A 144,179-nucleotide genomic window follows, 5' to 3' on the forward strand; every position below is an offset into this window, starting at 1 on the left:
TCCAGCAGCCTTTAGAGTTTCTCACTCTCCTTATCTCTCTAGGAAGGAACAGCCGTACCCTGAGACTTGACAAGGGATTTGACGAGTCAGTCAGCTCTGGACATATATTTTTGTTTTTTGTGGATGCCGTCCCACCGAGTCAATCTTGCCAACCCTCATCCCAAACAGGACTAAACCCTATTACTCTGCCTTATATCCTGAAAACTTTCAAACACGCATACGCACACACACAATTTTAATTTTGAAAAAAAGAAATGGGCAATTATGATGACTACACTGCTTTCCTTGGACAGTCTGGCCCCTTCTTCTGGATCACATTCTTCCTTCTAAATACTGTTTTTACCTCCACCGGATTAAATGGGCTTTACATCGTCTTTGTTGGAGCAATTCCCAAACACTGTTGTGCTGTTCCAGACGTCAACTTGACAGAGGAGTGGAGAGAGGCCATCATTCCCGTACAGGTGGTGAATGGTGAACAGGTGTTGAGCAAGTGCAGCAGATACAGGCTGGATGTGGTCAGAAATCTGTCCGCTCAGGGAAACCTACCTGGCAGAGATGTCAACCTTACTTCACTGGAACAGGAGGGCTGTGTGGATGGATGGCGCTACAGCAAAGACATCTACCAGTCCACCATAGTCACGGAGGTCAGCACATGCATGCATTTTTACACTTTGTAGAAGCTGATGTTAGTTATGACAAAAGGTAAAATGTGTTTCTCTCTCTCTCTCTCTCTCTCTCTCTCTCTCTCTCTCTCTCTCTCTCTCTCTCTCTCTCTCTCTCTCTCTCTCTCTCTCTCTCTCTCTCTCTCTCTCTCTCTCTCTCTCTCTCTCTCTCTCTCTCTGTCCATCTAGAGTCCCTGTAGTTTTTCCCTGTTTATATATTCATATAATTTTGTTTTCCAATAGTGGGACCTTGTTTGTGACAATGAGTGGAAGGTTCCTTTTGCATCCTCGTGTCTCTTTTTGGGCTTCCTGGTTGGGTCCTTCTGCTCAGGCCAGATTTCTGACAGGTATGTCAAGTTTGCTTTGTAAACCAAAGAAAATAATCAAAAGTGCTATTTGCACTGTTTTCTATCATAGTATCGACCACAGATGCTGTGCTAAACAGCTCTGGAGGGGTGTCAATAATGTCTTAGTATTTGATGAGGTCATCTTGATATGCAGCATAAAGTTTGGATAAAAGTTTGCTGGGACATCTGGGTTTGTTTTTTTTTGGTTTGTTTTTTTTTTCAGGATAGAAAAGAAAAAAAAATGCATCTTGCAAGTGATTATGTTGGGGAGATTTGAGGATTATTCATTTATATATATATATATATATATGTGTGTGTGTGTGTGTGTGTGTGTGTGTGTGTATAGATAGATAGATAGATAGATAGATAGATAGATAGATAGATAGATAGATAGATAGATAGATAGATAGATAGATAGATAGATAGATAGATAGATAGATATCATTATAACAGCAATAGCCCTATCTACTGTAAATAGTAGACAGATTCTCCTTGAGTCGGGATACTTGACCATGTATGCATGCAGGTTTTCTTTCCTGCTGACCACAACACCAGCTGATTTCACTAATCAGCGCACCTTCAATCTGGAAGTGGAGGACAAAACCAGTGAACCCAGTTGGTGTCATGCTTGGATTGGAATGAAAGCCCACATACACATGGCCCTCCACTCCCACACTGCTGTTGGCTTTCTAAACTGCCAGGCAGTTAATCATGTTCTCTTGTTGTGTCAAGTATTCAAGCCACGCAATTACAACAGGAGATTAACTACCTGGTAGAATAGAGAAAAACTTTGGTTTTCAATTGTGTGCCATAAAGCAGACCTGGGTAACTGGTATGCCATGGAGGGCCAAGTTTATGCAGGTTTTCCCTCCTACTAAGTATGCACAATATTGAATTAATTCCAAGGTCGTACCAATAATTTTTGTTTTGCTGCAACACCACCATGTGTCTTAGGTTCCACCAGTTCAGTTTACCTATTAATATACTATAACTGTGATACTTGGTGTAGATAAATACATCTAAAAACCCTGCTTTATTAGTACCTGACCTGATGTAAACACTAGTTTCCAAGTGTCTGCATCCATTGAAGGATTATTATTTCACCTTAAATGAAAACATGTAACATTAAATTTGGCATAGCATTTTCATTTGCATTTTTTTTTTACAATATGTCGTTCATTGAAAGCTTCCCAGTAAAAATACTACCACCGTTGCTTCAAGTGAAAACAATTTTTTGTACATATCAGAAAGGCCTACATTTCTTTGTTGGCTGCAGCGTGGCCTGTTTTTCCATCAATGCCTGTTGTCACTGTCAGCACATCAGTGATGTGACATTATATTGGTTTGAATCATTGGGCATAATTTTGATATCTATCTCTGTACTGATCACATTTGTAAGCGATAACTGGATGATATCAATAAGTTGACAGATATATTGTGCACCCCTTCTCCCAACCAATTGCTACACCAGGTGCTTTCACTGGTTAGCGCGCCATCCAAAGTGTGCAGACTGACCAGTCAAATCACACACTGTAGTAACTGGTTGAAAGGAAAACCCAAGCATAGTCTTGGTTCTCCATGGCACACAGTTGCTCAGTCATGTGTTTGCAGTTTTTTTCTTCCAAAAAGAAAACACCAGACCAATGGATTGTTATTAATCACAATGCCCTCCACCAATGCACAAGTAGCTAATGGAGGACAGTGGTCTCAATAGACTCTGATGGCAGCCATGACAACCCCTCAGAAAAGGAGTGGCTGACCCAGATAAGCGATGCCTAATTACAACAAATCACACCCCCTTAGGAAATGTCTGGTTTTAGGAGTAAATCCTTGGATGAGAGAAAGGGCTGCCTTAAAGATAAGGATACTTGCTATAGGTGCTGTGCATCAATCAGTCACCTAGCCAAAAACTGTGACAAAAATGTACAGTGTGGAGAGTGCAACTGTAAGATCCAGGGCCGACTCCATGGATAACTCAGGCCTATGCAACTACAAGAGATCAAGTCAGGGCACAAAAGGATGGTGCCCCTCTTGTCGTCACATTGAAACACACTGACATCTGTGGGACTGCAGTCAGGTCAAGGTCATGCTCCAAAATCTTTCATCAGAGTTTATCTAGCCGGCCAGAAGCGAAAGCTGTTAAAACCTATGCTGTCCTTGATGAGCAGAGCAACAAGTCCCTGACAAGAACAGAGTTTTTTTTAGCTATTTGGTATTAAGGCGGGTACAGCACCATACCTGAAGACATGTTCAGGAGTCAATGAAACTACAGGGCGGTGAGCTTACAATTTAATTATTTGATCATTGGATGGCAAAACTCATATTCCACTCCCCACTCTGATCGAATTTTATATGCTCCCAGATGATAAATCTGAAATCACCACACCTGAGATCGCCAGACACTATACATAGCTCAAGCAGGTAGTGGACAAGATCCCAACTCTTGATCCTGCTACAGCCATCCTTGTCCTGCTTGGCCGAGACTTACCATGAGTGCATAACATTTGAAAACAATGCAATGGGCCCCACAACGCACCCAATGCCTGGCGTCTCAACCCAGGCTGGCTGATTATAGGGGAAGTCTGTCTCTGAAGAGCCCACAAGCCAGACTGTGTCAATGTCTACCAGACTAACACGCTAAGTAATGGGCATACATCTCTTTTTTGATCCTTGCACTAATAGCCTCCACATCAAAGAGAAGTTTGATACTCCAGTGTTTCACTATTGTTTTCCAAGGACTGCTGAAACGAACAACGTGTTTGATGAAACACAGTCTTGGTAAGGGAATTTTTCAGTGATTGCCTCATGACAACAGGCCTGCCATGTCTGTGGAAGATAAAGCCTTCCTGGAAATAATGGATAGGGAGGTCTTCATGGATGACTCGAACAGTTGGGTAGTGCCACTACCCTTCAGAGAACCAAGGCACAAACTCCCCAACAATAGAGCACAAGCAGTCAAGTGTCTTATGACGTTATGCCACATGCATGAAAAATGGCCAGACATTAAAGAACACACTGTTGTGTTCATACAGAAGATCTTTGGGTCAGGTCTTGCTGAACCAGCCCTGCCACTCAATGGAGAACAAAAGTGCTGGTACCAAGCGCTGGAGGTTATCATCCGTGTAAGCCTGGCCAGATACAAGCAGTGTTCGACTCCAGTGCCAAGCATGATGGCGTCTCCCTCAATTACGTGGCAGCGGACATTGAGCAAATGTTCAACTGCTTCAACATTTGTGAGAAACACTGCAAGTTCTTACATTTCCTCTGGTTTGAGGACAATGACCCGGCCAAAATGATCACAGAGTACCGCATGACCTTCCATGTGTTTGGTAATAACCCCTCTCCAGCTGTTGCACCATCATGGCTTGAAAAGAGCTGCTTTGCAAGGACAGGGGCAGCATGGCACGAAGGCAAAGTAGTTCTAAGGAAGTTCCTAGAGAACTTTTATGTTGACAACAGACTTACCTCATTCTCCACCGACGATGACGCCATTCACATCCTGAAAAAGACAAAAGAAATGTTAATTGACTCAAACATTCGACTGCACAAGATAGCCTGCAAACATAACGCAGCGATGGAAGTGTTTCCGCTTGAGGAACACACTAGAGAGCTGAAAGACCAAGAGCTAGTTGTAGATACCTTACCCCTGCAGAAATTGGGGCTCAACTGGAACCTTCAAATTGACAGCTTTACCTTCCTTGTCTCAAGAGAGGGGAAGCCGTTCACTCACAGGGGTTTTCTCAACAGTCAACAGCCTATTTGACCTGTTGGATTTTGTGGTTCCAATAACAGTACAAGGCAAGGCTCTTGTCAGAGAGCTTTCCACTGGGCACTGTGAATGGGATGCCCTATCGCCTTCTGAAAAAGAGACATACTGGAAGTCTTAGAAAGACTCACTCATAACACTTCAGCAACTTCAGATTCCAAGACCATACTTACCTGTTTCGTTGATCTCCACATAGCACATGGAAAACATGTATATGTTTTCCCTGTGGTAGATGAGTCGGAAAACATGTATATGTTTTCCGACTCGTCTACCATGGCCATCTCAGCGGTGGCCTACCTCATTGCAGTCGATGATAAGGGACATATTCATGTCGGATTCTGCACGGTGAAATCCAAATTAGCTCCACATCACTCCCATACTGTGCCCCATCTGTAGCTCCTTGCAGCCGTGCTGGCAGTCGAACTCACTGACATGTTAGTAGATGAGGTAGATATCAAAATCCACACAGTGAAGTGACTACACTGACAGTGGAGATGTGATGGGCTATATTTACAACACCAACCAGAAGTTCTATGTCTACGTCCCTAACAGAGTCACATGCATCCGGAAGTTCACACATCCTAAACAGTGGAACTTCATCAGGATGGAACACAATCCTGCAGACCATGGTACACAGCCTGTACCAGCTCTTTTGGGAGATACAGGTTGGTTTTCAGGACCCTCCTTTCATGGGTGTTGGGTCCATGGGGTGGACCTTACCACCTACGGGGATGAGCATTGGGGTAGGGTGCAATGCAGGCCGGGCAGCAGGCAAAGGCGGGGATCGGGGCATGCCAACAATGGGCATGCCAACAATGCCGACATTGTGAGTCATGGATTGGCCATAACAAACACCATGTTCAAACATAAGGTAGTTCATAAGTGTACTTGGTACCAGAACACCTTAGGCTGAAGATCAATGATAGACTTTGTGGTTGTGTCTCAGATCTACGGTCATATGTTTTGGACATTCGGGTGAAGACAGGAACAGAGTTGTCAACTGATCACCACCTGGTGGTGAGTTGGATCAGATGGCGGAGAAGACTGCCAGACAGACCTGGCAAACCCAAACATGTAGTGAGGATGAACTGGGAATGTCTGGCAGAGGCCCCTGTCCATGAGGTCTTCAACTCCCACCTCTGGAAGAAGTTCTCGTGTATCCCGAGGGAAGCTGGGGACATGGCGTCTCAGTGGGCAATGTTCATAGCCTCTATTCTATATGCGGCAGGTAGGGGCTGTGGTCATAAGGTCATTGGTGCTGTTGAGGTGGCAACCTAAGAACCCGCTGGTGGACACCGGTGGTGAGGGAAGCTGTCAGGCTGAAGAAGGAGGCCTTTTGGGCTTAGTTGACCCAGAGGTCTCCTGAAGCAGCAGACAGGTACCAGGAAGCCAGAAGGGCTGCAGCTTCAGTGATGACGGAAGCAAAAATGTGGGTGTGGGAGGAGTTTGGCAGGCTATGGAGGAGGACTTTTGGTTGGCCTCAGGGAAGTTCTGGCAAACCATCTGGCAACTCAGGAAGGGGAAGCAGGGCTTGACTCAGGCTGTGCTCAGTTGAGGAGGGGAACTGCTGACCCGGACTGGGGATGTTGTCAGGCGGTGGAAAGAACACTTTGAGGAGCTCCTAAATGCAGCTAACATGTCCTCAGTGGAGAAGATAGAGTCTGAAGACTCGGGGGAAGCCCCACCCATATCCCTGGCAGAGGTCTCTGAGGTAGTTAAGAAGCTCCTCAGTGGCAAGGCGCCAGGTGTGGATGAGATTCACCCTGAGATGCTGAAGGCTCTGGACATTGTTGGGCTTTCTTGGCTGACACGTCTCTTCAGTGTCGCATGGAGGTCGGGGACAGTACCTGTGGAGTGGCAGACTGGGGTGGTGGTTCCCATATTTAAAAAAGGTGACCAGAGGATGTGCTCCAATTATCGGGGCATCACACTGCTCAGCCTCCCTAGGAAAGTCAATGCTAGGGTGCTGGAAGGGAGGCTCTGACCGATTGTCGAACCTCAGATCCAGGAGGAAAAATGCGGATTCCATCCTGGCCGAGGAACAATGGACCAACTCTTTACCCTTGCAGAAGTGCTGAGGGAGGCATGGGGGTTTGACCAACCAGTCTACATGTGTTTTGTGGACTTGGAGAAGGCTTACGACCATATACCCCGGGACACTCTGTGGGGGGTACTGTGGGAGTACAGGGTACCAGGGCAGTTGCTACAAGCCATCCAGTCCTTGTATAACCAAAGTGAGAGCTGTGTTCCTATTCTCGGCATAAAGTTATGCACATTTTCAGTGGGTATTGGACACCGCCAGTGTTGTCCCTTGTCTCGGATTCTGTTTGTGATATTCATGGACAGGACACCAGTCTGTCTGTCGAAATCACGAATTATATGGTAGGAATTCAGTCAATTAATAGGTAATTATTCAAAAGTCGTACTCGCATGACACATTCCCCGCAAAGAATTTTCCACATAATCAACATTACAATCTAAGTTACAGGTTTACAAAACATTTGTTCCCGTAGGTGTGTGTGTGTGTGTGTGTGTGTGTGTGTGTGTGTGTGTGTGTGTGTGTGTGTGTGTGTGTGTGTGTGTGTGTGCGTGCGTGCGTGCGTGTGTGTGTGTGTGTGTGAGAGAGCCCTGTGATGGCCTGGCGGCCTGTCCAGGGTGCCTCCCTACCTGCCACCCAATGATTGCTGGGATAGGATCCAGCATCCCCACAACCCCGACAGCAGGATAAGCGGTTTGGATAATGGATAGATGGGATGGATCTCAAGGTGCAGTCAATGTGAGGAGTGTGTCTGTTTTGGGAACCTCAGAATTGCATCTCTGCTCCTCACAGGTGATGGGGTTTGTTGGCTTCATCAGAACGCAACCTCCAGCGCGCACTGGGTTGGTTTGCAGCTGAGTGTGAAATGGCCGGGATGAGAGTCAGCACCTCCAAGTCTGAGGCCATGGTTCTCTACCGGAAAATGGCGGATTGCTCCCTCTAGGTTGGGGATGAGTTGTTGTCTTAAGTGAAGGAGTTCAAGTAACTCTGGGTCTTGTTCATGAGTGAGGGTAAGATGGGGTGGGAGATTGACAGGTGGATTGTTCAGCATCAGCAGTAATGTGGACATTGTACCAGACCATTGTGGTGAAGAGGGAGCTGAGCTGGAAGGCAAAGCTCTCAATTTACCAGTCAATCTTTGTTCCAACCCTCACCTATGGTCATAAGCTTTGGGTAGTGACCAAAAGGGTGAGATCACGGATACAAATGGCTGAAATGAGTTTCCTCCGTAGGGTGTCTGGGCTCAGCCTTAGAGATAGGGTGAGGAGCTCAGACATCTGGAGGGACCTCAGAGTAGAGCCACTGCTCCTTCACATTGAAAGGAGCCAGTTGAGGTGGTTCAGGCATCTGATTAGGATTCCTCCTGGGTGCCTTCCTTTGGAGGTTTTCTGGACATGTCCAACTGGGACGAGACCACGGAGTAGACCCAGAACTCGATGGAGGGACTATATGTCCAATCTGGCCTGGGAATGCCTTGGGATTCCCCAGGAGCAGCTGGAGGGCATTGCTGGGGAGAGGGATGTCTGGTGTGCCCTACTTAGCTTGCTGCCACTGCGACCCAACCCTGGGGAAGCAGCTGATGATGAGATGAGGTGAGACCCTCCTTTCTGAAAAAGGATGATGGAGCGACACCTCCTCAGCAAAAGTCATTTGAGCTAATTGAACCAGACTTGGATGCAGATGTGTGTCCGCTAATTACAACTTTTGCTCCAAAATCTTTTGACACATTGCTTAGTTCACACAGATTTGAGCATTTTTCCAGCTGGAAGGTACTTACCCATGGATTAGCCAAACCCATTCAGAAAGTCAGATGCTGTTCTAGAGCTCTGGAGGAAGATATGCCAAAAGCAGATGAGCTTATGCAGGCAAGAACAGTAATCGTCTGGAGTGTTCAGCATGAGGCCTTCAAAGAAGAAATCAAGAGCCTGTCCAAAGGAGAGATTGTCTCAAAACAAAGCCCCCTCAGAAAGCTGGATCCCATCCTGGATACAGATGGTGTGGTGAGGATTGCTGGCCACATGTCATCAGCTGCAATTTCCTGGAAAGAGAAACAGCCAATAATCATCCCTAAAAACCACCACTTTGCTACAATGTTGGTGCAGTATTACCATGAATGAGTTGTACACCAGGGTAGGCACCAGGGGCCGACAGATCTGCTGGGCTGTAGCTTCTGGGAGGAAAGAGACTGGTATCGAGCATCATACACAAGTGTGTCACTGTCAGAGGTTAAGAGGAAACATGGAAAAGCAAAAAATGTCCAACTTACCTGCTGATCATCTCACCCAGGCCCATCCATTTACACACGTTGGATTAGACGTATTTGGGGCATGGACCATCTGTGCTCGCTGTACCAGGGGAGGCCTCTTAGAAAGCAAGTGCTGGGCCATCATGTTTACCTGTTTGGTCACAAGACCAGTACATATAGAGGTAGTTGAGTCTCTATCTACATCAAGCTTCATAAATACGCTTAGAAGATTCACTGCATCCAGGGGTCCAGTAAAGCTCTTTCGTTCAGATTGTGGATGAACTTTGGTGGTGCCTGCAAAGAACTTGGAATAACACTAGAAAATGCAGAGCTTCAGTCTTACCTCAAAGAACAGGGCTGTACTTGGGATTTTAATCTGCCACACTGTTCCCACATGGGAGGAGTGTGGGAAAGAAAGATAAGTGTTGCTCACTGCATTTTAGATGCGATGTTGCTGAAGATGCACTCATCTAGTCTTTCACATGAAGTCATCATCATGCTGATTGCAGAAGTTGCTCCCATAATGAATACACGGGCAATAGTTCCTGTGTCATTGAATCTGGACATGTCCACTGTACTCACTCCTGCCATGCTTTTAACACGGAAGATCGACTCTGTGTCCGCTCCTTCAGGAGACCTTGACCTTAAGGATCACTACCGCAGTCAGTCAAAGCAACTCCAGAGTCTTTCTGATTATTTCGGAAGACGTTGGCATTAAGAGTACCTTGCAACACTACAGCCAAGGAGGAAATGGCAAGCAGACCAATCTAATCTGCAATTTGGAGATGTTTTCCCCCTGAAAGTCACCAGGCCAAAAAGGCTGAATGGCCTACGGGCTTACAATAAATACCTTTTCTGGTCAAGACAACAGGATCCGGAAAGTGAAGGTAAGTGTGATTAAAGGGGACTCACCCAGAGTGTATTCAACATCTGCCTCAGAAGTTGTGCTACTTCTTAAAGGGACATAGTGGTACATTATACCAGGCAAGGAGTGTGCTGCCTGTTTGAGAAATTTAGCAGAGTGTTGACTCTGTGACGCTGTTTGTCTTATGTGGACTCCGCCATAGTTTCTTTTGTACTGAAAAGCCTTTGAAGCACAGCTGTTGTTTTTCTCGATCTCATTATTTTTTTCTCTGCTGAACCTTGAAGAACTCATGTCTCACATCTTAAACTGACAAGCAGTCCCCTGGATGTCTATTGAACCTGTTTCACAAGCTGCCAAGCTAGCAATCATGTCTCATGTCTACATTCTAGTAAGGGCAGAATAGTGTCTGTGTGTGTGTGTGTGTGTGTGTGTGTGTGTGTGTGTGTGTGTGTGTGTGTGTGTGTGTGTGTGTGTGTGTGTGTGTGTGTGTGTGTGTGTGTGTGTGTGTGTGTGTGTGTGTGTATGTGTGTTGTGTGTGTGTGTGTATTTCATGAGTCTTGGTGTAAGTTAAATATTTTGCAAGTTTTAGGCCACGTCCTTTATGCACTTTGCTCTTAAACTCAATTATGAAGTTTTCATCATCATCAGGTCGAGTATCCTCGAATGAAAGTTTTGAAGTTATGAAGTTTAGGCATTCACTACAGTACACAGTGAGCCCACAAATCATATGCAACACCTGCTTTCCCCATTAATAGAATGACAATCTGAAAACAAGCAAAAGCGATGATCAGCAATTTATTTATATATGTTTTAGATTTACTGAGCTGAATATGGAGATAACCATGGAGAGATGAAGATAAAATGGAAAAAAAATAGCATGGCTACATGAAGGTTTTTGATAAGAGCTTTGACTGTGCTGAATTGTATACCATTAAGTGTTTGTAAAATTTTCTGTAGTACTCTGTTTATAGTCATACAGCAGTCATCATTTGACTAGGAGGCATCATTATGTGGTATTTATTTCTCATTTAGGTTTGGGAGAAAGAAGATTCTTTTCATTTCACTTGGAGTCCAAAGCATCTTTGTTCTCCTTCAGTCCTTCTCTTATTCATGGATGATGTTCTGCACCATCTTTCTCTTCATTGGAGCCTCCCAGATATCCATCTATATATGTGCATTTGTGCTGGGTAACATAATTTTATCTCCTAATCAGTCCTACTAATTGCTTCTGACCTGTATTTATAATTTCCTGTAATCAATAACTGACTTTAATACCAAAATTACATCTTCTGCAGTATGGTTATTTGTTCCCTTGGTCACATTAAACATCACATCATTCAACATCAATAACATTATCCCAAATAGGAACAGAGGTGCTGAGCAAGTCCATGCGTGTGCTCTTCACGACGCTCGGTGCGTTTTTGTTCTACTGTTTGGGCTACATGCTACTCCCCTGGATCGCATATGGCATAAGGACGTGGAGGACCCTCCTGATGGTTCTTGCCTCATTGTCTGTGGTATACATCCCATTGTGGTGGTAGGTTCCTTATCCATAATAATAATGATAATAATAATAATAAATCAATCTTATATAGCACTTTTCTAACACTCAAAGTCACTTTACAATAAACAGGGTGAAACAAGACAACAGATAAACATAACACAAACATAAAGGGGTGAATGGGAAGGGGGGGCTACGAGAGGGAGAAGCGGCAGCCGCACACAACGCCAGCAGTACTCTCTGACTTAAACAGATGCAAAAGGGCAAGAAAAACAAAAAACAACAACACTGTGGATGTAGATTTTCTGTAGGGGTTTACACCCGAAGCTTATTCCTCTCCCGAGGTAACCACTAGGCAGTGGCACTATTTAACCCATAGCTGGGGGCTGGTTTGTGGGCATCGGAATATCTACACACCGGTGGGCCTGCGTACCACACATCTAGGGGCCAGACCTCCTCCGAGGCCCTTGTAGTTCAGCCAGGGTCCAAGGTGTACTCAGTTACCATGTGTCGCCACGAGGAGGCACTACATAGGGCTTGCTGTTAGAGAGGCTGTGTACTGGCAGGGAGAGACTTACATGCTCGGCTCTCCTGTTTGCATTTCTGCTAGCCAGCGGTGAAGGTTGAGAGTGAGACGTGACAGGCACAGAACACTACACCAACACACTAGATGCTTCACAACAACCCCACTTCTTACAGAAGAATGTCAGACACACAAGAATATGCAGTAACTTGTGACAGCTGGTTCCCCAGCTACTTTGTAGTGTGAACACAATAAGAGGATTAGAAAAGGAGAGGACAGTACCTTACCAATCTCTGAGCCAGGCATAGGTGCAGTCTTGAGTCACCCAACTAGAAACCTCAAGAAAAGAATGAGTTGGTGGCAAAATGCTCAAAGCTGTATATCAAATAAAATCTGGAAAAGACTAGGAGAAGAGAAGAAATGGCAGTCTTCTTTGAAAATCAGAATCAAATAAAGTTTCGGACACATCAGCCAGTGATGTCTGTAACGTGTGTTTGCTGTGACTGTTTAAATTAGTCCTAATTCACTCATCATTCAAGAGTGCAAGAGCGCTACCTTTTTCTCAAAATCCCACTGGTAGCTTTGTTGTATTGAAGCTCATTTGGCTCTGGAGTAAAGAAGTAAATCCCTGGACCAAAAAAGGAAAATTATAGGCATACCTCATCATACAGTTTATATACACGTTTACCTGAACCGTGCACGATGTCCCCTGTGTCACTATTCATTTAAATAGGTAGGACACCATTTTTAATCCACATCTGTATTAAATCTGATTTGTTTGTGCAGGTTCATCCCAGAGTCTCCTCGCTGGCTGTTCTCTCAGGGGAGATTGGAGGAGGCGGAGGCCATATTGAGAGAGGCTGCTAGGAAAAACAAAGTAGAAGCTCCACCTACTGTCTTTAAACAGACGGAGGTGAGGCTCACATGCATGTTACCATATGAAGCTATAATAAAATTGTGAGCTAAAAAATAAAAGATAAGATTTCGTATGACATGGAAGACATAAAATCTGGTAATCACCAATTGCAGTTTTGAAAATGCATCTTTACATGTGGCAAGTAGGATCATGTGCAGTATTTAAAGCTATGGTCCAGGAAGTCATCATTCTTGTTCGATTACCTTATGTGTTTACTGACACATAAGGTGATCAACACATCTCCTGATCGCCACCTTGTCATGGTGGAGAAACTTGCATATACCAATGATCCCAAGAGCTATACCATCCAGAGCTTGGCTCCTGGTAAGTTCACCCAAGGTGTCAAGGGGGAGGTTCCAGACAAAGTACAATCCAACAAAGACCTCAACGGTGAAAGTGGCAGAAGATGTCTCCAGGTCACAATGCCAGTGAAGGCAGATGAAGGCTGCAACAGAGGGTGGTCCCCAGTCGTCTTGGTTCTCCATGCCATTAGACTCTGGACAACTCCTGCCAAGGATCATGTGGCGGCTGCAGGCACATCAGCCACTCTCATGTGAAAAGCCACGTAAAAAAGACAGTCATACTAGACCCGGAGTGTCAACTGATGATGATAACTGACACATATAGTGGTGATGTGTGGTACCGTGTTTAACCACCCCAGAGATCCATTCCAAATGAAATAGAATCACCAGTGCAGTCGAGTCAGAGCCTTCCCCACACCACCAAACAGAAACACATGGTCGTAGCTAATAATGGGTTTTAGCTATTATTGTTGTAGTATCTGTTGGTAAAGGTCTGACACAAGCACAGTCTGCCATACCTGCCACTGCAACTTTAAGTCTTCTTTTAACCCACAGCTAACCTACCTTATTCTTCCACTTTTGGCTACTGCTCTTAAGCGATATAGCTCTCCGGTTTGAATCCCGTGTTACCTCTGGCTTGGTCGGACATTCCTACAGACACAATTGGCCATGTCTGTGGGTGGGAAGCCGGTTGTGGGTATGTGTCCTGGTCGCTGCACTAGTGCCTCCTCTGGTTGGTCGGGACGCATGTTCGGGGGGGGGGTGGGGGGACTGGGGGGAATAGCGTGATCCTCCCACACACCCTGGCGAAATTCCTCACTGTCAGGTGAAAAGAAGTTGCTGGCGACTCCACATGTATCAGAGGAAGCATGTGATAGTCCGCAGCCCCCCCCCCCCCCCCGGCTCAGGTAGAGCAGCAACCGGGACGGCTCGGAAGAGTGGGGTAGTTGGCCAAGTACAACTGGGAAGAAAAAAAAAAGGGGGGGGGAGCGATATAGCTCTTTCCCCAGGAAAGTCTTACCTGACATTCAACTTTAAAATGAGCAACTACAAAAGCATTCTAATAACTGTTGGTGGTGGAGGATGTAGAACTGCACCAGGTCCTCAGGCCTCTAGGGGCGCCCACTGCATATCTACTCAAATACGTATAGCACTAAATGAATACCTTATTACTATAAGGAGATGTGAGATCGGTCAAACTCACCAACAGTTACATTATTTGAACTGTCTCAGGCCTGAATGCAATATTATCGATCATTCAAACTTTATTTCTAAACTACATTTTGTGCATTAAAATCCAATGCAATGCTGTGGTGGAGCGGGGGCTGTGCTGCCACAGCATCACAAATGTGCTTTACATTAAGTGAAAGTTCACAGATAAAATTTACATTAAAGCATTAAAATATAAAATACTATATTAGTGAAACGCTAAACAATTGTCATGAACAATGAGGGAATGTAAGCCTGTAATGTGTTAGTTGTCAGGCAATAGAGAATCATGCCCCTTCCGAATAAATGTTGTTCCGCCCTGCGGGGTTTGGTAGACATTTCTAGTGGGACACTTTTCAGGGACGGGCCAGCAGATTCTAAACAGCATGGTTACAGTTTAGAGTTGACTCCACTATGAGCCTCGGTTAAATCTTTGTCTTCTTACAAACAAACAAAAAATTACAAAGGAAATGAGAAGTTCTTGTTCTGTTGAAGAAAAGAAATAAAACTGAGGAGAAAAGAGACAAAAAGATAAGACCTCAATCCTCAACAACAAGCAATGCTTCAGCATCATTTCCTTTAGTGTTCCGTGCCTCTCAGGGGGGCTTCCTTTAGACTATCTGTCTAGCAGTACAAAGCTGTAAACATGGTGCGAGGGCAGAGTAAATGTGCTGATTTGCAATTCCCAACACATTATTCCAAGTAGTCATATTCAGTAATCAGATTATTCTTAGTAGTCATTAACAGAAATCTGTTGTCTAAGAACTTTGAACTTTGCACAGTACAATATGATGTGTTTGCTCCTGTCTTCAATACAGCCTTGACAGAACTCTGCCACCCTGTTAAAGTGTAACCTACTATATGCCTTTAAAGTATACAGAACGCAATCTGTGATGCATGAGGACAACGTTACATATGAGACCGATAAACAGTTCTCCTTTCATTTTCCTCACTGAGTTCTTTCTTAGTGTTGGACAGGTTGAAACTGGTACATAACCAAAGTTTCTTGAGAATAGGACCGATGATGTGGTGAGATTTTGGATAGATTAATCTATTTTTCCTCTCTTCTGCAGTGCAGCACTGATACACTTAAAATGCCATTTCATGTGGTCTTTAACAAAGGGTTGCGATGTAATTAACTTTTGTTACTAGTGCAGTAAATCTATGGCTACTCTTTTGTTCTTGATGCTGAACACTTCGAGGTGTGACTCAGGTGCAAACACAAACAAGTCTGAGACATAAAGTAGTTCAATAAACTGAAAAGACCTTTTCTTGGCAATATCAATGAGAATACAGAAATGAGGCAGAACAGAAAAAAACAGCATGGCAACTGTTGAATGGATCAAAACTCAAGAGTAGGCCAGGTAAATAGCTGTGAGCAGGGCTAGACATGACAAGAGACATGACCAAAAAAAAAAAAGTGGCCTAAACATGCCTCGACATGACAGGCGAAACTTGACCCAGACATGACAGAAGAAACTTGGCCTAGACATGACAGAAGAAACTTGGCCTAGACATGACAGAAGAAACTTGGCCTAGACATGACAGGCAAAATTTGACAAACAGGCAAGGAGGCAGTGAAAGAGCAGGCTTAAATATGGTGCAGTGATGAATCCTGATGGGAAACAGGTGAGTAATAATGAGAGGTTTAGCATTAGGGTAAGCCACACAGGGATGAGCAACATGATCCAGAAAGGGGCGGTGTGGGTGCAGGTCTTTGTTCCAACCAAGCAGTTACACACCTGAGTCTACAAATCAAGGTCTTTAGCAAAGACTATTGGTTGACTAATAGAATCAGGTGTGTAACTGCTTGGTTGGAACAAGACTATTTGATGACTAATAAAATCATGTTGCCCACCCCTGAGAGGCACGGAAGCCTCTCAGGGGTTCTGTGCCTCTCAGGGGTTCTGTGCCTCTCAGGGGCACGGTTCCGTGGGCACGGTCTCAGGGACACGGTCTCAGGGGCATGGTTCTGCGCCTCTCAGGGGCACTTTAATGTGACATAAATCCTCAGGTATGAAGCTTTAATTAGGCAAAAATTCAAAGTGAAACATCACATTATTTTGTTCTATTGCATGTCATAATATGAGATTCAGTACTTAATACCAATTTCAATCTCAGATGTCTTTAAAGCTCCAAGGCAAAAAAATCCAACTGACTGGGAAACCTTTCATTGCAGATAGTACATTAGTCTAATTGACATTACTATTTTATCATTTGATATTAGCATATTGTAAATTACTCTATTTAACTCTTTGCAATGTTAATTGCTTGTTGTATGCTACTCTAATTAACATTACTCTTTGTATTTGTTTTAGTCTGTGGCTTCGCCACCAACAAAGAAGTACACCATACTTGACATTCTGAAGTCCAGCAACATAAGATGCATCACATTCATGAGTCTGCTTCTATGGTGAGTCACTTGTGTGCCCATTTCCAAAGCAAAACTTCAGAAGAACAAATAACTTACTCAGTCAAGTGAATAATAAAAGGAAAAAAACAGCAACAATAAAACAGTTGCCAGGGTTACAGGGCAAAAAAACAAGTAAAGTATCTCACAGTATTACATATCTCAGAATCAGAATACTTTATTCATCCCCAAGGGGAAATTGGGTATCTAAAGTAACTCATTATTGCTAGCTATCAACCTTTGAATTTTCTTCCTTTTTTGTTTCAGGATGGCAATAAACATTGGGTATTATGGATTATCCCTTAATACCTCCAACCTAAGTGGTGATCCCTTCATGAATTCCTTCTTATCAGCCTTAACCGAGGTCCCTGCCTATATCATGTGCACATATCTACTCAACAAATGCCCAAGAAGAGCACTTCTGTCATCATTCCTTGTAATTGGAGGAGGATTTCTCCTGCTTGTCCAGCTTATTCCTGAGAGTAAAACCCCTCTTGTCTTTTTTAAAAACTTCTAAGATGCAATGCTAGGTTTTTACAAATGCTCATGTTCACTGCACATTGTGCATGCTGATAATATTTGCCCTTCACTAAGTCATTCTTATGATGTATTCTTTTATTTATTTATTTCCCCCCTTTTTTTCTCCCCAATTGTACCTGGCCAGTCACTCTGCTCTTAGAGCCGTCCCGGTCGCTGCTCCAACCCCTCTGCCGATACAGGGAAGGTTGAAGATTATCACATGCTTCCTCCAATACATGTGGAGTCACCAGCCGCTTCTTTTCACCTGACAGTGAGGAGTTTTGCCAGGGGAACATACCGCATGGGAGGCTCACGCTATTCCCCCCAGTTCCCCCTCCCCCCCGAACAGGCGCCCCGACCAACCAGAGGAGGCATTAGCGCAGCAACCAGGACACATACCCACATCCGACTTCCCACCCGCAGACACGGCCAATTGTGTTTGTCAGGACACCCGACCAAGCCGGCAGTAACACGGGGATACGAACCGGCGATCCCCATGTTGTTATGCAGCTATTATGCCCTATTATGATGTATTCTGCATCCAACACAACACATCGCTTAGACCAGATATGGCAGCTATGTGTCACGTAGTGCCAAGAGTATGGAGTATGCTTGTTTTTCATCCAACCAGTAACTATACCAGGTGATTTCACTGGTTAACACAACTTCACTGCACGTGGCACACGGTTGCCTATTTATTGAACATCGGAACATTTGATGTTTGAGTTATAAAATCACCTTATAACCCCTCACAAAGATAAAGTTAAGACAGCTTTATTGCAGCTGTAAACTAAACATCAAACCTTTTTGGCCACAAGATCCAATGGCATTACATGGTGACTGACAGAATAGGCCTACAAAAACCCAGGTAGGTCTAATGGATGAAACAAAACAATATGTGTGAAACAGAGAACTTCGGTTAAAAACTGACATATATACCAAGTCCAGTTGCACTCGATTCAATTCCTTTGGATGACAAACAGAAATGTTTTCTTATGTAGCTCATTTCTCAGTTGACAATGATTAGACCCCCCAAAATATAAGTAACTACTTTAGCAAAGCTGAGGCTGATAGACTGATACTGTACATCACACCTCAGCTGACCTGCCTTTCTCTCCGTCATCAGCTCTGCATGAGCTCACCCTGGCTTTGGTCATGATCGGGAAGTTTGGCTTCACCATGGCCTTCAGCACGGTCTACATCTACACGGCAGAGATCTACCCCACCGTGCTCAGGAACATGGGTATTGGAATATGCTCCTCAGCCGCTCGGATCGGCAGTATCACGGCTCCCTACATCATCTTTTTAGGTAAGCAGAGAAATTCTGAGCGAAAAACCCATGAGGCCTCTATCTAATGCACACATCTGTCGAACTTTAACCAGAAAGAGTGCATGGCACACTCCGCTCAGAAAAATATTCAAAAATTAAAATGTCGGTGTAGTCAATAAGCATGCTTATTACCAACACCAACATTTTCAGCATGTATCGATACATGCATTTTGTACCCTGGCTTGTGATAAAAAAAACCTCTGGCTTTTGTTTCACTCAGAGGATTTTTCCAGAGGACATACACTACCGTTCAAAAGTTTGGGATCACCCAAACAATTTTGTGTTTTCCATGAAAAGTCACACTTATTCACCACCATATGTTGTGAAATGAATAGAAAATAGAGTCAAGACATTGACAAGGTTAGAAATAATGATTTGTATTTGAAATAAGATTTTTTTTACATCAAACTTTGCTTTCGTCAAAGAATCCTCCATTTGCAGCAATTACAGCATTGCAGACCTTTGGCATTCTAGCTGTTAATTTGTTGAGGTAATCTGGAGAAATTGCACCCCACGCTTCCAGAAGCAGCTCCCACAAGTTGGATTGGTTGGATGGGCACTTCTTTGAGCAGATTGAGTTTCTGGAGCATCACATTTGTGGGGTCAATTAAACGCTCAAAATGGCCAGAAAAAGAGAACTTTCATCTGAAACTCGACAGTCTATTCTTGTTCTTAGAAATGAAGGCTATTCCATGTGAGAAATTGCTAAGAAATTGAAGATTTCCTACACCGGTGTGTACTACTCCCTTCAGAGGACAGCACAAACAGGCTCTAACAGGTACTATTTAATGAAGATGCCAGTTGGGGACCTGTGAGGCGTCTGTTTCTCAAACTAGAGACTCTAATGTACTTATCTTCTTGCTCAGTTGTGCAACGCGGCCTCCCACTTCTTTTTCTACTCTGGTTAGAGCCTGTTTGTGCTGTCCTCTGAAGGGAGTAGTACACACCGGTGTAGGAAATCTTCAATTTCTTAGCAATTTCTCGCATGGAATAGCCTTCATTTCTAAGAACAAGAATAGACTGTCGAGTTTCAGATGAAAGTTCTCTTTTTCTGGCCATTTTGAGCGTTTAATTGACCCTACAAATGTGATGCTCCAGAAACTCAATCTGCTCAAAGAAGTGCCCATCCAACCAATCAAACTTGTGGGAGCTGCTTCTGGAAGCGTGGGGTGCAATTTCTCCAGATTACCTCAACAAATTAACAGCTAGAATGCCAAAGGTCTGCAATGCTGTAATTGCTGCAAATGGAGGATTCTTTGACGAAAGCAAAGTTTGATGTAAAAAAAATCTTATTTCAAATACAAATCATTATTTCTAACCTTGTCAATGTCTTGACTCTATTTTCTATTCATTTCACAACATATGGTGGTGAATAAGTGTGACTTTTCATGGAAAACACAAAATTGTTTGGGTGATCCCAAACTTTTGAAAGGTAGTGTATATATGTTTAATTGTTGATTTGTTTTCTAGAAAGGGGTTTATTTATATATTTACAAATACTGTAAATGTTTTAATGTGATATATCTAAATCTTCTTAGTGTAAGGCTTTGCATACTTTTGGCCATGTTAATACTTTCAAAAATCTCCAAGTAACTGGTGGGCGCTTTTTCCATTTGTCATTGCAGGCACCTACAATAAGTTTCTGCCCTATGTTATTATGGGAGGTCTCACTGTCGTCACATCTCTGGTGAACTTCTTTCTCCCCGAGACTTTCAACAAAGACCTGCCAGAAACAGTGGAGCAAATGCAGGAATATCAACGGTAAGTGCATTTACAAAAAAAGAAAAAAAGAGCCATTTCATCTCACGGAGATAAGATTATATGACAGTGCTTTACATTTCATTGAGAAATTTACCAGGCCAAATTTTGTTTTTCAGTGGTTTGGATATTTGTATTGGAAATAGTTCAAGGGTAAAACTGAGCCACACTGAAGCTCCCAGATATATTGTACAGCATGTGTTGCTGAATTGCCAGTTACGTCAACCTAATTGTTGTTTAACAGGTTGTGCAGGGGACCGAAAAAGAACAAATATAACTTGGAAAACGGAGGAAAAGAAAACCCATCTGTACAACATGACGTCAAATTATAAACACAAACTCTTGTTGGGTTGTCTCCTGACCAATATTCATTGGTCAGGAATGCAGGAATGCTAGCTAATTGAAAGTGCTGATTGTAAGGGAATGTTTCCATGACCTGCCAATGAGGGGCTGTAAATTGAAGCTTATTTAGTGCTTGCCTGAACGGCACGTGCAAGTGTCCCATGTGTGATGTGTTTTGTGTGCGAGAATATGCTGATATGTTATCAGTTAATTTGATGTCAGCTACAAAATCCTAGAGGAACTGCTAAAGGAGTAAAAAAATATCAGCCGAGAGGAAGAAACCGGTAGAGAAAGTCCGGAACAAAGTTATGGAGCATTAGATAAAGTAGGAAAGCCAATTTCCTCTTAAGTAGCATTGGGTTTATAAAAATGTGTAATAAAAAAGTTTTACATAATGGTAATCAAACAGTTGTTTTCATTTAGTTTTTTGCCCTGCTCTTTTTGTTACCATATTTGTCTTGATTGTAATTCTTATTTTCTTTTTTTTCATTTCTATTTATTTCTGTCATGAAATTATATCATGTAATGATTTTGTATTAATTCTATCAAAATGGATTGGCTACCTTATGTATTTGTCCACATTTCTTTTATTATTGTAAATGTTTCGCTTTATTGAAGTTTGTTTTATTGTATTTTACTTCATGTTATCTTTTTGTTGGATGTACAGCAAATGTGTTCAGGGAAATAGTGTAATTCTCATGGATATGAGATTGTGAAGAATTTCCTTTCTAGATTAAGGGCATATGACAACATGACATGAATTTTACCGCTGTAAAAATCCACCAGTCTATTTTAGTTATTGTGCATTTTTATTGCTTTCACATGACGAAGTCATGTAAATGATTTTATTCACCATGCATTGTCGTTGCTGACATTCTATCTGTTTAACAGATCGGGTGTTAGATTGATATCTCCTTGATGACTGAAAAACCATGAACAGAGCAGCTACTGTAAACTAGTGAGGACTGATGTTCCCATGTCTAATGTTAGCGTCACGTCACATGGAGGTTGCAGCATACATTCTCCAAGTCCTAAAACTAGGTTATTTGGTTATTCTGTCACATGCCATCTGTGGCACAAACAAGACATGCATCAGGTACGAAAAACGCTATTGCTAGCACAGCTAAAACACCTTCCGCCGATACATGTGGAGTCGCCAGCCGCTTCTTTTCACCTGACAGTAAGGAGTTTCGCCAGGGGGAGTAGCGCGGGGGAGGATCATGCTATTCCCCCCAGTTCCCCCTCTTCCTCGAACAGGTGTCCCGACCGACCAGAGGAGGCGCTAGTGCTGCGGCCAGGACACATACTCACATCCGGCTTCCCACCCGCAGACACGGCCAACTGTGTCTGTAGAGACGCCCGACCAAGCCCGAGGTAACACGGGGATTCGAACTGCCGATTCCCGTGTTGGTAGGCTACGCCCCCCGGACGCCCCCTACAATACATTTTAGCCAAAGACAATAGTCTGTAGGAGCGCTGATGCCAGAGAATATTTGCAGTCCAGTAAATGTACATCGACTCAAATCCAGACGTCCACAGTTGGGGGGGGGGGGGCATGTTGAAAGGCAACAGCAGACCGTTGATGTGCATTAGGAGATACATGTCTAGCTGTGACGCCACACTTCTTTTTTTTTTTTTTACTTTTGTGGCACCACGAATGCTCAGAGTGCTGTTCTGCTCTCCGGCTTTGACGGGACTTGACTCGCATCTACGTTGAGACAAGGGTGTTTAAGCAGTTTTCACAGCATGTGCTGAAGACAGAGTGAGACACGATTCATTTGATTGTCTGTGAATGTTCTCATTTGATTCATTTGATTGTTTTTCCAGAAGGAAACAGGCAGGGCTGTCTCTAAAGTTCTGAGGGTCCTGGCAAAATGTCTTCCTCGTCATCTTTAGCAGCCGCAAGTTAATGTTGCACTTCCCAGGTCTATGACATGGTAATAGGTGCAATCCCTATACAACTCAAGATGATGGCCTCCGTGTCTTATTTACTCCTCTGTCAGCCCCACACTTCGCCCCTTAATGACTGACAACTTAAAATTTGTCGACAGAGCCTGCAATAATCTCTTTATCAGAAACCCTTTGTTGAAGATATGTTATCCTAACCCTTTAAGAAGGAATTATATTTTAGACATGTACTCAAATTTGAATGCCCATAAAATTAGAAAAAGATACATTTCATTCCATATCCCCCCCAAAGCCAGAGGTCCACTTCAAGATAATTAATGATATTTACCCCTCCAATGAATTTATAAGTTTAAAATTTAATGTAGACTGTAATTTCTGCCAATTCTGCAAGACAGGCATAGAAACCACGGATCGTTTATTTTTCCACTGTAACATTACTTATAAGTTTTGGTATAATTTGTATGTATGGATGAAGTCGAGCATTAGTGCTCTACCGCCATTTCTGCTAGTACGTGTCAAATTTGGAGTGTTTATGGAGGATAGAAATATAGAATTCTTGTTGAATAATGTGATTATTTTGGCAAAATATTTCATACACAAATGTTAATATTGCAAAACGCACCCCTGTTTAGCAGCCTTTAAAACCGAATTAGTAACTTTGTCCAGATCTCTAAAAAAACAGAAATGCCCAAAAATTATTCTTTGCATTTGAACAATTTAATGTAATTTAACCCCTAGAATACTGCATTGTCCTATTTTTATTTAAATTTTATCTCATTTTAATTTTCTTTTTCTGTTTTCTTGTTTTGTTCTCATTGTCTTTGACATGTTTGGTGTACTGTTCTTAGCCTACTCTGTTGTTTCAGAATATACTGGCTTTGTTTGATGTGTTTGTATATCTGTAGTCTTGATTTTTAAAAAATCTTCTTCCTCTTCTCTTCTTCTACAAATAAAAAAAATGCTGCACTTCCGTGGCTTCGACGGTCTTCCCAGGTGAAATACGCAACATGTCTCCCTTAACAGAGCTTTGTTTTATCCATCTGAATCAAGCAGGCATGTTACAAGATACATCCTGACGACGGTTGGAGACGTGATGACGCGATTGATTTTTTTGGGGGGGGGGGTACCAGCTGCCGATGTGACGATATGCTTCTGGTGGACAAACAATCAACAGCTATTACTGTAGGGCAGAATGACACGGTTTGATTAGGTTTATAATACATGATAAAAATTGAGTTGGCTGCAATTTTTACAAGGGTCATCAAAATTCAGACCATTTCTCGCTGAAGAAGGAACACGGCCATCAGGGGGCGACTCTATCGCTTTCCCTCCCTTTTCACAGCTTGGCAGCCTAACGTAGCACATTTCCCAGAGCTTTTTTTTTCTTTTTCTTTCAAGTGGACAGTCCAATGTTCAAATGACTTCGCCAGGTCCGGTCGGAGAAGTCAACCAGATCTCTTAAGTGTTCACTATTTCCTTCTTTTTTTCCTTCCCTATTTATTTATTTATCCGTAACCAACCTGCTCAGGAGAAGCAAAGCAGTGTTTGTTTTCACATAAGCAACGAGAGAATGATTATTGATTATGTAAACTACTAATAAGACACGTTAGCCCCTAGCTAATGGGTCTGACCCTTTAGCCAAGCGGTTAGGGATGTCGCCTTGTGGCGCAGTACACCCCGTGTCGAATCCCGCACCGGGCAAGAACATAACCGGTTACAATTATGGTTGTTAATTGACACGCAGGTTACTGGCTGTGATTTCTCTGATCACGTGGTAATTGGGGGAAAAAACACATTGCGTCGTGAATAACCCGTAGGTGTGCATTCAAGGCACATGGAGTTAAAGTGTATTATGGCAGAAATTAGATCTGTTGTTTCCTCTGTAATCATTTACTGTATTTTCTTTAAGTAGTGGTTGTTGGTAATATTTTGGCTTGGTTTTGAGAAGTATTGTAAGCATTGAAATTATACGGTTGTTCTACATCACCAATATGTCAGAAACACAGCAAATATGCAATTTTGGATTAAACACATTACATAAAGTAACTGTAGACCTACGGAAACAAGCTTTGTTGTATTCTATTTATTTTATACAAGGATTTCTGTCATTTCCATTCACGTTTATTCTACGGTTCTACTTTTGGATGCCATGGCACATCCCACACGATCCCAGGCCTACTGTCACAGAGAGTCAAGTTACATGCATGTGTAAATTTGGCTAATAGTGCAAAAAAAAAAAACAACCTGAATATATATTAAAAAAAGAAAAAATCTCTCTGGAATATGCCACTCATTCATGACAATGGAGGGGTCCAGGTACTATCACAGGTGTCACAGTTATATCACAGATGCACTTGGGCCTCAGGGAGTCTTGAGACAGCAGCAGTCAGTCTCATAGAGGCTTATTAATAGATGATTAATCGTACCCTCCCCTCTTCCTTCCAGGCTTAGTGAGCCTAAACACTAGAAAGGACACTAATACGTTGAAGTAACTGTGAACAACCCTTACAACTGGTAGATAAATCCCACCCCAACTAATCCCCCCCTTTTTTTACCACGTTGTAAAACAATACTTTCATCGCCGGAGTACTGTGTCAGCCCGAGAGAAGCTGTTATTAGCCTGCCGAAAGCATCACTTTGTTTGGCTCACTTTGTTTTGGACTATAACGGCTTTGTTTTTTTAAACAAAATGGGAAACTTTGACAGCATCACGTCTTTCCTGGGAACATGGGGACCCTTTCAGAGAAGGATTTTTCTTGCACTTGCAATTAGCATTCTCCCAAATGGCTTTGTATGCATCTATATAGTCTTTGTAGGTGATACCCCACCCAACGAGTGTTATATTCCTGAAAACTACAGCATTAGTGAGATGTGGAGAAATGTTACTATCCCGATGGAAAGCGTAGATGGTGTGTCCACGCGCTCTTGCTCACGGCTCAACCTGGACATAGTGAGGAACTACTCTGATCGTGGCGTCATCCCAAACCTGGATGTGAACGTGAGTGAGATTCCACTGCAGCGCTGCCTGGATAGCTGGAAGTACAGCAAGGACATCTACCAGTCAACTATTGTCACAGAAGTAAGAATACATCATCAACTATCCTCCATTTCAAGTAAATAAATTCAAATATATACTGTATATGATTTGGTAGGGAATAAAAATGCAAGGTTTAAACAACTCTCCAAATGGATTTCTATTCAAGTTTTATCCTCATATTGCTAGCCTGAAGGCAGATAAGTGAAAGCAGGAGATGTCAAAATGCAATCTTAAACAGATTAAAACACATACAAGTAACATTCATATGATAATTAATATATGTGTGTGTGTGTGTGTGTGTGTGTGTAGGTACACACAGGGTGTTGTGATGCGTCTAGTGCAGCAGCGTGTAGTTGGAGGGAAGGTGCATGTGTTCTTCCAACCCGCTTGTGTCCCTCCTGCCCTTAGCTTGCTGCCGCTGGCTAGCCTTTGTGGCGAATAGGGAAGCATCCTAGCGTGTAACCCTTCCCTTGCCAGTACATAGCCTCTCCTTCACCAAGACTCCTGCCAGGCCTCCCCGTGGCCACACATGGTAACTGGGGTCTTGCGGCCCCAGGCTAACTTGGCAGGGGATCTCGGAGCAGCAGTGGGCCCCAGAGATATGGCGTGCAGGCCCACCCTGGTGGACACGCCCTGGCACCTATCAACCACTGCCCTGCTGCCTTGTGGGTGAGTCTGGAAGACATAAGGCTATGGGAGCTTACCCCAACAGAAAAGCAAGCTGTGGCGGCACACTTCGAGGCAGTTTCCGAAAAACTGGATTTCCGGCAGCCCCCTGCAGTTGTGTGGAGGTGCCGGTCGTCTAGGGATCCCCCTTGCCATCGGAACCATCTCCTCTACAATCAAGTCATGTGGCGTTGGGAGAAGCGCACCCAGGGGTTAAAGTGGGTTTTGGTAAGTGGGGGATCTCTGTATTAGAGGTGGGCAAAAGTGCGGGAGTGATAGGTAGCTGGCTAACGTTAGGCTAGCTAACCACTGGTCCAGTAGTCCCGACGTTAGCATTGCTAGCTAATAATAGCTACCGGTAGCTAACGTTTGCTAGCTAGTTAGTTATTTGAATGAAAATATTGCATGGCCAGAGCTAAGGTTGGACAAACATAACTAGCTAGCTACCGGTAACGTTACCGGACGCTACCGATAGTTAGCTTGCCTAGCAGCATTCAAACAACTAGCCATCAACGTCAGCAACTAGCTAGCAACGTTACCGGGTGGAAGATAGCTAGTTAGCTAGCTAGCTAGCTAGCTAACGTTACGTTCGCTAACATTAGTTGCTTGAATGAAAACCACAGCAGAGCTAGACAAAACTATTGGAAATACTATTGGAAATACACTGAAGATACTCACTCTTTATGCCCCCCAATCCAAGATAATAGTGCAGGTAGCAGGTTGACGCTCTCTCGAGTCTTGTCTGCCTGGTGCGGTAAACTGACCCTGACCCGTGAGTGTGAAGCCAGTCTCTTTTGATGTCAAGTCTGGTGAAGCCAGACAGCAGGCAGGTGCGGGTCACGTGAGGACGCGATATCATTCAAACTTTTAGAAAAAGTAAAGTAGTATAAAATAGAAGAACGACTTTATTTACGATTTATTTTGTAATGCTTGTGAATTGGCTGCATCATGTTTTTTGTTTTAAATTTTACTGTGACAAAATGGTTGAAATTACTCCTGTCTAGAGTGCCGGATCTCAGCTCCGGTTGACTTGGGGGAGGAAGGGAAGTGCCGGTGTCGGGATCCGGGTAGCTCCGGCCCACTTTAATCACTGAGCGCACCCCCCATGCCACTTTAAAAACCATCTCTGCGCAGGTATCTTCTGCTATCTGAGTCCCCGACCTCACAAAGTCTGGCGGCGATGGAGTATCCAATGACGGGAGCAGGTCTGAATGAGCTGGGAGCTCTTAGTTGGAACTCTGCACGCCAGCAGCACAGGGCAACGGTCGTTAGCAGCTGGGATTGAGTGGCAGCTGTTTCCGGCAGACCCCTGTGAGTCTGAGCAGCCCTATTTAGGGACCGCACTGCTCACCCCTTTCAGGGAACGGCCTAGAAAAGGTGGCCCAAAAATTGCCCACTCAACACTGCGCCTGGGCAGGAAACCGCACCTGCCGGGCCATTCCACTATGCGGTCGAAAAACAAACATTATACCACTAAGATTTGCAGCATGGAACATAAGAACACTCCTGGACATCAGCCATGGTACGGACAGACCTCAACGCAGAACAGCACTTATTGCTAGCGAGCTGAGGCGCTATTGTGTGGATGTGGCGGCACTCAGTGCGACCAGGCTCCTTGAAGATGGCTCGCTCAATGAAGTAGGAGAGGGCTATACCTTCTTTTGGAAAGGATACCCCCTAGGAGGTCAACACATCCATGGAGTTGGTTTTGCAATTAAGAACAGTCTCTTACCCAAACTCGAAGAAACACCAGTGGGCATTAATGAGCGGCTTATGACTCTCCGTATACCCCTTGCAAAATGTCGATACATCACCTTGATAAGTGCTTATGCTCCAACTTTACCATCTCATGATGAAGAGAAAGATCGCTTCTACCAGGCACTCGATGATATACTCATCAACATCCCAAGGAGCGACAAAGTCATTTTGCTTGGTGATTTTAATGCCCGAGTTGGGAAGAATATGCAAAATTGGAATGGAGTGATTGGCGCCCACGGCATTGGAAAAGTCAACCCCAATGGCATAAGACTTCTTAGTCTGTGCTCGGAACATGACCTCACCATCACAAACACCATTTTCCAACAAAATAATAAATACAAGGCATCCTGGATGCATCCCAGGTCCAAACACTGGCACCTGCTTGATTATGCTATCGTGAGGCGGGTTGATCTTAAAGACGTGCTCCTTACAAGAGCTATGCGAGGAGCAGACTGCTGGACAGACCACCGTATGATCCTGACAAAAGTCAGAGTACATGTCCGACCCTTGAGACGCCAATCTGGGCCAAAAAAGAAACCACTCCACTGCGCCAGACTATCCAACAGCGACACCCGAAACACCTTCTGTCGTTCTCTAGCCGACAACTTAGTTGACATTGAACAGCTGATCAACTCAGAGTCTGGGATGGATGAAAAGTGGACCTCTCTGAGCACCACCCTCTTTGACAATGCAGCCCAATCCATTGGCTTCAAAACCAAGAAACATCAGGACTGGTTTGATGACAATGCCGGAACGATCTCCACCCTCCTGGACAACATGCATAAGGCACACAGAGCTGCCCTCAGAAACCCACTATCCCAACCTCTCAAGAAAAAATGGCAAGACCTCCGCTCTGAGGCCCAAGCAATTCTGCGGAAACTGCAAAATGAGTGGTGGATTTTGAAAGCCAACGAAATCCAGGCTCATGCAGACAGGAACGACATGCATGGTTTCTATGATGCAGTTAAGGCCATCTATGGCCCCAGAAACTGCTCCCTGACACCCGTTAGGTCTGCTGATGGAACAACTCTCATCAAGGATCAGGCCCTGTTAGTGGAGCGGTGGGCCGAGCATTTTAACACCCTGCTCAACCAGCCCACCCCAGTGGACTCAACTGTACTGGCAGAACTCCCTCAACAGCCTGCCTTGCAAGACCTAGACCTCCCACCATCTTTTAAAGAAATCCTACATGCAGTCAAGACCCTGAAAAACAACAAAACCCCTGGACCTGATAATATTCCAGCTGAAATCCTCAAGGAAGGAGGCTACCTCTGTACGAGGACACTGTATCTCTATATCCTTGAGGTGTGGAGTCGCGAGTGTGTCCCCCAACAGTGGAAAGATGCCAACATTGTGGCCATTTATAAAAACAAGGGAGACAAATCCATCTGCTCCAACAGTAGGGGTATTTCACTGCTGGCCATTGCAGGAAAGGTTCTAGCCAAGATCATGCTCCGCAGACTAACACTCGCAATAGCCGAACAGGTCATACCATAGTCACAATGCGGCTTCCGAAAGGATAGAGGGACCATTGACATGATCTTTGTGACACGCCAACTCCAGGAGAAATGCAGAGAACAGCACAAGGATCTATACATAGCATTCATAGACCTCTCAAAGGCATTTGATACAGTTAACCGGGCCCTGCTGTGGCAAGTCCTGAAGAAATTTGGATGTCCACTCAAGTTTCTTACCATTCTTGGACAGTTTCACTCAGGAATGATGGCCCGAATGGTAGTGGGGAACCGCAGTTCTGAGCCCTTTGGTGTGCAGACTGGAGTCAGACAAGGCTGTGTGCTAGCCCCAGTCCTGTTCAATATCTTCTTAGTCTCTGTTACAACACTGTTATGAAGGAGGCTGGAGAAGAAGGCTGGAGTTACCATTGACTTCAGGCTTGATGGTAACCTATTCAACATCAGGAGGTTTCAGGCAACCACAAAGTTGACCTCTTAGACCATTATTGAGCTACAGTATGCCGACGATTGTGCCCTGGTAGCTCACACATCAGAAGCTCTACAAAACACTCTGTTGGCAGTTGTAACTGCATACAGGAGAATGGGACTGATTATTAACACCCAAAAGACAGAGGTAATCTGTCAGTTGACTGCCGGCCTCCCAAACCACCCAACAACCTTCACAGCAGAAGGGCAACAACTGGCCACTGTTCCTGCCTTCAAATATCTGGAAAGTATGCTATCCGACACCTGCAAAATAGACGATGAGATTCAGCACCGCCTCAAACAAGCCTCCACATCTTTTGGCCGTCTAAGGAGAAGGGTTTTCCAAAACAGCTCCACACTAAAGTGCTTGTTTACAGAGCAGTGTGCATCTCCACACTACTCAATGGATATGAGGCATGGACCATCTACAGCCACCATCTCAGAAGCCTGGAGGCCTTCCATGTAAAATGTCTCCCGAGGATCCTTGGCATTACTTGGGAGGACAGAGTGCCACACACAGAGGTGTTGGAGCGGGCAGGCAGCTGCAGCGTGGAGTCTACCCTAAAACACCATCAATTCAGGTGGCTTGAGCATCAGAATGGGGAAGAAAGGTGATTTAAGTGACTTTGAACGTGGCATGGTTGTTGGTACCAGACGGGCTGGTCTGAGTATTTCAGAAACTGCTGATCTACTGGGATTTTCACGCACAGAGAATGGTCCGAAAAAGAGAAAATATCCAGTGAGCGGCAGTTCTGTGGGCGAAAATGCCTTGTTCATGCCAGAGGTCAGAGGAGAATGGCCAGACTGGTTCGAGCTGATAGAAAGGAAACAGTAACTCAAATAACCACTCATTACAACCGAGGTATGCAGAAGAGCATCTCTGAACGCACAACACGTCGAACCTTGAGGCAGATGGGCTACAGCAGCAGAAGACCACACCGGGTGCCCCTCCTGTCAGCTAAGAACAGGAAACTGAGGCTACAATTCGCACAGGCTCACCAAAATTGGACAATAGAAGATTGGAAAAACGTTGCCTGGTCTGATGAGTCTCGATTTCTGCTGCGACATTCGGATGGTATGGTCAGAATTTGGTGTCAACAACATGAAAGCATGGATCCTTCCTGCCTTGTATCAACGGTTTAGGCTGGTGGTGGTGGTGTAATGGTGTGGGGGATATTTTCTTGGCACACTTTGGGCCCCTTAGTACCAATTGAGCATCGTGTCAACGCCACAGCCTACCTGAGTATTGTTGCTGACCATGTCCATCCCTTTATGACCACAGTGTTCCCATCTTCTGATGGCTACTTCCAGCAGGATAACGCGCCATGTCATAAAGCTCGAATCATCTCAGACTGGTTTCTTGAACATAACAATGAGTTCACTGTACTCAAATGGCCTCCACAGTCACCGGATCTCAATCCAATAGAGCACCTTTGGGATGTGGTGGACCGGGAGATTCGCATCATGGATGTGCAGCCGACAAATCTGCAGCAACTGCGTGATGCTATCATGTCAATATGGACCAAACTCTCTGAGGAATGTTTCCAGTACCTTGTTGAATCTATGCCACGAAGGATTGAGGCAGTTCTGAAGGCAAAAGGGGGTCTAACCCGGTACTAGCAAGGTGTACCTAATAAAGTGGCCAGTGAGTGTATATATATAATACAATTTCAAGAGCAGCATTGATCACATTCACAGCTGGAAATCATCTCAGTAGCTACAATAAAACATTTCCCATGGCTTGTTTTATGAACGAAAGTCAATCAGCAGAGCAGCCATTCGCCATGATTCCTTTTATATCATGAAAACTGCGCAGTTAAACAGATTTGAAGCCTTTTCTCACTTTAAAGTGATACTGACATCAAAATCTGAAAGTTCCTATTGATAGGCCAAAAAACAAAACAGCGTGTCTGCGGCCACTCGAGAGAAATCTGTGATTGACTGCAGATGGTGTCCAATGACAAATTGTGCTAGTGGATACGTAGACACCAGTCAATTTGCATATAGGGTGTGTCCGTAGCGAGATGCTATAAAGCCACGGAGAAGCCGTTCTTTCACCCCCTCCTGCTAGCCGGCTACTTCTTTCCCCCGGGTGAGTAAAAGATATTATTACTAGCTGACGTTATAGGCTAATGTGTTTTTTCCAATGCAGTATATATTTGGGTCGGGCAAACACGTGCTGTGACATGGGATAAATTATCGCTATCTTATGTTGTAAGATAACGCAAGCATTTAGCCACACCCAAACGACCACCCGGGAAGACTGTAGCCAATAGCTTTGAGGTCGTAAAACCACCCTATTTTCGGTTATGATTCAAACTCCCAATGTTAAAAAAGTGTTCAGAGAGGGCATGTCAGTCTCTCTTTAACGACTTTTAATAAGCACTTTGAAATTATGATAGCCTGATCTCTGTCATTTCATGTCAGACTTGGTTGTATTCATGTGAGGGTCCGCCTAGGAGGTTGTGTATCCACAGACAGACAAGTAGAACGTTTTTTATTAGATAGCTTTTTTAGCTTGAGCGCTCCACTACTCCTTTAGATTAAGGCCAGAGATATACTTGATATACAAGGATGGCACCAGGTTTGACGTCAAAGTGTACAATAGACTTTACTATGTGAACACTCTAGACTAGAGGGAATGAAAATTAAGGGAAAATGTGATAGGTCTAAACTAAACTGTGAAGTGTGCTATGCATACAAGCAAGACAAGAAAAAGTTAGACTCACGGTGTGAAAAGGAGATTTTTATAGGACATGATAAGACTAGCCAATAATACCTAGCCTACAACCCAGACACTGGGAAGGCCCTAAAACAGGCTAGTCAAATTTGTCATAAAGAAAAGTGTCGTTGAACGCCAAACTCAGACACATCCAGAAATGATTAATGATGATTTTCATGGGAAGGAATATGTATCCCCCGGTGCCAAAAGCCAAGATGGCTGACCAGAGTCCAAAAGAGAGCCAGGAGCCTAAAATTGAAAATCTAGAGAATAATGAGGACACTCAGACAGAACAGAGAGGAGAGAGGCATGAAGCACGTTACCCCAAAAGAGAGGAAAACTCCAAAGTACTTGGAAGGCTATGAATGTGAAGTCGAGTGTAATGACCAGATATTAACCAGTATTGACTACTGCCACAGTGTGGCCTGTAATGTACCACAAACCTTCAAAGAAGCCATGAGCTCAACAAAGTCAGAAATGTGGGCTAGTGCTATGAAGGAGGAAATTGATTCTCCAATGGAAAATTATACTTTCACACTTCCAACACTGCCAGAAGGTAAAAAATCAGTGGGGGGGGTCGCTGGGTTTATGCAATAAAAGAACACCGGGTAACAGCCAAACAGGTGTTAAAATACTTGAAGAGCACAATCAACCAGGGGTTGTGTTACAAGAAATGAGATGAAAAACTCAAACTTGAGGGATATAGTGATGCTGATTGTGCAACAGCAGATATGGTTGCAGATGTCATTACCAAGCCTGTAACGAAATTCAAGATTGAAAAATTTGTAAGATATATGTTTGGGATGTAAATGTTTTGTGACTGATGTGTACAGTATAGAGCAAGTGGGGGTGTTAGAATATTGGCTAGGCCAAGATTATGTGTATGTGCTCTTATACTGATGTCACCACTAGAGGGCGATGTTGTGTTGACAACATCGCCCTCTAGTGGTAAAATAAAGAAACCATTCCGGTTACAGCAACATTGATGAAGCGCACGTGTGATTTTTCTCCGTGAAATGAGTCTAGTTGAGCCGGTATTCCTGCCCTCAATGATGACAACGTCAACAGCCATCCATCTCCTCCTGGGGGATCCCAAGACGTTCCCAGGCCATATTGGACATGTAGTCCCTCCAGCAAGTTCTGGGACTACCCCGGGGTCTCCTCCCAGTTGGATGTGCCCGGGAAACCTCCAAAGGAAGGTGCCCAGTGTAATGATATGTGCCCACCGGGCCAGCAGGTGGCAGTATTGGTATATCTTGTTTATTGTAGAGGGTTAAGGTTCATGGGCAGAACATTCTAGGATCAGAACCAGAGCCGGCCCAAGGCTTTATGGGGCCCTAAGCAGAATTTTATTTGGGCCCCCCGCCTCTCCCCCCGCGCTAAACCCACCTCCCACCACCGACAATATTATGTCCATGCTTGGTCATTGCCATACCATTGTCATAACTTACTACTGTGCTGGAAAGTCTTAAAATAAACCAGCAGACAATGCATTTACTGAACAAGTTAACTAATTTAATTGCTTTTGAACTGTGCAAAACTGCAGAACAGTAACAAAGAAACTAATTATTTTCTTACATAAAATGCAAATGCAAAAACAGACAATATTAAATAAATGAAATAGAAACTTGATGACATACAATGAACAGAGGAACTTCTAACATCTAACAATATAACAATAAAGATTAAAGAATATGTAGATGAATAAAAACTTTTTGGAAAACTATGGTGTTCAAATGTGTGCTAATGGTTCAGAAAATATCCCAACAAAAAGTGCTTTAATTTAGCATTCTCCTTAAAATCTTTGTTTCCTGGCTTTTCTGGAGGCAAAGTCATTTATGACGTCATTGTAGGAGATCTTGCGGCCAACTGTATTGTTAATGCTTATAAGTGCCAGTCCACTCAATCTCTCTTGAGCCATGGAAGATCTTGCGTGTATGTTTTTAACAATTTCAGCTTGAAAAAGCTGCGCTGTGCAGAAGCTAGACAGTCACAGGGAGAGTGCAGGCTATCCTTGGAGCTCCCCAAAGATTTGGATATAACTCTTGGGGGGGGGCTGGCGCGGGGGCCCTCAGCGACCGCTTAGTTCGCTTATGCCGTGGGCCGGCTCTGATCAGAAAATCATGTGACAGCCATGGAGCAAACAAGACGTGATTAATTACACAGAGACAAGAATTACCTTTCAGCTTGATTTATTACATAACAGAACATTACATGGTACCAGGAGTGAACCAGACAGAAAATGGATGCGATAAAATCACCGGGGACTTTAACGTTAACTAGAAATGTAGACGCGAACTGGAGAAATTTTAAGCAGCGGTTCAAGCTGTACGTCGCGACGAAAGACCGCCATGCTGCTCACCATCGAGCCGATGCGCTGGAGGTGTACCACACAATCACGTTTGCAAACGAGGGAGACACAAACAAGCTGGAGGAAGTCATCCAGAAATTCGACGAACACTGCCTGTCAAGAAAGAATGACACTTACGAGAGGTATGTGTTTAGATCGCGGATGCAATGCGAAGGAGAGACTTTTGATCGTTTTCTCGCAGACCTTAAGCTAAAGGCTAGTACCTGTAACTTCAATGCACTGAACCAGTCGATGATTCGTGGTCAAATTGTGTTCGGCACATGTGACAAGAAAGTCAGAGAAATATTGTTAAGGGAAGCGGAACTCAGTTTGGACAACGCTGTGAGAATATGCCAGGCCAGCGAGTTGGCTAAACAACACGTGGAAACGTTTGAAGGTGCCACTAAGGGACTAGCTTTAGCTCGGCCAAGTGCGAACGTAGACGCCGTTTCATTCGAGGAAGATGGACGCGGAAACTACCGAGGCGCTCGAAGCAAGCAAAGTGACACATTTAGCTGCAAGAGTTGTGGGGATAACCATGCAATGCACAGCATTTGGTAAAACGTGCTCCAGGCGTAAGGGACAAAACCACTATGCAGAATGTGTTTTTCAAGAGAAAGGAAAAAACGCAAAGTGCATGTAGTGGATGAAACTGATGAGGACACTGATTCACTGAGTGATTCATTTTTCGTGAACATGGTTTCCTGTGACTCTGAAAAAAGTGTGCGGCCAACTCAAGAGTGTAGACACTGGACATCAAGTCAGTGCAGTGGGAACAGACAAATGGGCGGCACCTAGTTAATGGAACAAGGGTGTTCTTCAAATTAGACACAGGGGCAAAAGCCAACCTGATTAGTGTAAAAGACATTAAAGCACTTAAAGAGAAGCCACAAATACATAAACGGACAGTCCCACTGAAGGTATATAACGGACAGCGAATAGAAACCAAAGGGGTGTGCGGGCTGAAAGTGAATGTGAAAGGGAAGCAACAAAACCTGATTCTCATGGTTGTTCGTAATGATCATGAGTCACCGCTAGGAGACAAAGCATGTGAAGACCTTGAGCTGGTCTAGAGGGTCTACCAAATCAACAGTGAAAAGGTGGTTCTTAAGACTCACAGCGACACAGTAACTGACATTGTGCAAAAGTTTCCTGATATCTTCACAGGCCAAGGGACGTTGCCATTCACCTACACAATAGAGCTGAAAAGTTATACCAAGCCAGCATTGCACGCCCCACGGAGAGTGCTAGCACCACTTCGAGCCAATTTAAAGATAGAACTCAATTTCAATGTCAGTGTCATGAAATTATTGGTTAAAACTGGTTGGTTCATATGTTAGCACGTGTCATATTTTGTCTTACAGGAAGAAAACATGAGTGGATTTTGATATAAAAATATAAAGAAATTGATTCTTTGGATTTTTTTTTTGTTGCCATATATTGTTAAATATTTGCACAATATGACTGGGATTTGATATAAAAGGGTTGAAAAGGCATTTTTCATTCCATCTTGACTTTAAACCTATCGATATGGAACAAGTTCAACACTTGACAAAATAACTTAACCAAACCACTTTCACTGGAAATAAAATAGTTGTGCCGCTCTCTTTCAATTGAAATTTTCTCTCCTGCCCTTCTGTCGGATCACCCCAGTTGGAAGATCTAGCAGTAGTGTGACATCAAACGGCAGAAACTTAAAAAAAAAAAAGTTAATCTTCTCACCCCTGGTTTTTGAGGTACTCCAACTCTCCACCCTACAAATCGGCAGTTTTCTCAAAACTATGTTCAGTTAGGAGCCAAATTTAAACCCTTTAAGAATACTCCAACGTTCCTAATGACATTTTTTTGGTTAGAGTAAAAAGTGACATGTATCGATCAAGCTACTTCTAGGGCAGCATCTTGGAATAATTCTTAGGAGTAAGTCAAGTGTTTTGAAGCTACCCCAAACAAAATATTAGTACGGTGCAATGGGATTCCTATGAATGCAACCAATCACCACAAAGTTCAGAGAGCAGTAGCCATCTACAAGGATTTTGCCATCTGCAATTTTATAGGCTAATTCCTTATTCTGAATAGTCCAGCTCTTTCATATCTCGACTTTTGCAAAAAATTTATATATATATATAATAAAAAAAAACTTTAACAAAACCAAATCAGTAAACACACATTAAGAATACATTGTGCAGGATTAGAAGGTTAAGTAGTGACAAAGGAAATTTACAGCAGGGCTTATTTTAAAAACCATGCCTACTGTTATGTGCATGTGTTTTTTAACAGATGCAGTTCATCAATATCAGTTTTCATGATTAAAATTCAGGGTGTAACCTTTAATCTTTTCTCTTTTTTTTTGCTTTTCTTTGTAGGAAAATACTTCAAGTCCCTCCCATATATACTGATGGGAAGTTTAGCTATTTCTGGTGGTCTTTTCTGTTTCCTGCTGCCAGAAAGCTATGGAAGAGTTTTACCCGAGACCATGTCACAAATGCAGAAAATCTGTGGGTGAGTTCACACACCAAACTTTGTCATATACAATGTTGTATTTTCCATAAAGGTGTAGCCTTTCTAAAAGAACTACCTTTTCCTGGACACTTGCTGACAAATACTGCTGGATACCGGGGTTCATTTGACAAGAGTAAGAGTTTGGACCAATTAAATTGGGCTCTTTCTTGTTGTTACAACAGTTGTTAGGAATGGTCAAATTGCATATTGGCTACAGGATATCGGTCTTTTGTGAAAACATACTAATTTGGTCATTGCATTGTGAAACATTCAATAACTTTACATTAGCTCCAAGGCAGGATAAATTCAATTGTGTGATGATGTCAAAAACCTATTATAAAACATTTAACAAGCAACTCAAAAGTTCAGAAATTAAGTTTGGTTTATCAGAAATCCAACGTACAGTGTGACCGATGAACCTTTCTTCTAGCTTTGTATTTGCTTTAGCGCACTTGATGGTCTGGTGCTGACTGTCATTTTGTTCTTCCAACAGGAAAACAGCAGAATCGGATAAGGAGAACGCCAATGGAGACAGCGTGTCTGATTATCGAAAAGAATCCAAGTTATAGCTGGGTATTACCATTTCTGAACCGTCAAAGCAAAGTGTTAAAACGTTAATGGCAGTGGCAGCTGGGCAGCCCACAAAAGAATAACTTCACCTTTAGTCCCAAAGGAGTCTTTGGCTTATGGTGTATTGAAACATTAAACTTAAGAAGGCTCAAGGTGATGTAGGTTTTTTTTAATATGAGTATTTTGAAGCCCTCAAGTAAGTATAAAATGTCTTTGAAGTCTTTGAAATGTCTGTAAGAACACTCGACCCAGAAGACTGAATCTTTCCAGCAAGTGTACATGCAATAAAAAGAGGCGCTAATGTAATGGACATTTGTAATGTTGAATGTGGAAACTGTGAGCCAACTGGGAACTGAACCAAACCCCTTATGGTCTGTCTGCACCTTCCAGTCCCATGGCCATGCCAAGGGTTATTCATTAATGGAAATTTGTTAATTTTAGTTAACAATTACACAATTTAAATGTAATTTCATATTAGTGATTAACTTAAGAGTATCTGAGAATCTATCCACAATATTAGAATTATTTATTTTTTCTTTCCCTTTTAGTGGATATTAAAAGTTTGTACACCTCTTAAAATAGCAGGTTTGTGATGTGAAAAAAAGAAAGAAAAGAAATCAAAATAAATCATGTCAGAACGTTTTCCACCTTTATTCTGAAATTGAAACCTATAAAGATGAAGTGAAAAGCAATCAAAAACATTTTAGGGGAATATATATATATATATAAACTTAAATAGCCTGGCTGCATAAGTGTGCGCACCCCCAAACTAATACGTTGTTGAAGCACCTTTTTATTTTATTACCGCCCTGAGTGTTTGGGCTATCACTACCCTCTTCTTCATGTCCTCAGATATCTCCTTTGCTCTCGGCATTGTTGATTTGTATGGGACCACAGTGGTTTGGTTGGTTTCCTCTCACTTTTAATTAGTGCAGGCCAAACCCTTTCCCAAGGATGTCTCATTTCATTGGTCTGCTTAAATGATTAATTAAGCACCCAAATGTGTTTCACCCGAGTCTGCTACCTGCTTGACTTAACCAATGCAGCTGGGGGTTCACTTACTTTTGCACATACACTAATTCCATGTTTCATGTAGTTTTTGGGCTACTTAAACAAGTCCCACTAAACAAGTACATGCAACTGATAAACATATATCTGACATTTCATACATAAAAACTGGTGATGATAGAATAAGAAAATCATGGTAAAACAACAGAAAAATCTAAACTGCTCAAGGGGTTCACATACTTTAAAGCAGCACTGTATATATATATATATATATATATATATATGTATATATATATATATATATATATATATATATATATATTTCCATTCCATTATCCAAACTGCTTATCCTGCTCTCAGGGTCATGGGGATGCTGGAGCCTATCCCAGTAGTCATTGGGCGGAAGGCGGGGAGACACCCTGGACAGACCGCCGGGCCATCACATGGCGCTAGGCCATCACACCTACATCTATATTGAGATATATACAGTGCATCCGGAAAGTATTCACACCCCTTCACTTTCCCCACATTTTATGTTAGAGCCTTAGTCCAAAATGGATTAAATTCCTTTTTTTTCTCATCAATCTACATACAATACCCCATAATGACAAAGCGAAAAAGGTTTTGTAGAAATTTTTGCAAATTTATTAAAAATAAAAAACTGAAATATTGCATGTACATAAGTATTCACACCCTTTACTCAGTACTTGGTTGAGGCACCCTTGGCAGCGATTACAGCCTCAAGTCTTCTTGGGTATGAAGCTACAAGCTTGGCACACCTATATTTGGGGTATTTCTCCCATTCTTCTCTGCAGATCCTCTCGAGCTGCACAGCTATTTTCGGGTCTTTCCAGAGATGTTCAATGGGGTTCAAGTCTGGGCTCTGGCTGGGCCACTCAAGGACATTCACAGACTTGTCCCGAAGCCACTCCTTCATTGTCTTGGCTGTGTGCTTAGGGTCATTGTCGTGTTGAAAGGTAAACCTTCGCCCCAATCTGAGGTCCTGAGTGCTCTGGGGCAGGTTTTCATCAAGGATCTCTCCGTACTTTGCTCCATTCATCTTTCCCTCGATCCTGACTAGTCTCCCAGTTCCTGCCGCTGAAAAACATCCCCACAGCATGATGCTGCCACCACCATGCTTCACTGTAGGGATGGTATTAGCAAGGTGATGAGAGGTGCCTGGTTTCCTCCAGACATGACGTTTGGCATTCCGGCCAAAGAGTTCAATCTTGGTTTCATCAGACCAGAGAATCTTGTTTCTCATGGTCTGAGAGTCCTTTAGGTGCTTTCTGGCAAACTCTAAGCGGGCTGTCATGTGCCTTTTACTGAGCAGAGGCTTCCGTCTGGCCACTCTACCATAAAGGCCTGATTGGTGGAAGGTTCTCCCATCTCTACAGAGGAACGCTGGAGCTCTGTCAGAGTGACCATCGGGTTCTTGGTCACCTCGATACAATCCTGTCTCGGAGGTCCACAGACAATTCCTTTGACTTCATGGCTTGGTTTCTGCTCTGACATGCACTGTCAACAGTGGGACCTTATATAGACAGGGTCAACAGTGGGACCTTATATAGACAGGTGTGTGCCTTTCTAAATCATGTCCAATCCATTGAATTTACTACAGGTGGACTCCAATCAAGATGTAGAAACATCTCAAGGATGATCAGTGGAAACAGGATGAACCTGAGCTCAATTTTGAGTAGCAAAGGGTGTGAATACTTATGTACATGCAATATTTCAGTTTTTTAGTTTTCATAAATTTGCAAAAATTTCTACAAAACCTTTTTCACTTTGTCATTATGGGGTATTGTGTGTAGATTGATGAGAAAAAAAAGGAATTTAATCCATTTTGGAATAAGGCTGTAACATAACACAATGTGGGGAAAGTGAAGGGGTGTGAATACTTTCCGGATGCACTGTATATATATAGATATATAGCTATATATATCTATATATATATAGATGTAGGGAAAAAACGTTTAATACAAAGCAGTACAAGCTTATTTGATGTATCACGCACTCATCGGCTGCTAATGATAGCATCTGATGAGTGCGCGACACATGAAACAAGCTTGTACCGCTATGTATTAAAAGTTTTTTTTCTCACATCTATATTGATATTCTGCTCCTCATTTGTTAAGAACTTTTAATCAACACCATTGACGGTTTCCGAAAAAAAACTGATATATATATATATATATATATATACACACACACACACACACACACACACATATATATATATATATATATACGGTGGCACAGGTTAATGCGGGTTTCCTCCGGGGGGCTCCGGTTTCCTCCCACAATCCAAGGACATGTAAGTCAGGTGACCGTACTAAATTGTCCCAAAATATTTGTGTGTGTGTGTGTGTCGGCCCTGTGATGGCTTGGTGGCTTGTCCAGGTTGTCTCCCCGCCTGTCGCCTGATGACTGATGGAATAGGCTTCAGCATCCCCGCGAACCTGAGAGCAGGAAAAGCGGTTCAGATAATGAATGAATGATATATATCCATCCATTATCCAACCTGCTTATCCCAATTGGGGTTGCGTAGTCATCAGCCAGCAGGCGGGGAGACACCCTGGACAGGCCGCCAGGCCATCACAGGGCCGAGACAAACACACACGCACTGTGTGTGTTTGTGTTTGTGTGCGTTTGTGCAGTCAGGGTTGGCAGGGTAGGCAAATTCATAACATATCGAAATCTCACTCTAGTCACCATTGTGCTGTGTTATATATTGTATTTGTAATGATCTTTTTATGTCCTTGTCCTTTTTAAGTCCTTAAACTTCTCATAGCGAAACGTCATATAGCGCACAAGCTCACCTACTTTTTCAATGGGAAGGGTAGGCTCTGCTTTTTCAGGTTTGTCTATAACGCTGTGAATTTCAGAGTTTCGCATGCATATTGCATAGTTTAAGGCGAAATCAACGGACGAGGAAAGGCACTGCTTATGGCGGGAGTGCGAGCCAATCAGAGCCATCAAGGTCACGTCACGTCACACAGAGATACATGGAGAAAGACAGGCGAGTGGACATCAAGTGAAGGTAAGCCATTGATTTTGCACTTTAATGTTGGTGGCAGTGTTAAATTAATCTGTAAACATGTTTTCATGTAGTGTGGCTGTGTTGGACAAGTCAACACGTTTCCTCCGGGGGCTCCGGCTTCCTCCCACAGGCCAAAGACATGTAGGTCAGGTGAATCCGCCGTACTAAATTGTCCCTAGGTATGTGTGTGTGTGTGTGTGTGAGCCTCACACACACACACACACACACATATATCAAATTATTATATTATCAAGCCAATCAAATTGTAAAGTCCACTTTTTTAATTATCATAATGTTGGCAGTTGGTGATGAAATTGCACCCAACAATGTACCCTATTGGGTCCAATCAATATAGATATAATTCTTAGCTGATTTGAGCTATTGACTAGTTGGGCCATTGCTGTCTATTAATTTTCAATTTTCTTTGAATTTGAGTTATATAAAGTCCAATTAATACAATCTAAAAATACAGGAGAGTTCTTATTGTTCATTTTTACAAATCTATACAAATGTAGAGTTCAGGAATCATCCATCCATCCATCCATCCAATATCCAAGCCTCTTATCCTGCCCTCAGGGTCGCGGGGATGCAGGAGCCTATCCCAGCAGCAGGAATACTTTGTCATTTCATTTCATGTTCATTTCCCCCAGCCCACAGCAGTGCAGCACAAAGAAAAAAACAGATATCCAAAAACTACAAGAATGCATAGTATATCCAAAATGATACATACGTATATCAGGAGAACGAACGCCGGCCAGGATAACTGTTAGAACTGTTTTCTGCATGGGCTAGCAGTGAGCTTAGCCTGCCCCGCTTCCGCGTCCGGTCAAACCGCTCTCGGTGCTTCGTCCTCAGGCGCAGCTCCAGGCAAGGGCTGTGGTCCTAGGGTTCGCCGGACGCAGCAGACCAGGCTCCCTCCCCCAGCCGATCCAACGCCAGCTCTACTAGCCAGACACCCTCGACACACCTCCTCGCACTCCACACGACGACACCAAAAACACCAGAGTTCACGCCAGGTGAGGCCGCTGCCAGACTGCCCTCGGTGTTATTGGAACTGCCAGTCTGTAAGGGCTAGAAGTTAGCATAGCTTGCCCCGCTTCCACGTCCTGTCAGACCACCCTTGGTGTTACCTCCTTGGTCACAGCTCCAGGCAGGGCCGTGGTCCCTGGGCCCACAGGAAGCAGCAGACCAAGCTTTCCCATCCGATCCAGCGCCAGCTCTCCCAGCCACCAAACGAAGGCAAACCCCAAACGCAGATGTTGACAAAGACACTGCATGGACGGCACTCACACCACCATCTTCCCACACCGGTACTGGGTGAGGCTGCCGTAAACGCGAATTCCCACCACCATCTTCCCACAAAGGAAGTTCACAAAGGTATGCATCTGTTTGTGTAGCTGAACTGAAGTGTTTAGTAATGGATTTTACAAATCTAAACAACATTTGAATTGATATTTATTGTTCATTTTAGACCTCTAGTTTGCATTGATATTGTTCATTGTTAGAAACCTATATGAATCTAGAGTCCACAAAGGTATGCCACTATTCTTACATGCGCGTTTGCAATTTTGTAGCTGAATTTAAGTGTTTAGCTGCAGTGGATGCTTGCATGCATGCTTTTTAGCCAGCATCATTTATTGTGCGTTTCTCATTTTGTGTTTTCTGAGATACTGGCTAAATGTGAAATTAAGTACTGTGAATGACATGAGTACATGGGTCATATATGGCTTCCCAAGTCACACTTCTTTTTTTTAACTTGTAGTTTGCTGTGTTTTTTCAGGCTGGCTCAAGGCATCATGCCACATTTTCTTTTCATTGATTGACAATTCATCTGTCACTAACATATCACAAACACCCCTGAAAGTTGTCAACCATTTTGAAGTTTACAGATTTTTGTAAGTCATCTCAGTTTGTCTTCCATTTCTACAAATCAATGCATTTACTCATAAATAATATTTACTGTTCACTTTCACTATACATTTTTTTTTTATTTTGTTGATTCACTTTTTACAATGTTAACAAGTTGTTATATTATGTAGTTGAACTGGACTGGGATCTAACTGCACAGGAGAAGTATTAATGATGGGACACATGCTATTATTATATGTTTACCTTCTCATCAATTGTCACCTAATATACTGATGTCACTTTGTATCTCATAAGTTTGCATCTAAATCATTTTGGGTAAAAGCATGCTCGAAGTGACTAACTGCTATTTTCCCATATATTGCCCAAACATTGTGTTTTTAATTGATCATAGGTGACTTCAATACATATGATCTCAACATTCTGTCACCTCAACACCCAGTTTATTTGCATGAATTCACTCTCAGTTCTACTATCAGTAATTTTACTATACATCATAATACTGGAAATTTCATCTTATCTCATCTCATCTCATCATCAGCCGCTTCTTTGGGGTCAGGTCATGGTGGCAGCAAGCTAAGTAGGGCACTCCAGACATCCCTCTCCCCAGCAACTCCCTCCAGCTCCTCCTGGAGGATCCCAAGGCGTTCCCAGGCCAGATTGGACATGTAGTCCCCCCAGCAAGTTCTGGGTCTACCCTGGGGGTCTCCTCCCAGTTGAACATGCCCAGAAAACCTCCAAAGGAAGGTGCCCAGGAGGCATCCCAATTAGTTGCCACCTCAACTGGCTCCTTTCGACGTGAAGGAGCTGTGGCTCTACTCTGAGCTCCCTCCCGATGCCCAAGCTTGAGTGAGGAGGGTGAGGAGCTTGTCGAAAGGAGCCAGTTTAGGTGGTTCGAGTATCTGATTAGGGTGCCTTCCTTTGGAGGTTTTCCAATATATATATATCCGTGGCGCAGGGGTTAGCGCAGTCGCCTCACAGCAAGAAGGTCCTGGGTTCGAGCCCCGGGGTAGTCCAACCATGGGGGGGGGGTCGTCCTGTGTGGAGTTTGCATGTTCTCCCTGTGTCTGTGTGGGTTTCTTACGGGGGCTCCGGTTTCCTCCCACAGTCCAAAGACGTGTAGGTCATTTGAATTGGCCATACTAAATTGTCCCTAGGTATCAATGTGTGGATGTGGGTGTGTGTGTGTGTGTGTGTGTGGGGGGGGGGGGGGGGGGTCCTGTGATGGCCTGGCGGAACCGCTTATCCTGCTCTCATGGTCGCAGGGACGCAGGAGCCTATCCCAGCAGTCATTGGGCGGCAGGCGGGGAGACACCCTGGACAAGCCGCCAGGCCATCACAGGACCCACACACACAAACACACACACACACATTCGCACCTAGGAACAATATATATTTGTGTATTTATATATATATATATATATATTTATATATATATATTTATTTATTTATTTATTTGCAATTTCAGAGCTCTCCCCTCTTTTAAAGCCTCGCCTGTGTTAGTTAGAAGGCTAGAACAGTCATGGGCTCACTTGCTCCAAACTTTGGCACAGTGCAAGTCAATGGAAAGAGGTGATATGGCACAACAAGCAGGGGCACTGTCATAGCGCCATCACAACTTTGTCCTTGTCAGTTCACACTTCCTCACAGATTATCACAAGCCCTGCCTTCTCCCTATCTCAGATCTAACCCACACCACACACCAAAACAAGAATTACATAAAGGATGTAAATTCCCACATTACAGGTTCTAATTTTATGGGCTGTTTAAAGTCCTCAAAGATGCTGTGTCAGAGGTCGTCTTTAGTGATGCAAGACAATAATGATTATGAGGTTGTTCAAAGCCATCTCTGGCACACAGTGACGCTTATTAGCTTTTGGCAGAGTTTACAAGCAGCTGCATCTCAGGACTGATCAGGTTTTTCTTTTGGAGATTTTCCTCATTTGGATCGGGGGTCCAAGGATTGAAGGTGACTTATGCCATATATTATTTTTCTTCAGAAATGTGTGCAAATTCCTGTGAGATGATAAATGGTAGAAGCATGAGATTTTGTCCATTGATTGGAAGTTTTGTGCAAATGCTGCCCAAGAAATATGACCTCAATCTGCACAATAATTTTCATTTTTATTTAACCTTTATTCAACCAGGCTACTCATTAAGATAAATTTTTATTTGCAGTGATGGCCTAGCAATTTATTAAAGGTCAGCTTTGAAAAGTCTTAACTCCTGCACCACAAGTCGAATTTACACAAAACTTGGCACAGACATCCATCTCCTCACTCAACAAATTTGCCTCAAGAACTACTAAATTCTGCCTGACTAGATGTCCGTCATTTTGAATTTTTTGTTGTTTCATAACAATGTTGAAACAGTTGTGTAAAACTATTCTGAAATCGTTCAATAGGGGCACCACCAGTTCCAAGCACGTGCATGGGCCTGGTGCTAATTTGGCCATAAATCGATAACAGTTTGTCCAAACATTACCAAACTTGGTGGATATTTTTAATAAAGCTTGTTGAAGCTTTCAACTTCTAACAGTTTGTGTTGGCTTGAAGCCCAGAATCAACATAGTCCGGGGTTCAAATACAACAATATAGCCGCTTGTACTGATTGTAAAGCCCTTCAGGACTACCTTGTGATTTTGGTCTATACAAATAAAACTTGACCTGACTTGAGACAATTGTCATTGAAATATTCTTGATTTTTCCGCGTTCAAGGCAATGGATGTTAGTACTGTTGGAATTATTTTTGCCATCAGTCTGTGATGTCCTTAGAGTTGTTATTCTCATTCCTTTCTTTCTTTCTTTCTTTCTTTCTTTCTTTCTTTCTTTCTTTCTTTCTTTCTTTCTTTCTTTCTTTCTTTCTTTCTTTCTTTCTTTCTTTCTCTCTCTTTTTATCCTAATTTCTTTTTTATTTCTAATTTCCTTCCTTCAGATGTTATGTTAATGTTCTTTGTGTCTTTATGTTGAGTATCCCACCAAGCAAAAAATATGATTTGTATCAATGTACCTGCCTATCTAAACTAATCTCAAGATGTAACAGGATTAGAAATTAGCAATCACTCATTTCTAAGTTATAGGCTTTGTTTCAACTACACTGGGGAGCATGGCTAAATGAGAAGAGAAAGAAACAACCTGTTTGAACCACAAATTCTGGTGGGGAAAAACAACAGCGATGTGACTTGTTAACCACGATATTACTGTACATTTGCATCCTTATGTTATTTGTTTAATATTGTGGTAGTTCACTTTTAACTTAGAGTGTAAGTAAATGAAAGCATTTTGCTAGAATATAATATGAATATAATGTGTATTCATTCAACATTTTCACTGTTGGACAATAGTAAAGCCTATTGGGTCATATAGAACAAGCACATAGAGTTTTGATTCCCGTGCATTAACAGCACTGCTAACTTCTCCACAAATGCAAATCTCCCTCCACAGTTGCTGTGTGTTTGGAGAGCTCAAAAACTAGTCAGACCCAAGCGTTAATTCTTCTAAGCAGCATTTAGAGTACAGGCACGTGCACTTCTTTGGGGTGTTCGAAAGTAAGGAATGTTGTTTAGAGGAAAAACATCTCTTAGGCTACGAGAATGGCCCACGGGGGGCGGGTAGGTCGGGGTTGAGTAAATGGTGTGGCCCAGCTTTTGATCATTCCCCTCCTCACTTGCTATGGGCTCTGATCTAATCAAAATAATGAGTAAAAGGTGCCTCTCTGTCACTGGTGAAATGGCTTTACCCTCCTTGTTTTAGATGTGGTTAACAGGAGGATCCAGCAGCCTTTAGAGTTTCTCACTCTCCTTATCGCTCTAGGAAGGAACAGCCGTACCCTGAGACTTGACAAGGGATTTGACGAGTCAGTCAGCTCTGGACATATATTTTTGTTTTTTGTGGATGCCGTCCCACCGAGTCAATCTTGCTAACCCTCATCCCAAACAGGACTAAACTCTATTACTCTGCCTTATATCCTGAAAACTTTCAAACACGCATACGCACACACAATTTTAATTTTGAAAAAAAGAAATGGGCAATTATGATGACTACACTGCTTTCCTTGGACAGTCTGGCCCCTTCTTCTGGATCACATTCTTCCTTCTAAATACTGTTTTTACCTCCACCGGATTAAATGGGCTTTACATCATCTTTGTTGGAGCAATTCCCAAACACTGTTGTGCTGTTCCAGACGTCAACTTGACAGAGGAGTGGAGAGAGGCCATCATTCCCGTACAGGTGGTGAATGGTGAACAGGTGTTGAGCAAGTGCAGCAGATACAGGCTGGATGTGGTCAGAAATCTGTCCGCTCAGGGAAACCTACCTGGCAGAGATGTCAACCTTACTTTACTGGAACAGGAGGGCTGTGTGGATGGATGGCGCTACAGCAAAGACATCTTCCAGTCCACCATAGTCACGGAGGTCAGCACATGCATGCATTTTTACACTTTGTAGAAGCTGATGTTAGTTATGACAAAAGGTAAAATGTGTTTCTCTCTCTCTCTCTCTCTCTCTCTCTCTCTCTCTCTCTCTCTCTCTCTCTCTCTCTCTCTGTCCATCTAGAGTCCCTGTAGTTTTTCCCTGTTTATATATTCATATAATTTTGTTTTCCAATAGTGGGACCTTGTTTGTGACAATGAGTGGAAGGTTCCTTTTGCATCCTCGTGTCTCTTTTTGGGCTTCCTGGTTGGGTCCTTCTGCTCAGGCCAGATTTCTGACAGGTATGTCAAGTTTGCTTTGTAAACCAAAGAAAATAATCAAAAGTGCTATTTGCACTGTTTTCTATCATAGTATCGACCACAGATGCTGTGCTAAACAGCTCTGGAGGGGTGTCAATAATGTCTTAGTATTTGATGAGGTCATCTTGATATGCAGCATAAAGTTTGGATAAAAGTTTGCTGGGACATCTGGGTTTTTTTTTTGTTTTTTTTTTTCCAGGATAGAAAAGGAAAAAAAAATTGCAACTTGCAAGTGATTATGTTGGGGAGATTTGAGGATTATTCATTTATATATATATATATATATATATATATATATATATGTGTGTGTGTGTGTGTGTGTGTGTGTGTGTGTGTGTATAGATAGATAGATAGATAGATAGATAGATAGATAGATAGATAGATAGATAGATAGATAGATAGATATCATTATAACAGCAGTAGCCCTATCTACTGTAAATAGTAGACAGATTCTCCTTGAGTCGGGATACTTGACCATGTATGCATGCAGGTTTTCTTTCCTGCTGACCAAAACACCAGCTGATTTCACTAATCAGCACACCTTCAATCTGGAAGAGGAGGACAAAACCAGTGAACCCAGTTGGTGTCATGCTAGGATTGGAATGAAAGCCCACATACACGTGGCCCTCCACCCCCACACTGCTGTTGGCTTTCTAAACTGCCAGGCAGTTAATCATGTTCTCTTGTTGTGTCAAGTATTCAAGCCACGCAATTACAACAGGAGATTAACTACCTGGTAGAATAGAGAAAAACTTTGGTTTTCAATTGTGTGCCATAAAGCAGACCTGGGTAACTGGTGTGCCATGGAGGGCCAAGTTTATGCAGGTTTTCCCTCCTACTAAGTATGCACAATATTGAATTAATTCCAAGGTCGTACCAATAATTTTTGTTTTGCTGCAACACCACCATGTGTCTTAGGTTCCACCAGTTCAGTTTACCTATTAATATACCATAACTGTGATACTTGGTGTAGATAAATACATCTAAAAACCCTGCTTTATTAGTACCTGACCTGATGTAAACACTAGTTTCCAAGTGTCTGCATCCATTGAAGGATTATTATTTCACCTTAAATGAAAACATGTAACATTAAATTTGGCATAGCATTTTCATTTGCATTTTTTTTTACAACATGTCGTTCATTGAAAGCTTCCCAGTAAAAATACTACCACCGTTGCTTCAAGTGAAAACAATTTTTTGTACATATCAGAAAGGCCTACATTTCTTTGTTGGCTGCAGCATGGCCTGTTTTTCCATCAATGCCTGTTGTCACTGTCAGCACATCAGTGATGTGACATTATATTGGTTTGAATCATTGGGCATAATTTTGATATCTATCTCTGTACTGAGCACATTTGTAAGCGATAACTGGATGATATCAATAAGTTGACAGATATATTGTGCACCCCTACTCCCAACCAATTGCTACACCAGGTGCTTTCACTGGTTAGCGCGCCATCCAAAGTGTGCAGACTGACCAGTCAAATCACACACTGTAGTAACTGGTTGAAAGGAAAACCCAAGCATAGTCTTGGTTCTCCATGGCACACAGTTGCTCAGTCATGTGTTTGCAGTTTTTTTCTTCCAAAAAGAAAACACCAGACCAATGGATTGTTATTAATCAAAATGCCCTCCACCAATGCACAAGTAGCTAATGGAGGACAGTGGTCTCAATAGACTCTGATGGCAGCCATGACAACCCCTCAGAAAAGGAGTGGCTGACCCAGATAAGCGATGCCTAATTACAACAAATCACACCCCCTTAGGAAATGTCTGGTTTTAGGAGTAAATCCTTGGATGAGAGAAAGGGCTGCCTTAAAGATAAGAATATTTGCTATATGTGCTGTGCATCAATCAGTCACCTAGCCAAAAACTGTGACAAAAATGTTCAGTGTGGAGAGTGCAACTGTAAGATCCAGGGCCGACTCCATGGATAACTCAGGCCTATGCAACTACAAGAGATCAAGTCAGGGCGCAAAAGGATGGTGCCCCTCTTGTCGTCACATTGAAACACACTGACATCTGTGGGACTGCAGTCAGGTCAAGGTCATGCTCCAAAGTCTTTCATCAGAGTTTATCTAGCCGGCCAGAAGCGAAAGCTGTTACAACCTATGCTGTCCTTGATGAGCAGAGCAACAAGTCCCTGACAAGAACAGAGTTTTTTTTAGCTATTTGGTATTAAGGCGGGTACAGCACCATACCTGAAGACATGTTCAGGAGTCACTGAAACTACAGGGCGGTGAGCTTACAATTTAATTATTTGATCATTGGATGGCAAAACTCATATTCCACTCCCCACTCTGATCGAATTTTATATGCTCCCAGATGATGAATCTGAAATCACCACACCTGAGATCGCCAGACACTATACATAGCTCAAGCAGGTAGTGGACAAGATCCCAACTCTTGATCCTGCTACAGCCATCCTTGTCCTGCTTGGCCGAGACTTACCATGAGTGCATAACATTTGAAAACAATGCAATGGGCCCCACAACGCACCCAATGCCTGGCGTCTCAACCCAGGCTGGCTGATTATAGGGGAAGTCTGTCTCTGAAGAGCCCACAAGCCAGACTGTGTCAATGTCTACCAGACTAACACGCTAAGTAATGGGCATACATCTCTTTTTTGACCCTTGCACTAATAGCCTCCACATCAAAGAGAAGTTTGATACTCCCAGTGTTTCACGATTGTTTTCCAAGGACTGCTGAAACGAACAACGTGTTTGATGAAACACAGTCTTGGTAAGGGAATTTTTCAGTGATTGCCTCATGACAACAGGCCTGCCATGTCTGTGGAAGATAAAGCCTTCCTGGAAATAATGGATAGGGAGGTCTTCATGGATGACTCGAACAGTTGGGTAGTGCCACTACCCTTCAGAGAACCAAGGCACAAACTCCCCAACAATAGAGCACAAGCAGTCAAGTGTCTTATGACGTTATGCCACATGCATGAAAAATGGCCAGACATTAAAGAACACACTGTTGTGTTCATACAGAAGATCTTTGGGTCAGGTCTTGCTGAACCAGCCCTGCCACTCAATGGAGAACAAAAGTGCTGGTACCAAGCGCTGGAGGTTATCATCCGTGTAAGCCTGGCCAGATACAAGCAGTGTTCGACTCCAGTGCCAAGCATGATGGCGTCTCCCTCAATTACATGGCAGCGGACATTGAGCAAATGTTCAACTGCTTCAACATTTGTGAGAAACACTGCAAGTTCTTACATTTCCTCTGGTTTGAGGACAATGACCCGGCCAAAATGATCGCAGAGTACCGCATGACCTTCCATGTGTTTGGCAATAGCCCCTCTCCAGCTGTTGCACCATCACGCCTTGAAAAGAGCTGCTTTGCAAGGACAGGGACAGCATGGCATGAAGGCAAAGTAGTTCTAAGGAAGTTCCTAGCGAACTTTTATGTTGACAACAGACTTACCTCATTCTCCACCGACGATGACGCCATTCACATCCTGAAAAAGACAAAAGAAATGTTAATTGACTCAAACATTCGACTGCACAAGATAGCCTGCAAACATAACGCAGCGATGGAAGTGGTTCCGCTTGAGGCACACACTAGAGAGCTGAAAGACCAAGAGCTAGTTGTAGATACCTTACCCCTGCAGAAATTGGGGCTCAACTTGGACCTTCAAATTGACAGCTTTACCTTCCTTGTCTCAAGAGAGGTGAAGCCGTTCACTCACAGGGGTTTTTCTCAACAGTCAACAGCCTATTTGACCTGTTGGATTTTGTGGTTCCAATAACAGTACAAGGCAAGGCTCTTGTCAGAGAGCTTTCCACTGGGCACTGTGAATGGGATGCCCTATCTCCTTCTGAAAAAGAGACATACTGGAAGTCTTAGAAAGACTCACTCATAACACTTCAGCAACTTCAGATTCCAAGACCATACTTACCTGTTTCGTTGATCTCCACATAGCACATGGAAAACATGTATATGTTTTCCCTGTGGTAGATGAATGTTTTCCGACTCGTCTACCATGGCCTTCTCAGCGGTGGCCTACCTCATTGCAGTCGATGATAAGGGACATATTCATGTCGGATTCTGCACGGTGAAATCCAAATTAGCTCCACATCACTCCCATACTGTGCCCCATCTGTAGCTCCTTGCAGCCGTGCTGGCAGTCGAACTCACTGACATGTTAGTGGATGAGGTAGATATCAAAATCCACACAGTGAAGTGACTACACTGACAGTGGAGATGTGATGGGCTATATTTACAACACCAACCAGAAGTTCTATGTATACGTCCCTAACAGAGTCACATGCATCCGGAAGTTCACACATCCTAAACAGTGGAACTTCATCAGGATGGAACACAATCCTACAGACCATGGTACACAGCCTGTACCAGCTCTTTTGGGAGATACAGATTGGTTTTCAGGACCCTCCTTTCATGGGTGTTGGGTCCATGGGGTGGACCTTACCACCCACGGGGATGAGCATTGGGGTAGGGTGCAATGCAGGCCGGGCAGCAGGCAAAGGCGGGGACCGGGGCATGCCAACAATGGGCATGCCAACAATGCCGACATTGTGAGTCATGGATTGGCCATAACAAACACCATGTTCAAACATAAGGTAGTTCATAAGTGTACTTGGTACCAGAACACCTTAGGCTGAAGATCAATGATAGACTTTGTGGTTGTGTCTCAGATCTACGGTCATATGTTTTGGACATTCGGGTGAAGACAGGAACAGAGTTGTCAACTGATCACCACCTGGTGGTGAGTTGGATCAGATGGCGGAGAAGACTGCCAGACAGACCTGGCAAACCCAAACATGTAGTGAGGATGAACTGGGAATGTCTGGCAGAGGCCCCTGTCCATGAGGTCTTCAACTCCCACCTCTGGAAGAAGTTCTCGTGTATCCCGAGGGAAGCTGGGGACATGGCGACTCAGTGGGCGATGTTCATAGCCTCTATTCTATATGCGGCAGGTAGGGGCTGTGGTCATAAGGTCATTGGTGCTGTCGAGGTGGCAACCTAAGAACCCGCTGGTGGACACCGGTGGTGAGGGAAGCTGTCAGGCTGAAGAAGGAGGCCTTTTGGGCTTAGTTGACCCAGAGGTCTCCTGAAGCAGCAGACAGGTACCAGGAAGCCAGAAGGGCTGCAGCTTCAGTGGTCATGTAAGCAAAAACGTGGGTGTGGGAGGAGTTTGGCAGGCTATGGAGGAGGACTTTTGGTTGGCCTCAGGGAAGTTCTGGCAAACCATCTGGCAACTCAGGAAGGGGAAGCAGGGCTTGACTCAGGCTGTGCTCAGTCGAGGAGGGGAACTGCTGACCCGGACTGGGGATGTTGTCAGGCGGTGGAAAGAACACTTTGAGGAGCTCCTAAATGCAGCTAACATGTCCTCAGTGGAGAAGGTAGAGTCTGAAGACTCGGGGGAAGCCCCACCCATATCCCTGGCAGAGGTCTCTGAGGTAGTTAAGAAGCTCCTCAGTGGCAAGGCGCCGGGTGTGGATGAGATTCACCCTGAGATGCTGAAGGCTCTGGACATTGTTGGGCTTTCTTGGCTGACACGTCTCTTCAGTGTCGCATGGAGGTCGGGGACAGTACCTGTGGAGTGGCAGACTGGGGTGGTGGTTCCCATATTTAAAAAAGGTGACCAGAGGATGTGCTCCAATTATCGGGGCATCACACTGCTCAGCCTCCCTAGGAAAGTCAACGCTAGGGTGCTGGAAAGGAGGCTGTGACCGATTGTCGAACCTCAGATCCAGGAGGAACAATGCGGATTCCGTCCTGGCCGAGGAACAATGGACCAACTCTTTACCCTTGCAGAAGTGCTGAGGGAGGCATGGGGGTTTGACCAACCAGTCTACATGTGTTTTGTGGACTTGGAGAAGGCTTACGACCATATACCCCGGGACACTCTGTGGGGGGTACTGTGGGAGTACAGGGTACCAGGGCAGTTGCTACAAGCCATCCACTCCTTGTATAACCAAAGTGAGAGCTGTGTCCGTATTCTCGGCATAAAGTTATGCACGTTTTCAGTGGGTATTGGACACCGCCAATGTTGTCCCTTGTCTCGGATTCTGTTTGTGATATTCATGGACAGGACACCAGTCTGTCCGTCGAAATCACGAATTATATGGTAGGAATTCAGTCAATTAATAGGTAATTATTCAAAAGTCGTACTCGCATGACACATTCCCCGCAAAGAATTTTCCACATAATCAACATTACAATTTAAGTTACAGGTTTACAAAACATTTGTTCCCATAGGTGTGTGTGTGTGTGTGTGTGTGTGTGTGTGTGTGTGTGTGTGCGCGTGCGTGCGTGCGTGCGTGCGTGCGTGCGTGCGTGTGTGCGTGCGTGCGTGTGTGTGTGTTTGTGTGTGAGAGAGCCCTGTGATGGCCTGGCGGCCTGTCCAGGGTGCCTCCCTGCCTGCCACCCAATGATTGCTGGGATAGGATCCAGCATCCCCACAACTCCGACAGCAGGATAAGCGGTTTGGATAATGGATAGATGGGATGGATCTCAAGGTGCAGTCAATGTGAGGAGTGTGTCTGTTTTGGGAACCTCAGAATTGCATCTCTGCTCCCCACAGATGATGGGGTTTGTTGGCTTCATCAGAACGCAACCTCCAGCGCGCACTGGGTTGATTTGCAGCTGAGTGTGAAATGGCCGGGATGAGAGTCAGCACCTCCAAGTCTGAGGCCATGGTTCTCTACTGGAAAATGGTGGATTGCTCCCTCTAGGTTGGGGATGAGTTGTTGTCTTAAGTGAAGGAGTTCAAGTAACTCTGGGTCTTGTTCATGAGTGAGGGTAAGATGGAGTGGGAGATTGACAGGTGGATTGTTCAGCATCAGCAGTAATGTGGACATTGTACCAGACCATTGTGGTGAAGAGGGAGCTGAGCTGGAAGGCAAAGCTCTCAATTTACCAGTCAATCTTTGTTCCAACCCTCACCTATGGTCATGAGCTTTGGGTAGTGACCAAAAGGGTGAGATCACGGATACAAATGGCTGAAATGAGTTTCCTCCGTAGGGTGTCTGGGCTCAGCCTTAGAGATAGGGTGAGGAGCTCAGACATCTGGAGGGACCTCAGAGTAGAGCCACTGCTCCTTCACATTGAAAGGAGCCAGTTGAGGTGGTTCAGGCATCTGATTAGGATTCCTCCTGGGTGCCTGCCTTTGGAGGTTTTCTGGACATGTCCAACTGGGACGAGACCACGGAGTAGACCCAGAACTCGATGGAGGGACTATATGTCCAATCTGGCCTGGGAACGCCTTGGGATTCCCCAGGAGCAGCTGCAGGGCATTGCTGGGGAGAGGGATGTCTGGTGTGCCCTACTTAGCTTGCTGCCACTGCGACCCAACCCTGGGGAAGCAGCTGATGATGAGATGAGGTGAGACCCTCCTTTCTGAAAAAGGATGATGGAGCGACACCTCCTCAGCAATAGTCATTTGAGCTAATTGAACCAGACTTGGATGCAGATGTGTGTCCGCTAATTACAACTTTTGCTCCAAAATCTTTTGACACATTGCTTAGTTCACACAGATTTGAGCATTTTTCCAGCTGGAAGGTACTTACCCATGGATTAGCCAAACCCATTCAGAAAGTCAGATGCTGTTCTAGAGCTCTGGAGGAAGATATGCCAAAAGCAGATGAGCTTATGCAGGCAAGAACAGTAATCGTCTGGAGTGTTCAGCATGAGGCCTTCAAAGAAGAAATCAAGAGCCTGTCCAAAGGAGAGATTGTCTCAAAACAAAGCCCCCTCAGAAAGCTGGATCCCATCCTGGATACAGATGGTGTGGTGAGGATTGCTGGCCACATGTCATCAGCTGCAATTTCCTGGAAAGAGAAACAGCCAATAATCATCCCTAAAAACCACCACTTTGCTACAATGTTGGTGCAGTATTACCATGAATGAGTTGTACACCAGGGTAGGCACCAGGGGCCGACAGATCTGCTGGGCTGTAGCTTCTGGGAGGAAAGAGACTGGTATCGAGCATCATACACAAGTGTGTCACTGTCGGAGGTTAAGAGGAAACATGGAAAAGCAAAAAATGTCCAACTTACCTGCTGATCATCTCACCCAGGCCCATCCATTTACACACGTTGGATTAGACGTATTTGGGGCATGGACCATCTGTGCTCGCTGTACCAGGGGAGGCCTCTTAGAAAGCAAGTGCTGGGCCATCATGTTTACCTGTTTGGTCACAAGACCAGTACATATAGAGGTAGTTGAGTCTCTATCTACATCAAGCTTCATAAATACCCTTAGAAGATTCACTGCAGTCAGGGGTCCAGTAAAGGTCTTTCGTTCAGACTGTGGATGAACTTTGGTGGTGCCTGCAAAGAACTTGGAATAACACTAGAAAATGCAGAGCTTCAGTCTTACCTCAAAGAACAGGGCTGTACTTGGGATTTTAATCTGCCACACTGTTCCCACATGGGAGGAGTGTGGGAAAGAAAGATAAGTGTTGCTCACTGCATTTTAGATGCGATGTTGCTCAAGATGCACTCATCTAGTCTTTCACATGAAGTCATCATCATGCTGATTGCAGAAGTTGCTCCCATAATGAATACACGGGCAATAGTTCCTGTGTCATTGAATCTGGACGTGTCCACTGTACTCACTCCTGCCATGCTTTTAACACGGAAGATCGACTCTGTGTCCGCTCCTTCAGGAGACCTTGACCTTAAGGATCACTACCGCAGTCAGTCAAAGCAACTCCAGAGTTTTTCTGATTCTTTCGGAAGACGTTGGCATTAAGAGTACCTTGCAAAACTACAGCCAAGGAGGAAATGGCAAGCAGACCAATCTAATCTGCAATTTGGAGATGTTTTCCCCCTGAAAGTCACCAGGCCAAAAAGGCTGAATGGCCTACGGGCTTACAATGAATACCTTTTCTGGTCAAGACAACAGGATCCGGAAAGTGAAGGTAAGTGTGATTAAAGGGGACCCACCCAGAGTGTATTCAACATCTGCCTCAGAAGTTGTGCAATCATGTCTCGTGTCTACATTCTAGTAAGGGCAGAATAGTGTGTGTGTGTGTGTGTGTATTTCATGAGTCTTGGTGTAAGTTAAATATTTTTGCAAGTTTTAGGCCACGTCCTTTATGCACTTTGCTCTTAAACTCAATTATGAAGTTTTCATCATCATCAGGTCGAGTATCCTCGAATGAAAGTTTTGAAGTTATGAAGTTTAGGCATTCACTACAGTACACAGTGAGCCCACAAATCATATGCAACACCTGCTTTCCCCATTAATAGAATGACAATCTGAAAACAAGCAAAAGCGATGATCAGCAATTTATTTATATGTTTTAGATTTACTGAGCTGAATATGGAGATAACCATGGAGAGATGAAGATAAAATGAAAAAAAAATAGCATGGCTACATGAAGGTTTTTGATAAGAGCTTTGACTGTGCTGAATTGTATACCATTAAGTGTTTGTAAAATTTTCTGTAGTACTCTGTTTATAGTCATACAGCAGTCATCATTTGACTAGGAGGCATCATCATGTGGTATTTATTTCTCATTTAGGTTTGGGAGAAAGAAGATTCTTTTCATTTCACTTGGAGTCCAAAGCGTCTTTGTTCTCCTTCAGTCCTTCTCTTATTCATGGATGATGTTCTGCACCATCTTTCTCTTCATTGGAGCCTCCCAGATATCCATCTATATATGTGCATTTGTGCTGGGTAACATAATTTTATCTCCTAATCAGTCCTACTAATTGCTTCTGACCTGTATTTATAATTTCCTGTAATCAATAACTGACTTTAATACCAAAATTACATCTTCTGCAGTATGGTTATTTGTTCCCTTGGTCACATTAAACATCACAACATTCAACATCAATAACATTATCCCAAATAGGAACAGAGGTGCTGAGCAAGTCCATGCGTGTGCTCTTCACGACGCTCGGTGCGTTTTTGTTCCCCTGTTTGGGCTACATGCTACTGCCCTGGATCGCATATGGCATAAGGACGTGGAGGACCCTCCTGATGGTTCTTGCCTCATTGTCTGTGGTATACATCCCATTGTGGTGGTAGGTTCCTTATCCATAATAATAATGATAATAATAATAATAAATCAATCTTATATAGCACTTTTCTAACACTCAAAGTCACTTTACAATAAACAGGGTGAAACAAGACAACGGATAAACATAACACAAACATACAGGGGTGAATGGGAAGGGGGGGCTACGAGAAGGAGAAGCGGCAGCCGCACACGATGCCAGCAGTACTCTCTGACTTAAAGAGATGCAAAAGGGCAAGAAAAACAAAAAACAACAACACTGTGGATGTAGATTTTCTGTAGGGGTTTACACCCGAAGCTTATTCCTCTCCCGAGGTAACCACTAGGCAGTGGCACTATTTAACCCATAGCTGGGGGCTGGTTTGTGGGCATCGGAATATCTACACACCGGTGGGCCTGCGTACCACACATCTAGGGGCCAGACCTCCTCCGAGGCCCTTGTAGTTCAGCCAGGGTCCAAGGTGTACTCAGTTACCATGTGTCGCCACGAGGAGGCACTACATAGGGCTTGCTGTTAGAGAGGCTGTGTACTGGCAGGGAGAGACTTACATGCTCGGCTCTCCTGTTTGCATTTCTGCTAGCCAGCGGTGAAGGTTGAGAGTGAGACGTGACAGGCACAGAACACTACACCAACACACTAGATGCTTCACAACAACCCCACTTCTTACAGAAGAATGTCAGACACACAAGAATATGCAGTAACTTGTGACAGCTGGTTCCCCAGCTACTTTGTAGTGTGAACACAATAAGAGGATTAGAAAAGGAGAGGACAGTACCTTACCAATCTCTGAGCCAGGCATAGGTGCAGTCTTGAGTCACCCAACTAGAAACCTCAAGAAAAGAATGAGTTGGTGGCAAAATGCTCAAAGCTGTATACCAAATAAAATCTGGAAAAGACTAGGAGAAGAGAAGAAATGGCAGTCTTCTTTGAAAATCAGAATCAAATAAAGTTTCGGACACATCAGCCAGTGATGTCTGTAACGTGTGTTTGCTGTGACTGTTTAAATTAGTCCTAATTCACTCATCATTCAAGAGTGCAAGAGCGCTACCTTTTTCTCAAAATCCCACTGGTAGCTTTGTTGTATTGAAGCTCATTTGGCTCTGGAGTAAAGAAGTAAATCCCTGGACCAAAAAAGGAAAATTATAGGCATACCTCATCATACAGTTTATATACACGTTTACCTGAACCGTGCACGATGTCCCCTGTGTCACTATTCATTTAAATAGGTAGGACACCATTTTTAATCCACATCTGTATTAAATCTGATTTGTTTGTGCAGGTTCATCCCAGAGTCTCCTCGCTGGCTGTTCTCTCAGGGGAGATTGGAGGAGGCGGAGGCCATATTGAGAGAGGCTGCTAGGAAAAACAAAGTAGAAGCTCCACCTACTGTCTTTAAACAGACAGAGGTGAGGCTCACATGCATGTTACCATATGAAGCTATAATAAAATTGTGAGCTAAAAAATAAAAGATAAGATTTCGTATGACATGGAAGACATAAAATCTGGTAATCACCAATTGCAGCTTTGAAAATGCATCTTTACATGTGGCAAGTAGGATCATGTGCAGTATTTAAAGCTATGGTCCAGGAAGTCATCATTCTTGTTTGATTACCTTATGTATTTACTGACACATAAGGTGATCAACACATCTCCTGATCGCCACCTTGTCATGGTGGAGAAACTTGCATATACCAATGATCCCAAGAGCTATACCATCCAGAGCTTGGCTCCTGGTAAGTTCACCCAAGGTGTCAAGGGGGAGGTTCCAGACAAAGTACAATCCAACAAAGACCTCAACGGTGAAAGTGGCAGAAGATGTCTCCAGGTCACAATGCCAGTGAAGGCGGATGAAGGCTGCAACAGAGGGTGGTCCCCAGTCGTCTTGGTTCTCCATGCCATTAGACTCTGGACAACTCCTGCCAAGGATCATGTGGCGGCTGCAGGCACATCAGCCACTCTCATGTGAAAAGCCACGTAAAAAAGACAGTCATACTAGACCCGGAGTGACAAGCGATGATGATAACTGACACATACAGTGGTGATGTGTGGTACCGTGTTTAACCACCCCAGAGATCCATTCCAAATGAAATAGAATCACCAGTGCAGTCGAGTCAGAGCCTTCCCCACACCACCAAACAGAAACACATGGTCGTAGCTAATAATGGGTTTTAGCTATTATTGTTGTAGTATCTGTTGGTAAAGGTCTGACACAAGCACAGTCTGCCATACCTGCCACTGCAACTTTAAGTCTTCTTTTAACCCACAGCTAACCTACCTTATTCTTCCACTTTTGGCTACTGCTCTTAAGCGATATAGCTCTCCGGTTTAAATCCCGTGTTACCTCTGGCTTGGTCGGACATTCCTACAGACACAATTGGCCATGTCTGTGGGTGGGAAGCCGGTTGTGGGTATGTGTCCTGGTCGCTGCACTAGTGCCTCCTCTGGTTGGTCGGGACGCATGTTCGGGGGGGACTGGGGGGAATAGCGTGATCCTCCCACACACCCTGGTGAAATTCCTCACTGTCAGGTGAAAAGAAGTTGCTGGCGACTCCACATGTATCAGAGGAAGCATGTGATAGTCCGCAGCCCCCCCCCCCCCCCCCCCGGCTCAGGTAGAGCAGCAACCGGGACGGCTCGGAAGAGTGGGGTAGTTGGCCAAGTACAACTGGGAAGAAAAAAAAAGGGGGGGGCGATATAGCTCTTTGCCCAGGAAAGTCTTACCTGACATTCAACTTTAAAATGAGCAACTACAAAAGCATTCTAATAACTGTTGGTGGTGGAGGATGTAGAACTGCACCAGGTCCTCAGGCCTCTAGGGGCGCCCACTGTATATCTACTCAAATACGTATAGCACTAAATGAATACCTTATTACTATAAGGAGATGTGAGATCGGTCAAACTCACCAACAGTTACATTATTTGAACTGTCTCAGGCCTGAATGCAATATTATCGATCATTCAAACTTTATTTCTAAACTACATTTTGTGCATTAAAATCCAATGCAATGCTGTGGTGGAGCGGGGACTGTGCTGCCACAGCATCACAAATGTGCTTTACATTAAGTGAAAGTTCACAGATAAAATTTACATTAAAGCATTAAAATATAAAATACTATATTAGTGAAACGCTAAACAATTGTCATGAACAATGAGGGAATGTAAGCCTGTAATGTGTTAGTTGTCAGGCAATAGAGAATCATGCCCCTTCCGAATAAATGTTGTTCCGCCCTGCGGGGTTTGGTAGACATTTCTAGTGGGACACTTTTCAGGGACGGGCCAGCAGATTCTAAACAGCATGGTTACAGTTTAGAGTTGACTCCACTATGAGCCTCGGTTAAATCTTTGTCTTCTTACAAACAAACAAAAAATTACAAAGGAAATGAGAAGTTCTTGTTCTGTTGAAGAAAAGAAATAAAACTGAGGAGAAAAGAGACAAAAAGATAAGACCTCAATCCTCAACAACAAGCAATGCTTCAGCATCATTTCCTTTAGTGTTCCGTGCCTCTCAGGGGGACTTCCTTTAGACTATCTGTCTAGCAGTACAAAGCTGTAAACATGGTGCGAGGGCAGAGTAAATGTGCTGATTTGCAATTCCCAACACATTGTTCCAAGTAGTCATATTCAGTAGTCAGATTATTCTTAGTAGTCATTAACAGAAATCTGTTGTCTAAGAACTTTGAACTTTGCACAGTACAATATGATGTGTTTGCTCCTGTCTTCAATACAGCCTTGACAGAACTCTGCCACCCTGTTAAAGTGTAACCTACTATATGCCTTTAAAGTATACAGAACGCAATCTGTGATGCATGAGGACAACGTTACATATGAGACCGATAAACAGTTCTCCTTTCATTTTCCTCACTGAGTTCTTTCTTGGTGTTGGACAGGTTGAAACTGGTACATAACCAAAGTTTCTTGAGAATAGGACCGATGATGTGGTGAGATTTTGGATAGATTAATCTATTTTTCCTCTCTTCTGCAGTGCAGCACTGATACACTTAAAATGCCATTTCATGTGGTCTTTAACAAAGGGTTGCGATGTAATTAACTTTTGTTACTAGTGCAGTAAATCTATGGCTACTCTTTTGTTCTTGATGCTGAACACTTCGAGGTGTGACTCAGGTGCAAACACAAACAAGTCTGAGACATAAAGTAGTTCAATAAACTGAAAAGACCTTTTCTTGGCAATATCAATGAGAATACAGAAATGAGGCAGAACAGAAAAAAACAGCATGGCAACTGTTGAATGGATCAAAACTCAAGAGTAGGCAAGGTAAATAGCTGTGAGCAGGGCTAGACATGACAAGAGACATGACCAAAAAAAAAAAAGTGGCCTAAACATGCCTCGACATGACAGGGGAAACTTGACCCAGACATGACAGAAGAAACTTGGCCTAGACATGACAGGCAAAATTTGACAAACAGGCAAGGAGGCAGTGAAAGAGCAGGCTTAAATATGGTGCAGTGATGAATCCTGATGGGAAACAGGTGAGTAATAATGAGAGGTTTAGCATTAGGGTAAGCCACACAGGGATGAGCAACATGATCCAGAAAGGGGCGGTGTGGGTGCAGGTCTTTGTTCCAACCAAGCAGTTACACACCTGAGTCTACAAATCAAGGTCTTTAGCAAAGACTATTGGTTGACTAATAGAATCAGGTGTGTAACTGCTTGGTTGGAACAAGACTATTTGATGACTAATAAAATCATGTTGCCCACCCCTGAGAGGCACGGAAGCCTCTCAGGGGTTCTGTGCCTCTCAGGGGTTCTGTGCCTCTCAGGGGCACGGTTCCGTGGGCACGGTCTCAGGGACACGGTCTCAGGGGCACGGTTCTGCGCCTCTCAGGGGCACTTTAATGTGACATAAATCCTCAGGTATGAAGCTTTAATCAGGCAAAAATTCAAAGTGAAACATCACATTATTTTGTTCTATTGCATGTCATAATATGAGATTCAGTACTTAATACCAATTTCAATCTCAGATGTCTTTAAAGCTCCAAGGCAAAAAAATCAAACTGACTGGGAAACCTTTCATTGCAGATAGTACATTAGTCTAATTGACATTACTATTTTATAATTTGATATTAGCATATTGTAAATTACTCTATTTAACTCTTTGCAATGTTAATTGCTTGTTGTATGCTGCTCTAATTAACATTACTCTTTGTATTTGTTTTAGTCTGTGGCTTCGCCACCAACAAAGAAGTACACCATACTTGACATTCTGAAGTCCAGCAACATAAGATGCATCACATTCATGAGTCTGCTTCTATGGTGAGTCACTTGTGTGCCCATTTCCAAAGCAAAACTTCAGAAGAACAAATAACTTACTCAGTCAAGTGAATAATAAAAAGAAAAAAACAACAACAATAAAACAGTTGCCAGGGTTACAGGGCAAAAAAACAAGTAACGTATCTCATAGTATTACATATCTCAGAATCAGAATACTTTATTCATCCCCAAGGGGAAATTGGGTATCTAAAGTAACTCATTATTGCTAGCTATCAACCTTTGAATTTTCTTCCTTTTTTGTTTCAGGATAGCAATAAACATTGGGTATTATGGATTATCCCTCAATACCGCCAACCTAAGTGGTGATCCCTTCATGAATTCCTTCTTATCAGCCTTAACCGAGGTCCCTGCCTATATCATGTGCACATATCTACTCAACAAATGCCCAAGAAGAGCACTTCTGTCATCATTCCTTGTAATTGGAGGAGGATTTCTCCTGCTTGTCCAGCTTATTCCTGAGAGTAAAACCCCTCTTGTCTTTTTTAAAAACTTCTAAGATGCAATGCTAGGTTTTTACAAATGCTCATGTTCACTGCACATTGTGCATGCTGATAATATTTGCCCTTCACTAAGTCATTCTTATGATGTATTCTTTTATTTATTTATTTCCCCCCTTTTTTTCTGCCCAATTGTACCTGGCCAGTCACTCTGCTCTTAGAGCCGTCCCGGTCGCTGCTCCATCCCCTCTGCCGATACGGGGAAGGTTGAAGATTACCACATGCTTCCTCCAATACATGTGGAGTCACCAGCCGCTTCTTTTCACCTGACAGTGAGGAGTTTTGCCAGGGGAACATACCGCATGGGAGGCTCACGCTATTCCCCCCAGTTCCCCCTCCCCCCCGAACAGGCGCCCCGACCAACCAGAGGAGGCACTAGTGCAGCAACCAGGACACATACCCACATCCGACTTCCCACCCGCAGACACGGCCAATTGTGTCTGTCAGGACACTCGACCAAGCCGGCAGTAACACGGGGATACGAACCGGCGATCCCCATGTTGTTATGCAGCTATTATGCCCTATTATGATGTATTCTGCATCCAACACAACACATCGCTTAGACCAGATATGGCAGCTATGTGTCATGTAGTGCCAAGAGTATGGAGTATGCTTGTTTTTCATCCAACCAGTAACTATACCAGGTGATTTCACTGGTTAACACAACTTCACTGCACGTGGCACACGGTTGCCTATTTATTGAACATCGGAACATTTGATGTTTGAGTTATAAAATCACCTTATAATCCCCTCACAAAGATAAAGTTAAGACAGCTTTATTGCAGCTGTAAACTAAACATCAAACCTTTTTGGCCACAAGATCCAATGGCATTACATGGTGACTGACAGAATAGGCCTACAAAAACCCAGGTAGGTCTAATGGATGAAACAAAACAATATGTGTGAAACAGAGAACTTCGGTTAAAAACTGACATATATACCAAGTCCAGTTGCACTCGATTCAATTCCTTTGGATGACAAACAGAAATGTTTTCTTATGTAGCTCATTTCTCAGTTGACAATGATTAGACCCCCCAAAATATAAGTAACTACTTTAGCAACGCTGAGGCTGATAGACTGATACTGTACATCACACCTCAGCTGACCTGCCTTTCTCTCTGTCATCAGCTCTGCATGAGCTCACCCTGGCTTTGGTCATGATCGGGAAGTTTGGCTTCACCATGGCCTTCAGCACGGTCTACATCTACACGGCAGAGATCTACCCCACCGTGCTCAGGAACATGGGTATTGGAATATGCTCCTCAGCCGCTCGGATCGGCAGTATCACGGCTCCCTACATCATCTTTTTAGGTAAGCAGAGAAATTCTGAGCGAAAAACCCATGAGGCCTCTATCTAATGCACACATCTGTCGAACTTTAACCAGAAAGAGTGCATGGCACACTCCGCTCAGAAAAATATTCAAAAATTAAAATGTCGGTGTAGTCAATAAGCATGCTTATTACCAACACCAATATTTTCAGCATGTATCGATACATGCATTTTGTACCCTGGCTTGTGATAAAAAAAACCTCTGGCTTTTGTTTCACTCAGAGGATTTTTCCAGAGGACATATATATGTTTAATTGTTGATTTGTTTTCTAGAAAGGGGTTTATTTATATATTTACAAATACTGTAAATGTTTTAATGTGATATATCTAAATCTTCTTTGTGTAAGGCTTTGCATACTTTTGGCCATGTTAATACTTTCAAAAATCTCCAAGTAACTGGTGGGCGCTTTTTCCATTTGTCATTGCAGGCACCTACAATAAGTTTCTGCCCTATGTTATTATGGGGAGTCTCACTGTCGTCACATCTCTGGTGAACTTCTTTCTTCCCGAGACTTTCAACAAAGACCTGCCAGAAACAGTGGAGCAAATGCAGGAATATCAACGGTAAGTGCATTTACAAAAAAAGAAAAAAAGAGCCATTTCATCTCACGGAGATAAGATTATATGACAGTGCTTTACATTTCATTGAGAAATTTACCAGGCCAAATTTTGTTTTTCAGTGGTTTGGATATTTGTATTGGAAATAGTTCAAGGGTAAAACTGAGCCACACTGAAGCTCCCAGATATATTGTACAGCATGTGTTGCTGAATTGCCAGTTACGTCAACCTAATTGTTGTTTAACAGGTTGTGCAGGGGACCGAAAAAGAACAAATATGACTTGGAAAAGGGAGAAAAAGAAAACCCATCTGTACAACATGATGTCAAATTAAAAACACAAACTCTTGTTGTGTTGTCTCCTGACCAATATTCATTGGTCAGGAATGCAGGAATGCTAGCTAATTGAAAGTGCTGATTGTAAGGGAACGTTTCCATGACCTGCCAATGAGGGGCTGTAAATTGAAGCTTATTTAGTGCTTGCCTGAACGGCACGTGCAAGTGTCCCATGTGTGATGTGTTTTGTGTGTGAGAATATGCTGATATGTTATCAGTTCATTTGATGTCAGCTATAAAATCCTAGAGGAACTGCTAAAGGAGTAAAAAAATATCAGCCGAGAGGAAGAAACCGGTAGAGAAAGTCCGGAACAAAGTTATGGAGCATTAGATAAAGTAGGAAAGCCAATTTCCTCTTAAGTAGCATTGGGTTTATAAAAATGTGTAATAAAAAAGTTTTACATAATGGTAATCAAACAGTTGTTTTCATTTAGTTTTTTTGCCCTGCTCTTTTTGTTACCATATTTGTCTTGATTGTAATTCTTTTTTTCTTTTTTTTCATTTCTATTTATTTCTGTCATGAAATTATATCATGTAATGATTTTGTATTAATTCTATCAAAATGGATTGGCTACCTTATGTATTTGTCCACATTTCTTTTATTATTGTAAATGTTTCGCTTTATTGAAGTTTGTTTTATTGTATTTTACTTCATGTTATCTTTTTGTTGGATGTACAGCAAATGTGTTCAGGGAAATAGTGTAATTCTCATGGATATGAGATTGTGAAGAATTTCCTTTCTAGATTAAGGGCATATGACAACATGACATGAATTTTACCGCTGTAAAAATCCATCTGTCTATTTTAGTTATTGTGCATTTTTATTGCTTTCACATGACGAAGTCATGTAAATGATTTTATTCACCATGCATTGTCGTTGCTGACATTCTATCTGTTTAACAGATCGGGTGTTAGATTGATATCTCCTTGATGACTGAAAAACCATGAACAGAGCAGCTACTGTAAACTAGTGAGGACTGATGTTCCCATGTCTAATGTTAGCGTCACGTCACATGGAGGTTGCAGCATACATTCTCCAAGTCCTAAAACTAGGTTATTTGGTTATTCTGTCACATGCCATCTGTGGCACAAACAAGACATGCATCAGGTACGAAAAACGCTATTGCTAGCACAGCTAAAACACCTTCCGCCGATACATGTGGAGTCGCCAGCCGCTTCTTTTCACCTGACAGTGAGGAGTTTCGCCAGGGGGAGTAGCGCGGGGGAGGATCACGCTATTCCCCCCAGTTCCCCCTCTTCCTCGAACAGGTGTCCCGACCAACCAGAGGAGGCGCTAGTGCTGCGGCCAGGACACATACTCACATCCGGCTTCCCACCCGCAGACACGGCCAACTGTGTCTGTAGAGACGCCCGACCAAGCCCGAGGTAACACGGGGATTCGAACTGCCGATTCCCGTGTTGGTAGGCTACGCCCCCCGGACGCCCCCTACAATACATTTTAGCCAAAGACAATAGTCTGTAGGAGCGCTGATGCCAGAGAATATTTGCAGTCCAGTAAATGTACATCGACTCAAATCCAGACGTCCACAGTTGGGGGGGGGGGGGCATGTTGAAAGGCAACAGCAGACCGTTGATGTGCATTAGGAGATACATGTCTAACTGTGACGCCACACTTTTTTTTTTTTTTACTTTTGTGGCACCACGGATGCTCAGAGTGCTGTTCTGCTCTCCGGCTTTGACGGGACTTGACTCGCATCTACGTTGAGACAAGGGTGTTTAAGCAGTTTTCACAGCATGTGCTGAAGACAGAGTGAGACACGATTCATTTGATTGTCTGTGAATGTTCTCATTTGATTCATTTGATTGTTTTTCCAGAAGGAAACAGGCAGGGCTGTCTCTAAAGTTCTGAGGGTCCTGGCAAAATGTCTTCCTCGTCATCTTTAGCAGCCGCAAGTTAATGTTGCACTTCCCAGGTCTATGACATGGTAATAGGTGCAATCCCTATACAACTCAAGATGATGGCCTCCGTGTCTTATTTACTCCTCTGTCAGCCCCACACTTCGCCCCTTAATGACTGACAACTTAAAATTTGTCGACAGAGCCTGCAATAATCTCTTTATCAGAAACTCTTTGTTGAAGATATGTTATCCTAACCCTTTAAGAAGGAATTATATTTTAGACATGTACTCAAATTTGAATGCCCATAAAATTAGAAAAAGATACATTTCATTCCATATCCCCCCCAAAGCCAGAGGTCCACTTCAAGATAATTAATGATATTTACCCCTCCAATGAATTTATAAGTTTAAAATTTAATGTAGACTGTAATTTCTGCCAATTCTGCAAGACAGGCATAGAAACCACGGATCGTTTATTTTTCCACTGTAACATTACTTATAATTTTTGGTATAATTTGTATGTATGGATGAAGTTGAGCATTAGTGCTCTACCGCCATTTCTGCTAGTAAGTGTCAAATTTGGAGTGTTTATGGAGGATAGAAATATAGAATTCTTGTTGAATAATGTGATTATTTTGGCAAAATATTTCATACACAAATGTTAATATTGCAAAACGCACCCCTGTTTAGCAGCCTTTAAAACCGAATTAGTAACTTTGTCCAGATCTCTAAAAAAACAGAAATGCCCAAAAAATATTCTTTGCATTTGAAAAATGTAATGTAATTTAACCCCTAGAATATTGCATTGTCCTATTTTTTTTTAAATTTTATATCATTTTAATTTTCCTTCTCTGTTTCCTTGTTTTGTTCTCATTGTCTTTCACATGTTTGGTGTACTGTTCTTAGCCTACTCTGTTGTTTCAGAATATACTGGCTTTGTTTGATGTGTTTGTATATCTGTAGTCTTGATTTTTTTTAAAAATCTTCTTCCTCTTCTCTTCTACAAATAAAAAAATGCTGCACTTCCGTGGCTTCGACGGTCTTCCCAGGTGAAATACGCAACATGTCTCCCTTAACAGAGCTTTGTTTTATCCATCTGAATCAAACAGGCATGTTACAAGATACATCCTGACGACGGTTGGAGACGTGATGACGCGATTGATTTTTTGGGGGGGGGGTACCAGCTGCCGATGTGACGATATGCTTCTGGTGGACAAACAATCAACAGCTATTACTGTAGGGCAGAATGACACGGTTTGATTCGGTTTATAATACATGATAAAAATTGAGTTGGCTGCAATTTTTACAAGGGTCATCAAAATTCAGACCATTTCTCGCTGAAGAAGGAACACGGCCATCAGGGGGCGACTCTATCGCTTTCCCTCCCTTTTCACAGCTTGGCAGCCTAACGTAGCACATTTCCCAGAGCTTTTTTTTTCTTTTTCTTTCAAGTGGACAGTCCAATGTTCAAATGACTTCGCCAGGTCCGGTCGGAGAAGTCAACCAGATCTCTTAAGTGTTCACTATTTCCTTCTTTTTTTCCTTCCCTATTTATTTATTTATCCGTAACCAACCTGCTCAGGAGAAGCAAAGCAGTGTTTGTTTTCACATAAGCAACGAGAGAATGATTATTGATTATGTAAACTACTAATAAGACACGTTAGCCCCTAGCTAATGGGTCTGACCCTTTAGCCAAGCGGTTAGTGATGTCGCCTTGTGGCGCAGTACACCCCGTGTCGAATCCCGCACCGGGCAAGAACATAACCGGTTACAATTATGGTTGTTAATTGACACGCAGGTTACTGGCTGTGATTTCTCTGATCACGTGGTAATTGGGGGAAAAAACACATTGCGTCGTGAATAACCCGTAGGTGTGCATTCAAGGCACATGGAGTTAAAGTGTATTATGGCAGAAATTAGATCTGTTGTTTCCTCTGTAATCATTTACTGTATTTTCTTTAAGTAGTGGTTGTTGGTAATATTTTGGCTTGGTTTTGAGAAGTATTGTAAGCATTGAAATTATACGGTTGTATGTTTTACAACGACCGTCATATACGGGTACTGTCGCTTTAAGAGAGAGGTCTTGTGGGTACACGGAAGAGGGAACGCGGGAGAGGCCATTTTTGTTTTGTGGGAGGAGTCTCAAGCAGCGATCGAGCCGAGCCACACGTGTTTCTTACCGTAGGACAGTTTTGCTGGTAGAGGAGAACGTAACCTTGAGTATCCCTGTAAGAAGATACTGCAAGCTGTGGGATAAAATACTTGTTTATCCTTTCTTACATCGGAGTCCCGTGGACGGTTTCTCCTTCTAACGCACACGAGTGAAGTCCGGGCAGTGGTTGAACTTCGACCCCCACGTCCGTAAGAAACACCGCTCCCGCTGGAGGACTGGACGTTTGTCGAAGGGTTTGAAACCAAAATAAATGGCAAGGTGGGCCAAATAGAGTCCTGTGTGTCCCCCCTCCTTCCTTGATCATGATGATGATGATGATGAGAGACTGAGGACCCCCCCAACAACACCTGGGGCCCCACCGAAAATAGAACACAACGCAGAGCTAATGATGAGAGTGACGGGCGTGCAGCAGGCTGACCAGCATAGAACAGCATAGGACTGCCCCCGTTACATTGGTGCCGTGACCCTCCTGGATCCTGAGAGTGACATCAGTTGCTCGCCGCGGGAGGCTGCTGTCGTCATCAAGCCCCAGACGTCCTCAGGTATTTCTATAGACTGTACACTCATGTTACAGTGGACTGGAGTTGAGCTGTGTGGACACTGGACAGTCATAGCTGTGGTTACCATGGACTGGGCTTGTGAACAGGACATTTGTATATATTGAAGGAAGAAAAACACACGAAAAAAAAGGAAAAAAGGTTAATGTTGATGTGATTGAAGGACTCGTGTGAATAATCTATTGATGTAAACTACTGGATATGTGCATATGTGATTAATCTATTGGTGAATTTGTTGATTGTGTGTGATTGTTTCAATCTCTTAGTGATTTCTAGATTCAATTATTTAAATGAATTGAGCTTTTCACTTTTTTATTTTATTTTTTATTTTATCTGAGTGTTAGAGGTAGGAACATGGCAGAGGGTGGTTCGTACGTAGGTGGGGGTAACATTGCTGATCAGGATCTTTTGGATCGCCAGTGTGCTATGGAGAGGGGGTACCAGTTAGATGTGGGTGGGGGTTTACGGCTAGGTGTAGGTAGGAGTTTCGGGCAGCTCTTAGAGGGCAGGGAACCAGACACCAGAGCACCAGGACCTAGAGACCTGACCACATTTGGCACTCCTCAGTTCACCTCCACACGCTACGTAGAACGGGCCAGGCCAGGTATCAGCGAAGGGGCTGTGCTAGGTAACAGCGAGCAGCCAGTGGGTGAGTTAGCAATGCTCATTACTCAGTTAGCAGAGAAGATAGGAGAGTCAATCACTGCTAAGCTGCAGGAAACACAAATGCTTAGAAACACACACACAGACAGTGCTAGGTCTGCTGAACAGTGTTCGGAGACAGTGCCTAGTGTTAGAGTAGTAATGCAGACAGACGCTAGGGAGCCTCCTATTTTCAGGGGCGATAGCTCTGATAAGTTTACAGTTCATGAGTGGGAGAGCCTTATGACTTTGTATTTGAGGAAGCGAGCCATTCCAGTTAGTGAGCAGTCACATGAGATTCTAGCTAAGTTTATGGGGAAAGCAAGGGACGTGGTGAGGATAAAGCTGCGCAACACATCTGTCGACCACATAGCGAACTCCCACATTATTTTTGATGTACTGAAGCAACACTTTAGTGACTTCACATACTCGAGCATGCCCCTGGCGGACTTTTACAGTACGATGCCCAAGCCAGGTGAGGACGCTATGGAGTATTGGATTAGGCTTAATAAGACAGTGGAGGTGGCTGACGAATGCTTGAAGCGGCAAGGCCGTAGTATTGAAGAGCCAAGCCACGAGGTAAGCATGATGTTTATCAAACACTGTCCAGATCAGTCTCTTGCCAATGTTTTTAAGTTCAAGTCCGCAGGGAAATGGTCTGCTAGCGAGATCCAAGAGAGGCTTGATGAGCACATGCTGGAGAGGAAGTCCCGTGTTGCTGCAGGTGGACAACGTGAAGCAGGCGCGGTAGAGCGTAGGTTCCATTCACAGGTTCATGTCCCTGTAGTCGACGTGAATCCCGACTTGAACACGACCGTGCCGGTGGTGCCATCTCCCGTCCCGGCTCATGCGTCATCTCCTATACCATTTTGTGCAAGGTCTCCTACACCGTCTCCTTCACCTGTCTCTGGCGGTGATGATTATATGAGGAGTTTGGTGAGCTTGCTAGACCGTTTGGTCAAAATGCAGACTCAGGTTCCAGTTAGCGCTGCAGTCCGGACACCGACGCGGACTCAACCGCCAGCTAGCGCCGCAGGGCAGGTGCCAGACGCACCGCAGCGGTTGTGCAGGGTTTGTAAGTCTCCGGATCACTCCACATTTTCCCACTGCAGCCGGGAGAACCAATGTATAAACTGTTTGTCTCCTGGTCATTGGAAGAGGGACTGTCCTCACCCTCAGCCGCCCAACCAGCTCCGTCCTCAGCCTAGTGGAAGAGCTGGTCATCAGTCTCGTCCGTTAAACTACCAAACCCACACCTAGAGAGGGATGGTGTGGGTAAAGTAGATGTATCCCTCACTGATGTTTCCCGGACCAGCTCACTTGTATGAAGACAAGTGTGCCAAAGCACCTCAGGGTTCGCGTATGGTCATTCAGGCGACACAGAGGATTCAGGCTTTCAGTGACTTGTTCTATGCTCCTGTTCTTGTCAACCAGAGTGTGCAGCTTAATGGCATGTTGGATACTGGCTCTATGTCATGCAGTATCAGTGAAAATGCAGTAGAGAAGCTCCGCTCTGGGGGTGTTTTACCTGAGAAGCAGCAGCCTGAAGAGAACATTGTCTTGATTGGCTGCGGTGGTCTGGAGACTAGGCCTGATGGTTTTTATGACCTCAACATGCAGCTTTATGGTGTTTCCTTTGTCATACCCACTCTGGTCGTGCCCGGTCAGCATGATGATCTGATAGTCGGCACAAACGTCATTAAACATGTGGCCCATGTACTCAAGAGCGGTACTGAGTACTGGGACATCGCGTCCAGACAGGAACATCCGTCTAGTCCTGACGTTGAACAGTTCTTGTCCATGTTCACGAATGTACAGCGCTGGAGGGGTGGTGCAGTTCCTGAGAAGATAGGTACTGTTAAGCTCACCCAGGCCGTGACACTCTTACCGAGGCACGAGCACTTAGTCTGGGGCAGACTTCCTGCTAAGGTGCCTATGTCAGCTGGAAGCACTGTTGTTGTGGAGCCGACAGACTCCAAGGCCATACCACGCGGTGTCCTCGTAGGTCGACTTGTCACACCGCTCTGGGGTGATAGGTGGGTACCCATGACTGTTGTCAATCCATCTGACAAAGCCATCACGCTGAAAAGGAACTGCAAGTTGGCTGATGTGTTTCCATGCTTGGCAATTGAGGACTTTAATGTTTTCCAGGGACTGCAATCAGTTGCGGGGAGGCATGAGTCCAACGCCACAGGTAGTGCCTGTCCCCCTGTCCAGCCGGCTAGGGGTTTGTCAGAGCTCGGACTCAGTGACATTGACCTCAGCTCCTGTCAGGTTAGTGAGGCATGCAAGTCCCAGCTCACTCAGCTGCTCACCGAGTACCATGACATCTTCTCCAGGGACTCTCTGGACTGTGGCGAGGTCACAGGATACACACATCGCATCCATCTGGTGGATGAGCGCCCCTTTCGCTTGCCCTACAGGAGGGTTCCCCCAGCCCACTATCAGAAGTTGAGACAGGTTCTCACTGATATGGAGGAGAAAGGGATTATCCGGAAGTCCTCGAGCGCATACGCTTCACCGCTGGTTATGGTATGGAAGAAGGATGGCGGGCTTCGGATCTGCACTGATTTCAGATGGCTGAATGCTCGGACCTTGAAAGACACTCATCCCTTGCCACACCAGTCGGACTGTCTTGCCGCGCTGGGTGGTAACTGCCTCTTTAGTACGATGGACCTCACCTCTGGCTTCTTCAACATCCCAATGCATGAAGATGACAAGAAGTACACTGCTTTCACGACTCCCCTTGGGTTGCATGAATACAATCGCATGCCACAGGGCCTTTGTAATAGCCCTGCAGCCTTCATGAGAATGATGATTGGGATCTTTGGGGATCTGAACTTCACGAAGCTTTTGTGCTATCTTGATGATCTTCTTGTCTTCGCGCCGTCAGAGGTTGAGGCTCTGTCGAGGCTCCGCACTGTGTTTCAGAGGTTGAGGGAGAACAACTTGAAACTGGCTCCGAAAAAGTGTCATCTGCTGCAGAAGCGGGTGCGGTTTTTGGGCCACGTGGTTGATGGCGGAGGTGTGTCTGTCGATCCCTCCAAAGTAGAGGTCATCTCCAACATGACAGTGCAGGGTCTCATGGAAGGTGATGGGTGCACGCCTTCTGTTCGTAGGATCAAATCTTTCCTTGGTATGGTATTTTACTACCAGCATTTCCTCCCGAACTGCTCCTCCGTGGCTAAGCCCCTGTTCGCCCTTACAGCTGGACAAAAGAGGAGGGGGAGGTCGGCTAAGGATAAGAAGCCCCATGGCAGCTTCCGTAAGCTTACCTCCGCAGACTGGACGGTGGAATGTGGGGAAGCATTTGATCTGTTGAAGACGATGTTACTGGAGTGTGTGGTGCTTGCCCATCCAGACTTTGAGGTGCCTTTCATTTTGTCGGTCAATGCGTCTTTGGACGGACTTTGCGCGGTGCTGTCTCAAGTACCCCGAGGAGAGTCCAAGGCCAGACCTGTTGGTTTTGCAAGTAAGTCCCTCAGTGCCTCACAGCGGAAGTATCCAGCTCATAGACTGGAGTTCATGGCGCTGAAGTGGAGTGTTTGTGAAAAGTTCAGCCACTGGCTGAAGGGTCAAAGCTTCACCGTTTGGACAGATAATAATCCGCTGACTTATCTCCTAACGAAGCCGAAGCTTGACGCGTGTGAGATCCGCTGGGTGTCTAAGTTGGCGTCTTACACTTTCGATCTCAAACACCTGCCAGGGAAGAAAAACGTGGTGGCGGATGCCTTGAGTCGCGACCCTTTTTCCAAGCCCGTCAGTCAGAGGCTACTTAGGGAGCCCTACCCGGCCCTTGTTCAGGAAGCCGACGGGGTTGAGGGGGACTCTGTGCAGGATGTTTTCAGACTCAGTTGCCAGTCCCAAACAGTGAGTAGTGCGCGATCTGGGTTTGCTTGTGATGCAGCTGAGGTCAGGGCTTTTTGTCAAGCCAAATGTGACTGGCCTGATGCATCAGTATTCACAGCACTCAGTTTGGTCCAGCACATTCAGCATCTGTCAGGTGGTCAGGATACACTGCCAATGTTATCCACCGAGGAGCTCAGGTTGAGTCAGGAGCAGGACCCCTGCATCTCCAAAGTGTTGCCCTTTGTCGCTGTTCGGAAGCGGCCATCGAGACGTGAGAGGCATGGTGCTGACCAGAAGGTCCTCAGGCTGTTGAAACAGTGGGAGAAGTTGGAAGTCAATGATGGTGTCTTGTACAGGGTGACAAAGGACCCAGTGTCCAAGCAGAGGAGGTCTCAGTATGTTTTACCTCTGAGTCTGAAAGACAAGGCACTGTCTGGCATCCACGATCACGCTGGTCATCAGGGCAAGGACCATACTCTCTCTCTTGTAAGGCAGCGTTTTTATTGGCCTGACATGGAGAGGGATATCAGAGCATATGTCAGATGCTGTCGGAGATGTGTGTTTGGGAAGACCCCAGAGCCAGCTGCTTGCGCGCCCCTGGAGAGCATTAAAACTTCCGCACCGATGCAGCTTGTGTGTAGGGATTTCTGGTCCGCTGAGGACAGTAAGCAGCGGTCAGTCGATGTCTTAGTGGTTACTGACCACTTCACTAAGCTTGCTCACGCGTTCCCCTGCACCAATCAGACAGCGAAGCAGGTCGCCAAGAAACTCTGGGATCATGTATTCTGTGTTTACGGGTTTCCGGAGAGAATACATTCTGACCAGGGCACAAACTTTGAGAGCAACCTGATTGCAGAGCTTCTCAAGTTGGCGGGTGTAGCGAAGTCCCACACGACGGCCTACCATCCTATGGGTAATGGCAGGACAGAGCGTTTTAATCGCACGATGGGGAATATGCTCCGTTCCCTTCCGCTTCAGCAGAAGCAACAGTGGCCTCAGCAGATCCATTCTCTCATGCTCGCGTACAATGCCACTGTTCACGAGACCACGGGTTATGCGCCTTTCTTCCTGATGTATGGGCGTGTCCCAAGACTGCCGGTGGATGTTATGTTCAGGCAGGTTTTGCATGATCCTCACGTTGTTGACTATGACTCTTATGCTCACTCTCTGCTTTCCTGTCTAAGGAGTGCAATGGAGATCGCTCAGAAGCACTCCACGGCTGAGCATCAGCATCAGGCGCGACAGTACAACAGACACGCCAAGGGCACTGTCCTGTCTGTCGGGGATCGTGTTTTGGTTGCGAACCAGAGTGAGCGAAGGAAGAGAAAGTTGGCTGACAAATGGGAGAATGGAGTGTACACGGTTGTCGGTGTCAACCCCAATATCCACGTCTACAAGATTCAGGATGCAGAGGGGCACACCAGGGTGGTGCACAGGAACCGTTTGTTGGAGGTCAACTTCTTGCCCCTTCCTGAGTTAGATCAGGTTGAGGAGTCCAGTACAACCAGTCAGTTGCTTGACTGCGCAGAGTCCGATGAGGAGGACAGTGCAGATGGCCTGACGGTTTCAGGGGATGCAGTGGGGCTAGCAGTCTCATCACTTGGAGACTCGCCTAGACCTGAGTGGGCAGAAGCGGAAGAGTTCATTCCGTCTAGTCTGGTAGTCAGTCCTGTGGGGGCCACTGCTCAGACTCCACCCAACACACACGCACCACACAACACACATGCACCACACATAGAGGCATCACACTCACTCGATGTTGGTGTTATATCTCACACTGATTCGCACACAGAAGCACCACACTCACTCGATACAGATGTTGCAGCTCGCACTGTCTCACGCACACAAGTAGAGAGCGATGGTCGGGTTAGGACATGCACAGGGAGGGTGGTGAGGTCAGTGAACAGGTTAATAGAATCTATGGCTCAGATGCCATTTCTATGGAGTGTGAGGGTTTGAACTTTGATGGAGGTTGGAGTCATTCAAACTAGTTTAATGTGAGTTATTAGGTGTCTATCAGACAGGGTTGTTTTGGGCCAAGTGCATGGTGTGGCGTATCAGGCGTCACATTGATCTAGGGGAATACTGAGACTTGATCAACCTCATTATTTTCTGAACCTCGTAACCGAGGTAGCTCCTAAGTTGACTGGAGGACTAGGTCCTTCTTTTCACTTGTGCCAGTAGTCAGTGATGGGCTTTTCCTTTTCTCTTCCTCTTTTTATCCTGCTGTCAGGATGTTGGTGAATTTCAGGAGGGGTGAATGTAACCAGGTTAAAATTAATGTTTTTATTTTATTTTGTTTGAGTATGAAATATCACCAAATCCTGTCTGTGTGCTGTTATTTGTGTTTACTACATTTTATTTTATGTCATTATTTACTTTTATGTATGTTTTACAACGACCGTCATATACGTGTACTGTCGCTTTAAGAGAGAGGTCTTGTGGGTACACGGAAGAGGGAACGCGGGAGAGGCCATTTTTGTTTTGTGGGAGGAGTCTCAAGCAGCGATCGAGCCGAGCCACACGTGTTTCTTACCGTAGGACAGTTTTGCTGGTTGAGGAGAACGTAACCTTGAGTATCCCTGTAAGAAGATACTGCAAGCTGTGGGATAAAATACTTGTTTATCCTTTCTTACATCGGAGTCCCGTGGACGGTTTCTCCTTCTATCGCACACGAATGAAGTCCGGGCAGTGGTTGAACTTCGACCCCCACGTCCGTAAGAAACACCGCTCCCGCTGGAGGACTGGACGTTTGTCGAAGGGTTTGAAACCAAAATAAATGGCAAGGTGGGCCAAATAGAGTCCTGTGTGTCCCCCCTCCTTCCTTGATCATGATGATGATGATGATGATGATGAGAGACTGAGGACCCCCCCAACAACACCTGGGGCCCCACCGAAAATAGAACACAACGCAGAGCTAATGATGAGAGTGACGGGCGTGCTGCAGGCTGACCAGCATAGAACAGCATAGGACTGCCCCCGTTACACTTGGCAGCCTAACGTAGCACATTTCCCAGAGCTTTTTTTTTCTTTTTCTTTCAAGTGGACAGTCCAATGTTCAAATGACTTCGCCAGGTCCGGTCGGAGAAGTCAACCAGATCTCTTAAGTGTTCACTATTTCCTTCTTTTTTTCCCTCCCTATTTATTTATTTATCCGTAACCAACCTGCTCAGGAGAAGCAAAGTAGTGTTTGTTTTCACATAAGCAACGAGAGAATGATTATTGATCATGTAAACTACTAATAAGACACGTCAACATCCCAAGGAGCGACAAAGTCATTTTGCTTGGTGATTTTAATGCCCGAGTTGGGAAGAATATGCAAAATTGGAATGGAGTGATTGGCGCCCACGGCATTGGAAAAGTCAACCCCAATGGCATAAGACTTCTTAGTCTGTGGTCGGAACACGACCTCACCATCACAAACACCATTTTCCAACAAAAGAATAAATACAAGGCATCCTGGATGCATCCCAGATCCAAACACTGGCACCTGCTTGATTATGCTATCGTGAGGCGGGTTGATCTTAAAGACGTGCTCCTTACAAGAGCTATGCGAGGAGCAGACTGCTGGACAGACCACCCTATGATCCTGACAAAAGTCAGAGTACATGTCCGACCCTTGAGACGCCAATCTGGGCCAAAAAAGAAACCACTCCACTGCGCCAGACTATCCAACAGCGACACCCGAAACACCTTCTGTCGTTCTCTAGCCGACAACTTAGTTGACATTGAACAGCTGATCAACTCAGAGTCTGGGATGGATGAAAAGTGGACCTCTCTGAGCACCACCCTCTTTGACAATGCAGCCCAATCCATTGGCTTCAAAACCAAGAAACATCAGGACTGGTTTGATGACAATGCCGGAACGATCTCCACCCTCCTGGACAACATGCATAAGGCACACAGAGCTGCCCTCAGCAACCCACTATCCCAACCTCTCAAGAAAAAATGGCAAGACCTCCGCTCTGAGGCCCAAGCAATTCTGCGGAAACTGCAAAATGAGTGGTGGATTTTGAAAGCCAACGAAATCCAGGCTCATGCAGACAGGAACGACATGCATGGTTTCTATGATGCAGTTAAGGCCATCTATGGCCCCAGAAACTGCTCCCTGACACCCGTTAGGTCTGCTGATGGAACAACTCTCATCAAGGATCAGGCCCTGTTAGTGGAGCGGTGGGCCGAGCATTTTAACACCCTGCTCAACCAGCCCACCCCAGTGGACTCAACTGTACTGGCAGAACTCCCTCAACAGCCTGCCTTGCAAGACCTAGACCTCCCACCATCTTTTAAAGAAATCCTACATGCAGTCAAGACCCTGAAAAACAACAAAACCCCTGGACCTGATAATATTCCAGCTGAAATCCTCAAGGAAGGAGGCTACCTCTGTACGAGGACACTGTATCTCTATATCCTTGAGGTGTGGAGTCGCGAGTGTGTCCCCCAACAGTGGAAAGATGCCAACATTATGGCCATTTATAAAAACAAGGGAGACAAATCCATCTGCTCCAACAGTAGGGGTATTTCACTGCTGGCCATTGCAGGAAAGGTTCTAGCCAAGATCATGCTCCGCAGACTAACACTCACAATAGCCGAACAGGTCATACCATAGTCACAATGCGGCTTCCGAAAGGATAGAGGGACCATTGACATGATCTTTGTGACACGCCAGCTCCAGGAGAAATGCAGAGAACAGCACAAGGATCTATACATAGCATTCATAGACCTCTCAAAGGCATTTGATACAGTTAACCGGGCCCTGCTGTGGCAAGTCCTGAAGAAATTTGGATGTCCACTCAAGTTTTTTACCATTCTTGGACAGTTTCACTCAGGAATGATGGCCCGAATGGTAGTGGGGAACCACAGTTCTGAGCCCTTTGGTGTGCAGACTGGAGTCAGACAAGGCTGTGTGCTAGCCCCAGTCCTGTTCAATATCTTCTTAGTCTCTGTTACAACACTGTTACGAAGGAGGCTGGAGAAGCAGGCTGGAGTTACCATTGACTTCAGACTTGATGGTAACCTATTCAACATCAGGAGGTTTCAGGCAACCACCAAGTTGACCTCTGAGACCATTATTGAGCTACAGTATGCCGAAGATTGTGCCCTGGTAGCTCACACATCAGAAGCTCTACAAAACACTCTGTCGGCAGTTGTAACTGCATACAGGAGAATGGGACTGATTATTAACACCCAAAAGACAGAGGTAATCTGTCAGTTGACTGCCGGCCTCCCAAACCACCCAACAACCTTCACAGCAGAAGGGCAACAACTGGCCACTGTTCCTGCCTTCAAATATCTGGGAAGTATGCTATCCGACACCTGCAAAATAGACAATGAGATTCAGCACCTCAACATCTTTTGGCCGTCTAAGGAGAAGGGTTTTCCAAAACAGCAACCTCAATCTCCACACTAAAGTGCTTGTTTACAGAGCAGTGTGCATCTCCACACTACTCTATGGATGTGAGGCATGGACCATCTACAGCCACCATCTCAGAAGCCTGGAGGCCTTCCATGTAAAATGTCTCCAGAGGATCCTTGGCATTACTTGGGAGGACAGAGTGCCACACACAGAGGTGTTGGAGCGGGCAGGCAGCTGCAGTGTGGAGTCTACCCAAAAACACCATCAACTCAGGTTGGCTTGGATATGTTATTCGCATGCCCAGCGAACGACTCCCACGAAAAGTCCTCTACGGCCAACTACGCCTTGGTCAACGCACTGCTGGTGGGCAGAAGAAGCGGTTCAAAGACCAAATGAAGACCACACTAAAAAGATGTCAGATCAACCCCTCTTCTTTGGAGGAACTTGCTTTCTGCCGCACAACCTGGCGCTCTCACATCTCAGAGGGAGTGAAGTACATGGAAAACCAGCACACACAACACCGTGTAGCAAAGTGTGCAAAGAGGCATGCTCGCAAAGCTACCCCTACCCCCTCCAGCACCACTTTTACATGCCCGGTCTGCAACCGCAACTGTGCATCCAGGATCGGACTATTCAGCCACCAAAGGACCCACAAATAGAAGAAGATGGTCATCATCGGGCACAATGGACAACCAGCAAGCAAGTGTGTGTGTGTGTGTGTGTGTGTGTGTGTGTGTGTGTGTCATTACTCCATTTAACTTTTATTTAATTAGTTTAGTTTAGTATCAGTGGGATTATAATGTCATGTCGTTTTTTTTAAAAGAGCCCCTGGTCGGTCCATAGCAGTCCAAGAGATCAATATAATTATATAGCGATATCTGCGAATTGTAATATTGGCATCTTTTCCAAGTATCCTCAGAGAGAGAGAGAGAGAGAGAGAGAGAGAGAGAGAGAGAGAGAGAGAGAGAGAGAGAGAGAGAGAGAGAGAGAGATGTTAACATTTGATGAACATTCAGTTGTCACAATATTTAAAAATGTAATTACATTTCATTTTTAGTGGGACCTGGTGTGTGATGATGAATACAAAGGCCCACTGACCACCTCTATTCATTACCTTGGGGTACTGTTGGGGACGTTTCTTTCTGGACAGATGTCTGACAGGTCTGTGTGATAGTTGGACATTTTGTTAACCATTAACCCAGTTCTAGAAATTGCATAACAACATTTAATCACATAACAGACTGTAAAAGCACACATGGTGTGTTTTGCTACGCAGGTATGGAAGGAGGCCATTACTCTTCATCATGATGGCTGTACAGACGGTCACCATCACCGTTCAGATATTCTCACCGAGCTGGGAAGTCTTCAGCATCATTTTCTTCTTTGTTGGTGCTGGGTCCTCTTCCAACTACGTTATCGCATATGTACTAGGTGTGTTTTCCAACAGACCCCTTACATGACACGATATATGTTCGTTGGAGCTATTACAGATCCACTGACTTTTTCGACAATGGAAAAACGAATGGGACTTTTGGATCCTGTTTGCCCTGCCCTCATAATATTGTAACGTGCATGGATAAGAAGACACACTGGCCGCTGGCTCGCGGGTCTGACCCTTTAGTTGAGCGGTTAGCGATGCCTCCTGCGGTGCGGGCGACACGGGTTCGCTTCCCGGCCGCGGCAGTTCCTGTGGTTGCGTTGTCCCCCGTACTCGCTACATTGGTGTCAGAAGTGGGATGGAGCGACCGTAAGGCCATCGGAAGCGTATGCGCCCTGAGCCGTGAAGAAGCTGATATGCTTAAGCGCGGGGACGCGCTTCCCGAAGGAGGGGGGTAGTGTAACGTGCATGGATAAGAAGACACGCTGGCCGCTGGTTCGCGGGCCTGACACTTTAGTCGAGCGGTTAGCGATGTCTCCTGCGGTGCGGGCGATACGGGTTCGCGTCCCGGCCGCGGCAGTTCCTGTGGTTGTGTTGTCCCCCGAATTCGCTACAATATTTTGAATATGGTGAATTGTGGATGGTGAATATGGTGGAAATGGGAAGGCAACACCACTGCAGACTCATCAGACCTGTCAGCTGCGTTTGACACAGTGAACCACCAGATCCTCCTCTCTACCCTCGAGGGGCTGGGTGTCACAGACTCTGCACCAGAGGCGCGGGAAGGGGGGTGCTGAGGGTGCTGCAGCTCCCCCTAGCTGCAGAGAGAAGTAGCTGCAGGCAGGAGGCGCACCCCTACTGCTGCCTGCAATTGTATTTGATATTTTTTTAAGTATATATATATTAAAACGATATAATAAACAATTTTGCTTTGGGGAAGAAAACGTCAAAAATCAAAATGTGTCCGTTAGTTTTTAGTGATCACAGACCTACGGGTTCACGGCGGGGTCACTTTGATGTTGATACAAACGCTCAGTCACGAGGCATTGATTGGCAAACGGCCGTCGGACGAGGTAACTTAACAACATGGCGCAAAAATGAATCTTAAAGACTTTTTCAATTCTGAAATTGCGAAAACACTAAGGACGACCGAGTTAGGAGATGCGGCACCGAGGTCTACTTCTGCTGGCCCCACTGACGATCACCAGGAGGATATTAGCAGCGCGGACAGTGTAGCTAGCGGGTCAGCGGCTGCTAACACCCGAGAGCTAACGTTAGCAAACGCAGACCGGAAGGCTCAGCAGCAGCGCCATGTCCCAGGCCAGGCCGCCCAGCTGACGTGAGTGTGGGAGGATCCGACGAGCCTTGTCGACCAGACGTGCGTTTCCCTGGGAGGAGAATTGGAACAGCGACCTTCGAGCGGTCATTTCAAAAAAGCTGGTTTAACAGTGGAAGTGGTTGCACTGTCACGGAGAGAGACACCGTTCTTTGCTTCACCTGCTGCAAAGCCGTAGAGAAGGGATTAAGACATCACGACAGAAAGACAAGTTCGTTCACAGTGGGAGGCTTTTGTAACTGCCGTAAAGCAACCACAAAGAATAGCCAGCACGACATGTCAGACATACATTCAGAATCAGTGAGGACGCTTGCTTCACTCGACAACACTCCAATGAATGTTCTACCGTCGGACAGTGTTGAGAAAGAGCAACAAACTGCCAGAACTGTCTTAGAACTGATATTTAGATCGATAAGACTCCTCGGCAGTGAAGGGCTTCTGTTAAGAGGCCATACTAATCGAGATGGCGTGCTTTGGAAACTAATGAAGAGGACATTATTTGCCTAAATCCCGCGAGCGGCTACAGCGAAGAGACAACTGGATGTCGGACACAATGCAAAATGAAATACTGGAAATATCTGCCCATGCTCTTCAAAGAGAAATTGTGTCCGAAGCGGGAGAGCATTGTTTCTATGGTTTAACTGCAGATGCGACCACTGTCGAGAATCACCTTCGTGGTCCTCGTCCCCGAGTCCGTTGATGTGAAGAAAACAGCCACCACGTCTTAGGAGATTAAAATGATTTTATTGAGTACAGATCTGGAGACACACTCTGCCAATCCGTCGTGTGTGTCTGACTTCTTTGTGTGTCATGGTGGGTTATATAGACCCCCCCTGCTTCTCCTTTACAACACCTCTGGTACCCTACTGACCTTAGCAGGGGGTCCTCCTCGTACCAGACACGGTGTCTCTCCCAAGGCCCCAGGGGAGGGCAACCCCCTCCCCTACCCACATTCTTGTGGGAGACCTGTAATATATTGGTCTACATGAATGTGTCTTCTTCACCCTCTGTTCTGGTTACATACATTGGTTACATACAGAGTAATACAAAATACACTCGGATTATATTTAATATCAATCAACAATTCCCCCTTTTGATCTCCTCTAAGGAGATCACTAAAAGGCTTCTAACTCCTGATCTAAGGGGTTCAGGACAAACAGGGGCATCATAGGGGGCGGTAGTCCCCGTCTTTACGGTCGATAGCCGTGATGATGAGCCGGTTTACCAGGGAACGCAGGCAGGGTATGAAGCAGCAACCGCAAGTTACTAGTATAGCCAGGAATATGGCGAGGGAAAGGAGGAAGGATATTACAACACCCTTCCACTTGCCAAATAGGGAAAAGAGCCATCTTTCAAACGGGTTGGCAATCCCAGAGTACTCATGCATGGTTTGTGATAATGCCCTCAGACCCTCGAGGGCTCCTGTAACAGATCCATCTGGGGCGGTGTTATTGGGAATGAAAGTACAACACTGGTCCCCAAACATAGAGCAAACACCCCCTTTTTACCTCGTCCCTCTTTGCCCGGCTCTGGGTTAAATCAAAAGCCCAGACGCACACGGTCAGCCACATCACCACGGCCAGAGCCCCAACCGCAAATCTAATTTCTACATGATGGTGAATTCTTTTGACCGTCATGGCGCAGGCTGCTGGGTCGCCGATCTGCTGGACCGTTCCTCCCGAATCAGCTTCTTCTAGCCGGGTATGTGATCGTCCGGCCGGGTTCCTCTATGACCTAGGGGAGAGGTTACCAGCACTTTCACCCTGTTCCAAGCTAACAGTGTGTTTTGGTGTTTCGCTGGAATCTGGTCTCTCTTCCTGGGGGGATGTTGCCTCCTGTAGGCCCTCTGGTATAGCGTCTAGGGTCCGTCCGGGCTCCTCCGCGACAGCACACTGACTCCAGTGGTATCAGACTTCTCCTTTCCCTTTCAGCCGGACTGCGTGAGACGTCCTCTCTACCACCTCGTAGGGTCCGGTCCACCGGGGCTCCGCCCACTTCCGCTTAATGGCTTGCAACAGGATCCACCGCGCCTGGGGGAGGGTGGATTCCGGTGCTGGCATGCGTCTTTCGCCAACCTGTCGGGAGAAATCTGAAACCAAAGCCTGTAATTCTTTAAAACATGTGCTTTTAGTTCCCTCCATTGACTCTAGTCCCTCCGTTGAGGCCGCCCCTGGCCCCGGAAACTGTCGCCCCGTCATTAATTCATATGGGGTGAACCCGGTCCCCTGATTGACTGATGACCTAATCGTCATTAGTGCCAAGGGAAGGGCCTCAACCCAATTCATTTTAGTTTGAGCGCAAATTTTAGTCAGTTTTTGTTTGAGGTTGTGATTCATTCTTTCTACCTTGCCCTGGGACTGTGGATGGTATACGGTCCCAAAGGCATGTTTCAGTCCTAATAGGCTCTCGACCTTTCTAAGGTCGGCCCCCCTTGAAATGAGATCCGTTGTCAGAGCGGATTTTGGAGGGGAATCCATGTCGAGGTATGTAGTGGTTAATCAAGCATTTTATAACAGTGGCGCTATCTTCCTTTTTTGCCGGCCATGCCTCCGGCCACCCTGTCAATTGATCCACACACACCAACAAATACTGGTGTCCTTTCACCCTCTTGGCTTCCCCCATATCCATATAATCCAATACCACCTCTTGTCCTGGACAAGAGATCAGGGGAAATCCCCCCATCTCAGGTTTTATGGTGGGGCGTGGATTATACTGAGTGCAAATGGGGCAACTCTTGACGTGGTATTTAGTCATGTCGGTCAAAAAAGGATGCCACCAATGGCAAAGATTTCGATTCATCTGAACAGCCCCTACATGCCTTATTCCGAGTCTGAGTATATGGTTACTCTTTTTTTTCCTTCTTTTTTTCTTCTTTTTTTTCACTTAATCCTACCAGCACTCTTATTAGTGCGAGACCGAGGGTAAACGGCCGCATTATTGTCAGTGCACGACCTCATGCGCGTTTTTAAATGATCTTACGTGTGCGATGAATCTCCCAGGGTTTTGCTGAGGAATCTCGGCGACACCGACCAAACGGACCACCCGCCTCTCCCTTTCTTAGGTTATTGGGAGATCGGTAACTATGTTCTTGTCCCGAGAAGATCAGTCCGCCGGTTGTCCGTTTGGCGAGCGACGTGAGATCCCACTTCTGACACCAAATTGTGGATTTTCTTATCCTCTTAATGGGCTCTTGCCCCAGCAACCTCTGGGACGAACAATCATTGGACAAATATTGGAGCAAACAGAAAATCTCTAATGCATCTGCAGATGGAGAGTCATATAATCACAGAAGTCAGTCTGTGAGGATATGCTCCGCCCCTATACTGGAGATAGGGGTTTTTATAGCACAGTCCGTTGTGTCATACCCTATGTTTCCTGCATTAACCAAGGTGTTGTCTTACAAAGGAATGCAGGAAAACATCAGTCATGTTCTGTGCCTGGTGAGTGTCTGTAGATTTATTCTTTTACTGCCCCAGGCCGGAGTGGCCCTCATGTTTTAGTGACCCCTAGTTGTTATCTTTACTGCCCAAGGCTGGGGAGGCCCTCATGTGTTAGTGACCATTTGTCGTCTGCAGTGTGTGGGATTTAGCGGCCATTTGTGTGTGTCTGCAGTGAATGAGAAGTTTCATACACACAGAGAAGTGGAAAACTACAGAGTACCTACGGAGTGCACATGGAGTACTATTTGTACTCCACAATTCCCCCCTTTTGTTCATCATTGAACACCCAAAGGTAACATAGAAATAATACCAATCAGCACACATAACATGCATATACAGAAATGAGAAACAGCCATGAGAACAACCGGAATCGAAAGGGTTAACCAGTGTTCGTCATAAAGTATCATTCAGACGGGGGAGTTGCTGTCATTGGAGGATGTGTAGGAGGATTCAGAACCGAAGTCCTTGTGGGGGGGCGAGGAAAATCAGTGGTGGAGAGGGGGAAGATGAAACAAGGTCCCCGTCCTGTTGAGCAAGGAGGTGATAATACACGAGCTGAGTAGCAATAAGGCCGTGTATCAAACGCCGAACTATGGGCACAATGCAGCAGGTGAGGAGTAGCAGGACACCCAGGAAAAGTGATGCTGCTTCGGCTAGGCGAGTAAAAGACATCAGGACCCATTATCTGCATCAGCATCTCCGACATGAACTGCACCGGATCTTTACCGGCCTCACTGCCTTCAAAAATGTTCAGTACATGGAGATTGACCTTCCGAGATCGGTTCTCGAGGTCGTCGATTCAGTCCTGCAGAGACAGGTTTTGGGTTCGGACCATTTTGATGGTGGACTCAGCTGCAGTTAAACGTTCAAAGTTGTCACTGGTTACAGACTCCACAGAGGCAAGGCGATTTCGGACTCTCAAAGCCAAACCCAAGTCTATGGTCTCCAGAGCTAGGGAGTTGGTGCTAGTCTCATCTAGACAACCAGAGGGGTCTTCATGTGTGGGGGGATTGGCTGGGCCAGGAGCAGACCACCCTCACCTCCTCTCTCACCCGGAAGCTAACCGGGATACCATGGAGACCACCCTCACACAGACACAGCTCTTACAGCCACGTTATGTGGCGGGTTGCTCTTAGTTCTGTCCAGCCGGGAGGTTGTCTTCCCGTGGAGCATACCCCGGGCCCCTGGACCCGGTACCACGGGAGTGGGGGTGGTACCCAGCTCGTCTGGAGGAGGGGGAGGAGCAGGTGGTGACAATATTTGGAGGGAAAAACTTTCAGAGAGAAACTGCACAACACTGAAAACACTGTCATTCTAGGATTCTGAAGATTCGTAGTCAACTTGACTTAGTGTTCTTCAGATACTTCCGCTATGATCTAAATTCGTATCCGTCTGCTTCTTATGAAGTAAAAAATCAAAGAAAACTGTACAGAAGAAGGCTCACAACCATTCTAAATTTCAATTCCTCATTCCCACTACCCCTCTTTTTACACAAGAACAGAACACATTGTGTCAACCCATTTAACCATGAAGGAGAAGAGAAAAAATGAAAGTATGATATGATCAGTTTGTATGTTAGTTGTTAGTAAACCAAAAACAATTTCATGCAGTCGAATGAATCGGACTTTCATTTCATCCAAGCTGTTTACAAATGTTCTGAAGTCTGTAATGTTGTATTTCTTTGAAATAAATTGTCTTTAAAACGAAATCAGACGAGAGATAATAAAGATAGTTGTTGTCTCAAATCCTGAACGTTCGAATAAACCTAAATGAATAAAACCATAAAGTATCTTGTAAATCATTGAAACAATGAGCTGTTTGAAGACAAAAAACAAATGCCCCCCACCTTAACTAAATGAAACAACAAGAAGCCCCTTTCAAGGCCCCAAAAAGAGGGAGGTGGGGTTTCAAAGAAAAGAAATGCTCAATTAACAATACAAAGAAATTGATGTAATCAGTTAAAACCAAATAAATCAAACCAAAAATTAGTCTTATGAGGAGGTTTAAACTCATGGTAAAAAATAACATAAACATAGCCATAGCATAGACCTTTAAAATGTTTCATTCATATTCAAATAAAATGTAATCGTCCTCCACACAAGAAATTGTCAAAGAAATGAATACCCTCTTTAAAAAAAAGAACAAGATCATAAAATTCACACCTTAGTGTTGAAAAACAAAACAAGTTCAATTTAACACAGAGGAAAGTCAACATAAAAACAAATAAACCAATGGGTGTCTTCAAATGGAAAGAAAAACAACAACAGCTTAAAACAACATAACTGTGGTTTACATTGTCCCTGTTACTCTCAAGGCAACCCCCCATTCCCCCAAGGTGTGACTCCAACCCTTACTCTATTTAATCTATTGTTCAGGGACTCCAACCCTTTACTCTATTTAACCTATTGTTCAGGGACTCCAACCCTTACTCTATTTAACCTATTGTTCAGGGACTCCAACCCTTACTCTATTTAACCTATTGTTCAGGGACTCCAACCCTTTACTCTATTTAACCTATTGTTCAGGGACTCCAACCCTTACTCTATTTAACCTATTGTTCAGGGACTCCAACCCTTTACTCTATTTAACCTATTGTTCAGGGACTCCAACCCTTACTCTATTTAACCTATTGTTCAGGGACTCCAACCCTTACTGAGCTCTAAGCTTCCCTCCTTTGGGGGTCCTCAATTCCCCGGGAGAGTTTTCCCAGCCTTAACCTCACCCCCTCGTCAGAGAGTGAGTGGGTGCGCCACTACCTAGGATCTTAGACAGAGGACCCCAACCTCTTCTACCGATTATCTCCTTTTTACTCTTACCGTAGGGGACTCCAACCCCTCCTCTTTTGTTAAACTGGCCGCCTTCTCCTTCCCGAGCTTAGTACAATTTAGTAATTCAGTCCAATATGCAGATTTCGTTAAAACAGGCTCTGCTTACCTTATTCGTATTGTGGGTCGACCCCAAGCTCGGGAGGTGTCGGCGGGCAGCCACACTGTCCAATTAGGACTGCTTCTTCACATCCCGGACGAGCCCCCAATTTGTCGAGAATCACCTTCGTGGTCCTCGTCCCCGAGTCCGTTGATGTGAAGAAAACAGCCACCACGTCTTAGGAGGTTAAAATGATTTTATTGAGTACAGATCTGGAGACACACTCTGCCAATCCGTCGTGTGTGTCTGACTTCTTTGTGTGTCCTGGTGGGTTATATAGACCCCCCCTGCTTCTCCTTTACGACACCTCTGGTAACCTACTGACCTTAGCAGGGGGTCCTCCTCGTACCAGACACGGTGTCTCTCCCAAGGCCCCAGGGGAGGGCAACCCCCTCCCCTACCCACATTCTTGTGGGAGACCTGTAATATATTGGTCTACATGAATGTGTCTTCTTCAACCTCTGTTCTGGTTACATACATTGGTTACATACAGAGTAATACAAAATACACTCGGATTATATTTAATATCAACACCACCGATGTAAGTACAACATAGAGATTTTCCTGTAGTCTGCAATATGTGGATTCAAAACTCGAGGCAGTGGATGTTTTCCTCGGGTTTTATAATGCGCCAGATTCAACTGGAGAAACGCTTTTTTTCCTGCATGTTAGAAGACTAGGCTAATACTTTATGTCTATCTCTGCGCAGATGAAGTGGATTATTAAACCGTTATAAAGAATCGTACTGACTACCGAACTTCTGCTGGAGGGAAAAATGCAGCCTTCGTTTATTCGGTAGTTTTGGGAGAAGAAGAAAAATGAACAGCGTCTCAGTGACGTAATCAATCCGCGCATGCAAGCGCAACACCGCCCACTTGTGGACAAACAAAGTCGTAAACAAAATAATAGTACACAGTAACACATAGTCATACAAATACACTGGTGTCATATCTCAACACTCCCACTTATGAATCATGTGCTTACTGTATACCTTTTCATATTCATAGAACAAATGAAAAGAAACTTGGTATAACCCATACCACTCACATTTCACACACCAAACATTGCCTTAGCAAATGTCTTCAGTTTTACCTTGGATGTGGGCTTCGTCATTACATCCGCAACCATTTCGTCTGTAGGGCAATACACCAATGACATCCTTTCCTTTGACTCTTTGGAGTACACACAATGGTCTGATTGGTTTTGTGTAAAACAGTAAGTTCCAATTGCGGCCAGACTGCTTGAGGCCGTAGATTGACTTCTCTAGTTTACACACTAGTTTTTCTCCCTTCTCAATATAACCCTCAGGTTGTTCTATGTATATGTCATAGTCTATGGGGGCATGAAGATAGGCCGTCTTTACATCCATCTGGTGTAAAATCAAGTCATATTGAGCCGCCTTCTGTAGAAGCACTCGAACACTTGTTAGGTTGGCTGTCGGCAAAAATGTCTCCCCATAATCCACCCCAGCTCTCTGGCTATATCCCTTTGCTACAAATCTAGCCTTGTACTTGTCGTGTCCGTCTATATCTGTCTTTATCACATACACCCACCTTCCTCCCACTGTTTTCTTGCCCTCTGGCAATTTCGTAAGAGTGAATGTTTTGTTGTCTCTTAGAGACTCCATTTCCTCGTCCATTGCCCTGGACCACTTTTCTGATTCTGGCGATTCCATGGCCTCTTTAAAGGTCAGAGGGACACCGCACATTGCCCTGTATGCATAATCTATAGTAGTGAGTGAGCTGTCATCACTGTCGCCCTGACTATAGTCAATCAGGTATCTCGGAGGGTTGCGTTCCCTTTGGGGGTACCTCCCACTGGCTGAGGCTTGTGATGTCACCCTTGGGTGCTCCTCGTCATCATCCTTGGGTGCTGACTGTGTACCGTCAGTCTGTACATTTTTCTGTACTCTAGGCTGAGTTGCAGCTGTCTCAACAGACTTTCTCTCTCTTACCCAGTCTTCTGGGTGCAGACCTGGTGTCTGAGTCTCATTTTCACTAGTTGCCTTGTGTACAAATTTAAATAGTCTGTGTTTCTGTACTTTCTCTTGGTCAGGGTAGTAGACTAGGTAGGCCGGGCTGTTCTTGTCATGTCCTACAAAACGCCCCCTCTCACATCTAGAATCTAATTTTCCCTTGTCCTGCTGGTAAGCATAGCATTCTGTCCCGAACTTTTGCATTCTAGCCATGTTGCACTTTTTTCCTGTCATTGCCGTGTATGGCGTAGTGCCTGTGTGCTTGTTGAAGCATCTGTTTCTGGTGTGGGCTGCCTCCTGTACAGCATAATGCCAGAGGCTCTTTGGCAGACCACTATCTATTAGCATACACCTTGCCATCTCGAATAGTGTGTGTCCTTCTCTCTCTGCAACGCCATTTTGATGGGGAGAGTATGGGCAGGACGTCTCATGTCTTATTTTGTTCCGTCTCAACAGGGTTTGAAACTCTTTGCCTGTAAACTCAGTTCCATTATCCGACCTTATGCATTTCACTGTCCCATAGGGAGCTACATCTGCCAGAAATTTCTCGGTCGCTTGCACTGTGTCACTCTTTGTTTTTAAGAAATAAACACACACAGTCCCTGTGCACACATCTGTAAATGATTGCATGTACCTGAAACCATTAATGGACTCGTTTGCCACAGGACCGGCTAAATCAGTGTTTACCAACTCCAGTGGTGTCTTGGCTTTGTCTGTAGATTTCCTGTTCCTGTTTTGGGTAAACTTCCCTTCTATGCATACTGCACACTCTTTGTCAGGTTTACACACTTTACTCTTTATATGCATACCATCAGTGATATCCTGTAGCTTTATGATATCGTCATAGTTGCAGTGGCCCATTATCTCATGCCAAGTTTCTATATCATGGCTCACATGGCACTTTTCAACAACACATTCAGTTTGCAAATAGTACATTTTCCCCTGTACAAAAATGTCAAACCTGGTACCATTCGGTGACATCAGGGCACCTCTGCCCTCTTCGAAGAACACACTGGCTCCGTGTGCTGTCGCAGACTTCACAGAGAAGAGCTCTTGGGGGTACGATGGAATATATAGTGCGTTCCGCAGTGTCACTCTACACCGTCGCCCCTCACTGTCGAGCAGACATACCGTAGCATCTCCCCTGCCCTGCACCACACCAAAGGTGCGCTTACCGTCCGCCAGCTCCATGCAGTGTTTCTCTGGCTCGAACGAGCTGTCAAAGCTCTTGAACTTCTTCTTATCATTGACTATGTGGGAAGAAGCCCCACAGTCCACAATCATTCCTGGTTTGAACTGTTGCCGTCATCCTGGTCCTGCTGAGCTGGTCTCTCCAGCCGGCACTCTGAAGATGTAGTTCTTTTCTTCCGCAGTATTCCCCGGTCCCTGACCTCGACCTGCTCCGTGACCACCGCCGCCGCCGCCACCTTGCTCGCGTGCACATCTGGCTCCATCAGCGCGGTCCTTCTTCTTGCACACTTTGTCCGTGTGACCCTTGACCCGGCAGAAGCTGCACCACACGCTGCGTGAACAGTCCGTTTTCCGATGGCCTTTGTCACCGCATCGCCAGCACACCGTTTGATCATCTTCTCCCTCACAGCGTTTCACTGGCTTTTTCTTAGGCGCTGCATGGGCCTTCATCACCCTCTCGGACGTCTCGTCCGATGCTGTAGCATTAGCTACATCTCATTATCAGCTTTCTTTAGCCCAGTCAATGTTACATACAGAGTGACAATCCGGGGTCTGCCCTTACCAATGTAATGTTCCCGCAACACCCGTAGACTCTCTCTACCGTTGTTCTTCGTTTCTCTGAAGATCAGTCCCAAGCTTGTGTTGTCCAATAAAGGCGCCAATGCGCAGTAGGCGTCCGCGTTCCGCTCCTCGTCTAGGGCCTGCTCCTCTGCTGTCAAAGGTCCCACGGGCTCGGTAAGAATTGTGGTTTTCAGCCCCACACCATGCATGCAACAGAGCATTCGCTCTTCCCATAGTTCATACTCATCGGCCTGTCCGTTGAATGTGGGCCACCTGCTCTTCTTTCGCTCCATCTCCCCAGGTAGCGTTAGCTTAGCTTAGCGTTCCGTTAGCTTCCCGATAGCCTCTCTCGATGCTAACTAGCTTCACACTTGCTAACTTGCTACTCCGTGCTAACCTGCGCGCATCCCGCCATCCGAGGTTATCACACTTCGTGTACTTCTTTTATCAAACTACTAAATAATCCAACGTTATCTGGGCCCATAACCTGTTAGAAGACTAGACTAATACTTTATGTCTATCTCTGCGCAGATGAAGTGGATTATTAAACCGTTATAAAGAATCGTTCTGACTACCGAACTTCTGCTGGAGGGAAAAATGCAGCCTTCGTTTATTCGGTAGTTTTGGGAGAAGAAGAAAAATGAACAGCGTCTCAGTGACGTAATCAATCCGCGCGTGCAAGCGCAACACCGCCCACTTGTGGACAAACAAAGTCGTAAACAAAATAATAGTACACAGTAACACATAGTCATACAAATACACTGGTGTCATATCTCAACACTGCATTAAAGATGTTTTTGTGCGCTTGAATTTGCCACTGGAACATCTAAAGGAATTTTGCTTCGATGTTGCTGCTAGTATGTCAGGCCACATCTCAGGCATGCAGGCAAAACTGAAAGAGCAGTGTCCAAAGGCACTCTATGTGCACTGCAGTAACCATTCACTAGATCCGGTGTTACAAGAAGTGGCGAGGGAAGTTCGCGTTATTGCAGACACGCTAAACTTTATACGGAATGTCTCAGTGGTGATAGGGGGAGTCCTCAAACCGTAAGACGCTGTTCCAGTCTGTTTGGTAGTGATGAGGTGGTCTGCAACTTGCTGTCGTTATGCCCGATGTCGTGTATCTACAGGATCTCTGAATTATACAACGATCAAGGTGTATCTTGGTCTTCCTCTTTTATTTGCTAGACCGTAGTAACATTACAAAACGACTGCGTTAAGCAGGCACGAAAACACATGAGTGACCCTCTCGCTCTGTCTTCTTCCAAGCGTGCGCACGTACATTAATACAACATACTGTAACGTGCATGGATAAGAAGACACGCTGGCCGCTGGCTCGCGGGTCTGACCCTTTAGTCGAGCGGTTAGCGATGCCTCCTGCGGTGCGGGCGATACGGGTTCGCTTCCCGGCCGCGGCAGTTCCTGTGGTTGCGTTGTCCCCCGAATTCGCTACATTGGTGTCAGAAGTGGGATGGAGCGATCGTAAGGCCATCGGAAGCATATGCGCCCTGAGGCGTGAAGGAGCTGATATGCTTAAGCGCGGGGACACACTTCCCGAAGGAGGGGGGTAGTATAACGTTCCTGGATAAGAAGACACGCTGACTCGTGGGTCTGACCCTTTAGTCGAGCGGTTAGCGATGCCTCCTGCGGTGCGGGCGATACAGGTTTGCTTCCCGGCCGCGGCAGTTCCTGTGGTTGCGTTGTCCCCCGAATTCGCTACAATACACAACCAATAGACATCGAGGGTCAGAGGTCAAACATAAAATACATATTACTGCAAATAAAAACATTTGCTTTCGTGTGAATCTCAATACACTACACCCGACTCGATGGGTTGTGCCCACAAGGGCTATTTCACGGGTTTGCTCCTCATATACAGCCCTTTTGGAGACATTGAAGGGGCTAGAGCAAGATAAGACAGTAAGGGGAGATACTCAGGCGAAAATATCTGGTGTATACAAACAAGCTACAAAAGCAAGATCATACTTTGGCCTTTTGAGCTGTGAGGCTCTTTTTGGACCATGTGAGACCGTAGCCAGAACTCTCCAAAGTGAAAAGGCAAGTGCGAAGGGTGCGTTGGAGTGTGTGACTGCGCTACGACAGCACATGCATGCACTGCGAGAAGATGGAGGTGGCCAGGAGATGACTGCCAAAGTGGAGGCTTGTGCAGAAAAAAAAATCTCCAAATGCCCCTTCCTCCACGAACCAGCAGAACCACCCCTGCCCGTCTAAAGGATACAGAGAAGGCCGAGGCCATCGTGACTGATGTAGGAGAGCAGCAATGGTGGCGTGAGTTCTATGAGGCCTTGGATCTTGTCACAACCGACCTAGATCGCCGATTCGACCAAGAAGGACTGCAAGTTGCTGCCCTGAGAGAGCAGACTCTTATCAATGCCTTAAATGGAGCCTACTCTGGGTGGAATGAGATCAATGCTGCTCAGCTCCCCGATCAGATTAACAAATCTTGTCTACATATGCAGCTCATGTTGATGAGTGAGCTCTCCAAGACAAAAGGACTCAAGTCAGCTCAAGATGTTGCTGGATTTGTCGGAGCACTGCATCCTCAAACAAGGGAACTACTGACAGAAGTGGAAATGTTTATTGAACTTTGCCTATGTCTACCTGTCTCTGCCGCTTCCTCTGAGTGGTCGCTCTCCACCCTTCACCACCTCAAAACGTGGCCATGGAACAACATGACCCAGAGTCAACTCAGACACCTGACTTTACTGCATGTCCAGAGTGACATTCTTGATCGGATGGACATCAGCCACTGATGAAGAGATTTATCGACATCACACCAGAACGGAAGTCCACATTTGGAGTCTTCAAATAGGTAAGACTGACATGCATTATTATTCATTTTTGGTTATTGCTGCCGCCGTGCAGAATATGTGTAATAGTCAATGTCATCTTTGTAGTAGGCTATGTATGTAGCCAGGAATTGGCAATGCTATGAGCTGAGTGGCATACTTTAAAATGACATTCATAACAACTAGCAGGAAAAGCAATTTCACATTATTGATATTCCACCAGTTCATGTGCGCAGCGCAGACTGTTCTTAATGAAGGCCTAATGGATATCCTGTGTCTGTGTCAATGGCATGTTTTTGGCTAGCAGTGTTGTCGTGAAAAAGTGGTGTTTGTGTGTGTCACCGAGATGGGCCTATTAGAAATTTGGTGTGTCAAATGATGGGCATGCGTGTGTGTCATTTGATTGACCATGTAGCTGTTTACATTACTGCATCTCTCCCAGAGTGCTAACATTAGTTCTGAATAGCTACCCTTCCTTATACCTCTCATTTGACTGTAAATTCCAACACATTGTTGGTAAGATATTTAACGTTACATCTTTGTAGTGTGTGTGTGTGTGTGTGTGGTGTGTGTGTGTGCTGCGTGCGTGCTTAGTTATACTGTACGAGTGCACCGGGGTCCGTCGTTGTGCCACCATGCGTGTGTGAGCAAGAGACTGAGAGAGGGAGGGATATTTCCTTGGCAAATAAATACTAGTCTAGATAGAGAGCACCTCAGCACCCCCACTCAAAATACCTTCCCGCGCCCCTGCTCTGCACTCTCAATGTCTGCATCATACCTGACCGGTCGCTCCAACCAGGTGACATGGAGGGGATCTGTGTTGGAGCCTCACAGACTGACTACAGGCATTCCACAAGGTTTGGTTCTGGGTCCTCTCCTTTTCTCCCTATACACGACATCCCTGGGTTCTGTTATTTGCTCGCATGACTTCTCTTACCATTGTTATGCTGATGACACCCAGCTGATCTTGTCCTTTCCTCCCTCTGACACACAAGTAGAGACACGCATTGCTGCGTGCTTGACTGATATCTCGGAGTGGATGGAGACACACCACTTGAAGCTCAATCTGGACAAGACAGAGCTGATGTTCCTCCCAGGGAAAGGTTGCCCGCACTGAGACCTGGCCATCACCATTGACAACACCGTGGTGATGCCAACTCGGACTGCGAGGAATCTGGGTGTGATCCTGGACAACCAACTGTCGTTTGCTGCAAACGTTGCATTGGTTGCTCGCTCCTGCAGATTTCTCCTCTATAACATCAGGAGGATTCGCCCATTCCTCACCAACGAGACGGCACAGGTGCTCATCCAGGCTCTGGTCATGTCCTGGCTGGACTATGGCAACTCCCTCCTTGCTGGCGCCCCGGCGTCGGCCATCAGACCTTTGGAGCTTGTTCAGAAAGCTGCAGTTCATCTGGTGTTCAAACGCCTTAAGTTCACCCACATAAATCCCCTTCTCATGTCCCTACACTGGCTCCCAGTAGCTGCTCGCATCCAGTTTAAGACTCTGGTGCTAGCCTACAGGGCAGTGAAAGGAACAGCTCCTTCCTATCTCCAGGCCATGGTCAAGCCCCACACCCCCGCCCGACTACATTTTCATGATTCTGATTCTGAATTGAAAAGCTTATTGAGATGCAAGTAATGTATGGCCACAGATACATACTATACAATGTCATCAACTAAAATTTGAGGACATACTTTGAAAAAATATGGACATTGCAAAGTTTGATAAGTATAAAAATTTGAAAGCCAAAAAAATAATTGATCAATCTGCAGTCAAAATAGGGACCTCTCAAATTCAGTTTACTTTCTTTATCTGAACACATGCTGACCACATGTTAATACTTTAATTATGCAATTCTTTCAGGTTGCATGCAAAAATATTCATGCGACTGCTTCTGTTTTTGTTTTTTGTTTTTTAAATGTTACTTGATTTGTTTTTTTGTTTTTTTTACTTTGTGTGTGTGATTTTGTGTTCCAATGGGTGAGGTGCTTTTGTTTCTGTTGTGTTATAATTCGGTTGACTCTGACAGTCCTGGTGTCAGACTGGTCCTGAGGCAGAACACTGCTTGAACTGAAACAGAGCATCAGGACCAGCTGAGTGAGGTGACCTTTATACACTGCTCAAAAAAATAAAGGGAACACCTAAAAACACAATATAGACCTCGATGAATGAAATATTTCAGCTGAAAATCTTTATTTATTAGACAGAGGAATGTGTTTAGAGCAAAATAACCTATGAATGGTCAATGGAAATCAAAATCATTAGCCCATTAAGGTCTGGATTCAGAATCATACTCAAAATCAAAGTGGAAAATGAGAACATAGGCTGATCCAACTTCTGTGGAAATTCTTCAAGACGATTCAAAAATGAGGCTCAGTAGTGTGTGTGGCCTCCATGTGCCTGTATGCACTCGCTACAACGTCTGGGCATGCTCCTGATGAGACGACGGATGGTCTCCTGAGGGATCTCCTCCCAGACCTGGATCAGGGCATCGGTCAACTCCTGGACAGTCTGTGGTGCGACATCGCGTTGGCGGATGGTACGAGACATGATGTCCCAGAGGTGCTCGATTGGATTCAGGTCTGGGGAACGTGCAGGCCAGTCCATAGCATCAATGCCCTCGACATACAGGAACTGCTGACACACTCTGGCCACATGAGGACGAGCATTGTCATGCATGAGCAGGAACCCAGGGCCCACTGCACCAGCATATGGTCTGACAATGGGTCTGAGGATCTCATCCCGGTACCTAATGGCAGTCATGGTACCTCTGGCTAGCACGTAGAGGTCTGTGCGGCCCTCCAAGGATATGCCTCCCCAGACCATCACTGACCCACCGCCAAACCGGTCATACTGGAGGATGTTGCAGGCAGCAGAACGTTCTCCACAGCGTCTCCAGACTCTCTCACGTCTGTCACATGTGTTCAGTGTGAACCTGCTCTCATCTGTGAAGAGCACAGGGCGCCAATGGCGAATCTGCCAACCAAGATGTTCTCTGGCAAAGGTCAATCGGGCTGCACGGTGTTGGGCTGTGAGCACAGGCCCCAATTGTGGACGTCGGGCCCTCATACCATCCTCATGCATTCTGTTTCTCACTGTTTGAGCAGAAACCTGCACATTAGTGGCCTGTTGAAGGTCGTTTTGTAGGGCTCCAGCAGTGCTCCTCCTGTTCCTCCTTGCACAAAGGACCAGATAGCGGTCCTGCTGCAGGGTTGTTGTCCTCCTGCGGCCCCCTCCAGGTCTCCTGGTGTACTGGCCTGTCTCCTGGTACCTCCTCCATGCTCTGGACACTGTGCTGGGAGACACATCAAATCTTCTTGCCACAGCACGCATTGATGTGCCATCCTGGATGAGCTGCACTACCTGAGCAACTTCTGTAGGTTGCAGATACCGCCTCATGCCACCTCTAGTGGTGAGGGCACTAGCAAAATGAAAAACTAACCAAAGATCGGCCAGAAAAGATGAGGACAGGCAAATGGTCTGTCGCCACCACCTGCAAATCCAATCCTTTTATAGGGGTTGTCTTGCAAATTGTCTAATTTCCACCTGGTGGAAATTAGACAATTTACCAACAGGTGAAATTGATTCACAAATCAGTGTTGCTTCCTAACTGGACAGGTTGATATCTCAAAAGTGTGATTGACTTGGAGCTACATTGCATTGCTTATGTGTTCCCTTTATTTTTTTGAGCAGTGTATTTGCTCATCTCTTGGCTCTGCTGGGTTTTTGTGGTGGTAGGAGTGGGGGTCACTTTTTTTCTTTTTTTTAAAGTAAAATGCAATGCTATCTGGCCCTAAAAAGACAGTACACTATGGCAACCTACCTGACCACAGTGACTGATGTAAACACAGAAACATGTTAACAAAGTACTGACTGAGTGCTCATAGCCTGGCCATAGAAACAGGCAGATATAAGAAAACATGGCTGCCAAAAGAGGAGCGACTGTGCCAACAGTGTGGAGGAACTGCTGTAAACATCTGCAATAAACATCCACATTTTATTAAATCAGATAACGAAAAACTAAAAATTATACTGGGGGAAATGAAAGAAAGGTGTGTTCTCGCAGGACAGATTATCTCTGCCTGCCACCACATGAGGGAATCAGAATGACCTGCTGATCTACATCAGGTCTCAGTTTTAAGTTAGCTTCTTTTTATTTATGTTGTGGGAGTGCAGGAATGAGGAGATGGAGAGGTCGAGTCAATCCCGTTTACTCGCCACACAAAACAACACTGATACAGCACAATCTCTCCTGGCAACCAGCTAACCGCTAGGCTGCTGCAAACATGGCTCCCCAGAAAACCCCAAGCAGTGCCTACGTCAGCACTCTAAAATGTCTGCCTTAAAGGAGAAGCAGCCCCTGGTGAATCTACCCTCAAATGTGTATCAACACAATGTATAATATGTATACATTCATTATTCGTACAATGCTTTGGCAATACTGTATTTTGTTATAGTCGTGCCAATAAAGCAAATTGAATCTGAATTTGAGATAGAGAGAGAGAGAGGCCCTGTGATGGCTTGGTTGCCTGTCCAGGGTGTTTCCCCTGCCTGCTGCCCAATGACTGCTGGGATAGGCTCCAGCATCCCCGCGACCCTGAGAGCAGGATAACCGGTTTGGATGATGGATGGATGGAAGGATGGATGGATGGATGGATTTTTTTTTTTGGCAAAACCACCAACCAGATGGTGATAAAGTAATACTACTTTTGCTTTTCTTGGTTTTGGCTTGCATTCTCCCAGTTTGGATGAAGTGACATAAGCTGGCGAGGACATGAACATCAATATAATGTATAAAGTATAGGAACAATCATCTGGTTAACTTCAAAACATTTTAGTAATGATGTCTTGGTCAGGTGGGGTGTTATCTGTATGATTTGTATAGACCCACTGATCTGTCTTCTTGGCGGCGCGAACTCATGTTTGCAGTGGTCTCACCCAGTACTGGTGTGGGAAGATGGTGGTGTGAACTTACGCTTGCAGCCTCACCCAGTACCGTCCATTCAGTGTCTTGGTCCATGTCTGCGTCTAAGTTTGTCTTCGTTTGATGGCTGGGAGAGCTGGCACTGGATTGGCGGGGAGAGCTTGGTCTGCTGCGTCCTGTGGGCCCAGGGACCATGGCCCTGCTTGATCTGCACCGGAAGAGGAAGCACTGAGGGTGGTCTGACAGGACGCAGAAGTGGGGCAGGCTAAGCTAACTGCTAGCTCATGCAGACTGGAAGATCCGATAACACCGAGGGCGGTCTGGTGGTGGCCTCGCCTGGCATTGACTGTTTTTTTTTTTTGGTGTTGTCGCGTAGAGTGCAGGGAGGTGTGTCAAGGGTGTCTGGGTGGGAGACCTGGCGTTGGATTGCCCGGGGGAGCCTGGTCTGCTGCATCCGGTGGGCCCAAGGACTACGGCCCCTGCCCGGAACTGTGCCCGAAGAAGAAGCACCAAGGGCAGGTCTGACAGGACACGGAAGCAGGGCAGGCTAAGCTAATTGCTAGCCCATGCAGATCGGCAGCTCCGACAGTCATCTTGGCTGGCATTTGTTTTATTGGACAGTAATTTTATTTTTTATTTTTTGGATATGTTGGATATGTGTGTTTTTGTAGTTTTGTAGTTTTTGTAATTTTTTTGTGGTTTGGATATATGTGTTCTTGTAGTTTGGATATGTGTCTTTGTCTCTATATTACACTGCTGTGGGCTGGGGGAAACGATATTTCATTTCATTTCATGCACTTGCGTACATGAAATGAAATGACAAATAAATGTTCTTGATTTCTGACTCCTGATGGACAGGTACAGCTTCCAGTTGGGCCTGTACATCATTAATCGTTAAGTACAACTATGTTAACTATTTACTTAACCAAATCAAGAGTATCCTTTGCACAATTTGCAAAAATACTGGTACGAAGTTTGAAAGAAAACCCAAAATCAAAACCCACTCACCCCACATACACCGTATGGTGGATAAGTGAGGAGTGAGCTATGGCACAGAAAGATCCCATTTTCACTTATAAACTTGACCGACATTCAGACCAAAAATCTGGTTTCTGGTCAGAATGTCAACCAGAACTTGCTTGCTTGTAAATATAAATTGGCATTAAAAAAAAAAGATCAAAGTCATAGTTTGAATTTTGGTTTTATTTATCTTTTAATTCATTCTGAACCTGTGATCCTCAGGTTCAGAAATTCTGAGCCCTTAAGTTAGGGTGGTCTTCCGCTCCCTTGGGGTTTTTTTGAGCTCAATTCTGGGCTACATGGCGATGCCGGCGGTAGCCTATTTGATCCGTGACTGGCGATGGCTACTAGTGCCCATGGCTGCGTCTGGGCTAATCAACATTCCTCTATGGTGGTGAGCATTTCCATATCCATATGTGCTTATATGAAGACATTTGCACCACTTGGTGGTATATTTTGTTAAGGCTTTCTACACAGAAATGTTTAAAAAAAAGTTAGGTATTCTTGTAGTTCAACTGCTTGTCATTTTTATCTGTAAAACATGCACATCCAGGTTCTTGTTAGGGTTAATGATGAGATTCGCAGCTGTTCCATCTTTAGTTGTGTTTCAAGCTCTGAAAAGTTACTGATTCTTTCCAGACAGCCATATGTGTGTATGTGTGTAAAAGTTGGTTAAAAATAGATGTTTGCACAAGCAGGACAAGCAAACTTTAACTCAGTACATTTTTATCATTTCAAACATATTGATGAAACTTTAGCTAAGATGAGGAGTTGTTAATTTTGAATTGTTAATTATCTTTTTTATTTTTCCCCCCCTTTATACGTTCTTCTTTCACCAGGTTCATCCCAGAGTCTCCTCGCTGGCTGCTGTCTCAGGGGAGAGTGGAGGAGGCTGAGGCCATACTGAGGGAGGCTGCCAAAGAGAACAAAGTAGAGGCTCCACAGGTCATCTTTACACCTGCAGAGGTAAATGGTTGAATTTGAATTTACCAGCCAGACTAACTGGAATTTAAATCTACTACTACTACTTTCGGCTGCTCCCGTTAGGGGTCGCCACAGCGGATCATCCGAAGTCTTATTTATGATCCGCATATTTGATTTGGCAAAGATTTTACGCCGGATGCCCTTCCTGACGCAACCCTCCCCATTTGTCCGGGCTTGGGACCGGCACTAAGGATGCACTGGCTTGTGCATCCTCAGTGGCTGGGTTACTAACTGGAATTTAAATCAATCTGCAAAAAAGAAAAATGTCAGAGTAAGATTTCGAATTTGCAGCTTTTAAAATTATAATGATGTTAGTTTATTTTAGTTTAGTTAGCTTGTTATACCTGACTGATCCACTTGTTACATCAGAAATATGTTCATTTAAAAGTCAACGTTGCCCAAATTAGCTGCAGCAGCGCATGATTCTATTCTATTCTGTTCTATTCTATTCTAGTTTAGACTTCTAGACTTTGGGTATAATGATGGTTTAGTTGTAAGTACTGATAACTCTGATGTGATTCTTTCTGTTGTTTGTTTATTTGCTTTCACCAGACCGAGGCTGCCCTTGCCAGTAAGGACAAAAAATACAACATTTTTACCATCATGAGCAGCTGCAATATGTTCTCCATCACTTTAATATGCAGCCTTCTGTGGTAGGTCAGTCATTCTCAGGTTCACATGATGTTAGCAAAGACATACCCCCCCCCATAAATAACTAAGCAAAGTAAAATTAAATGAAAGATCTTTGCTGGTGAAATGTCAAAAATATTTCACTTTGTTGTTCTTTTGGTTCAATATTGGTAATTGTAGCTTAATACCGTTAATGTATTTCTACTGTCTGTACTCTGTCTGTTTTCGAGCTCCAAAGCCAATTGCCCAATGAAAAACAAATACTGTTGAAAGTTGCAGATGAAAGATGAAGTTATAGTTGAGGGAGGAGACAATTCTGTTTCTTCACGTAATGTATAAAATGCAGGGCAGGCCAGGAACCAAACTTTTTTGACCACCGTTCACCATCACTTGTCACTTCAGAGATTCAAGATTGCTCAATTAGAAACTTAAAAGTATGTAACAGTTGCTTGACTGCACGAGTGTCTATAGACTAGAAAACCAACACTTCACTCAAAGCTGCTGTTGACCACCCTAAATTAACTAAGTTGGAAATTCTCTCTACAGGATGATCATCACCATTGGATACTACGCTTTGATCCTCAATACCACCAACCTCCACGGTGACCCATATTTCAACAGTTTTTTGTCAGCTGTGGCAGAGGTGCCGGCTTACTTCATTTCCTTGATTTTGCTCAAGAATTGCTCGAGGCACTTCTGCCAGTCCTCTACACTCTTCCTAGGTGGCACTATAATCCTCTGTGGGCTTAATTCCAGCAGGTACTGTAGCACTCAAATATTAGCATACATCTAACATGACAGCAATGATGAAAGCAGACCCTTTCATGTCTCATCAATATTATGTAACAGCGGTCAGGGCTCACATCGATGAGCACATATTGTTCAAATTACAATTTGTCTGTATTAGGTTTATTAACAGTCAAATGGCTATTTGTTTTGGATTTACTGTAAATGCTAAAATAAGGCACGAGTATGTAATGTTTAAGGCCAGCAGGGTGCTGGTGGAAACTATGCTACTGTTGGGCACAGGAGAAGAAGAGGGGAAAGGCATGTCCAGAGGCAGTGAGAGAGGAGGAAGGGTAGGAGTGTGAAGGTGAGATTTGGATCTTTGAATGTTGGCTCTGTGACTGAAAAAGTGTGAGAGATGGCTGATATAATGGAGAGATGGAAGGTAGATATATCCAAAGGAGTTGAATCAAGTGCAACTGGACTTGGTATATACACTCACCGGCCACTTTATTAGGCACACCTGTCCAACTGCTCGTTAACGCAAATTTCTAATCAGCCAATCACATGGCAGCAACTCAATGCATTTAGGCATGTAGACATGGTCAAGACGATCTGCTGCAGTTCAAACCAAGCATCAGAATGGGGAAGAAAGGTGATTTAAGTGACTTTGAACGTGGCATGGTTGTTGGTGCCAGACGGGCTGGTCTGAGTATTTCAGAAACTGCTGATCTACTGGGATTTTCACGCACAACCATCTCTAGGGTTTACAGAGAATGGTCCGAAAAAGAGAAAATATCCAGTGAGCGGCAGTTCTATGGGCGAAAATGCCTTGTTGATGCCAGAGGTCAGAGGAGAATGGCCAGACTGGTTCGAGCTGATAGAAAGGCAACAGTAACTCAAATAACCACTCATTACAACCGAGGTATGCAGAAGATCATCTCTGAACGCACAACACGTCGAACCTTGAGGCAGATGGGCTACAGCAGCAGAAGACCACACCGGGTGCCCCTCCTGTCAGCTAAGAACAGGAAACTGAGGCTACAATTCGCACAGGCTCACCAAAATTGGACAATAGAAGATTGGAAAAACGTTGCCTGGTCTGATGAGTCTCGATTTCTGCTGCGACATTCGGATGGTAGGGTCAGAATTTGGCGTCAACAACATGAAAGCATGGATCCATCCTGCCTTGTATCAACGGTTCAGGCTGGTGGTGTAATGGTGTGGGGGATATTTTCTTGGCACACTTTGGGCCCCTTAGTACCAATTGAGCATCGTGTCAACGCCACAGCCTACCGGAGTATTGTTGCTGACCATGTCCACCCCTTTATGACCACAGTGTTCCCATCTTCTGATGGCTACTTCCAGCAGGATAACGCGCCATGTCATAAAGCTCGAATCCTCTCAGACTGGTTTCTTGAACATGACAATGAGTTCACTGTACTCAAATGGCCTCCACAGTCACCAGATCTCAATCCAATAGAGCACCTTTGGGACGTGGTGGACCGGGAGATTCGCATCATGGATGTGCAGCCGACAAATTTGCAGCAACTGCGTGATGCTATCATGTCAATATGGACCAAACTCTCTGAGGAATGTTTCCAGTACCTTGTTGAATCTATGCCACGAAGGATTAAGGCAGTTCTGAAGGCAAAAGGGGGTCCAACCCGGTACTAGCAAGGTGTACCTAATAAAGTGGCCAGTGAGTGTATATATATATAATTTTTTTAAAAAACTTTAACAAAACCAAATCAGTAAACACACATTAAGAATAACTTGTGCAGGATTAGAAGGTTAAGTAGTGACAAAGGAAATTTACAGCAGGGCTTATTTTAAAAACCATGCCTACTGTTCTGGGCATGTGTTTTTTTTCAGATGCAGTTCATCAATATCAGTTTTCATGATTAAAATTCAGGGTGTAACCTTTAATCTTTTCTCTTTTTTTTTTTGCTTTTCTTTGTAGGAAAATACTTCAAGTCCCTCCCATATATACTGATGGGAAGTTTAGCTATTTCTGGTGGTCTTTTCTGTTTCCTGCTGCCAGAAAGCTATGGAAGAGTTTTACCCGAGACCATGTCACAAATGCATAAAATCTGTGGGTGAGTTCACACACCAAACTTTGTCATATGTTGTATTTTCCATAAAGGTGTAGCCTTTCTAAAAGAACTACCTTTTCCTGGACACTTGCTGACAAATACTGCTGGATACCGGGGTTCATTTGACAAGAGTAAGAGTTTGGACCAATTAAATTGGGCTCTTTCTTGTTGTTACAACAGTTGTTAGGCATGGTCAAATTGCATATTGGCTACAGGATATCGGTCTTTTGTGAAAACATACTAATTTGGTCATTGCATTGTGAAACATTCAATAACTTTACATTAGCTCCAAGGCAGGATAAATTCAATTGTGTGATGATGTCAAAAACCTATTATAAAACATTTAACAAGCAACTCAAAAGTTCAGAAATTAAGTTTGGTTTATCAGAAATCCAACATTGGTGCATCCATAATAAAACATCACAGTACAACCTGTAGTCATTTCTTCAAATAAGCAATAGAAATTCTGCCACTTCATCTTCAGCTGTAGCTTAAATGGCAAACACAGTACTATACGTCCAGAAATATCCATCTTCCTTTGCAAGCCAGTGAAAGCAAAAAGGTTTTAAGTTTTACTTTTTTCAAGCAAGTCATAGCGGATCAATGGCTATAAATAAATGGTGGCGCAGTGGTTAATGCTGTCGCCTCACAGCAAGAAGGTTCTGGTTTCGAAAACCGGGATTGTCCAGGTCATCCTCTGTGTGGAGTTTGCATGTTCTCCCTGTGTCTGCGGTGGGTTTTCTCCGGACGCTCCTGTTTCCCCCACTATCAAAAAGACGTGCATGGGTGTCCGGGTAGCATGGCGGTCTATTCTGTTGCTTACCAAGAAGGGGACTGCCAGCTCAATTACCTCTGGCTTGGTCGGCGTCCAATTGGCCGTGTCTGTAGGTGGGAAGCCGGATGTGGGTATGTGTCCTGGTTGCTGCACTAGCGCCTCCTCTGGTCGGTCGGGGCACCTGTTCGGGGGGGCGAGGGGGTAACTGGGGGGAATAGCGTGACCCTCCCATGCGCTACATCCCCCTGGCAAAACTCCTCACTGTCGGGTGAAAAGCGGCTGGTGACTCCACATGTATCGGAGGAGGCATGTAGTCTGCACCCCTCCCCGGATCGGTAGAGGAGGTGAAGCAGCAACTGGGGTGGCCTCGGAAGAGTGGGATAATTGGCTGGGTACAATTGGGAAGAAAATTGGGGGGGGGGGGGGGTAAATAAATAAATAGCGACTGCATGCATAGAAAGCATGGGTAACTTAGTGTGAAGACTATTGACAGGTGGAGATGGGATGGGACGAGGGTGACTCTGGGGATACATCTGTGTAAGATGCGCTGAAAATACAAAATGCCCATAAATACTTTGTAAAAATATATTCACATATTTATTCAAATTCATATTTGAGAAAAAAAAAACTTAACACGGGATAGATAATGAAGTTGGTATAGGCAGCATGTAGTGTTGCACTTGCTGTTGAAGGACACGTACAGTGTGACCGATGAACCTTTCTTCTAGCTTTGTATTTGCTTTAGCGCACTTGATGGTCTGGTGCTGACTGTCATTTTGTTCTTCCAACAGGAAAACAGCAGAATCGGATAAGGAGAACGCCAATGGAGACAGCGTGTCTGATTATCGAAAAGAATCCAAGTTATAGCTGGGTATTACCATTTCTGAACCGTCAAAGCAAAGTGTTAAAACGTTAATGGCAGTGGCAGCTGGGCAGCCCACAAAAGAATAACTTCACCTTTAGTCCCAAAGGAGTCTTTGGCTTATGGTGTATTGAAACATTAAACTTAAGAAGGCTCAAGGTGATGTAGGTTTTTTTTTAATATGAGTATTTTGAAGCCCTCAAGTAAGTATAAAATGTCTTTGAAGTCTTTGAAATGTCTGTAAGAACACTCGACCCAGAAGACTGAATCTTTCCAGCAAGTGTACATGCAATAAAAAGAGGCGCTAGTGTAATGGACATTTGTAATGTTGAATGTGGAAACTGTGAGCCAACTGGGAACTGAACCAAACCCCTTATGGTCTGTCTGCACCTTCCAGTCCCATGGCCATGCCAAGGGTTATTCATTAATGGAAATTTGTTAATTTTAGTTAACAATTACGCAATTTAAATGTAATTTCATATTAGTGATTAACTTAAGAGTATCTGGGAATCTATCCACAATATTAGAATTATTTATTTTTTCTTTCCCTTTTAGTGGATATTAAAAGTTTGTACACCTCTTAAAATAGCAGGTTTGTGATGTGAAAAAAAGAAAGAAAAGAAATCAAAATAAATCATGTCAGAACGTTTTCCACCTTTATTCTGAAATTTAAACCTATAAAGATGCAGTGAAAAGCAATCAAAAACATTTTAGGGGAATATATATATATATATATATATATATAAACTTAAATAGCCTGGCTGCATAAGTGTGCACACCCCCAAACTAATACGTTGTTGAAGCACCTTTTTATTTTATTACCGCCCTGAGTGTGTTTGGGCTTGGTACATCTGGGCTTGGCAATATTTTCCCACTCTTCCTTGCAAAAACATTGTAGATCCGTCAGATTGCGAGGGCATCTCCTACGCACAGCTCTTTTAAGGTCACCCCACAGATTTTCTATTGGATTCAGGTCTGGGCTCTAGCTGGGCCTTTCCGAAATGTTGTCCTTTGTTGATTTAGATGTATGCTTTGGGTCGTTGTTGTGCTGAAAGGTGAAATCCCTCTTCAGCTTTCTAGCAGACGCCTGAAGGTTGTGCGCCAAAATCGACTTGTATTTGGAGTTGTTCTTGGTTCCCTCCACCTTTTCTAAAGCTTCATTTCCAAATGAAGAAAAACAGCCCCAAAGCATGATGCTGCAACCACCATGCTTCACCGTGGGTATGGTGTTCTTTTTGTATTGCGCTGTCCCCCCTCTCCCTTTTTTTCCTCCTCTCCAATTGAATTTGGACAACTAAAAACTCTTCCGAGCCGTCCCGGTTGCTGCTCCACCCCGTGCCGAACCGGGGAGGGTTGCAGACTACCACATGCTTCCTCCGAGGAAGGAGTCGCCAGCCACTTTTCACCTGACAGGAGTTTCGCCAGGGGGACGTAGCGCGTGGGAGGATCACGCTACCCCCCCCCCAAACAGGCGCCCCGACTGACCAGAGGAGGCGCTAGTGCAGCGACCAGGACACATAAACACATCCGACTTCCCACCCGCAGACACGGCCGACTGTCCTTAGGGACGCCCGACTATGCCGGAGGCAATACGGGGACTCGATCCGGCGATCCCCGCGTTAGTAGGCAATGGAATAGAACACCACGCCACTCGGACGCCTAATGTGCTGTCTTTGAGCCAAACCTAACTTTTGGAAATATGGCCAGAAAGCTCAACCTTGTGTTTTGAGCCACATGGGACTGGCCGGCTTGTAGAGGGTTAAATTGCTTCTGGTGACGGGTGGGCACTTCATTGGCCGATCCGTGACTGTCAGGAACTGTAGGCCTATTGGAAGGAGAGGAACGGTGGCAGAGGGCGGGACTTCTGTGACTGGAAGGAGAAGAAGAGCATGAGGGCTAACTAAGGAAGACGGTGGAAGTTTGAGTGTGGAGAAGTTGATGTTTGCTTGTGATAACGTAACCAAGGGTTAGCAGCTGCAAAACGGAGTTGCGCGAGTTCGGGTAGGCTGTCGAGACACAAGAAAATGGACGACGGCTGCCGTGTGTGAGGTGAACGGACCGTGCTGCAGTAGGAGCGGCATCATCAGCGAACCTGTTCGGCAAGTTTGGCTGTTTCTCTCCCTTTTCTCCCCCCTCCCTCCCTCCTGTGAGTATTCCCTGCCACTTGACTACGTCCACTTTAGCACTGGGCTTAAGGAGGAATTCGTTTTTAGAACAAGGTGTTTGGCGAGGCGCTGCGCTGTCGTTCTTCATCCAGCGGGACGGACACTGTTGACGGTTTAAGTGAGGGGACATTTACCAACTTTATACGAACTGTGCAACGGAATGTATGATGACTGCAATACCATGGTGAAATGTGTTGTGAATTTTTTGTTTATTTGCTGGAAGAGCAGATTGAGTGAGGTTGCAGTCCGGGTTTGATGTAACATCCAAAGTCTGGTTTTCAGGGGTAATCGGGGCATTTATTGGTTTAAGTTTATATAAATGTGTTATTGTTCCAGTTCACCGTTCTACCAAATCTGTCTGCTTGCTAGAGAGAAAGGGGTGAGAAGCTGTGAGGTGGGTACACATCACTTAGGCCTACAACAGCACGCAAAATGCAACACCCCATTACATGAGCACAGTTTACCCGTTACACTTGGTCTCATCAGACCATAACACATTTTTCCACATTGTTTTGGGAGACTAGATCTATCTTTTTGCAAAATTTGATGTTTTCTTGATGTAAAAAGGGTCATGATCCACACAGGTTTCATCCCGGAGCCGAGAGATCGCCCTCTACAGGTAAGGGTGATTGACAGAACTTATTAAAATGACCGTATATCAAAACGCTGATCTGCTCCGTTCCCTTCTACCCTAAGGTAAAGGCCATTGCTGATAAATACAAAAAGATGCCAGCACAGGTAACAAAGAATAGATATAAGACTATATCATATTGCATATATATCAAATATATACCAGTGTAGATTATGTCTCCTGCCACCCTACCCCATAGCCCAGACACATGAAGAATATAGGAGATTCTTGTCACATGTAGGGAGCAACCAGCACTTGGCGGAAATTCCTGCAGTTCCTTGAATGTTGCTGTAGGCCTCTTGGCAGCCTCCCTGACCAGTTTTCTCATAAATTTTGCAGGGACGTCCGGTTCTTATGTCACTGTTGTGCCATAGACGTATTCCCTTATTTACATGCGCCAAATGTGCGTGCGCAGATTGTGAGGCAAAAAAGGGGCCACGAGTGTTGTGTTTGTAAACATTACTATGTTAATTTCTAAGAGATTATCACGGAGAAATTGATTTAAAACGAAACGCCTCACAGTTGTTGCGCCATCGGCTGTACAAATCGTAAAGATGGTAAAAACAAGCATCTGCATTTTTATCGCATGCCAAAAGAGGACACTCCAATTGAAAAACAAAGAAGACAGGCGTGGATTTATGCGATCCATCAGGAGGACTGAAAGACGTGGTCAGAAGAGCAAATATCAAAGGTGAAGATTTGCGGAGAACATTTCATATCTGGTATGTAGCCTATCTGTTTCTTACACACAAGTATTGTGACTGAACATATGTAAGCAACAGCTCTAAATTTGATACTGTCCTAGTAGAGCAACTGCTAAACCAAATTTTAAGTTGTTAATGTCTAGCCTTCCTCTAATTTGACGATTCCATCAGCTTTATTGTGTCATGATGTTTGCAGTCATCATCTGACTCCAGCCTCGATCTCATAACTACAAACAGTTAAACTTTTGTTGAATACAAACAATTCAACCGTTAAAAAAAAAACTGTGAGGGCTTTCCTTTGATTTTCCTTTGATAACTAATGGTAGAAGAAGATCTGGACATGTCCACCAACAAATTAATCGTATACTTCTGAAGACTTGTATGCCTTCATTGATTCTTTCGTGAATATACTTGGTGTGTCTGAGGTATTCTCAGTCACATCCCTCCAGCCGATGTTTGGCAACTTCGTGATTGTGATGAAGGACTTGATAGGGTGGTGGGGAACAGTCAATGAGCGCCCTTGTTATTAGATCACATGACGAAGGAAACTCATGAAGATGTGATGTAGCTCCGAATTCAAACAAACATTAGGAGCTCGGGTGGGTGCGGGAGATACCTTGGGTTATGACGCGCTGCTGTTGTCCAGATTATTGTTCCAAGTTGAAAGATGATGGGTTTGTTGTAGCGATGCAGGAATCCAGGTTATTGTTGAACAAAAAACTAAGCCATGACTGTAACCAAAAAGTGTGAAGAAGTGCTGTGTCCCAGCTTAGCGGTAAAAACCGTGTCAGCTCCCCGTCACCCAACCACCAGGTAACAAACACACCTATGCTTTTGTAGTGAGGAGTGCAATCACCCCAGGAAGCCACACCCACACAATACTACCACCTAGTGGTGAACTAAGATACCACATACAGAACCACCAGAATGGCTCTTACACACCGGCCCCATAATTGTGAAACAATTACATAGATAGGGAAAAGAGCCATTCAAGTCACCCAAATCCACCTACATTCCCACACACAATCTAAGTGCATACTAACAAACATACAAGCATGCACCCCAACAGGCACACAAGAGTCTTTGTCTTCTTTCTTGACAATCTTTACTCATCCTTCTTGAACCACGCCCTTATACTGCCTCTTGCAGCAGAAAGAGCTTGGAGATGGGCCTCTCCAGCAGCCCAGTCTTTGTCCTCAGCTGTACAGCACGTACGTATCCATCCTTATCGGGATAAGTCTTCATTACCTTCCCAAGGATCCAGGATCCACGCGGAGCGCTTTGGTCCATGACAACGACAATGTCTCCTACAGTAAAACTTCTCCGAGACTGCGTCCATTTTTGTCGCTCGTGCAGTAACGGCAAGTACTCTCTCGTCCACCTCTTCCAGAACAGATCCGATAGATACTGTACTTGTCTCCACCGTTTCCTGATGTACAGGTCACTCTCCTGAAACATTCCGGGAGCGAGAAGGGGTTTTCCTTTGAGCAAAAGAATGTGATTTGGCGTGAGGGCCTCCAGGTCACTGACTTCATCGGACACTTTGGTTATGGGGCGGTCGTTGAGAATAGCCTCCACCTCACACATGACAGTATGAAGGCCTTCGTCATCAAGGGACTGTTGGCGAAGGACTGAGAACAATACCTTTCTGACCATTCTGATGAGTCGCTCCCACACCCCGCCGTGATGGGATGCGGCGGGGGTGTTGAACGTCCATTCAATTCCTTTTGGGAGGAGAGCGCCCTGAATCTGTGTGTGGTCTATGGCAGGTAACGCCTCTCTTAACTCTCTCTCTTCACCAACAAAATTTGTCCCGTTGTCGGATCTCAGATGACAAACTTGGCCTCTGCGACACAAGAACCTCCTTATGGCATTAATGCAGGAGTCGGTGGTGAGGGAGTAAGCAATCTCCAGATGTACGGCCCTGCTGGCCATACAGGTAAAAATGACTCCGTACCTCTTGACCATGGCACGTCCTCTCCTGACCTCAATAGGTCCGAAGTAGTCCACTCCTGCGTTTGTGAAAGCAGGCAAGTCTGGACTAATCCTCTCTTTTGGCAAGTCTGCTATCTTCTGTTCACTTGCCTGTCCTTGATACCGTCGGCAGCTTACACAGTCGGATATCACCTTCCGACAGGCAGAGTTGGCATTTGTGATCCAATACTTTCGGCGCAAGGATGAAAGCATATGGTTCCTTCCTGCGTGTCCAAGTTGACAGTGAATGTATCTCAAAATGAGACTGGATATATGCTGAGACTTGGAGAGTAATACCGGATGTTTCAGCTCTTCAGGTAAGGCAGCTCGACCGAGCCTTCCTCCCACTCTCAACAATCCGTCGTCCTCATCCAACACAGGATCCAGCTTGTAGATCGGACTGGTTTTCTTTACTCCTGAAGCACCATCTTGCAGCATTGAGAGCTCTTCACCAAATGATGCTTGCTGACTGAAGCTGATGATGTCATGTTCTGCTCTTTTCAGGTCAGTTACAGTGAGCGGCTGACCATGGATAGAGCTCCTGACCTTCTTCATCTCCTCTTCTTCCTTTTCTGGCGCATGTGAGCCAGTAGCAGCCAGGTAAGCACCCACTTCTTTCCTCTTCCTCCGTAGCTCCTGCAACACCCCTTTGAACCTGAGAAACCAAGCGACTGAGATCTTGAGCTTGGTCCACTCAGAAAAGTAATTCATGAGCTTGGATGTTGGATCCTCAGACTGCGTGATGACTGCATTCACCATCAGCTCTCTTTTGACTTCTGGATCATCAGAGGCTATGGGCTGCAGATCAAAAGGCTTTGGCCATTCCTCCGCCGGCCTTTGGAGAAAGCCTGGGCCTTCAATCCATCTCCTACAAGCCAAGAAGTTGTCCACATCCATTCCTCTTGAGGCTTCATCAGCAGGGTTGTCCTTTGAGGTTACGTACCTCCACTGACCAACCTTTGTTCCTTCCCTGATCGAAGCCACTCGGTTTGCCACAAACGTGTGGAATCGTTTTGTCTCATTTATGATGTACTTGAGGACTGTCTGACTGTCATTCCAGAAACATGAGTCCTCCAGCTGAAGTGAGAGTTCCTTTCTCAGCATCTTGTCCACCTTTACAGCCAGCACAGCGGCAGTAAGTTCCAGGCGAGGAATAGTAGTTTGTTTTAAGGGTGCAACTCTGGCTTTTCCCAGCATGAAGGCAAGATGCACTTGGTTGTCCTGGTTCCTCATCCTTAGGTAGGAGACTGTGCCATAGCCATGGTCACTTGCATCCGCAAAATGATGTAGCTGCGCGTGTACCGGTCCTCTGAAGTCTTTCGGTCTAATACAGCGGTCCACCTTCAGCTCCACCACCTTATCCAAGTCCAGCAGCCACGCCTTCCATTGCTGCGAGAATGTCTGGGGTATAGGGTCATCCCAGGACATGTTCCTTCGACACATTTCTTGCAGCAGCAGCTTTGGCAGCAAGGTGAATGGTGACAAGAATCCCAGTGGGTCATAGATGGAACTGACCACTGAAAGTATGACACGTCTTGTATGTGGTCGCCTTTCCACTGCAGGTTTAAACATGAAAGTGTCACTCTCTGCGCACCAATTCAGTCCAAGTGCCATCTCCACTGGTAGATCATCCTGCTCCAAGTGCAGCTGCCTCGTCGTGTTGGATCGTTTTGACTCCGGAATGGTCGAGAGTACAGCCCGGCTGTTGCTTGTCCACTTGACTAGCTGGAATCCTCCTCTCGAGCACATGTCAGTGAGGTCCACTACCAACTGCATGGCTTCCTCTTCTGTGGGTACAGATCTGAGACAATCGTCCACGTAAAAATTGTTGTAGATGGTGTCAGCCACTTCCGATTTAAAATCATCCTGGCTGTCCATGGCAGTCCTCCTAAGAGCATAGTTTGCGCAGCTGGGAGAGGAAACTGCCCCAAAAATGTGCACCGTCATTCTGTGCTCCACAAGACCCTGTGACGTGTCACCCTGGGGCCACCACAAAAACCTGAGGAAATCGACATGTTCCTCAGACACCTTCACTTGGTGAAACATAGACTTGACATCAGTCATCAAAGCCACCTTCTCCTGCCTGAATCTTGTCAAGACGCCGAAAAGAGAATTGGTCAGATCAAGACCCTGCAATAGCCGGTCATTCAGTGAGGTCCCTTGAAACCTCGCTCCACAATCAAAGACGACTCTCAGGGTTTTCTTTCTTGGGTGATACACTCCGTGATGTGGAAGGTACCACACTCTGCCATCCCGGCAGTCCAACTGGTGCTGAGGCACCACCTCTGCATAACCATTGTCAATCATTTCACTGATAAATGATGTATACTCCTCCTGGTAGGTCTTGTTCCTTTCAAACTTTCTTTTCAGACTTTGGATACGTTGCTCGACTATGCACCGGTTGTTAGGCAGGGTGATGTCATCCATTTTAAAGGGTAGGTCCATGCAGTAATGACCTTCCTGCTTGCATGTTGATCTCTTCATTATCTCCATGAACCTGAGGTCCTCCCTTGACATCTCCGGCTTCTCTTCCAATGTTTTTTCACTGAACTCTTGGTTGTACTGAGAGACCAATAACTCCTCCAGTTTGGTGATGGATATCCTGTTGGCGTAAATGGTTGAGCAGCCTCTCTGACTCCCATTGCCTCTCAAAGGACCATTGATGACCCACCCTAGCAGGGTCCTCACGGCATAAGGGCCATCACCTTCGCTATTGATCACTTCCCAGGGTTCCATGAGCTTCGGTGCATTAGTCCCGATAAGAATCTCCACGTCTGCATCCAATCCTGGGATTTTGACTTCCTTCAGATACTCCCATTTCTTGAGGTCTCTTTCAGTGGGGATGTTACGTCTTGAGACAGGGATTTTCTCCTGTGTGAAAGTTACTGGAAGCTCCAAGAAATGATTTCCATCCAAATTTGACACTTCCAGACCTGTAAGCATGTCACTTTCCCTCACTGTTTCATGTCCCAAGGTTTGCAATGTGATGTTGGTCCTAGTACCTTGAAGATTCAACTTCCTCATCACGTGACGTGTACAAAAGGTCGCCGTACTTCCAGGGTCTAAGAAGGCATACGTCCGTAGCAACGTATCTCCTTTCCTAGATTTCAACTGCACTGGTACAATGGACAGAGTGCAGTCTTCGTCTCCGGCCCCAGTAGAAACACACGCCTTAATAATCTGATTATTGGCTGTTTCCTCTGACTCCTGCCGCTTCTCCTTGTTGGGGTCATGTAGTAGAGTGGGGTGTTTCAAGCTGCATTCTTCACAAGTCAAGCGACCCTTGCACTCCCTAGACATGGGACCAGGCTTCAAACATCCAAAACAAACGGCTTTCCCTTTCAGGAATTCAATCTTCTCCGCTTGAGAGAGTTTGATAAGGTTTGGACACTGGAATAATGCGTGTTCTTCTTCACAGTACAGGCAGGACAAAGATAAGGAGGAAGTGTCTATAGTACAGTCGGTAGCTGTAATTGCAGTTGCAAAACTGCTTCCTTGATTGCTCCTGGTTGGTGGCTTACTCCTGTTTAGTGTTGTTACTGGAGCAGCAGGTCGAGCCTCGGAAATATTTCCAAAAAACGGATCAGAGAGAATCCTAACTTGGTTCTCCAGGAAATTCACGAGGTCTAGGAATGTGGCCCTATAGCCTCGCTGTTGTTGGATATCACAGGCTGTGGACCTCCAGCGCTCCCGCAGTTTGTATGGACACTTCAAGATAATGTTCCTCATGTTTGATGGGATATTCATCTCCTCCATGTACTGTATCTCCATCATGGCGTTACAGCACCCTCTCAGAAACCTTGAAAAATCTTGCAGTGCCTGAACATCCTCAACTTTGATAACAGGCCAGCTAAAGGCCTTTTCCATGTAGGCCGCGGCAATTTTGTATTCATTCCCAAAGTGTTCCTTTAACAGGCTCTTTGCCATTTCATATCCTTCCTGTGGTGCCATATGCATACAACTTCTGACCATTTCCCTGGGTTGGCCCCGTGTATATTGCTCCAAAAAATATAAACAGTCCTGATAGCTGCCAGTTCTCTCCTCCACGCAGTGCTCAAAACTTCTGAGGAAAGGCATACACTTTAGCGGGTCACCATCAAAGAGAACCATCTCTCTTTTTGGTAAAGTCTTCTGTATTTGCTGTTGGACCAGCATTGTGGTGATTTCATTCTGCTTTTGCACGATGTCACAAATGGCATTAGGGTTACTTGCATTTTGCACCACTGAGGTGCTCCAGACAGATTGAAGCCCATTTTCCTGTGTAGGCATTGGCCTTTTGGGTGCAACCGTTGAAGCTGTGAAAACATTGTGAGGCTGATGCATAACAGTTGTGTGTGGTGGTCCAGTATCCTTTTGTGGATGTGGCCTGCGGATGGAATTCATCGGTGCCAACTGTGATTTTGGCCGCACATCCTTTGAAGAGAAGACAGGGGGCGCCATTGGGGCATGTTTCATAGTCAGAGCCTCTCCTTTAGGCTGAAATGCCTTCACCGTCGGATTGAGTCCTGACCTCTGTCCTTTTTTCAGGTAAGAATTCATCCCATCAGAGGCAGACTTTCCTCCAACAGAACTGCCTTCCAACACAGACAATCTAGCAGCGGCAACGGCAAGCTCAGTGTCAAGCTCCAATTGTTCCTTTTGTTTTCTTAGTTTCTCCTCTTGTGCCTCTAGGTCATGCCTCCTAGCCAGAGCAGCTGCCCTTTCCTGTAACGCTGCTTTCTCTGCCTTAGCCAGACGCAGAGCAGACTTGCTAGATCCTGAGGAGCTTGTCGAGTGAGATACTTTGCTGGACAAATTGGATGCACTGCTGCTGGTTGAATATTATCATGAATATCCTGTTTATTAACATGACCCCCTGCATCATCATTCACAAGTTCATCATCATCCACATTTTCATTTTCTGTCAACCACGTGTTCACTTGTTCAATAAAACCTTTATTGCGGTCCATTATTTTACAAAAGTATGCCTCCTGTTTACCCTTATCTTCCTCAGGTAAACAAAACTCATTGATCAATGTGTTATGGTGTTCAGTGCCAGTTTCACACAGGGATTTAACCTTTTCAATTTTCTTTGACACAGCACACACATTTTCTTTGGATACCAGACACCCCAAGAGCTCTTTGATTTCAATTTGCAATTTGGTCACCCTTTTGAAACATTTGTTTCTGTCCTTTTGCAACCTCTCAACAATCAAAGCCAACCCCTTTTCAGTAGGCTTTCTTAGCCTTTTGTTAGTAGCCTCTGGCTCATTTGAAAGCACTCTCCCAATATTATGTACATCAACATTTTCAACACTTGTTTCAGGAATATTGTCAGACACTTCATTGGCAGGCTTTTGCATAGCACTCACAGGTTTAGCCTTGGATTTGTCACCCATTTTCAAAAATGTGTACTGTCACTTTAAGACGCTTCAATGCGCACTGAGTTTGACAGTCGGTGGATTTTTCTTCACTCAAAAAACAATCGCTCAATTGATCAACAATCAGAGGGTAAGTATCCACATTTCATTTCAACATTCCTTGACATCATGAATTAGAAGGCAAGAATCCATCTTCAATGAGCACATTGCAATCGGCTTTAGCCTACTTTTGGAAAAATTGTATCCACAAAACAACCATTGAAGAAGGCTACCGTAGCGGGCTGCACATCATCTTATTTCAGCTCCATTCAACAGACAAAAACATAAATACGCGGGTGCACTAACCAGACCTCCTTTTGGCTTGTGTTAGTCGGTTCCCGGTAAATTTCCTTTCCTTCTGAAATGCTGATGGACTCGTGAAATATCCTGATGCAGCCTCGGTAGCACTAGAACTCAGAAAGTATAGGTGTCAACGAAAAATATTCACTCCATACATGAGATCAATCGGCCTACTTTCAATTTCCAAACTTCTCATGAAACAGGGCAACTTCACAATCACAGTCATGCACGATGCAAAGAGCAAATCGACTGTTTCCATGAGCCTAAGGTTTTTACTTGTGTAGCTCCGAATTCAAACAAACATTAGGAGCTCGGGTGGGTGCGGGAGATACCTTGGGTTATGACGCGCTGCTGTTGTCCAGATTATTGTTCCAAGTTGAAAGATGATGGGTTTGTTGTAGCGATGCAGGAATCCAGGTTATTGTTGAACAAAAAACTAAGCCATGACTGTAACCAAAAAGTGTGAAGAAGTGCTGTGTCCCAGCTTAGCGGTAAAAACCGTGTCAGCTCCCCGTCACCCAACCACCAGGTAACAAACACACCTATGCTTTTGTAGTGAGGAGTGCAATCACCCCAGGAAGCCACACCCACACAATACTACCACCTAGTGGTGAACTAAGATACCACATACAGAACCACCAGAATGGCTCTTACATGTGATATAATGGACTATCAAGTTGCCGTGAGGAGTTAGAGAATTCGGAGACTTTATAACTATACTTTCAAGCCGGTTATGGAGCTCTTCCTATTCTAAAGTGTGTAGACATTGCCAGTAACTGTTTAATATATAGCTGCCCACGTTGATGCTATGCTGTTAGCCACACTGATATTACTGTATTACATGATGTCAACTCACAAATTAGCCGGTGTAATTTAGAAGGGAAGAGTGAACGAAACGTCTCATATGTCAATCCTAATGACACAGTTAAACTGTAATTACCTGAGCCAATCTAATGCCATTCGAAGTACCGCAGTAATTGAGTAATATGTGTGAGGCCTAGCCAAAACTATTGTATAGCTGTGTGAAGTAAGCTAATAATGTATACTTGGCGTGCATCTGTTGTGTCTCAATACGCCACAATGTGGTGCTGTTGCCTCGTTAATGATGCCGTGCATATTGTGTTTCCTTGACTGTTAATGGCAGTACATTACGGAGGGAATTTGTAGAAGTTGAATATATTTACAACCAGATATTTAAAAAAAATGTCCAACCTTGGGGGTCATCCCGGGTCGTCCTCTGTGTGGAGCTTGCATATTCTCCCCGTGTCTGTGTGGGTTTGCTTCGGGTGCTCCGGTTCCTCCGACAGTCCAAAGACATGTAGGTCAGATGAATCTGCCATACTAAATTGTCCCTGTGTGTGTGTGCGCGTGCGTCTGCCGCTCAATGACTGCTGGGATAGGCTCCAGCATCCCCGCGACCCTGAGAGCAGGCTAAGCAGTTTGGATAATGGATGGATAGATCCTTGAGGAAATATGATTGGCTTGTATGGACAGTTAACCACACTTGTCTGTAGTTTAATTGGTAATGGTTATTAGTTGTAGGACTAACTATATTGTCTAAGAATAATTAACATTCTCAATATTGGAGATTGTGGTGTATTTGAATGAGCACTCGGTGCTCTACTAAGTTGGACTGTTCATGAAGCACATTGTGGTTGGATTGCTTATGCCCGTGAATGACACACACCATTAGACAATAAAGACCCGTTAAACTTTCAGCCTCGACTCTGTTTCGTTATTGTATAGCCACCCTCCACTCGGGTATTGTTACATAAACATAACATAACAAAACATAACATAACATGGTGTCAGAAAACACAGTTACGGAGCAATAGGCGAAGTAAAGTGTCCTGTCAGACAAGCTAACAGAAAGCTAGCTTGCTAACTGATGTTGCGCGCTAATGGCTAGCAGAAAGATGGAGCAGTTCAAGGCACCATGACCGCTGATACTTACCGGCAGCCTAGCAGAAAACTGGCGCAGATGGGAACAGCGTTTTCAGCTGTACATGACCGCATTGAGAGCTTGTGACAAAGATGATGAGGTTAATATCGCCATTCTGCTTCACACCATCGGTGAACAGTTGGAAGTGTACAACACACTCACCGTTAGCCTAGTTGATGAAGAGAATGAGACGATGGAGGATGTTCTCACAGCGTTCTGAAGCTACTGCAGCTGAGCGGCATCAATTCTGGTCACATCCGATGACAGAAGGGACTTCTGTGGACAGATTCATCATGGAACTGTGACAAAAACGCAAAGACTGAGTTCGGCCCAAGTGAAGCTAGTATTTAGCATAATGAAACCGCATCTAAAAGAAACACTGCTACGTGAAAATGACCTATCACTACACAGAGTCATAGAAATATGCAGAGCAACAGAGCTAGCCAAGACACAGATACAAGCAATGCAGAATGTACATAGTGTGCATATTGTTTGTGATGCCTCAGTGGAAGCTATAGAGAGAACAGCTGGGCAGAGAAGAGTGGGCACCTGGAACAAGAGCAGTAAATAAACAGCAATAGGAGACTGCCACAGGTGTGGATGGAGCCATAAGCCACGCCAGTGCCCAGCCTATGGAGCTCTGTGTCACAAATGTGGGAAAAGCAACCATTTTTCCAAAGTATGTCGGGTAGCAAGCAACAACAAAAGCAAGTTTAGACCAAAGACTGTAAACAACATAGAGAGTGAAGTGGATTCCTTGTACATAGGAACAGTAGAGTGCACTGAAGTGCGTGCAGTAGACCAAATGAAGGTCAATGGGTGGTATACAACAGCCAGCATCAAAGGTGTAGCAGTAAAATTCAAGGTTGACACAGGCGCTGAAGCAAACGTGCTACCTCTGTCCATTGTCCAGCAGATGCCAGGTTCCATTCAGCTACAGCCTACATCGACAGTGGTAGTTGCATTTGGTGGTGCTCGCCTGACCCCAAATGGCATTGTGTCACTGAAATGCAAGACCCCCAAAGCCACAGCTACACTGCAGTTCTATCTGTCGAGTCAGACACACACACCGATCATGGGCAGAGAAGCATGTGAAGATCTTCGGCTGGTGAAGAGGATTGAGAAGCTCACCACAAAGTCTCCAGCTACCAAAGAGGAGTTGTTTGAGATGTATTAAGTAGCCTTCACAGGGCTGGGTAGGTTCCCAGGAGTCCGTCACATACATGTTGATCCATCTGTTATGCCTGTGGTCCATGGTTGCAGGAACATTCCTCTCTCTGTCATTGACAAACTGAAAGACACACTACAAGACTTCGAGAAAAGAGCTGTTATAACAACTGTCAAAGAACCAACAGAGTGGGTGAACAGTCTGGTCGTCACAGAGAAGAGGAACAGTACACTGAGGGTTTGCTTGGACCCTTGTGACCTGAACAAGGCTGTAAAACATCAGCACTACTCTTTCTCATCCCAGAAGATGTGTGCAGCAATCTAGCAGGAAGATCCATCTTCAACATCCTCGATGAAAAAGATGGATACTGGCAGATCAAGCTGGATGAGCCATCTTCGAAACTGTGCACCTTCAACACACTATGGGGCCGATTCCATTTCCTGAGAGTCCCATTCGGCATCAAGTCTGCGAGTGAGGTGTTCCAACAGAAGAACTGTGAGACCTTCGGTGATATATAAGGTGTACACATCATCGCCAACGACATGATCATCGCTGCATCATCAGATCAGGAGCATGCTGAGATCCTACACAATGGTAATGGAGAAAGCAAAAGCAGTCAATGTGAAGTTCAAGATTTAGTTCAAAGTCAACACAGTCAGATACATGGGACAAAGTACTTAGCACAGTACATCCCAGATTAAACCTTGTTGACGGTACCTCTCAGACAGCTACGCAGGAAGGACACTATGTGGTAGTGAAGCCCACATCACTGTGCAGCAATGGAGAATCTGAAAGCTACCCTCACATAAGCACCTGTACTGAGGTTCTACGACTACAAGAAGCCGCTGAAAATACAGGAAGATTCATCGAAAGATGGGCTGGGAGCATGTCTCTGCAAGAAGGTCAACCTCTGTGCTATGCATTGTGAGCACTCGCTGAGACTGAACAAAGATACGATCAAAAAGAGAAAGAACTACTCGCCATAGTCTTCGCGGCAAAAAGGTTTCATCAATACATCTATGGAAAGACAGTGATGGTCCAGTCAGACCACAAGCCTCTGAAGATCATCGTGCAGAAGCCACTGAACAAAACACCAGCAGGACTACAGCTAATGCTCCCACAACTGCAAAGGTATGATCTGAACATCACATTCACACCAGGCAAGCACATGTACACGCACTAGCCACTTTATTAGGTACACCTTGCTAGTACCGGGTTGGACCCCCTTTTGCCTTCAGAACTGCCTTAATCCTTCGTGGCATAGATTCAACAAGGTACTGGAAACATTCCTCAGAGAGTTTGGTCCATATTGACATGATAGCATCACGCAATTGCTGCAGATTTGTTGGCTGCACATCCATGATGTGAATCTCCCGGTCCACCACATCCCAAAGGTGCTCTATTGGATTGAGATCTGGTGACTGTGGAGGCCATTTGAGTACAGTGAACTCATTGTCATGTTCAAGAAACCAGTCTGAGATGATTCGAGCTTTATGACATGGCGCGTTATCCTGCTGGAAGTAGCCATCAGAAGATGGGAACACTGTGGTCATAAAGGGATGGACATGGTCAGCAACAATACTCAGGTAGGCTGTGGCGTTGACACGATGCTCAATTGGTACTAAGGGGCCCAAAGTGTGCCAAGAAAATATCCCCCACACCATTACACCACCACCACCAGCCTGAACCGTTGATACAAGGCAGGATGGATCCATGCTTTCATGTTGTTGACGCCAAATTCTGACCCTACCATCCGAATGTCGCAGCAGAAATCAAGACTCATCAGACCAGGCAACGTTTTTCCAATCTTCTATTGTCCAATTTTGGTGAGCCTGTGCGAATTGTAGCCTCAGTTTCCTGTTCTTAGCTGACAGGAGTGGCACCCGGTGTGGTCTTCTGCTGCTGTAGCCCATCTGCCTCAAGGTTCGACGTGTTGTGCGTTCAGAGATGCTCTTCTGCATACCTCGGTTGTAATGAGTGGTTATTTGAGTTACTGTTGCCTTTCTATCAGCTCGAACCAGTCTGGCCATTCTCCTCTGACCTCTGGCATCAACAAAGCATTTTCGCCCACAGAACTGCCGCTCACTGGATATTTTCTCTTTTTCGGACCATTCTCTGTAAACCCTAGAGATGGTTGTGCGTGAAAATCCCAGTAGATCAGCAGTTTCTGAAATACTCAGACCAGCCCGTCTGGCACCAACAACCATGCCACGTTCAAAGTCACTTAAATCGCCTTTCTTCCCCATTCTGATGCTCGGTTTGAACTGCAGCAGATCGTCTTGACCATGTCTACATGCCCAAATGCATTGAGTTGCTGCCATGTTATTGGCTGATTAGAAATTTGCGTTAACGAGCAGTTGGACAGGTGTGCCTAATAAAGTGGCCGGTGAGTGTATATTGCTGACACACTGTCCCATGCAACAGTGAGTGGAGAGGCAGAAGATATCAGTGGGAACCCCTGTGATGAGAAAGTTGTGTATGCCATGGAAGCCATAGACACGCCATAGGCACAGAGACGCTCAGCCAACTGAAAGAGGCAACTGCAGCAGACAGTGTGCTACAAGCTCTGTGTGTGAGAAGCAAGAAAGGATGACCACAGAAATAACGCATTGTGGACAGAAGCCTACACAGCTACTGGCCAGTGCAACACCAGCCTAGAGTGTCAAAACAGTCATCTTAAAGAAGCTACATCTAGCTCACCAGGGAGTTCAGCGAACAAAGGCCTAAGCAAGAAGAGTGCTCTACTGGCCTGGAATGACACATGGCATCGAGATGATGATGGAGAAGTGTGAGCCATGTCAACAGCTACAGCCACAACACCAGAAAGAGCCACTCATCATGCATAAAGCTCCAGAACTGCCATGAATGAAAGTTGGAGTGGACATCTTTGAGCTGGAAGGTCAGCCATATCTTTTATTAGTGGATTACCTGACAGTATCCTAAAGTGCTAAACGTGCCTGATAAAACAGCTCACACAGTAATCCAGAAAATGAAGTCAGGCATGGTATCCCAAAAGAGCTCGTGTGTGACAACGTTCGATTTGCCAGCCACGAGATGAAGTCATTCTATGCATCATAGGAGTTCAAGCTCACACACTCCAGCCCAGGATATCCACAGTTGAACAGACTTGCAGAAAGAACCATAAAGACTGTGAAACACGCACTGAAGAAAGCACTACAAACAGGCACAGGTCCACATCTGGTACTGCTGTCACTGAGAAACACACCAGTGACGAGCCTGAATGACTCACCTGCACAGATGTTGATGGGAAAATCCTGCGGAGTACATTCCCATGCTCTAGTGCTGTGCGGCAGTAGTCAACCCCACAGCATGTGCACAGCAGATTCCAGCACCTGCAGTCTCGTCAGCAGCACTACTAAAACTGAGACACCAAGCCACAACCAGAGCTGGCCCCGGGATCCACCATACACATGCAAACGAGGCGTGGATGGGAGCCCGCGGTAGTGATGCACAAGAGAGACGAACCACGTTCGTACACCGTGCAAACATGTGCAGGAAAGACATTCAGGAGGAACAGACGCCATCTGAGGAAGATACACCCGAGTTTGTGCAGAGATACTGACCCTGACAAACATTCAGAGGTAACACTTCCCCAGACACCCAGGTCAGCCGACCTGCCACTGCAAAACTGTCTAGTGAGTGCACACAACTCTCCTGCACACCACACCAGAAGCGGTAGAGCGGTAAGACGCCCTACCAGATACGGAGACTAGGTTATGGACTGAAAGGTCTCTCTAAGATCAGACTCCCTAAAAGAAAAGAAAAAAAAGAATGAAAGAGAGATGTCATTGTTTACGGTGTAATGTGTGTTCATGGTAATGTGCTATTTTATTACATAACATAATTGCATTGTATTTTGTCTACAGTGTGTATGAGTAAATGCGCAAATGAGAAACAACAAAGATTTGGTCGAGATGTTTATTGTTAAATATGTTAAATATAAACCTAAGGGAATGCATGGACCAGGTCCTAATCTAGAAAAGGAGGATGTGGTGTATTTGATTTAGCACTCGGTGCTCTACTAATTTGGACTGTTCATGAAGCACGTTGTGGTTGGATTGCTTATGCCTGTGAATGAAACACACTGTTAGACAGTAAAGACCCGTTAAACTTTCAGCCTCGACTCCGTATCGTTATTGTAAGTAAAGCCACCCTCCACTCGGGTATTGTTACATAACGTATCTAGAACATAACGTAACATCTTGTGATTTCAATAGATGTGTATGTTAATGTAGAAGTAATCATTCTATTTCCTCTTTTGGTAGAACCACACACACACCACCATCCAGCAGTTGTCATCAATAAACATCTTTGACGATAACATCCTTGTATTCTTGCCAATGCACCATAGTAGTCACATACTCCCAACCAACAAATAATCTGAGCTAACAATCCTTCATTACGCTGATATCCCTTGTCCACTGAGCTCCAGCAAGCATAAACGGATCGGGAGGTTTTTTTCTCCAGCGCGTAGCATAAATCTCGACGTGCTTTCTGTCTTCCTTGCTTAGACCTTCAACATATTCTGAGATTTCCATTTCCTAACATTTCTAACTTTTTACGTTTAGTTTTAAACGCTTTCATCTGAGAGTTTCATGGGTGCGCACGTTGTTTCTCAGCCATGTTTTGCCACACGTTCTGCGCGCGCATCTTGTTTACAACACAGCTTTTACGTCACGTGATAAGGGGTCTATATTTTCTCCACTTGTTGACAGTTCTCTTCACTGTGTTCCATGGTGTATATTTAATGCCTTGGAAATTGTTTTGTTGTTTTATTATTTTGACTGGCGGCCTGTCCAGGGTGTTTCCCCACCTGCCGCCCAATGACTGCCGGGATAGGCTCCAGCATCCCGCGACCCTACTGGATAAGCGGCTTTGATAATGAATGGATGGAAATTATTTTGTACCCCTCCCCTGATCGATACCTTTCAGCACTGAGATCCCGTCCATTCTTTGAAAGCTCTTTGTGGACCATAGCTTTTGCAGTTGGATAAAACCGAGAATATGTTAGGAAAACCCTACAGGACCAGATTAACTTTATTTGGGCTTGATCACAGTCACTTTAATTGATGGAAGGTGTATACTAACTACTATGTGACATGAGTTTAAATGTGGTTGGTTAATTCTGAACACAGCCACACCCCCAATTATAAAAGGGTGTGCACACTTATGCAACCAGATTATTGTACATTTTGTATTTTTTACCCTTTTTCCCCTAAAATATATTTGATTGTTTTTCACTTTATCTTTATAGGTTGCAATTTTTAAAAAAAAAGAAGTTCTGACATAATTTATCTTGGTATCACAAAAACCTGCCATTTTAACAGAGACGTGTAGACTTTTTTTTATACACTGTATGTGTATTGCCAGGTTACTTGTGCTTGATTGTTGGCTATAAGACACGATGTTTGTTCCAGGATCATGACCATCCTGATGGCTTTTACATCACCTCAGCGTTGTTAAGACATTAAAGGGCCATTATCTAAATGAGTCTGTAAACATACTTCCAGTGGGCGATTTATTTGAATTGTTGGAGTTTTGTACATGCATGTAGGTTTGTACATACATGGACTTTGACTCCAGATTCATGGCTCTCTGTGTATTTAACATAGAATAACAACACAACAATCTTTAGATAACAACACGACAGTCTTTAGATATAAACACAAAGAATGACTTATACAGGTGAAATAAGAGGAGATAAAGTGCAGTGGTGCAGAGAATATATCAGAGATGCTGAAATAGATGTTAGCAGGTTACTTACATACATGGCTGAGGTAGATGGACGTGACAGAGCATACCAGTATATGTACACTGTACAGTATATACAAAATGGTTGGATTTATTGACCGTGCTAAGTGTTAATTTGAATGACAGCCCATGGAAAGAAACTGTTTTTATATCTGGTTATTTTGGGGTACTGAAAAGATTGCCTGGGAGGAATATCCAAGATAACTCTACCGTTGGTTGAGAAGCAGGCTAAAGTGGTTAGTATTAGCTTATGTTTTCTTTATCTGTATTAGCTGCAGTGGTATTTACCTAATGATTGTACAAGCTAATGTTGGTTTCTTTTTGTTTGTCTACACTTTTAGTTCTACGGTGTAAATAAAACGGTAAAAAGAACTGGAGTCTCGCATCCAATCAATGGGCGGCATACCCCTCGTCACCTTTGTTTGACCTTACTTGTGTTTTCGAGCGAGGTCTGGGCAAAGTGACAAGGAAAGGAGAAAGGCTCAATTTTATCATGGACTTGGACCCACTGATGGGTTGCAAACAGCTTCTTTCTAACCTACAGGTTTTCCCAGGGGAAACATAAATGCGTGTGGATTTCCTCCAGATTCACTCACAGCTGCAGGAATCATGCAAAACATCATGCAAAACATGATTCAGCAAGATTATGAGCATTTTTTAAGCGAACATTTCAAAGTGTCTGAAATTAAATGTGTGGCAACATGCAGCACACCTGGCATTGTGTTTATCCTGCCCTACCCTGTTAAATGTGTTCTCGGCGGGGTCCGCGGTGGTGTAGCGGTCTAAGCATCGGCTCTGTGTCGATGCAGTTGCCCACTGGGGACTGGGGTTCGCGCCCCGGTCTCGTCAGATCCGACTATGGCCGGACTCGACGAAGCAGCGATCATTGGCAACGCTGTCTTCGGGAGGGGGGCGGAGTCGGCTTGTGTTCGTCACGTGAATGCGTCTCTGTGTGTGTCGGAAAAACAGTGGTTCGGCTTGGAGTCGCCTTGTCACGAAAGTGGCGAGGCGGTCTCCTTCGAGACTGCCGGCCGGAGAGATGCAGTTGGCGAACGCATACAGTGCGAGGGTGGGTGTTTGAATTAAAATAGGGATCGATTGGCCACTAAATTGGGAGAAAAAAGGGAAAAATCAGAAATAAATTAAAAAAAAAAATGTGTTCTCGGCTTGGTTGCAAGGTGTTTTATCCCAACCAGAAATTGACATACCAGCAAATGCATGTAGGCTTTTTGGTTTTATTTAATACACTGTATGCAACAAGTTCAACTATTCATTTGGGGTCATTTTGCAGTGAAAACACACTGCAAACATTTCTTTCTTCTTCTTTACTATTTAGTATTTTATTGTTTAAAGGGAGTTATGTTTGCGTTACGTTCTAAAAAAAGTTACCTTTTCGTGTGTTTCATTTTGACTTAATTGCAATGACACCAGACAATTCCTTATTTATTTTAATTATCTCAAACGTACAGTATGTAAAGAGGGTGATAATTTGACATTGTGTAATTGTATTGTTGTAGCAAAGATTGAGACTCCTAATTGTCAATAATCCACATGGTGTGCAAATGCTGTAAGTAAAGAAAAATAAATCTTGGCTGTTGTGATGTTTAAGGAGGGATTTTGACAATAATTAATACTGGAAATGTATAATGCTCAGCTCAACATCATTTGAGGTGTCTTCCTCAGCCAGGCTGGCAGATAGGGTGGCCAGTCATCCTGCCCCACTTTGTACCGCTGCATCTGGCAACACTACAAAGCTTTAATTTATAAAACATCAATAAACGGATTAAATGGTGAAGTCTGGATATTTCATTGAATAGAATCAGAATCGGAATCATAATCATTTTCCTGGCCTGGTTTGGATCCACTTGTCCCCTTAGGACACTGCAAGGGTCACTGCAAATCAATAACTCAATTCACAGTACATCAAGCTGCCAATTAAAGAAAGAGTACAATTTTGCAAATGGTGAATATGCTACTGCCTTTCCTTGTCAGACTTTTAACTGTCACATTTAACTGGTCACATTACTCTGATTTTGTCATCAAAAAAGTTAATTGATCACGTTTCCATTTGACACTATGGAAAGAAAAATAAACGAATAAATGTAAAACCCTTCCTGGGAAAAAAAAATTTTTTTAACACGTAATCCAGTGCTGCCAACACTTCAGAGTGCAAATAATGTCTTCTAGTATTTGTAACCTAACATTGTTTTGGTAGTAAACTAAGCTATCAGAGCTAATCTAACCAGGGAGCCCTCTACTGGACAGTTGAGTGGAGTGCATGAATTGGAAGTTTGAACCACTGAGACTTCCAGACTAAAATCTACTGATTTAACAAACAGAATAAAACCTGACATCACAAACACAGAGCCACTATAACAGTAAATTACATTAAAGGTTAATTTAATTGGTCAGAGACAACACATGGAGACCGGGAAGTATAAAAGTGAAGATTTTAAAAAGCATGTAAACAGTAGGTCGTGGATATAAACTAGTGTCTAGTGTCTGTTCATGAAAATGAAACATTGTAGTGATGCTGTGTGTGGACATTATTTCATGCACACAGGTTATAGAACAGAAGATTTCAATCGGCCTAAATATCCAGAATATCAATCAGGAAGGCATGTGTAAAGAAACCAGTTTTACTATAGGTAAAGGACAAATATTAAACATTAGTTGATACCGTGTGATGAATATTTAAAAAATTCCTAAAGTTTTTGCTGTCAGACAATAGCGTGTGGACGCGACTCCCAGTCCGAAGCGAATGACAGAAGTGGATAATACTGTGACGGCAGCATTTTGCTGCCGCCTATGATTTAAAACATCTATTAAGAATTGACAAAAATTCATCTAGAAATAAAATCACACAACCTAACCAGTGTAACCGAGGGTTTGTAGATGTCGCCTATACTGTATGAAACTATAAAATAACAAATACGGAGGTTCCACTTTCACACGAGGACCACTTTATTTGGATTCTTCCCCCAACAGAACTCCACAGCAACAACACTGCGTACAGCACTTCCGCTCTCTTCAGCCTTCAAAATAAGAGCTCAAGGCATATACTGTGGCAACAGCTTATAACAGGAACTTAAAATCACTAACAAGCTAAGTCCAGAAAAATAGGTTACATACCTCCCCTCCTACAAAAAGAAACGTCCTCGTTTCAAAACAGTAACACTATAAGTGCAAAAAAACACAGACTTGTCCAAAACATTATCAACCTGTTCTCCTAAATATACATATATAAAGCAGAAAACACACACTGAAACCAAAAAAAGTGCATATCAATCTGCGAACCCCAGAAGGAACCCAACACCATAAAACAAAATCTTAACAATAACATTATGCATGTTATCCCTCACGTCACTGCACAGTCTCAATAAAGTATGCCACACTATGCCCCACGTACACCGGAAAGTTCTGATACACCATAGCATCCAGACATACTATAAACATATGAGAAGAAAAAAAATGTACCATCACAGTAAAAAAACATGTCAAGTGACCCCGACAAACATTCAACAGAAATTCCAACAGTCATATTGACTTGTCTGTGATGGTTTTTGTTTTTCAAACAGCTAACCAAACGTGACAAAGTCCTTGAAACGAAGTGGTTTCCTCACAATCCTCCCAGAACAAGCAACAGTCTGTAGTGGCTCACTGGTGCCTGTAATCCGAACAGTCCCTGTGTCACCAGAGGCCAGCGGCTCCTCAGCCACAAAGTCCCTCTCTGGCGACCCCTCGTCCAGCAGCGAGGGAGCATGAAGAGGAGAAGCCGGCAGGCTATCTGAAAAACCAGCAGCCACCGGTAGTGTGTATGGTTTCAGTCTATTATAATGGACGACCTGCCCCTGTCCATCAAAGTCCAAAGGGCTGCCAATATGATAGGTGAGTCCAGGTTTACCCTCAGAGCCCAACACAGACAGGACCCTGTAGGGCCCCTTCCAATGGGGAACAAGTTTCATACGGTCCTCTGTCGCATTATGCAGCCATACCAGATCCCCTTCTGCATACGGCTGGTGACGGACCGTTCCATCATAGTACAACTTCTGCTTCTCGTGAGCGTCAGCGCCACCCTGCCTGACACCAGCAAAAGCAGTCTCCAGCCTCTCTGCCAGAGAGGCCACAAAGTCAGCATAAGAAAGAGGTAAGTCCGAACGCACCAACTGAGATGGCACCAACACACAGGGGTTAAAGTGGGATTTGGTAAGTGGGGGATCTCTGTATTAGAGAGGTGGGCAAAAGTGCGGGAGTGATAGTCGGCCTCAATACTGCGTCTCAAATCAGGAAATTAACCCTACGAGCACATGCACACACACACACACACACACACACACACACACACACACACACACACACACACACACACACTACATGCTCAATAAATCACTGGCTACATGTTCAATTTAAAAATTGAAATGCATTTTAATCAGTCTTTTGTATTTGTTGAAAGTGCCACAACTAGCCAGCAACGTCAGCAACTAGCTAGCAACGTTACCAGGTGGAAGATAGCTAGTTAGCTAACTAGCTAATGTTACGTTCGCCAACGTTAGTTGCTTGAATGAAAACCACAGCAGAGCTAGACAAAACTATTGGAAATACTATTGGAAATACACTGAAGATACTCACTCTTTATGCCCCCCAATCCAAGATAATAGTGCAGGTAGCAGGTTGACGCTCTCTCGAGTCTTGCCTGCCTGGTGCGGTGAACTGACCCTGACCCGTGAGTGTGAAGCCAGTCTCTTTTGATGTCAGGTCTGGTGAAGCCAGACAGCAGGCAGGTGCGGGTCACGTGAGGACGCGATATCATTCAAACTTTTAGAAAAAGTAAAGTAGTATAAAAATAGAAGAACGACTTTATTTGCGATTTATTTTGTAATGCTTGTGAATTGGCTGCATCATGTTTTTTGTTTTAAATTTTACTGTGACAAAAAGGTTGAAATTACTCCTGTCTACAGAGTGCCGGATCTCAGCTCCGGTTGACTTGGGGGAGGAGGGGAAGTGCCGGTGTCGGGATCCGGGTAGCTCCGGCCCACTTTAATCACTGCCAACACATCCACTGGAACACGACCTCCCGTCCGTGAGTTAGATAATACGGAGTGTAGTTGGTGCAGGCATGAACAGATGTGTTATAGGCGAAAGCCACCTGTTTCAGATAATCGTCCCACTCACCACCACAGGCGAGCAATGATTTGGCCAGCTGGTCAATGAGGGTGCGATTAAAGCGTTCAACCATTCCGTCGACTTGGGATTATAAGGTGTAGTGCGTGTTTTCTTAATTCCCAGGAGCTGACACAGTCTTTGAACAATCTCAGCTTTAAAGTGCCCGCCCTGATCACTGTGGACCACTTCAGGAACGCCATGCACCAGCACATAGTCTTCAAACAAACACTGCTACTGACTGGGCCATTTGGTTAGGGAGAGCATACAGATTCACCTACTTGGTAAAGTAGTCTTCCACTACTAACACATACCTGTTTCCCTTAGAAGTCACTGGCAGTTCAAGGATGTCAGTTGCCACTCTCTGGAATGGCCGAGTTGCTCGGACGCTCCCCATCGGTGCATGATGCTTAGGCACCGGGGCCTTGCAGGTTTGACATGGGACGCACTGCTCACACCACTGTTGAATATCTTTGAACATGGAAGGCCAGTAGCAAGTTTTCCTTGCACGTTACCACACACGTTCCACTGAGAAATGTGCCGATGTAAAGCCCCCATGCAGATGCTGCAGCACATCAGGGACCACCGAGGAGGGCATGACAACCTGACACAGAGCATCTCCGGTGAGAGGAGAGTTCACCGCCCTGCAGAGTAGTCCATTAACAACAGAGAGGCGGGGATATTCAGTCCATAATTTTCTAAGCCACCGGGAGCTACCTCTCATCCACCCCCTAGGTGGCTGAGAACCACTCCTCTCCATGCAGTTCAATACCTGCCTAATATCTGGGTCAGCCCATTGTAGCTCCCTCATTTCCGTTCCATCATGTGACAGTGCATGCATGAAACACAAATCCTGCGTCTCACTGCTCCTCTCCACACGCTGTTCCCCTGCGTCAAAGTCAGAGGTCTGGGGGTTCCCAGCAGGTGCTTGAAGCAGCTGAGTGTCTGTTTGGGGAACACTTGGCCCTTCCTCCGAGCCTATGACATTCATTTGTTTTGGCTGCCGCATGGTGACATTTACCACCCTGAGCTCGGGGTCCTGAGGACGCCGTGAGAGTGCATCAGCATTAGTAGGGCGTTGCCCGTCCTTGTGCTGAAAATCCAGTTATAAGGGTCTAGTTCCAATACCCATCTCGCTCTGCATCCCGTGGGATCCTTGTCAATAGAAATGCCGTGCAGGCCCAGCAGAGGCTTGTGATCAGTTACGATGGTAAAGGCAGCTGATCCAAAGTAATGTCTGAATTGGCGTATAGCCCACACTACAGCCCACAGTTCTCTGTCAAATGTAGACCAACGCCGTTCCGGGGAAGTGAGCGATTGGCTAGCGTATGCCACCACTCGCTCCAGTCCGTCCCTGTCCTGAGCCAATACAGCCCCAACTGCTTCCATGGAGGCATCCGTGTACACTTTAAAGGGGATGTTAAAGTAAGGCATGTTGACAACCGGAGCAGATGAAAGCACCCCTTTCAGGCACTCAAAGGCTGTGTTACAATCAGTTGTCCACCTGAAAGGTGTGTCTTTGCAGGTGAGGCGATGCAGAGGAGCTGCACGCTGGGCAAAGTCCTTAACAAAGCGTCTGTAGTAAGAGCAAAGGCCCACAAATGCTCTCACTTCGGTTGGATTCTGTGGTGTGGGCCAGGTTCTGACTTTATCTGTGTTTCGAGGGTCGGGCTGTAAGCCGTGGCGAGAAACATGTCCCAGGAACACTACATGATCTCGAGCCAGGTGACACTTCTTAGAATTCAGCCTGAGGCCGGCTGCCTGAATCCTGGAGAAAACTTTGCGCAAACTGGAGAGATGGTCCTCAAAGGTGGGGCTGTATATTAGAATGTCATCGAGGTACACCATACACACCTGCCATGGGAGTCCTCTGAGTACCAGCTCCATCATGCGCTGGAATGTTGCAGTTGAGTTAGTAAGGCCCATTGGCATCGACTGCCACTGATAGAGGCCCCGGCCTGTTGTGAAGGCAGTTTTCTCCCTGTCTCCCTCAGCGACCTCGACCTGCCAGTATCCATTAGAGAAGTCCAACGTGCTGAACCACAGGGAGCCCGCCAGTGCATCCAGGGTCTCGTCCACCCTGGGGAGAGGATGAGAGTCTTTCACGGTTATACTGTTCAGGCGACGATAATCAATGCAGAACCTCCACTCACCATTCTTCTTCTTTACAAGGACAACAGGCGAGGCCCAGGGGCTGCAGCTTTCCTCAATTACCCCGTCAGCCAGCAGGGCGGCCACCTGCCTGTCTGTTTCCTCTCTCTTTTCTGGTGAAGTCCGGTAGGCGCGCTGCCATAGAGGAGGATGGTCACCGGTCTTGATGTGATGTTGGATAACTGTGCATTTGCCAGTCCCTCCTTTTGATGTGCTGAATATCTCCTGATGCTCTGCCAGCAGTGCAGCCAGTTGTGCTTTCTGTTGCTGACTAGTGGGAGACTCCTCCAGTGACACAAAAGGCACATCACTGGATGAAATGGCAGAGACAGTCTCCGTCGGAACCTGTGGGAGTGACACGATTTCTGACTCATCCACAGAGAAAAACTCCCCCAGGTGCACGCCTTCCCTCAGTATAATGTCCTGATTTGTAGGGTTCAACACACGGGCTATGGTGACCCCATCTTTCACAGATGTCACTGTGTGAGCTATGACACACTCACTTTTGCCTTTGAGGTTGGGTGATAAGTAGCCCACAAAGTCAGGGAGCTGGTCAACGGGCCCAGGTGGGGACACACTCACAGGCACCAGCATCTCGGTGAGGGGGGGCGGTGTCATGACAGTGGCGATGGAAACATTACAACACTCAGGAATCAGGTCTTTGCCACTCAGAAGTGGAAGTACAGTGTCCTATAGGTGCAGTTTGCCACGGGCATAATCCAGGAGGGCGTGATTTGTGACAATAAAGTCCAGGCCCAGCAGCGCTGTTTGTGTGGACTCCCTAATGACGTGGAAAACATGCTGCCGGGAGGTCTTCCCCAGACGCAATGTGACTGTTATGGTACCCAGTGTGTCAAGCATCTGTCCATTCACTGCCCACGCAGCAATAAAGTCCGCTGTTAGGGGCCGCTTGTGCAGGGCTGGAACAGACATGCGGAAATTGTCACTGATTCGGTTGCCCCTGAATCGACCAATATGTTAATTTCAGTCCCTTCAATGCTTCCCCTCACGTATGAGGTTCGCTGCTCTGTCTCGTCTGGTGTCATGGCATTACTCGGGGAGGGGGTAAGCATTCCTTCCTCCAGAGGGCGCATAGGCTCTGTAGCTGGTGTTTGGGCCGCAACATCAGCTACATCTCTTTTCCCGACTGGTTTGCTGGGGGGAGAAAATGCATGCCTCGCCATCTCTGTGTTTCCTCATTAGAGGGGCTCCTAGCAGGTCTGGGACCCCGCCAACTTGTGGAGTTGGCTCGGTTGTTGCAGGGGGTCCAGTAGTCCTGTTTCTCCTTGGGGCCTCCTGCTCGCCGCTCGCGCCAGCCATGGTCAGGTGAACGCCCTCTCTGTTCACCCCATGTGCAAGACCGACAGCCCTGCTCCCCACAAATACACTGACACTGACTTCCACATACTGGGTGAGGGGCTTTCCGTTCATCTCTCCAGCGGCTGGATCGCAGTCGGTTGTTTTCCTCTGCCATTTGTTTCATTTCCGTCCTCATTTCCCTCATATCCGCAGTAAGTCTATCCATAGCTCTGTACAAACCACCCCCATCAGATATGGAGTGCACCATAGCCGCTGCGCTGCTTTCAGTGGGACGCTGGCGTACGTGGGTGTTGACACAGTCCATCTTTAGGGCCTCTCGGGCCATCTCACACCGGCCAGCAATGGTCAGGGCCTCAGCCAAATCAGTAGCTCCCTGCTCGTGACATTTAGCTCTCAGCGCCGGGTCAAGTCCAGCCAGAAATCTGCGAAATTTCTCCTCTTTCTGAGCTATATCACCATAGCCTGGGAATGCCTCTTGAACTAGCTTGCTTATTTCTGTTGCATATACTTCCAGACTCTCTCTGGGAGCACGGAGGCGGGCAGAGAGGTTTGCTCTGAAACAGTCAAGAAAATGTCTTTGTCCGAAAGCCTCCTGCAATTTCTCCTTTACCTTAGCGTAATCCGCCTGAACGGCAGCTGGCATAGCAGAAAAGCAGCCTTTGTTAGACGCGTTGGTAAAATCCTCACCAGTTCATAGCCAAAGTCATCGCCAGTGCCTCCAACCAGCGCCTTCACCGCCACTTCGTATTGTCTGGCCCAGCAGGGGAAACTTTGTTTTTCCTCCCCGGAAAATGGTGGCGGGAGTTCAATCCTCACGTTGCTGGCAAGCGGCTTTTCTCCACGTCGCTCTCTGTCATTATAGTCCAGCGGATCCTCGAAATTCCACATGTTGCTCCTCAGTTATCTCAGAAGACTCAGCAAGATGAGTGAAGTCTTCGTGCACACACCGCGCCGGGTTTCCGACACGACGAAGCTCCGCCATTGCTAGCTGAGGCTAACTGAGAAGCTAACTGACTCTCCGAACCTTTCTTTTCGGTAATTTAAACGTCTTTCTTTTGCGGGACGTTGGCACAAGCATCCCACCGCTGCCACCAATGTAACCGAGGGTTTGTAGATGTCGCCTATACTGTATGAAACTATAAAATAACAAATACGGAGGTTCCACTTTCACATGAGGACCACTTTATTTGGATTCTTCCCCCAACAGAACTCCACAGCAACAACACTGCGTACAGCACTTCCGCTCTCTCTTCAGCCTTCAAAATAAGAGCTCAAGGCATATACTCTGGCAACAGCTTATAACAGGAACTTAAAATCACTAACAGGCTAAGTCCAGAAAAATTGGTTACACCAGTATTTTGCAGCTGAGGGCAACATCACTTTCGAACAACACTGATTCAGATAGATACGCATAATTTGATCAAATATTTTGTTTTAAGTTAACTTAGTGCACATATACATACAGACGGGTAACAACTTAAAGGAAAAACCTGAACGCTTACCCCCTACAGTGAGGGGGTGTGGGGGCTCTGTTATGCTTGGGGGGGGGGCATTTTCCTGGGATGGTTTCGGTCCACTTGTCCCCTTAGAGGGAAGAATCACTGTAAATCAATACGAAGTTATTCTGAGAAATCATCTTTATCCTATGATGAGACATCGCTATCCTGATGGGAGTGGTCTCTTCCAGGATGACAATGCCCCCACCCACAGGACACGAGGGGTCACTGAATGATTTGATGAGGATGAAAATAATGTAAATCATATGCCATGGCCTTCACAGTCACCAGATCTCAACCCAACTGAACACCGATGGGAGATTTTGGACCGACGTGTTAGACAGCGCTCTCCACCACCATCATCAAAACACTGAATGAGGGAATCTCTTTTGGAAGAATGGTGTCCATCCCTCCAGTAGAGTTCAGAGACGTGTAGAATGTATGACAAGGAGCATTCAAGCTATTCTGGAGGCTCATACTGGACAAACACCTTACTAAGACACTTTATGGGGTTTTTCCTTTCATTTGTCACCCATCTATGTATGGATATATACATTATACATAAATAAACAAATATTATTGTCCTGTTGCTACAAAATATCTCCAGATAGTCAGCCCTTCTCTATTCACCACTGTGTGTAATGGTTGGCATGTGGTCCTTGGTGGGGTTTTTTGTTTTTTTTGCAAAACAGTGTTCAGAATTACAGCCAGTCAAAACCACAATTTGACTCTTGTGGTCTAGTCAGGAGAAAACATACTGTGGCAAACGTACAAGCAACGACAAAGGTAACTTTGTAGCCCCTTTATTGAACTCACAAAGAAACAAGAACGTATGGAAATGTGACACAATACATGGCGGTCATCTACTCGAACAACAAAGTTGTTCAGGGTTTCAGTGCCAAGGTTACACAACACAACAGAATGACAACTACAATTACACCACAACAAATAGTAATCACATAAACACATAAAACCACATAAAACACTTACAAAACATTTAATAACAACTGACAATCTGCACGCAGTGCCTGATGGGTAAAACAGGACAATTGGCACAATTCTGACGGGGTAGCAACTTCGTTACATTACCCCCTCCAGCGTGTCGCCTGTCCTCAGCCGACAACAAAGTCCCTTTAGCGAAGAGGAAGCCGTCTCCACCGCCGCGGGGCACGGGTCCCTGTTCCCCACTGTCTGTCCGGTTGGTAGGGCCTGTGGGTGTAGGAGGGACCGTCCCGGGTGGGCTAAACTGATCTACAGGTTCTTCAGCCAAGGGGCGGTAAGGTGCCAAACGGTCCCGGTGCAGAACTACCACCCGCCCCCGGACACACAGTTTCACCCGGTACACAACATACGAAAGCTGCTCCAACACCTCACAGGGCCCCACCCACTGGCTGGCGAGCTTGGGGGAGACTCCTCTCTTCCGGGTTGGGTTGAAGACCCACACCTTTGCTCCTGGGGTGAAGGAGCGGCCCTGACAACGAGTGTCATATGCCCGCTTTTGTTTTGCACCTGCCTGTTCCTGATGCTGCCGAGCAAACTCATGTGCCTCGGCCAGACGTTGTTGGAGGTCCCGCAGGTACTCGAAACCGGGTATCTTGGGAAGGTCAGTACCCGGGGGCATGCCAAAGGCTAAGTCCACAAGGGTCCGCAGTTCTCTCCCGAACATGAACGCGGCCGGTGTACACCCAGTACTTTCTTGTACTGCCGACCGGTACGCCCACAGGACCAGGGGTAGATGACAGTCCCAGTCTCGCTGGTGCCGTGAGGTGACAATAGCGAGTTGTGTTGTGAGCGTTCGATTGAACCTCTCCACCAGTCCATCGCTCTGGGGGTGGAGGGGCGTTGTCCTGGTCTTCTTCACCCCCATGCGTTGACACACCTCAGCGAATACCTGTGCCTCGAAGTTCCGCCCCTGATCGCTGTGTATTTCTTCGGGCGCACCGAACCGATAGAACATCTCACACACCAGCCGCTCGGCTGTAGTGGCAGCGCTCTGGTCTGGGACCGTGTACGCCTCAGGCCATTTGGTAAAGTAGTCCGTGGCCACAAGGACGTATCGGTTTCCGTTGTCTGTGGTGGGAAATGGGCCAAGAAAGTCCACACCGACCCGTTCCATGGGGGCCCCCACCTGATATTGTTGTAGAGGGGCATGGGAGCGTCTGGTTGGTCCTTTCTTGGCAGCGCAGGCATCACAACAGTGCACAAAAAGTTCAGTGTCATGCCTGCATCCGGCCCAGTAGAACCGTTGGCACAGTTTGTTCAGCGTCTTTGCCACCCCATAGTGACCTGCCCCCACCGAGCCGTGGGCTGCCCGTAGCACTCGTTGGCGCCAGTCCTTGGGCACCAGTAACTGCCACACACTTCTTCCCCGGCCCGGCGCTTGCCAGACCCGGTACAACAGTCCATCACGCCGGGCCAAGGTGGCCCACTGGGAAAAGTAGGCCTTGGTCTCCACCGACATGGCAGAGACAGCTTGCCAGTGGGGGCGTGCCTTGGCGTCGACCCACTGTCCCACCCTGGCCAGGATGGGATCACTATCCTGCGCTGTTTGCCACTCCTGCTTGTCCATTGCCATCAGCCACGCCTCCTCTGGCTCAACCTGCCGCGTGGTGGACACTTGGAGGATTGCTCTGTCTCACTCCTCTTGGCGCTCACAATATCTACAATCCTTGCAGGGACGACCGGAGAGGGCATCTGCATTGCTGTGCAGGCGCCCAGCTCGGTGCTGGGTCTCGAAGTCATAGCTCTGCAGCTCCTCAATCCACCTAGCCACCTGGCCTTCGGGCTCCTTAAAGCTGAGCAGCCAGATCAGGGCCGCATGATCCGTCCGCAGGAGAAAGGTCTGGCCATAGAGATAGGGGCGAAAATGATTGAACGCCGCGACCACCGCCAGGAGCTCACGCCGTGTAATGCAGTAATTGCATTCAGGGCAGCTCAAGACACGACTGTAGTAAGCCACCACTCTCTCTCCCCCAGCAACTTCCTGAGACAGGACGGCCCCCAGCCCCACATTGCTGGCGTCTGTGTCCATGATGAAGCGGCACTTAGGATCAGGAAGGGCCAGGATGGGTGCAGTGATCAAGGCAGTGTGGAGCCGGGCAAAGGCGGCTGCACAGTTGTCGTCCCAGTGGAACTCCCGTCCCTTCTTGGTGAGACGGTGTAGGGAACTGGCAATGGAGGCAAAGTTGCGGACAAAACGTCGGTAGTAGGAGACGAGCCCCGTGAAGCTGCGAACCTCGCTGACGTTTCGCGGAACTGGCCATTTCTCGACCGCCTCCACCTTAGTAGGATCAGGGGCCACGCCCTCTGCCCCCACCACATGGCCCAAAAACTTGGTCTCACATCGAAGGAGGTTGCATTTCTTGGGGTGCAGGTGCAGGCCCGCCCCCCGAATGGCTTGGAAGACCTGACGGAGGTTCTCTAGGGCCAATTCGAAGTCAGCGCCATGAACCAGAAGGTCATCAAGGTAAACCACGCACCGGTTGCGGGGAATGTGAGCCAGCACCCTCTCCATTAGTCTCTCGAACATGGCGGGGGCATTGCAGAGACCAAAGGGCATCACACGAAACTGCCAGAGTCCCTGACCGATGGTGAAGGCCGTCTTGGGTCTGGCTTCTGGTGCCAGCTCCACCTGCCAGTAACCGCTCCGTAGGTCAAGTGAGCTGAACCACTGTGACCCTGCGATGTGGTCCAGAGCGTCGTCAATGCGGGGCAAGGGGTAGGAGTCCTTGCGAGTTGCATTGTTCAGCCGACGAAAGTCCACACAGAACCTCCAGGTGTCATCTTTCTTTTTGACCAGGATGGCAGGGGCGGCCCAAGGGCTATTGGATGGCTCTATCACCCCGCCCGCAGCCATCTCTAGAATCATCCGCTCTGCATCTTCACGCTTGACAAGCGCTAACCGGTAGGGTCGCAGTCTAATGGGTGGGATTGCACCAGTGTCGATTGTGTGCTGCACCAGGTTGGTCTGGGTGCACTCCTCTTCACGTGCAGCGAAAATCTCAGCGACCTGTTGGAGCAGGTCTTTCAGCTGTTGACTCTGCTGAGGGTCCAGCCCTTCACTGCTCCGCTGATACAGATCCTGGATGGTGGCAACAGTGTCCGGCGAGGGTGTCTGAGGAATGGTAGCCTCAATGAGGGTCGTCGTCATTGTTGGTGGGCTGGGCAGTGTCGTCATCCCCTCGGGTAGCAGTGGAGGTGGGGGCGGCAGCATGGTGACAGGTGGAGTTGGCTGGATGTGGATAAGTCCCACCTTCCTCTCTGGACGGCGCCGGAGGGCCAGGGTCTCTGTGCCAAGGTGAATGGCATTACTCAACACATCCACCAGAGCCCCCCAGCAAGTCAGAAAATCCAGCCCGATGATGCAAGGGTCTTGTATTTCAGCCAACCAAAACTCGTGGGTGGCTGCAACTTTCCCTGCCCGCACCTGCAGTGCTCTCTTCCCCAGCATGCTGGTTAGTTCCCCAGTCACATTTCTGATTTTACAGGTGGTGGGCCTCCACTCTGTCTCTGGCAGCACCCCTGGACGCACAATGGAGATGGTGGACCCTGTGTCCACAAGGGCCCAGCAGCAGCGTCCACCAATGGAGCAACAAAGATGGAGACCGTGTGCTTGGCCCACTCTGCCGATCTGGGAAGAGTTCTTAATGGGGGATATGGTCGGTTGGCTGGGTAGCAGTCTCCCCGCGGTGCCACCCCATTCTAGTTTTCCAACTGGGGAGTGCTACGGCGTCGTGGTGCAGGGGCAGGGCAGTCTAGGGCCTTGTGCCCCGCTTCTCCACAGCGGTAGCATGGATCACGAGGCGACCAAGGTCTGAAGGGTGGTTGGCATCGGCCTGGTTGCTTTCGGCGTGGTGACGGACAAGCCTGGCAGACGACCCCTCTTTCGACATCTCCTTCATCTGCGTGGACCTCAGCCTGACGCACTCGGGGTCTTGGTTGGTTGTGTGGGGCCATCACAGCCTCCACCCTCTCCGCCTCTTCCAATGCAGTCTTGAAGGCTGTAGGTGCCGTGATGCGGAGGTGCTCCTTCAACCTCTCTGGGGTGAGCCCCTGGATGAAGGCACTCAGGGCTAACTCGTCACGACC

The 144,179-nt window shown here is 45.3% G+C and overlaps 2 protein-coding genes across 2 annotated transcripts; both read left to right on the plus strand.

Annotated features, from left to right (window-relative positions):
* The first annotated feature begins 250 nt into the window (after positions 1-250).
* On the plus strand, positions 251-21,125 carry slc22a5 (solute carrier family 22 member 5). The gene is made up of 10 exons (XM_056285503.1): positions 251-644; positions 906-1,009; positions 10,956-11,110; positions 11,289-11,460; positions 12,734-12,860; positions 16,693-16,787; positions 17,052-17,266; positions 18,430-18,612; positions 20,259-20,394; positions 20,636-21,125. Exons 1-10 carry the CDS (start codon positions 255-257, stop codon positions 20,721-20,723), a joined length of 1,665 nt encoding a protein of 554 aa, XP_056141478.1. The 5' UTR covers positions 251-254; the 3' UTR covers positions 20,724-21,125.
* A 4,409-nt stretch (positions 21,126-25,534) lies between these two features.
* Positions 25,535-68,706, plus strand: LOC130116380 (organic cation/carnitine transporter 2-like). Its single transcript, XM_056284296.1, has 12 exons — positions 25,535-25,720; positions 46,033-46,069; positions 48,283-48,512; positions 48,708-48,811; positions 58,329-58,483; positions 58,662-58,833; positions 60,107-60,233; positions 64,005-64,099; positions 64,364-64,578; positions 65,743-65,925; positions 66,373-66,508; positions 68,673-68,706. The coding sequence occupies exons 1-12, from the start codon at positions 25,535-25,537 to the stop codon at positions 68,704-68,706; spliced, it is 1,674 nt and encodes a 557-aa protein (XP_056140271.1).
* Positions 68,707-144,179: the final 75,473 nt, after the last annotated feature.

The sequence above is a fragment of the Lampris incognitus genome, chromosome 8 (assembly GCF_029633865.1).
Source record: "Lampris incognitus isolate fLamInc1 chromosome 8, fLamInc1.hap2, whole genome shotgun sequence".
NCBI lineage: Eukaryota > Metazoa > Chordata > Actinopteri > Lampriformes > Lampridae > Lampris > Lampris incognitus.

Coding starts and splice junctions, on each gene's coding strand:
- LOC130116380 (XM_056284296.1), top strand. CDS start 25,535: ATGGAAAGCGTAGATGGTGTGTCCACGCGCTCTTGCTCACGGCTCAAC. Junction 58,834..60,106: donor GTATACATCCCATTGTGGTG/GTAGGTTCCTTA, acceptor TTGTTTGTGCAG/GTTCATCCCAGAGTCTCCTC. Junction 60,234..64,004: donor CTGTCTTTAAACAGACAGAG/GTGAGGCTCACA, acceptor TATTTGTTTTAG/TCTGTGGCTTCGCCACCAAC.
- slc22a5 (XM_056285503.1), top strand. CDS start 255: ATGGGCAATTATGATGACTACACTGCTTTCCTTGGACAGTCTGGCCCC. Junction 1,010..10,955: donor TCAGGCCAGATTTCTGACAG/GTATGTCAAGTT, acceptor TTTCTCATTTAG/GTTTGGGAGAAAGAAGATTC. Junction 16,788..17,051: donor TTCATGAGTCTGCTTCTATG/GTGAGTCACTTG, acceptor TTTTTGTTTCAG/GATGGCAATAAACATTGGGT.